Raw genomic sequence first — 144,179 nt, forward strand, 5'->3', positions numbered from 1 at the left:
ACTGGTGAGAGACAGACATCTAATATAACTTTACAATGACAGAGGGCTTGTGAGGTACACAGAATTGCGGTGCGTGTGTGTGTGTGTGTGTGTGTGTGTGTGTGTGTGTGTGTGTGTGTGTGTGTGTGTCCATGTGTATATCTGTGGCCAAAGGGGATCCCAGCAGGGGGGTCCTAGACTGTCAGTTTTGTTTAAGAGCACCCATAGTGCCTGACCCAAATCCGCCTATCTGCGCGTGTCTGTATGTGCATGTCTGTGTGTGTGTGTCAGTCAGACCCTTGCTAACAGCACACTTCACAACTAAAGATGACAGATGACATGTGACACATTTCCATCTAACGGTACGTGTGTGTACGTGCATGTGTGTGTGTGTGTGTGTGTGTGTGTATCCCTCTGCATGCCCTGGGTGCGTGTTTGCAAATGATCAAGCAGCTCGGTGATACTGACACTATAGTGTGTAAACAGAAGTGTCATAAAGGCTCAGAACAGGGTCCAGAGAGGCCTGACTGTGGAGTGGCTATCTGAATATACTTTAGTCCTCAAGTGTTGAACTCTGAAAGGCAGCAGAATTCAGTGGAGAGTGGAGTTTCAGTCAGGGGCCTGAAACAAGCCGGACAGCAGCAGGAGAGCACCAAGAGGGGCCATGATGCTTGTCTGATCTGCTTCAGGGCAAATCACACACACACACACACTCTCACTCACACACTCACACACACACACACACACACACACACACACACACACACACACACACACACACACACACACACACACACACACACACACACACACACACACTGCGCCTCCCTGTTCCATCCTGCTCCTCCCTCCTTCTCCCTGTGCTCCTCCCTGCTCCACCTGGGGCTGGCACGCAGCTCTTGATGCGTCTCTTTCATTCCTTCCATCTGCATTGTCTTCCATCTGAACGTCTGCGCGCGTGTGAGTGACAGGCCCCTCCCTACTGATGTGAGTGCGTGTCAGGGCCCCTCCCTACTGATGTGAGAGTGTGTCAGGGCCCCTCCCTACTGATGTGAGTGCGTGTCAGGGCCCCTCCCTACTGATGTGAGTGCGTGTCAGGGCCCCTCCCTACTGATGTGAGTGTGTCAGGGCCCCTCCCTACTGATGTGAGTGCGTGTCAGGGCCCCTCCCTACAGATGTGAGTGCGTGTCAGGGCCCCTCCCTACTGATGTGAGTATGTGTCAGGGCCCCTCCCTACTGATGTGAGTATGTGTCAGGGCCCCTCCCTAGGGCTGTCGCGGTGAAAGAATTTCCCCTGCGGTTATTTATGGTGGCTCAACACCGCGATATGCGGTATGACGCGATATGCGTCATTTGTCGTCTAAAATCTTAATTTTAGAGCTATATAATTGTTTTATTGTTTTTATTGTAAAGGGGTTCTTATTGTTTTTAAATTGCAAAGGAGACACAGTTTTAAGAGCAGTTAAATATGTGTTTATTGTCAAATAGAGAACACAGAAGTCAAATGAGATGCAGTAAGAACCCATGCTCTTTCGCTTTCTTAAAAGTGTAGGGTAAATATTTTAAACGAGATTTTAAACACAAAAAGAGAATTTAATAAATAAATCAATAAAACGAAATCTTTCCTTAACCAGAAGAATAACGTCTCAGCTTAAACCTGAGTTGTCACGTCCCTGTTGCGCGCTAAGAAAACCAACATATTCACCTTATGTGGTTTCAGTGAGGAGCGGAAAGGGCTAACAATATTCCCGGCAGTACTAAAAACTCGCTCTGATGGTGTGCTTGTTGCACAAATGCACATGTACTTGCGGGCAAGTTTGCAGAGCAGAGGAAATCTAGCCTCATTGACGCGCCACCAGGCGAGTGGATCTGCGTGGATTTGACTTGAACCCGAAATGCTCTCAAACCGGCGAAGTCACGTTTTGTTTTTTGACCAGAGCATCTGCCGTAGTTTCCATCTTTGAAAAAAGGAGACGGATTGTTGATCAGCCGCACCGGATGATAACAGGGGGTTGATGGGAAAATGACTTTAACTCTTGCACAGGCACTTTCCCCTCGCATGGGAAAAAAACACAAATATTGCGGTTGTTGCGGTTAATTCCCGTACGTTGCGATTTTCTCGTCAATAGCGCGGTATTGCTATACTGCGGTTATCGCGACAGCCCTACCCCTCCCTACTGATGTGAGTGCGTGTCAGGGCCCCTCCCTACTGATGTGAGTGCGTGTCAGGGCCCCTCCCTACTGATGTGAGTGCGTGTCAGGGCCCCTCCCTACTGATGTGAGTGCGTGTCAGGGCCCCTCCCTACTGATGTGAGAGTGTGTCAGGACCCCTCCCTACTGATGTGAGAGTGTGTCAGGACCCCTCCCTACTGATGTGAGAGTGTGTCAGGGCCCCTCCTTACTGATGTGAGAGTGTGTCAGGGCCCCTCCTTACTGATGTGAGTGTGTGTCAGGGCCCCTCCCTACTGATGTGAGTGCGTGTCAGGGCCCCTCCCTACTGATGTGATAGTGTGTCAGGGCCCCTCCCTACTGATGTGAGAGTGTGTCAGGGCCCCTCCCTACTGATGTGAGTATGTGTCAGGGCCCCTCCCTACTGATGTGAGTATGTGTCAGGGCCCCTCCCTACTGATGTGAGAGTGTCAGGGCCCCTCCCTACTGATGTGAGTGCGTGTCAGGGCCCCTCCCTACTGATGTGAGTGCGTGTCAGGGCCCCTCCCTACTGATGTGAGTGCGTGTCAGGGCCCCTCCCTACTGATGTGAGTGCGTGTCAGGACCCCTCCCTACTGATGTGAGAGTGTGTCAGGGCCCCTCCTTACTGATGTGAGAGTGTGTCAGGGCCCCTCCTTACTGATGTGAGTGTGTGTCAGGGCCCCTCCCTACTGATGTGAGAGTGTGTCAGGGCCCCTCCCTCCTGCTGCCACGGCCCTCATCAACAGCTCACTCCAATTCCAATAAAAGGCGTCATGTCAGAGACTGAAGCATGATGATTTTTCTTCCTAGTCCCCATTTTCCTCTCTCTCTCTCCCTCTCTTGCTCACACACACCATGATAAAACACACACACAGATACACAAATACACAACCAGACACTCATGTGATGACTGTGCTTCTGAGTGACACCTCATACCTCAGACCCCAAACCCCACAGCTACACCCCCCCCCCCATGACTCACCCATCCCTCCCCCCCTTCTCACTCTCTGGATAGACTTACTGAGAGAGAGAGAGGGAGAGGGAGAGAGAGGGAGGGAGCGAGAGAGACAGAGAGAGCGACAGAGAAAGTACAAAACAGAAAGTGTGTGTACAGGAAAGTGAATGAGCGAGTGTGTGTGCATGCGTGCGTGCGAATCACAGAGAGAAAGAGACAGAGAGAGGGAGAGAGAGTTATGTAGGGAGTGTGGATGTAGGACTCCAGTCTCGTCATTGATTAGAGGGAGCACTGTATCGATTAAATGACAGGGCAGATGAACAGGCCTCTCCACCTGAGAGGAGCTATCCTTAGAGTGTGTGTTTGTGTTGTTTGTGTGCATGTGTGTGTGTGTGTGTGTGTGTGTGTGTGTGTGTGTATGTGTGTGTGTGTGTGTGTGTGTGAGTGTGTGAGAGAGAGAGGAGAGAGAGAGAGAGAGAGAGAGAGTGTAAGAGACAGCCAGAAATGACAAACAATTCCATACATACAAATCCAACACCATTTCCCTACTCCATAAAGGTTAAGGAAGGATGTGTACACACACACACACACAACACACACACACACACTCTACTTATAATTATTTCCTTGTTTTGGGCTGGTCAGACACGGCCTTGCAGCAGCTGTCCAGTCGTCTTTAGGATGGTCCATTTTACTTCACTGTATGAGCTCCTGCATCTCAGGTGCCACCTCAATGATCTGGCACTGTTGCCATAGTAATGCTCCCATGGTCTTTCAGAGCAACTGGAAGAGCCAATCAGAATCACATACCATACACAAGGTAACAATGTAAGGCCTTCACATGCTAATGTCCACGCTAATGGCTTACAGAATGGGACATTCTATTGGTTCTGGTGCCATCTAGTGGCAAGAATTGCTAATAACACTCCATCACAGTCCATCACTGACGGTCAATCTTAATTCATTGCCCTCAAGAGACTAACGTGCAAAAAGCACACACACAGGTTTTAGTGATTCCTCTCCACAGAGATTCTGTGTAGTTGCGATGTTCTGCCCACTGATTTACAGAAGGCTGTTCTAAAGCAGTGACCTCTGTACCAGGCTACAACTGGACCACTTCTGTGTTTAAAGGACTCACTCTGCATTCAATGGAAAGAATGTCTTGCATATATCCAGAGGAAAAGTATCTCCTTAAAACATCGCCATAACTGAAGGGGCCATTTTCTACAGTGTGTGTGTGTGTGTGTGTGTGTGTGTGTGTGTGTGTGTGTGTGTGTGTGTGTGTGTGTGTTGTGGTGTGTGTACACGTGGACCACACCCCCTGCAGCCTGATGTGGTAAGACTGTGCCATGTTGCCACATCTGTAGACTGAATGACTCTGTAAGGACAGTTATTGGTCCACGTGTCACCATGGCAACCCACTGTGACATGCCTTCCAATGCCATGTCTAATCAGGTACTCTCTCTCTCTCGCTCTCTCTCTCTCCTCGATGAACAGAGCTGCTTTCTACACACCACATAACACGAGCAAAGACAACAGACACCACAGTCTGGCTACAAAGCATTTTCACTTAACAGTTAATAAAGGATGCTGACATTTCATAAACCATTTCTGTTTCCCCACCTTAAAAATGTGCTTCCTCACCAACACAAAGTGTGTGTGTGTGTGTGTGTGTGGTGGTGTGTGTGTGTGTGTGTGTGTGTGTGTTGTGTGTGTGTGTGTGTGTGTGTGTGTGTGTGTGCTGCTGCTGCTGCTGCTGGTGGTCACATCTCACCACTTCCACTCTATGGACACAAGATGGCAGAGCAACACAACTGATGTTTATGCTGCTGTGCTGAGGGAGTCAAATGGAGTCAAAGTTCAACGGTCCACTGCAAAGACTTCATATCAGAATGCTGCTTGTATCTTGCAGCCTGCAGTTACGTAACTCACAGCACACAGCAGTGTAGCGCTGATAAATGCACTGATAAACCTAACGGAGAAATAAACAGTCCCTAAACGGTAGGGCAGCATACAGCAGCCCGAGGTCATCACACCCTGCCCACGGCCTTCAGCACACGGCGTCAGTGTAAACCTGTGGGTCAGTGCACATCTCTTCTTCCAGAGACAGCAGATACTGACCTCAGACAGTGATTTTGGTGATGAATCACCCATCTTCACCCCATCACATGGAATGCCAGCCCTTCCAATCACCATGACGACCTAAACGCCACTTCATTAACTAATGGCGCACAAAATCAATTGCTCCTAACGAGAGAGAGGAGGGGAGGTCAGAGGAGGAGACAGGGGTGGAACTTTTACAGAACACGTCCAACCAACGACAAGCCCCAAGTGTATGACCCAAACCACACACCCACAGTCTGGCCAGGGGGCACTTAAATGTGTGTACAGATGTGTGTGTTGTGCACAAAGAAAGGAAGAATGACAATTGCTGCATGCACGGAGAGGCTCACAGTCCTGGGTGCGCGCGCACACACACACACACACACACACACACACAACACACACACACACTGTTATTATAATTCTAAAGATAAATCATGCTGCAGTGATTTACACAGTGCCCCCACATTTCCTTCCCACAGTGCAATGCGCTTCAAGTCTTTGGAGGAACTGCAAACCAATGGCCCTAACCATGACCTTTAACCCTCACCCTCTTAGACCCTTCAGACTTTGTTTAAAGGCTGCTTACTCTACACCACGTCTGTAAACCCCAACAAACCACTTCAGATTACAATTCACTAACCAGGCTCTCTCTCAAGCAGTTTGAACACACCCCACGGTCCACCACCCACACACAACTCCCAGGCCTGCACTCAGTGGGTGAGAGGTGGGGGGATGGAGGGATGGAGGGATGGAGGGATGGAGGGATGGCGCTGGTCTGCCTCTGTGGTGAACGATCTCCTCTCCACACCTCTCCTTCACCAGCAGAACCAAGTAACTGCTTCAGCGCTGTATAGGAGAGTAACTGGAGTATCAGGGGAGCGTAGCGAGTTTTCCTGTATCTACGGAGACGGGGGGGGGGGGGGCTGCCCACCACTTTACAGCATCACTACCTTAAACTGAGACACTCAGACACAGTGTTGGTTAAAGTCATTAAAGCCTCACTGTTAAAAGAATGGCACAGGCACAGTCCTGTATGTGTTGTAACATGACTTTTCCCCACTGTGTTCATTAACAACCAGGACTTGGCAGAACACACTGATGTTGGTGTGTGTAGAGGAAAGGTTAGATGTGGGGGTAGGATCGACTGACGCCCCCACTCTCTGTACCCCTCCTCCTGACCAAAAGCCCCGCCCTCCGTACACGCCCACCTCCTGATCTGGAGCTCCTCCCTCCTCCTGACCAAAAGCCCCGCCCTCTGTACACACCCACCTCCTGATCTAGAGCTCCACCCTCCAGACCTTCTACTACTTACTTCATGTCCTTCAAGAAGTGAGTTACTGTCAAGGACAAACCCAAACTGATCAGGGAGAGCAGTTGAGGGTATCAGAGAAAGAGAGGGAGGGAGGGAGGGAGGGAGGAGAGAGAAATCAATGTGGTCATGCAGTGCAATGAAAGACCATGTATTTGTACCAGAGCTGTGGCCAGGCAGACCCTTGCATGACTTCATGTGATAGTGTGTGCGGTGTGAGTCCATAGGCACTGTGCTGGTGCTCGTATCTGTAGTCATATAAGAGGCAGGTGGGGGCTCCTCTAAACCCTTATTCATGCCTGTACATGAGCACGCACACAGAGCTGACCCAATCAGAGGCACCGAGGGGAGTGGCCACAGAGGACACGCCCTCAACAGATGCTCCACACAGACGTTCTCCTCCCTCCCTCTCACCTTCTCCAGAGGTCAGAAGCTTGAGTCAAAAGTTAACGGCTGGTTTCACACTGTAGCTTTCACAAACAGATTAAACCTTGACTGCCTAAAAACAAAATCCCTTCCCAATCCTGCAAATGTGAGCAGATAATTTTACCTCTAAAACAGATAAATATTTGCAGTGATGAGCAGCTCAGATAGAACAGAGGAACACAGAGAGATAAGAAGGACCAGGCTGCTCTGGGGAAAGGGCTGGGATGCTCTGGGATAAACTGGGTTACAGGAGCAGTCTGACTGACCTGGATTAAGAAACAGTCTGTCTGACCTGGATTAGAAACAGTCTGTCTGACCTGGATTAAGAAACAGTCTGTCTGACCTGGATTAAGAAACAGTCTGTCTGATTTACTCAGACTGCTGTAAATACTACAGCTTGGCACTCGTCTGCACTCAGAGGTGGTGCAGGAAATATGTTCTTGGCTGGTCCCCAAAGTTACTCATTCAAAACAAATGCAGTACTTAAAAACCCCCCAAAAGAATAACAGAGTGAATGTCATCACCACCAAGACACCCCCACCCATCTACACCCCCACCCACCTACACCCAAGAGAACAGAGGCTGAAGACACTAATGTCCTGACAGCTGTTGGACACAAACATCTCCGGTGACATGCTGGGCCGGAGTATGTGGACAGATGAATAGGTTTACAGCCTGGGGGGGGGGGGGGGGGGGGGGGGGGGGGGTGTGAGACAGAGCCGCCGCTGACAGAACACCCACTCCATTCGGGATGACCTTTACCCCAGGAGAGAGCAGACCCAGTGCCCGTGTCTCCCAGGCTATAAAGAGCGTCTGAGTGCTCATGGGCGGAGGTGTGTCACGGCCTAAGGATCAGACAGGGATGTGCAGCTGTAGCCATGAACAGCATGATGATGAGGGGGAGGAGGAGGGGGAGGAGAGGGGTGTGTGTGTGGCTCTCCTCCGTCACCTGTGCTGGACGTAGTTGTGGGGCTATGTCAATGCCAAATATAAGCTACAGCTGCAGCTCAGACCTGAGCCAGCTATTTTTTGCCCCTTCTTACCCTAGAGTGTGCACTCATGAAAACATTACATGAGAATATTTTGTGCTAATCTTAACTGAGCAGGAAGTGATGTCATGCTGAACTCTAACGTCGCCTCTTGTTTTGCTGCCTCCCAATCCAACCAAAACCATCCACCATCTTTGCCGTGGAGGAGAAACAGATCTCTGTGGCTCGGCTGAGATGAGGACACAGATATTTACATCCCTGAACTTCAGCAGGCTCACTTACATGCAGCAAAAAACAGAAGAGAATTCTGTGTGTGTGTGTGTGTGTGTGTGTGTGTGTGTGTGTGTGTGGTGTGTGTGTGTGTGTGTGTGTGTGTGTGATGTACCCACTTGTGCTCATTTGCATTAAAGCTGCATGTCGAACTGAGAGAAACACATTAAACACATTTACTCATTAAACAAATAAACAAATAACCCCCAACAAGCCACACTGGCTCTTACATCATTTCAGACCTTCAGTGTGGAGAACGTCTCTTCTGACAGCTCTGACTGTGGCCTGAGAAGCAGAAGGGCTTCTCACAGTAAAGGACAAAACACAGCCTGACCAACACAGCCTGACCAACACAGCCTGACCAACACAGCCTGACCAACACAGCCTGACCAACACAGCCCTCAGGACAGCTGAGCAGCATCAGAACTGGCACTGCAGTAAAGCTGCAAAGGCCAGTGATATTACTACTGACATGGAAATAATTCAGCAAACTGGTTAGTTTTGTGTATCTCTTGAGTTGTAATATCTTCCTATGGCACAGACAGAGGGCGAGATGGAGCAGTACAGAGCAAAGCTCCTCTAAGAAAGACAACCAAAATAACCTTTCCTTTCATATTGTAGCATATTGATTTGCAAAATGCTAAGTCACAAAGTGAAAACTAGGGACTTGGTCACCTGCAAACTCCACACACACCATGTGGGATAACTACTTAACAATAAGAAAACAACAGTGCATAATAGAGCACACTGCTGAGATAGCATCCGGACTGCAGCGATTGGTTCACCTGGCCAGCCGGACCGGAATGCCTGCATACCACCACCACCCCCAGCAGGCACAGACACCACACACGTCAGCCTAGAGGGTAGACTAGAGGAGACGGAGCAGTTATGTAGAAATCAAGAGGGGGGTAGGAGATAAGGGAGAAAAGATGGAGAAGGAGAGAGATGAGGAGATGATAAAGTGGTGTGAGGAGAGGTGAGAGGGAGAGTGGGATGAGATGATAAAGGGGTGTGAGGAGAGAAGAGAGATAAAATAAGAGAGGGATGAGAGAGAGGGATGAGCAGATGAGGGGGAGGAGTGTGGGGTCTGTGGCTAGTCCTCAGAGGCATCTCTCACAGTTATGTAGGTGTGTGTGTGTGTGTGTGTGTGTGTGTGTGTGTGTGTGTGTGTGTGTTCAAGTCCTAGAAGACATGTTACCATAGCAGCCTGCAAATAAGAGCCTGCCACTCGCAAGATGAGAAGAAAGCTCTCAAAAATGCACCCCCCCACCCACCCACACACACACACACACCACACACACAACTGTGTCACCCTACACACCACTGAGAGTACATAGACACTGAAATTACATAGACCTCACATGCTGGTTATGAGCTAAGACATGATGCAAAGCAGCCTCTGTGACCTTTCCCCTTTGTGACCTTCCCCTCTGTAAAAAAAATAATAAAAAATGTGCCATATTTTGTCAATTGTGATTTTAACACCGCAATCGAAATTTATCCTCCGCTTTTAACCCATCTGTGCAGTTAGAGAACACACACACACACACACACACACTAGTGATTACTAGGGGGCTGTGGATCACACCGTGCCCAGAGCGGTGGGCAGCCCTAGCCCGGCGCCCGGGGAGCAGTTGGGGTTAGGTGCCTTGCTCAAGGGGACCTCAGTCATGGCCTTTGGTCTGGGAATCGAACCCATGACCCTCGGGTCACAAGACCAGTTCCCTACCACCAGGCCATGACTGCCCCCGATGACTGGTGACCCTCATGTGAGAGTATCTTCCATCATTACATACCAAAGACACACAAAAAGGGAAAACCAGTTGAAATCTGAAAGATTCTGTCCAATAGCAGGTGAGCAGTAGAGCAGGTGAGCAGACACGCCTGCTGTCCTCCCAGTGCGGCTAGAGCCTCGCGTTGGCAGTCACTCTCACTGGACGTGTGGATGCAGTATGGAGCGTACTTCCTCCTGGACGTGTGGATGCAGTATGGAGCGTAGTTCCTCCTGCACGTGTGGATGCAGTATGGAGCGTACTTCCTCCTGGACGTGTGGATGCAGTATGGAGCGTACTTCCTCCTGGACGTGTGGATGCAGTATGGAGCGTACTTCCTCCTGGACGTGTGGATGCAGTATTGGAGCGTACTTCCTCCTGGACGTGTGGATGCAGTATGGAGCGTACTTCCTCCTGCACGTGTGGATGCAGTATGGAGCGTAGTTTCCTCCTGCACGTGTGGATGCAGTATGGAGCGTACTTCCTTCCTGGACGTGTGGATGCAGTATGGAGCGTACTTCCTCCTGGACGTGTGGATGCAGTATGGAGCGTAGTTCCTCCTGCACGTGTGGATGCAGTATGGAGCGTACTTCCTCCTGGACGTGTGGATGCAGTATGGAGCGTAGTTCCTCCTGCACGTGTGGATGCAGTATGGAGCGTACTTCCTCCTGGACGTGTGGATGCAGTATGGAGCGTACTTCCTCCTGGACTTGTGGGATGCAGTATGGAGCGTACTTCCTCCTGCACGTGTGGATGCAGTATGGAGCGTAGTTCCTCCTGCACGTGTGGATGCAGTATGGAGCGTAGTTCCTCCTGGACGTGTGGATGCAGTATGGAGCGTAGTTCTTCCTGGACGTGTGGATGCAGTATGGAGCGTACTTCCTCCTGGACGTGTGGATGCAGTATGGAGCGTACTTCCTCCTGGACGTGTGGATGCAGTATGGAGCGTACTTCCTCCTGCACGTGTGGATGGCAGTATGGAGCGTAGTTCCTCCTGCACGTGTGGATGCAGTATGGAGCGTAGTTCCTCCTGCACGTGTGGATGCAGTATGGAGCGTACTTCCTCCTGGACGTGTGGATGCAGTATGGAGCGTACTTCCTCCTGGACGTGTGGATGCAGTATGGAGCGTACTTCCTCCTGGACGTGTGGATGCAGTATGGAGCGTACTTCCTCCTGGACGTGTGGATGCAGTATGGAGCGTAGTTCTTCCTGGACGTGTGGATGCAGCTATGGAGCGTACTTCCTCCTGGACGTGTGGATGCAGTATGGAGCGTACTTCCTCCTGCACGTGTGGATGCAGTATGGAGCGTACTTCCTCCTGGACGTGTGGATGCAGTATGGAGCGTAGTTCCTCCTGACGTGTGGATGCAGTATGGAGCGTACTTCCTCCTGGACGTGTGGATGCAGTATGGAGCGTACTTCCCTCCTGCACGTGTGGATGCAGTATGGAGCGTACTTCCTCCTGCATCGTGTGGATGCTGTATGGAGCGTAGTTCCTCCTGCACGTGTGGATGCCAGTATGGAGCGTAGTTCCTCCTGCACGGATCACACACACATCCACCCCGTCCTGCAACTCTCATGTGACATCCTGCGGTTTCACATTATCCCGCTTCTCCATTGTCAGGCTGATCAAGACTCTGCTGGAGCTCACCAGGGCCCAGCACTGCACACATCTAGCAGGACGTCTGCTTGGCACCCTACAGCCCTCAAATAGTTCAAATGCCCTAAACGTCAGCAGACTGCGCACTCTGGGCACTCTGGGCAGATTTCAGCTGGTTGGGGCAGGAAACCACACAAGTACAAACCACCAACTAGAAGAACCGAAGTTGCGCTAACCGATTAGGTCACTAACTCATTAGCACGCTAGCTCTGAGCAGGAACACAACAGGACCGGGCAGGATAATGAGCTTGTGGACTGAACACCAGAAACATTCATTATTCATATTAATGCGATGTGCACATTAATGCAGGTAGCAAACACACACACACACACACACACACACCACACACACACACACACACACACACACACACAGAGAGAGAGAGAGAGAGAGAGAGAGAGAGGAGAGAGAGGAGAAGAGAGAGTAGAGAGAGAGAGAGAGAGAGAGAGAGAGAGAGAGATGAGAGAGAGAGAGAGAACACAACAGAAAGAGGGAGGGATAAAGAGTGAGGGAGGGAAAGAGAGAGGGAAGGACTTACACACAAGGACAGAACAGTGGTTAACCACTTCGAGTGCTCTTAGGAGGACAAACATACTGGAAAAAGACTCAATGACAACAGAAAAGTTCACAACATTTCTACATGATGACATCATCTTGATGTTTTCCACTTAAGCCAGAAACACATGCTCAGTCAACACACTGAGAACACACATGCCCATGTTTAGGTGATGATGCTAGTTTGACTCACACACACACACACACACACACACACACACACACACCACACACACCACACACACACACACACACACACACACACGTGGACCTGGCCTACAACACAATAACCGGGAGAAAATGAGAAGAGGAAGTAATAGGATAAGCATCTCTGCATGAGCTACATCCTGGCCATTACTAACCCAGTCAAACTCTGCTGGAATATGGCCAGCTGCAACAAGCAAACCAACAATCAGGAGAGGGGAGGAGAGGGGAGGGGAGGAGAGGAGGAGGAGATGGGAGGAGAGGGGAGGAGAGGGGAGGAGAGGGGAGGGGAGGAGAGGGGAGGAGAGGGGAGGGGAGGGGGAGGGGAGGAGAGGGGAGGGGATGGGAGGAGAGGGGAGGAGAGGAGAGGAGAGGGGGAGGAGAGGGGAGGAGAGGGGAGGGGAGGGGATGGGAGGAGAGGGGAGGAGAGGGGAGGGGAGGAGAGGGGAGGAGAGGGGATGGGGAGGAGAGGGGAGGAGAGGGGAGGGGAGGAGAGGGGAGGGGATGGGAAGAGAGGGGAGGAGATGGGAGGAGAGGGGAGGAGAGGGGAGGAGAGGGGAGGAGAGGGGAGGGGATGGGAAGAGAGGGGAGGAGATGGGAGGAGAGGGGAGGAGAGGGGAGGAGAGGGGAGGACATGGGAAGAGAGGGGAGGAGATGGGAGGAGATGGGAAGAGAGGGGAGGAGATGGGAGGAGAGGGGAGGAGAGGGGAGGAGAGGGGAGGAGAGGAGAGGGTAGGGGAGGAGAGGGGAGGGAGGAGAGGGGAGGAGAGGAGAGGGTAGGGGAGGAGAGGGGAGGGCGAGGAGATGGAGAGAGGAGGGGTAGGGGAGGAGAGGGGAGGGGGAGGGAGAGCTACCACTCAGTGAAATTCCTGCAGCGTATGTAGAGGACACTACTGCACACAGGGAGTCCGTCCCAGGGAGAGCTCGGCGGCTGCATCGCCAGGACTCACACACACACACACCCACACACCACCACCCACCCCACACCCACACCCACCACCACTCACCCGGTCTTTGTCGTCTGCTACGTCACACAGCACGTCGTCCAGATCCAGGATGCCTCCATCACCGTGCTCCAGTCGGTGTGTACCTGTATCCAGTACCCTGGGTCCTGCACAGAGGTGGAGATAGAACACTTCACTGTGTGGACAAACCTTCTAACACATGCAGAATGGTGGTATGATAGTGGAGTGCAGTGTTTTCAGTCATGGAATGAATGAACATCTAGTTTTAGTGTGTGTATGTGCTTTGAGTGCAGTGCCCAGCTACCTGGAGCAGTGGGCCTCCGACTGATCACAGAGCAGTGGGCCTCCGACTGATCACAGAGCAGTGGGCTTCCGACTGATCACAGAGCAGTGGGCCTCCTACTGACCACAGAGCAGTGGGCCTCCTACTGACCACAGAGTAGTGGGCCTCCTACTGACCACAGAGCAGTGGGCCTCCTACTGACCACAGAGCAGTGGGCCTCCTACTGACCACAGAGCAGTGGGCCTCCTACTGATCACAGAGCAGTGGGCCTCCTACTGATCACAGAGCAGTGGGCCTCCTACTGATCACAGAGCAGTGGGCCTCCTACTGATCACAGATCAGTGGGCCTCCTACTGATCACAGAGCAGTGGGCCTCCTACTGATCACAGAGCAGTGGGCCTCCTACTGATCACAGAGCAGTGGGCCTCCTACTGATCACAGAGCAGTGGGGCTCCTACTGATCACAGAACAGTAGGCCTCCTACTGATCACAGGGGCTGCAGGCATAGCGAGTTCTCTTGCAGCCTGATCCTGGATGTTAGCAGCAGCAGGAGAGAATCCCTCGAGAGATCAGATGTCATGAGAACACTGAGCTGTGTCAGAGTGTGTGAGAAGAGTGTAGCGAACCATGTGCTCTGTGTACAAGAGGGTGACATGAATGAGATTCCTAACACACGCATGCATGTAGCCTGTCTGCCCTGCTGCATGAAATAAACAGAACTGCATTCCTAAGAACCCCATATAGTACACATATGGTACACACAGACACACAGCCACACACACACACACACACACACACACACACACACACACACACACACACACAGTGATCAGACACTCAGATGACGGCAGACACACGAACCTCCCTCAAAAAATGATAGGGGCCCGAGTGTCCTGGCTCCAAGACAGCTAGTCTAATCTGATAAGAACTGGAGGAATCCTGCACACACCACACACACACACACACACACACACACACACACACACACACACACACACACACACACACACACACACACACACACACACACAGCCATCATCCATCCTACCCTGGCACAGCCTTAGACACAGGAGAAGCAGAGGATGATGATGATGATGATGATGAAGGGCAGGATCTGGACTGAATGCTTGCAGCTCAGACCCTGTAGCCCTGCTGAGAGCTCCATCCTTTGTCTCACTCCCCATTCAAACTTCCAGCCCACTATATGGCTTTTTTTTTTCAGCAGACGCCCTTATCCAGAGCGACTTACATTTTTATCTCATTTTTATACAAGTGAGCAATTGAGGGTTAGGGCCTTGCTCAGGGGCACCTCAGTCATGGCCTCAGGTCTGGGAATCGAACCTGTGACCCTCCGGTCACAAGACCAGTTCCCTAACAGCCAGGCCATGACTGCCCATATCTATTATGAACACCGTCTGGCTCCAGGTTCACCTCCTGCTCTGTCGTCTTCAGGCTGAGTTTCAACACTGTTCTAAGGGCCCCCGATCCTCCTACCATCATTCTTAAGAACGTTGTCCTCAGACGAGTTCTCCTGCCATTTCAAACTCAGAGGTTTTTGCCTATGCAGCTATTCTGAAAGAACTTAACAGCTCTGGCAGCTCATGATAAATTGGCCAGCATACATTATTCCTTTCAGATCACAGTAACCAAACACAACCCCAAAAATGGGAAGAGGAAGACATCTTTTCTCTTAGAAGAGCAGTGTCAACGAGTTCATTCCAGTTTCCAGTGTATCTGGAAGACATTTTCTGGCCACAAAGCCACACTGAGAATCAGCGAATATGGAAACAAATTCAGCAACAGACCTCCATGCACCACTGACCATCTCCCTGGCCTAATAAAGCCAGTCTCCACTGACTCAGTGGCAGGAGCCCAGGGATTAAACATCAGAACACTTCACTTCAGGATTCACCAGCAGAAGTGCAATTGACATTAAAATGGAAACATTCCTGAACCATAATGTGGCAAAGGTGGGCACGTAGTTTAATTATTTATGAAGTATTAACATTTGTAGGAGGCAGCCCAAGAGCTCCCATGTGATGTGGGAACTGAGCTAACAGGACTAGTTTCAGCTGAGAGAGCAGAAAGAGAATTAGGGATATGCGAACTTGTCACAGGGGGGTAGAAGTGCACGAGGAGCAGGGCTCTTGCCTGCCCAACTACCCCTAAATAGAAACATTAATCCAGGGAAGTGGAGTTCAGTGAACTTGCACACCCTTTAGAAAGTTTGAGCACATTAGCTAGTTCCAACATCACACTGAATGGAATGTCCCAAAGACCATCCACTCATATAGCACAGCGATGGGAAACATAACACAGTCCAGCCGTGAAGTCTCAGAAGAACACAGACCACACGTCTCATCAAAATCCATTACTGACCCAAAGCCATTAATTACCAACAGTTGATCACAGGATGACAGCCAGAGAAGTTCACAGCACACAGAACTGTATAAAAAGGCATTGGTTTGGTTGGAGAAGTGGTTCTCTGCAAAGTGGTCTGTTCTGGACCTCGGTTCAGAGGAGAACAGTGCACCTGACTTCAGCAGCATCTTGTCCAGGTGCACAGGGTTCACCTGGACAGCACACCTGTCATCATGGCCATCGTTAATGACGGTGCAGAACTGAGCCTTGCACTACACCAATCAATGCCTTGAAGATGCACTGTGATTCTGCTGTGCAACATCCTGCTGTAAGCTGCATCTCACTGGCTCTTCAGGGACTAAAGCAGCACGGCAGCCCCTCCCCATCACACCTGCTGCTCCTCACAGCTGACTCCAGGGTTCACTGATGCTACGCAGGGTTCTGTTTCCTCCAAGCATGACGCTCTCCACACTTACCAAGACGTTCAATCTCGGCCTCACCTGATCACTGACCATCGATTCAGTGTTGCTGTGGGATGTGTAGGTAGGCTGTAGCAAACCCCAGATGGGTGGCAACAGTTCTGATGGCATTTCATTCTTTTTTGGGGGGCGGGGGGCATCTTCTGTGGCATCATCCTAAGAACTGGTCTCTGCAGGACACCCGCTCCAGTGAAGTAATGGTCAGAACTTTCAGTCATTTGTAAAACTAAAGAGTTTCCATCCCTTTTCCCGCCTCACAACCATGCCATCATCCTACTAAGTGTTGCTGTTAAGCATTGTGACTAAAGATGTGATGCATCAGGTTACAGCAGAGATCAAAGTGGTGCAGTAGGAGTGAACCTGAGGCGAAGAAAGCCCGAGCACAGCCTGAGTCTGGGGAAGACGTGAAGGCGGCTCGGCCAGACAGCACTGAGGCCAGTAAGGGGAACACAGTTACACCTGTGTCAGGTCTCCCCTACTGGGAGATGAACACATAAACCAGCGTACACGCACAGGAAAATGCTCACGACACACACACACTCGTGCAAACCCGCACATGGGCAATGTGAAACATCTCTCAAGGTTGGACATGACATCACCTTTAATGACTTCCTTTAGATACGATTAGTATCTTAAATCATCCTTTCATCACCCTTATCGTTACCGCACATCTCTCATCTGATCTGATAATCAGAGATGAAAGTGACTTTAGACAACACTGAAGAATGCAGGTCATCATCTAATCATCACTAATCACTAATCACCACACACATATTGAAATGGTGAAATGGTGCTTGCTGGTTCTGAAAAAGCTGTGCACATGACATTGTGGGCTCCACTGATTATTTCAACAAGTCAAAGTAATGTCAACGCCACAGCACAAAGAGAAAAGATGCTAGTGAGAGAGACGGCCGCTCTCCGAGCGCGAGAGAGAGACGCCCGCGAGCTCTGCGTACATCATACACTGCCGGCTAAGCTCTCAGCCACCCCACTATGTGCCACACATGCTAATTTGAGATCAAAGGTCTGAAAAAAGGTGTTGACGGACATGGTCTTCCGGTGGCACAGTGTTTATTAATGTCTGAGCGTGTGGTGGCACGCCCGACACAGTGCTGGGGGAAGAGCTGTCGCTGGCTTCCTCCGCCACGGCTCACAGGCGGACGCCGCCAGACGCACAGGAAGGGCACGGGGTCTGCGGAGTGTCACACCTGCTGTGTTCTGATCTGCAGAGAGTTGGGAGGGAGGGGGCCCACCGTCTCCCAGGGCAGCGCAGACATGCAGGGACTGGTCCTCAGACAGCTTTAAGTGTGAGATATCATCATTTCTTTGTGCACCATTTCAAACCGCCTCTTAGTTGACGAGGAGTGAAATTGCTCAGAACCAACGATGGAGGATTTGGCTCCGGAGACACAAAGATTCAGTTCACTGGTGTTTCACAAAAGTGCCGTGAGGTCACAGGTTCAGAACTAGCAGGGTGAACCGCACAAGGTGCAATACGCACTCTGTTCCCACTGCCCTCGGGACCTTAAATAACCCATCAGCCCAATCCATTCTGGATACCATCAAAAGCCTGATTTGATTTTCAATATTTTATAAGCAATGATTCTACAGAGATCTAATTATACCCTTGAAACGGGTGGTTTGGCTCAAAATATCATTTTTCTTTTTTCCCCATAAATGAAAGATTGCCAAGAAGCAAGTCCTTGTGTAAGAAAGAGATCAGTGCAGCAGAGATCCAAGAACACAAAACCTGTTTTCACTAAACACAACAACTTTAATCTGTCCATAACTGTGACGCTGGTGTTGCACTTGCTGTACTGTTACGCCACGTGTCACGCAGTTGTTCACACTGTCCTGGTCTCTTCATCCTGTTGTGGTTCCCTGAATACCACTTGAAATGCAAGTCATATGGAATCCACTGTTCCCCTTGGATCCTTGGTGTTCAGAGGTCTAATAGAATCCCGTGTTGAGTCTGAAATCCATTTATTAAATAAAACTTCATTGCCTTTTAATTAAAAAGAGAAAGGAGGTACAGCCAAAATTAAAGGAATTTGACAAGTTGAGTTCTCCATGTGTCTCAAGGTTTTGCAGTATGATCTAACTCTTACAACTACAGATCTGCTGAACTACTGAACTATTCCTTATTGAACAGATATCAGAAGCAGGGCATCTAGTGATTCATGAATGACTGTGTAGCCTCCCCACCTCTCAGACATCTCACTGAGTGAGACCAGTCCCAGTGAGGCCAGCTCCTGCCACTTATGGGTTTGAGAACTAGTCAATCACCTCATGAAGGTGTGCAGGTGTGTATCCATCCTCATCATCAGAATGAAGGATACATCTTGTGAAGAACTTTAGTTATGGAGCTGACTTCAAACAGTTTTAAAACAGTAAAACCTTCACTTTGCAGTCTGAGAGAAGATTTAATGGTTAACCAATTAACTGTTAACAAGTAAATGCCATCAGTGTGGCAAGACTTTAAACTAGCATCTCCCTTATACCTGTTCCCGTTACACACAGGGCTGCTGGCTTGCGAAGTCATTATGTATAATGTTCTCACCAAGCTGTTGCTTTATGATGTTATGTAGCGGCACAGACTTCATGTCTCTCTGTTAGATTAAAGTAAACTATTTTGTCCCCAACATACACTACTGTGCAGAAAGATGATGATGATGATGAAAAGATGAAACAATGCGTAACTGAGTGAGAGCTTGATTCATAGAGAACAATAATGAAGGCTCACTGAAATCTACACTCACTATTCTCACTCTCCCTGTTAACTCACTACCTCCTCGTCTAATTGTTGTGTAGGTTAATTACACTAGAATTCATGAATCCGATATGCTATGATCATCTGTGCAATGCTGAGAAGTGTGTGAGTGTGTCATTGTCCTGAGTGTTTTATGTTATTAACAAGTGTTAACAAGTGTTTTATGGATATTGTTCTGATATCATTTGTTACATAAAGTGACAAATGCAAGAAGTATTCTAATGAAAACAGAGCTCTCTCTTTGTACCAAGGTGCGCACACACACACACACACACACACACACACACACACACACACACACACACACCACACACCACACACACACACACACACACACACACACACACACACACACACACACACACACACACACACACACACACACACACACACACATACACACACAGTGTGGCTTATGTGGGAATTCTACCTCAGAAATCTGTAAAACATGGAAAACCACTGACCAATTAGGACATAAAAGAATATAAATTATAGTCAAGGTGAAACAACTGTGTGTGTGTTTCAATGGAATTCCATTTCTATTGCGGACTGTACAGATCCCAATTCAATTCTCGAGGGAATGATAAATTCCACAAGTCCAGCAAATGCAGCTTCCCAAAACCGTGACAAACCCATGGCCGACTGGGCCGAGCCTGGAGTGCGTCCTGGACACAGCATCTGCACTGGACACGCTGGAGCTGCCGTGTTTGTCCTGGAGAAGCACAGTTTGCATTATGCCCTGGAAAAGGAGCAGCAGACATATCTGCTTTCCTCTCTGTGGGTTAACCTTCAGAGAGACGCCACAGGCCCGGCCGCCTCTCTCCCACAGCTCTGCTGGAGTACGGAGAGCAGGAGGAGGAGATCCGGTCTGGGGGAGGCTCCAGGCAGCTGGGGGCCTCCCTGAATGGAGCAATCGTTCCAAAAAGTGTCTCGTGGTGCAGAAGTCAAGAGAGATATCCAGTCAGCACAAACTCCTCCCGTCCCAGTGGAGTCTTGAATTAAAAGCGCTGACATCATAACATGCACCAAAACGATGCTCATAAAAAAATAATAATATGTTTGTATGCATGCATGTACACTTTCTTACGTCACTTTCCTAGTAAGACCTATCCTGTCGGTACACCCTGAAGCAGCACAGGTGTCTCCTATAACTCATCCACTGCTACGCACCCTCTGTGTCAAGTGTCTTGAAGCTTTTCGTCTGCGCTCCGTTTCCGAGTCAATACCTCCGGGTGGTGGACCGCTCTCTAGGAGTTACCAGAGTGACACGCAGAAACCACAGTAACATCATCGCAGCCGATATGCTTGGCCCAGCTGAGCAAACACAATCATGACACGGATGACACTACCATGTCAGTGATGACACGGAGGTGAGAATAGTCCTTCATCCGTGAAACAGCCAACCAGGAAAGATCCCCTCTACTCTACAGCACAGGTGGAGACATACTTGGTGAACGGGGCACAGGTGGAGAGTAACACATACAGGATGGTGGTGTTTCATCCACTGCAGGCTACTGTCCCTATTTACATTGTCCATGCCCTGTGACACCACTTGTTATGATGGTGAAGCGGGAGATTTATCTGTGTCTTGTGTGCGTCCTTTACCCCACCTCTGGTGTGAGGAAAATGGATCATGTAACAGTCAAAATTCCATAATGATGACAAATTCAGTTGAAGTCAAACAATAATCAGTTAACCAAACAATGAACTTTCCCCATCGTTGCCATTTCATCATCAGATCACATTACACAGCCAGACTGCACGTGTCATCCTGCACACGATCCTTGACATCACACCCACCATCACAATAAGGGCGTGGCCACAACGCACCACTCCGCCCTGACAGCAACAGCACACCCATTCAGTCCAGAGGTGACAAACTGGAAACACGCGCACACGCACATGCGCACGCACCCGCACACACGCACACACGCACACTCACACTCACACTCACACACACACTCACACACACACACACACACACACACATTACAAAAGCAACACGTTGATCTAAACCACATTTAAATCAGTATATCCCATGGAGCCGTTGTGTAATAGGTTACATTTTGATATCCAGCGTTTGGTAAAACAGCGACGGCCCACATGGGGTGTCAGCTCTTTATTTCCGCACCCTGCCAACACGCAGCTCCTCCAGTCCACAGAAACGCCACATGTCTGCTCCCCCTTCACACCACACCACCCACACATGCAAACAAGATGCTAAGATAATTATGGAAGCACCAACTCATTTAATTCTCATGTCCCTTTGAATAAATCCAGTGTGGTGTGTAATTAAGACACTTAACATACTGCAAACAGTCTTAGTCTGTCTGTGGTGTGAAGACATGGCCGTCGTGTTGGGAATCGGCAGGAAAAAGATGAAAGAAAAAATGGGGGAGGGGCTTAATGGGCTTAATGCTTAACCACCGTGAAGGCATCTAGGAAAAGAGTGGCCTGCGCTGATAAAGGCCCCAAAGAACCATCCACAGTGGTCACTGCGCTGGACATGTTCCCGGACCAGATCTGACCGCTATGTGCGCTCAGCTTGTTTGGCTTACAAATGACGTCCGTGCGTGGCAAAATGCCTGTTGGTTTTGTAGCCCCCCCCCCCCCCCCCCCCCCCCATCAGCCCCCCGTGGAGAAAGACTCTCGGAGTGCCAGGTGAACTGGGAAGACTGGTAAAAGTGGTCAGTCCCCTGAGAACGCTTCTCTTTGACGACGGGCTCTCAACACACTGCACTGCAAAGCTCACCTTTAACCTATAGCATGACCATCACCTCTTTATCACTCAATATATACCTCAGGGCCAAACTGAAGAAAAACCAAAGCCACAAATACACACCCCACACAGCACACCCCGTACAGCACACCCCATACAGTGCTTTTGGGCACCGATTTGAAAAGTGAACAGCTCCAAACCACCTTTATAGTAGCACTTATGAGGAGTAGATTTGTATATTCAAAGTTATCCAAATCCATCTGGCCTCTCTTCACATAAACAGCATTTGATGTACACAACATAATTACAAACTCAGCAGCATGTTGTCCTGGGGTGAGAACAGATTACTACCGTAGCCATCGTCCAACGTTTCGTACAGAGCAAACCGCCTCAAGCCTCAGTTAGTCACAGCGCACACAAGGGCCCGAGTGGCTCTGAGCATGTCTGCCGTGGTCCGAGAGAGCGGCATGGGCGGGCAGAACCCTAGCGATCGCACGCGACAGCTCCCAGCCCAGTCCCCCGCCACAGTTGGTTCCGATTTCAGAAGTGCGAGTTACACTTGCCAGACAGCCAAGAGCCAAGGAAAACAGACCCTAGCACGGAGCCTTGAGGGACGTACACTCGATGAACAGAGACGGCACGCGCATATGGTGCTACGCAAGCAACATATGAGAATGAACAGTTCGGACTGAAAGGACAACACGGTTCAACTACACGCTCACCAGAACAAATCAGGGACTACGTTGTTGCGATCTGCACCATTAAAACCTGTTCAGGTCATTTCAAATGCTATTAATGTCCATTCAGGTCATTTATATGCTATTAACATCCATTTGGGTAGTTTTTGTGCTATTAACACCCGTTCAGGTTATTGCGGCATCCATAGAAAGAGCTTGGATTTCTGTTCAAACACTTGATGATTTTGTAATGTCCAGCTGATGTCACTCATAACTTCTGCTTGCTGACTTGAGATAATATGTACAGGTGGCTGGAGCAGAGCGTTTACTCACTGGACCAGTGCAGAAATGTCAATAAGATTCCAGTCAACCCACTCGCCATTTCAGACATTTGATAGGTGCCGTTGTCCAGAGCAGATTGCACAGTCATCGATGCGCATTTTCCCGTGGGATGAACTCACTGAGCTGGGTGATTCTACCGCGTTCGACCAGCTGACCTGCAAGAGCTCCACTCACATATTCAACATCCTAACTTAATGCTTCCTGTTGTTTAAACGTTCAGTATATAAAAAGCTTCACTGGCACAGACGCAGGTCTCGTCCAAACGAGTGCGGACAGTGCCACGGGTCCCCCGAGCAGGGGGAGGGTGTGTGATGGTGGTGGTGAGGGAACAGGGCGGGGCGCAGACAACCCGGCTCGCCGCTCCCACGGTAACTGCCCCAGTTTCCACCCCGCCCCGTCACGGCAGCGCGACACCGTGCTAGCGTTTCCCTCCGTCGACCAGCGGCAGGCAGAGGCCTCCTAAAACGATGCACGAGGAGGCGTTCTGCTCCTGCCAGTGGTATGCAGGACTAGGAGAGGGTCCCGCAGGTGCACGACACTGCCCTCGCACCAGCCATAGTGCTCAGAACACACAGGCTGCTCGCACAAGAGGTGCCGGGAGGAACGTGGCCTCTATAAACTCCACGCCTGGACACGTGTGAACACTTGCACGCACACGCACAGTAACTATACACAGACACATACTGACACAAAGGTGCCTACCAAACACAGAAGAAAGGGAGGTGCAGCACACGCAGGAGGTGCAGCACACGCAGGAGGTGCAGCACACGCAGGAGGTGCAGCACACGCAGGAGGTGCAGCACACGCAGGGTGAACCTCCTCCTGCTCCGCAGGGACTCACATGGGAGGGGAGACGACAGGGACACACGTAGTACCTGCAGTTTTACCACTTCACCAGTAAGATCAACACACGTCAATCAGCTATGTTTTCCATGTGATTTGTGTGTGGGCGCGCGCGCGTGTGTGTGTGTGTGTATATAAAAGAGGTGTGTGTCCACTATAACCGGCAGAATGAGCCACAGCAAACCTCTGTGTGAGGTTGAACTTGTTATTCCAGTGCTTAACTGAGTAGGAAGAAAAAGCCTATTGAAATTTAATTTCTAAAGTGACAAGGGCTTTTAGTATGTGTGTGTGCAGCGTGTCTGTGTGTGTGAACTCTGGAGCTGAACTGTATCTCTTTGCTTCAGGCCATAACAGTCCAAAAAATCTCAGTGTATTGTCTGCAGTTTGACTCATATGGGGTGTCTGACTAAAATTGACAAAGCCGATTGTGAAGTTGAATATAAGACAGGAAACTTGCACCGCCGTGGAAATGTGGACATTCAGATTTTTCCCCCCTTAAAGTGTGAAATGTGCAAGAAATTTAAATATCAGCAACATGTGGTTGACAATCGAAATGTAAAAATCAGACTGTTGTATTGGTTGGACGGGGTTTGTGAGTGTGTGTTCTCATGTGCAATAAAGTGTGTGTGCTCAGTGCTTGTGGGGGCTCAGTAATAAAACACCAATTGCCTCCACCGAGTCATCAAACAGCTTTTGCCTGTAGCGAGAGATCAGAGAACTAAACGCACAGCAAGTCTTCACCATGACTCAGCAAAGCTGGAGGTGAGGACGAGGCAGCAGCAGTGAGGGGAGCATTAAGACACTGAGCACCGAGTCCCCGGAGGACGCCACTGGGACGGAGCCCCTCAGAGAGGATTTATGGCTCCACAGACGGAGCTTGGCTAGGAAGTGAACCACCATCAACAGGAAAGGATCCGTTTCTGTCTTGAATTAGGTTTAAGCTGCATCTAAAAAAAAAAAACAAAAAAACTGCCCTGATCTCTCAAACACTGACAATACTCTGAGGTAATGAGTATATTGCTTATAAATCTGGACGGCTGCACAGTAGCCAGTGACTGCACAGTGTGGTCAAGATCAGCAGTAAATACAGAGGAGTCATGTCTGTGTTTCATCACTCCTGGGTAGGAAGTGGCTGGCGGAACGGAGCACCTCCGGCTACGGAGAAGGGCGTGTGGGTGGGGGGCCGTGTCTCTTAGAAACGCCACTGAGGCTGCCCTGCTCCTGGGGGGGCTGAGAGCAAACCCGCCTCACTTTAACCAAATGTGTGCTCCCATCACACCAAGGGTGGACCACAGGCCACGCCCACCTGCCACCGCCAGCTGCTCATCTCCATAAAGCACTAGGTAAACACCTCTACCCCCTTCTGTGCCCACACACACACACACACACACACACACACACGTCTGGGGGTGAACTCATCTGTCCGGACAGTGAAATGCAAAAGTAAGCAGCAGAGCAGTTTGGGTCGGCCTCAGCAGAACCATAACAGAAACGGCTTCAGAATTCAGCCTTCTTGGAATAAGAGTAAACCATTGTGAAGATCATTCACTCTGTTCTTGAGGTAATGCATCAGTTAACAGTGCTAGCCTATATCACTCAAGGTGAATTCAGAAGACCTCGGTGGCTTTGATCTACCTTGGACAACAGCTGTTCTACCCTACGCTAAATTAATGCAGACACATTATAATTAATGTAAAGAGCATGCAGACACTGCAGAAAAACCAGTAACAGAAAAACAAACAAACAAAAATCAGTTCAGTGTAATGTGATCAGTGCATGAGATTATCCCTCATCCATAAACGAAGCACAACTTGACTTGTGGTGTGCAGACTCCCTCGTGGTGTTGCTAGCACATGTCTAGGGTGTGTGGTGCTGCTGTGCTGACGGACACGTCTTGAAAAAGGGGACAGCCTTGGGCTCTCTTCGAAATAGTCTACTACATACTACTGGCGTACTGATCGAGCCCCAAATCAGTATGCCGTATGCAGTATGTGACTAAAATGAAAATTTCCAGTACGCGAAACATACCCGGATGACCTACTACTTCCGCAAAATATTCCAGTACGCGAACAGAGCTATCTTCGTGGTGTACTGCATCCCATCATGCAACGCTACGTTCACGTGACCCCATAGTGTGCTTTGCTTTTGTCGCATACTGGAAACTGTACTGCATACTACTACGAGGACCAGTATGCAGTATCCAGTATATACCGAGTCCAGTATGCAGTATCCAGTATGCTATTTCGAACAGAGTCTTGGACTACGGCCCGGCTGCCCTGCGCACGCACACACAGGCACACACAGGCACACACGGAAAGTCCTGAGGAGAGTGTGCATTCTGGCTCATCCATGCTTGTTCTGTCAGAGTTAAGATGACAAGAAGATCAAACAAACATGAATCAGCTGACGACACCATGTGGTCAAAGCTGTGGAGGGAACAGAACGCCCTGCCCACAACCCCCTCTCAACCCAACAGCACAGCAACGGAGGCACTGCACAGCTGCACAAAATCAAAAACAACACACACACACACAAACACACACACCCCACTGGCGGGGAGGGCCAGGCCCATAGACGCAGCAGTGCTCAGTTCCAGCTCTTCTCCCTCCAGCCAGGAGCTTCAGGGCCCTCGGTGGACCTGCAGCAACAGGCCACTGCTGTGGGAACCCCACTGGGCAGCAGGAGTCCTGTGCTCACTACAGAGAGGTCAGGGACTCTTGAGGGCGGCTAATTCTACTGAAGGCCACTCGAGTGGAAAATGGAAGACCTGGCGACGATTGCGGGGACCCATTCCTCGCGCTGCTCACTGTGGTATGGCGGTACATTGTTTTAATCCCTCCCCAAGTACGACTGCAGCCTGCCCTGGCAACACGGGTCACGGTGAGGTGATGCACAAGAAGCAAACGAAGCAGCACATCGAGAGGAGACTGGCGTGCGAAGCGGTGGGTAAACACTGATCCCAGATCAGATCTACGAGGCCTGGCGTAGGAGACCTAGCAGAAGAGCTCAGTTTCCTCTGCCAAGAACTCCGAAAAAGAAACGACAAATTGAAAGCAAAAGTGTTTAACAACTACTTGTCACAACACACATGCATACCACACATGCAAGCGTGGCCGCACGCACACCCCCCTGATAAACAGATCACGGTTTGGAGATGCACCAAACACAGTGGGGTTTAATGGCCAGAAACTGATCACTATGGTTCAAGTCTGACCAGAGGTTCCAGTATTGACTTTTCAGAGATCATCACTGGCCAGGCAGATCCACGTCGGGCACTGCTGGTGCTTCTGTAAGACGTTCTGGATAAGAGCATCTGCTTAGTGGCAAAAATGTAAAAGTAAAGTGTCAAATGTCCGCTGGGGAGTGCGACGTTACACCCCTCTCCATGGAGAATGGATAATGGGCACAGGAATGAAGTGCACCAGACGATATGTGCCGTAGCACGTTAAGGAATTCCAGAGAACTTCCCCAGGAACTCTCGGACTGAACCACTTCTACATCTTTATATGACGACATATTCAGCGGGTGACAGGTTGAACAGGAAAACAGCAAGATGGCTTTGAAATGTGCAGGGATTTCCCAGGAAACCGTGGCTGCCAAGGAGACCACACAAATGCTGCTGTTCACTTTCTTTATGTACTACAGAATAAATCCATTTCTAAGAGTGCTGCAAGCATTTTATTCAAACAAGCTCTCTTCGCCTTCTAGCTGTAAATGGCAATAGATACTCATAGGGGGAAAAAAGTCTTGGTAATTTGGTTTCTGTAATCAGCAACCAAATCTTTCAGCACAGTCCAGCTGCATTAACCGATGAGGACCTTCTATTTCAGGGCAGTTGTCCCAACCTACAAAATTAAAATCACACGCTGAAAATCATTCCCACTGACACGCTGATACAAACAGCCCCTGAAAGGCCATTCAGACTGAATCCCCCTGATGGCCCGGTCCTTTAGTGTGACAGCGGACATTAGTGTCATCGGGTGATAGATGAACCACCCCATCCATCAGTATGCAGGACCTCCAGAGAGAGAGAGAGAGAGAGAGAGAGAGAGAGAGAGAGAGAGAGAGAGAGAGAGAGAGAGAGAGGCCTGCAGATGGAGCATGAGTGAGGGGCATTATCACCATGGCTGCTTGCCCAGTCTGAGGATGGCAGTGCCCGCGCCCCACTGGGCCCCCACAGAGCTGGGCAGCTGAGGGGCACACTGCCAGGCTGCTGGAGAAGACACACGGAGACACTCGCCTCTCCACAAAGACAGCGCCGAGCCTGGCAAACACCCACACACACCCCTACACCAGCCTGGGTGGGCATGAGCTGCCCAGCTGCGTACAGCCTGCAGCAGCCACAGAGCAGTGTGTGTGTGTGTGTGTGTGTGTGTGTGTGTGTGTGTGTGTGTGTGTGTGTGTGTGTGTGTGTGTGTGTGTGTGTGTGTGTGTGTGTGTGTGTGTGAGAGAGAGTGTGTGTGAGTGTGTGTGTGTGTATGTGTGTGTGTGTGTGTATGTGTGTGTGTGTGTGTGTGTGTGTGTGTGTGAGTGTGTGTGTGTGTGTGTGTGTGTGTGTGTGTGTGTGTGTGTGTGTGTGAGTGTGTGTGTGTGGCGAGACTGACCTAGCAGGAGGACAAATCCCCTGCCAAGTGTCTTTTCTAGGTTTTAAGAAAGTAAATGAACTACATCAAAGTATACACAGACAGCCATGCAAACAAATTCAAGTGAAGCCCGTATTTTAAAAAATTGAATTGCTTTAAAAACATTTTCGCACGGTTGAGAAAAGGTCATATTCTCTTGGCATGTAATATGAAGCAACAGCAAACGCTACTCCATTTTGTAGCGAGTCATCAATCTGAATGAGCCGTGCATGAAGAAACAGGGCAGGAGTCACACCACCTCACAGCTGCAACAATTACACTCCATGACAGAAGTGTTGGAGTGGAGAGTTCAGTGCATTTCCCGTGTCAAAACATGCACGTGAAGCCGATATTCCACCGAGGGCCTTGAGGGGAAAACATTAGACGTAGTTACTTTAGAAACATGCAGCTTCCCTCCATAAACGACTACTCCAGCAAAAGGATGTGCTTAAGAACGCCTTTAACTGCCATGCACATAAAACTGCTAAGGAGAGGAATAAAAAAGCCAAAAGGTTTCAGTGCATGTTGCTAGAATACGTAAACCAATCCAAGACTGTCAGATGAGCGCTTGCTCCACAGAACGTGCTCTCTTCTGGAGAAGAGTCGTGCGGAGTTGGCAGTTCGAACTGAGGGTCATTTACTTCACTACTGAGTCGGAGTGCTCAACTGCATCAGGAACAAGACCTCAGAGCAATATGTGCTTTGTGTGTGCTTTATAGAGTCAGAGCTCCAGAGCAGAAGCTTCCTGATGAGACCTCTAGAACTGTAGTACTGGTAATGCATGGCGCGGCTGTGGCCTGCTGCTCCCAGCATGGAGACGGTTAGGCACTATAACCGTCTATGTGTACTTAATCTGTGTGCATTTAAATCATATATGCGTCACTCAGTGTCTTCAGTCATCACCAAGTAGTGACATGAGTGACAGCCCAGCTTTGGGCAGGGAAAAACCAGCTGGTGTGAACACGCAGTAACCTGATATCTCTGGCTGTGACATGGAGGGAGTAAGTGAGGGAGGGAGGGAGGGAGGGAGGGAGGGAGAGTGACAGCTTCAGAAGGGGAAGAACCAGTTCGTGGATGGCAGAAGGAACAGAGAGACAGAGTGAAGGACTGAATGACTGTGTGTGTGGTGTTTGTGTGAGAGAGAGAGTTTGAGTGTGTGTGTGTGTGTGTGTGTGTGTGTGTGTGTGTGCGCGCGCGCTTGGGTAAGGACCAAGAGTGAGTCTGTTTCTGTGTGGGCCAATAAAAGGAAGAGAAAGAGGCCATCTGTCTTTGTGTGTGTGTGTGTGTGTGTGTGTGTGTGTGTGTGTGTGTGTGTGTGTGTGCGCGCGCAAGAGAGAGAGAAGAGGAGAGACAGACAATATGTTATCACTTCAGTGATAGATACACATGGGAGTGCCAATGCAGCAGGTCTGGGCTTGTGCACACACACTGTAGCAACCATCAAATCTCTATCCCTGTTTCACTCTATGCATATGCGCGCACACACACACACACACACACACACACACACACACACACACACACACACACACACACAATTGTAGAGTACACTCAGAACCATGCATCTCCCAATAGTAAATTTCTTCAGATTGATGAAGTCTCTTATTTGTCTGTACATGAACTGGAGCAGCGCTCAGCTGTCGGGTAGAAAGGTTCGGTTGAGGAGTACACACCCCACACCCAGGCTCACACTGGGTCGGGCTGTCCTCCATCCCCAGAGAAACGCAGAGGAATAGCCCCTCATCAGCAATCAGCATCCTGCTTCTCAGGGAACTAATCCACAGGCTTCTTCCAGAGAGCACTCAATCAAGTCTGAGAGAGAGACAGCTTCATGTATTATGTAAGTACAGACTGGCCCACTTACAGGTCTCAGTAATTATCTGTGGACATCATTATCTGTGGGCATCATACATATATCATACTGACAGAGGTGCAGATCTTCATAGGAAACTGAGGATTTTTACACAATTAAACGGATCCACTGACAGAACATTTGCTCAAAAATGGCTCATATTTCCCTAGTTGAAGGACCAAAGTGAATGCTTGATTACTCATGACTGTGGTACATAAAATGTATTCCTGAAGGAGATCTCCTCACAGACATCTGAAGAGTTATATCCATCATGAGGGTTTCCAATCCAGGGTACATCAGTTACAACATCTTGACAAGTCCCATCAGGTTTCGAGCTAGTGAGTCTAACATCTAGGTCTTGATTTAAAAACCTGAAGATAGCAACATACCACAAATGCTTTAACGTTCTCTCTGACCAAGTGGCAGATGGAGACCACATGGTGTTCGTGCTTTGGTTCACGGTAAACCCTCAGCTCAGCTAAGGACGCAGACATTAACCACCCACATTAGTGGCAGACGTGCTGGGTCGAGCTCGTTCTTCTGTTAGATGGATGAACGCTTCAGTGGCGCTCGTCAGCTGTTCTGGTCCAACAGTGAGGAGAGATGAGAGAGGAGAAAGGAGGACCGAAGGGAAGAGCAGCACGCCGTGAGAAGCATCGGCTGGTCCAACACGTGGAACACACAGGCATGCAGCGCACGCAGACACTTCATGGGGTGAGACCTAGTCTAGCTGCACACAGGGAACGGCTCCGTTTCCACGAGCCCAGCTCATCTCCTCGGAGTCCACCCAGACTCCACGGCCACTGCCCCAGGACAAGCCCGGCCGTAATTAGTGCCCCTTCCTCCCCTCCAAATTCCCCCCATCCCCCCAGTAATCAGCATAATTAGATTCTTCCCCCAGGGAGTACAGGAGGAGAGGGAACAGCAGCTCAAGAAGCGTGACCATGTTGTTGTTTTTCCCGTTTGAAACACTTCTGAAGAAAAACGTACAGCTACCAGACCAGGAGAACAAGACCAGTGCTTGTTTCGGTAATTATTACAGCATTCATTTAACAGGACACACACACTGAACACATTCAATATCATGTTCTGTTAGCCAAACAGAAAATAATACAATATAATTTTGTTGGCCAAATACCATATGCCATTATGAAGATGTCCAACAGTAAATCCATATCTTCACCTTTGATGCAAATGGCATGAATATCATGTGCACCAAACAAATGTTATTTAACAGACAATTCATTGAGGGATCTAGCCACCTTCACCTGCTACATTTTAACCTCCATTCGTAGCATCACTGCAGCAGGAGATCAGACAGTGCTGCAAGCTTTGCATTGTCGAAAAAGAGACATCTCTGCAACAAGTATAACTATTATCAAGGTCAACATTTTCAAACAGTCATACCATCTTCAGATAACATAGAGGTATATGGTATTACCAGGTTGGGGGGAAAGTTAGCTAACGTTTACAGTCCACTTTCATTAACATCTGAAAGTTTCATTAACATGAAAATGAAAATGTTAATGAAAGGAAGTTGTCTGTAAATGCCAGTTAGCTAGTTAGCATTTACAGTATAGTTATTTTCATTAACATGACTTTCTTAAGCTCCAAAGCTAGCTAGCTCCAACGACTTCCCACAAGAAAAACAAAAAACATGCCAACTGGCTAAAATTAGTTCCACAAAACATGATACTCCCTACCACAAACTCCTCTAGTTTGACTGACACACAGCTCAGCAACAAGCACTTCCTGTGTGCTGTACCTACCCATTTTATAATAACATAACCATATTTAAATACCATGGTATGCAAAAAACATCATTCCGCCCAACCCTAACAATGATCTGATCTCAAGGATGAATGTGAAGGCAACTGGAGGGTTTGTACACGTCAAACTAACTCAAACTGTTAGGCTGCAGGCGAGTGGTGACCCTTACTAACAGGCTGCAGACGAGACATTCTTCACACATGAGCATTTAGTTTAAATCTAGCTAAGTCTGCTGATGACCAAGCAGGGAAAAACCATCAAGACTCTGGCCCTCCAGGATGAAGCCATCTTCTGTGTTTACGAACAGTCTACAACAGGCCATTACTTGACAACGCGTCCACGGAGTGATACAGAGAACGAGAATACCGTGCTATTATCACACATATCTGCAGGGTTAGAACACTTCTCAACCAGTCAGATTGTGAACTAACTGTTGTATAATTGGCGAATAATCATTTAGGGGAGGGACAACTGTGAATTTTGATTGGACATAAATTTAAGTAGATTTCTCGATGGGACCAATTAGGTTTACAAATTTATATGTAATTCATTGGCCCTTTGGCGAGCTACTCGGAAAGGGGTGGCGAGCTACTGGTAGCTCGCGAGCGACGTGTTGGAGACCCCTGGTCTACAACAATGATCAGCACCTTGGGCTGGGACCTACTTCAGAGCACCATGCACCCCTGTAACGTTTCTCTGGCCCTCTGCTCCTGGACAGCCCGCTCTTGGTCGTATCTATCAAGGATGAGACAGGCAACAGAGGTGCTGGCTGATCCGAGACCTGTTCACACACAGCAGGCTTTGACGTCACAGCCGCTGGAGGACGTCATGTTGGCCAGGCGCCTGCAGCGGATCCCGGTCTGCTCCTGAACCCTGAGCATCTCTCATCTCTTCATTAGCACGCACACTCCAAGCAGAGGCACCAGTTAATGAGAAGGGGGGGTTAACACTGAAGAATGAACAGCGCAGGGTGCCATGTGACTGCCAGAAACCGCAACGGCATGTACGCGAGTGTAAGTGGAGCAATGAGTACATGCTGCGTCATGGTAAAGTTCTCTCTCCTCGGTCACTATGAGGGAAACTTCAAGAGCCTTCAACAGAGGTCATGCACTCGCTGTAAAAACTGCTGTACCACACATATTTGGAAGAAGGTTCCTCATTAGCTAAATAACAGCAACGTAAAATTTTTGGCACAATAGGCAGAGTCTAACACAAAAAGTTTTTTTCTTTGACAAGTTAATAAAAACCAGACTCATGGAAAAATATCAGGGGAAAATAACACAAACAACTGAACGATTACCCATTATGAGTCAAATGTAGTGCGGGGTACGAGATGCCACTGTTCAGTACACACTTCTCTGAGCTCCATCCTCGTAGGCCTCCCGTCCTCCGCGGTCTGGAGCTCGTGGGGATTCAGCTATCATAATGCAGTCAGAAGCACTGCAAGACTAGCAGCACTGCACTCTGTACCACAAACACTACGAATCTCAAGATTTGCTCAACTTACAATGCCATGCTTAAATTCTCACGGAAGACAAACCTCAAGACTATTCTCAGTCCTGGTGGGACGATCTTCCACTACTCGCTCGAGGTCTTCAATCATAGACTGAAGACTCACCTGTTTGTTGAGTACTGACCATTAACACCACATATAGCACCTATTCTTGTACTTTCCATTGTATGTTTATTTATTTCTGTTTATTTGCACTTCTAGGAATTGGTTTTTCATTCCTGTTGGTAAAGTTTGAGTCTGTGTTACTGGGTACTGGCATTGCCAGTATTCTGGTTCAAGGGTATCTTAAATTCTGACCCATCTATGGTACTAACTAGGCACTTGTTGTCGCTCTGGATAAGATCGTCTGCTAAATGACCAAAAGTGTAAAAATGTAAATGTTCACTAACCCACAGCCTACTGAACCCAGTGAATAGCCCAATATGTTAGTTATAGCTGCTCTGATAAATAAATTCAAGCTGTAAAAACCCACAGATGGCAGCGTGTTTATGTAGCGGCGTGCTAATGGAAGAGACAGGCTGGGCATCACGGACGGGAATGACCTGCATGACGCTGATTTATAACCACGTGGAAAATTGAGAAGACATTGCTCCGGTCGTCCTCTCAGTCCGCTGAGGCCAGTGTAGAGACGCCGCGAACACAGGGAGTCAAAGACCAGTGTGCAGACAAGTAGTGGATTTGATGGAGGGAAGTAGAAAATCCCAGGACATTCAGCGACCCCCAACACACACGCGCGCGCGTGCACACACACACGGATTCAGCACGAATTCAGCTTGATTCCTTAATCAAACACTCAAAGTTAGCACAGTTATCAGACAACTCACAACAAGGTCGCAATGACTTAAAACTGTGTCTGATGTTCATACAAACGGCAGACAGCATTGTTGCATAAAGCTTGTCTCGACAAGACTAAGATAACAGAAACAGAACATAAAGTGGTATTTATATTTTGTGCTGTTTCCTAGAAACAGTGGCAATACTGGCAAAGGGATTATGCTGTCAGAGTTATAATCATAAACAGTTAGACACTCATTTTCCTATTCCACACACCGCCCCTGAGCTCCTGTAAACTCTGAATTTAGCAGGTAGTGTTTGGATTTCCCAGGGTCTAGTAGCAGGATGTCTGACCTGTATCCACAGCAGCATAAATTCCATGCATGTCATTGACCAGAATACAAGTTCAGTTAGTCATCTGCTGAACTGTACACAAGGCCAGTAATGTGCCACACACACACACCCACCCACACACACTGAAATTGCCGCTTATCTGTAACTGTTAGTTGTACTTCAGCTTTCTGATGGTGATGGAGACACTCGTGTGAACTGTGTGCGAACTGTAGTCTAAGCTGCTTTAAACAGCGAATGTCTATAAATATCTCACTACGCATGAACATAGCATTTGCCTCAAGTCTCTTTTTATGTTATACCAGAATTGCACTGTGCCGTTTTGTGAATGCACCCTGGAAAACCACATGGGTTTGGTTATGTTGACGGGACAGAGTGCAGGACGGGCTGTGCATGGACCTGCTCGTCTCACGTGGGGACGGGACTAAAGTCAGAAGCAGTGACCAAGTCTCAATATGCTCACTTGAATCCTTTTCCTTTTCTCCAGTGGTTGAATGAGCCGTGAACGCTGGTGTTTTCATGGTGCACACATCCTTACTCCCTCGCTTTCTCTCTCCCCCTCTGATGTCTGTCTTTTGCATTATTTATCATCTTTCCATACATAACCATCATGCACAACTTCCTGAGCAAATGCCTCTTACAATAGGTTGATTGGTTGGGACACATCAGGTGACACACACTGACAACGCAAGCCAAACTTCACCGAGCTAAAAGCACACAAGTGTTGCATCACAGTCTCGAATTTCAGAATCATCTGTGATCATGCTCTACGTGTAATTTATGGAGCTAATCTCCATGTACTCTGATAACATCTAAATAAATTATGGTGACATTTTTAGTGGGGTATTAATTGATATGGTGTTATGCAAGTGTACACTGCAAAAATTAAACACTAGTAAAACAAAAGCAGATATGTAAAGAAACAGAAAATGAAGTAGGTGGCATATTTCATATATAAACTATATGTACCAAAAAAACATTGATACAAAAATACATGTACAAAACTACATTCTACGTCAAGTGACATAGAAAAACAAAGATTATTGGTTATATATATATATATATATATATATATAAATAGGTGACTCAGTGATCCAAGACTCCAGTAATCCTTCTGTATGTTGTCAAATACATGACCTTTCACCCAAGAAAGCGATTCCTGAAGGAAGTGTTTAAGATACTGTAAACAGCACTTCACTCAAGAGTGACGCCTTGGTTTTGTGCTGCTGTACCACAAGGTAAAGCTGTTGACAATGCCGAGCGTAATCACGCCCACAAGGGCTGGTCTGACATGCTGCAACAGTGCAAAGCGAATACTTCAGTTCTGCTCCAACACGTCCATGTCATCGTGAGAGGTGAGAAACTGGCAGCCATGTTGGCTTGGGGCGGAGTTCAGGCTTCAGAAAGGCAGTGCTCGACACCAGAAGCATGGTGATCATTCACAACATGGGATGGGAGATCGAGTCTGGATCCATTACTGAAAACGGAAGTCCTCGCAATCCTCTCGTCGTTCTTTGCCCTGCAAGGTTATCCTCTGCTGTGGATAACGAAATGGCTGCCACTTCAGAAATGTTTGGATCATCTGCAAAGCACGAAGCCTTGAACAGACCACAAAACCCATCTTCACAGAATAACCACATTTCTTTCCATATTTGGGACAAATGTTTATAGTCTGATCTGCTCATTTGGCTGCAGAAAGAGCTATACTAACATTTCTAACAGCAGTGAATGCAGACGCAGCACTTTTGAAAGGACCCTTCCTTCTGCGTGCCCAGAGCTTGCTGTCTGATCGGTCTTCAGGGCTGAAATTCCAGATTTAGCACTGAGGGCTTGCATTGTGCCAGAGCAGAAGAGGCCAGGTTCCATGACTGCTCGATCAACAGCCTCTAGCAACACCGGAATGTGTATGTTCAAGAAGCAGCAAATCAGGCGTTCAAGTTAAGGCACGTACCTACGTATGGAGCCATGGAGAAGCTGTCCAAATCCACCCGTGCTCATGTGAGGCCCACTCCCTGTGTAACTGACTCAGTGCACTGGATAAACATGGCAAGGCTGTTCTAACAGATCACAGACACTTTATTCAGGCTTTAAAAGCCAAGCTTGACAGCCCAGGAGAGGTCTGCCTTCTGATTAAAAGTGCTCTTGTTTAGAGATCCAGGGATTAATGCTCTCCATACACCCTTGACAGTGGCCATGACATTTTTCGGTCTAGTCAATACCATACTTTACTACAGGGCAAAGTAGTTCCGCCCAGGTGTTGGTCCTGAGCACAGTTGTTTATATGCTATATGGGCCATGTTGTTCTGTCCCATCTGTTTACCTCTGTGCTATATGTCATATCTTGGCTCCAGTTAGACTATTTACAGTTGTGATCAAATTTATTCAACCCCCAATGCTGCGAAGGGTTTTATGGAATTCAGTGCACATTTGTAATTGTGTTCATAATGAAATCTTACAAGGACTTGTTAAAGAACTAAATGCAACTAAGATAGCATCAATTTTTTTTGTCATAAAGTATTAAATGGCCTTTTTGTGATTTCTTCATTGACACAATTATTCAACCCCTTTACGACTACCACTCCTAAGAACAGAGGTTCATTCCAGTGTTTTCCATCAGGTATTGAAAACATCTGTGGATGTCAACGAGCAGCAATCAAGCATGATAAGCACCAATTAGGCAGATTTAAAAGGACTGTGATACTCAGCTCCTTCTAGACATCTACTGGTGTGTTTCCAAGCATGGTGAAGGCAAGAGAATGGTCCCAGAAGACAAGAGAAGAGGTTATTGCTCTTCACAAGAATGGCAATGGATATAAAAAGATTGCGAAGTTGTTAAATATTCCAAGAGACACTATCGGAAGTATCATTCGCAAGTTCAAGTTAAAGGGCACAGTGGAAACGTTACCTGGTCGTGGCAGAAAGAAGATCCTGACCGCGACTGCTGTGCGCTACCTGAAGCGTAATGTGGAGAAAAATCCCCGCGTGACTGCTAAGGAACTGAAAAAAGACCTGTCAGATGTGGGCACTGAAGTTTCAGCTCAGACAATAAGGCGCGCACTGCATAACGAAGACCTCCATGCCAGAACGCCCAGACGCACCCCCTTGCTGACTCCAAAGAACAAGAAAAGTCGACTGCAGTATGCCAAAAGTCATGTGGACAAGCCACAAAGGTTTTGGAACAGTGTACTGTGGTCAGATGAAACTAAATTAGAACTGTTTGGGACAATGGACCAGCGCTATGTTTGGAGAAGGAAGAACCAGGCTTATGAACAAAAGAACACCTTGCCTACTGTGAAGCATGGCGGGGGGTCAATTATGCTTTGGGGCTGTTTTGCTTCTAATGGTACAGGAAAGCTTCAACGTGTGCAGGGTACCATGAATTCCCTTCAGTACCAGGAGATCTTGGAGGAAAATGTGATGGAGTCAGTCACAAACCTGCGGCTTGGGAGACGTTGGACCTTCCAACAGGACAATGATCCGAAGCACACATCCAAGTCCACTAGAGCATGGTTGAACATGAAAGGCTGGAACATTCTAGAGTGGCCATCGCAATCACCAGACTTAAATCCAATTGAGAACCTCTGGTGGGACCTAAAGAAGGCAGTTGCAGTGCGCAAGCCTAAGAATGTGACTGAACTGGAGGCTTTTGCCCATGAAGAATGGGCTAAGATACCCATAGGTCGCTGCAAGACACTTGTGTCAAGCTATGCTTCACGCTTGAAAGCTGTCATAACTGGAAAAGGATGTTGTACTAAGTACTAAAAAATAATGTCACTAGGGGGTTGAATAAAACTGATAATGATGTGAGCACAGTAAAGACATTTGTGGTTATTCCATCATAAATATTATGTTATGTTTGTCTAATTTATAAGTGCCTCTTTGATATAATTGTAAATAAGATGACTGAAATGATCAAAATCAATGTCAAACTGGCCAAAACACTTTATTTCAGTGGGGGTTGAATAAATTTGATCACAACTGTACATACCAGAGAGTAAGAGTTTCGTTTAAAGAATACTACTCTCTCTCACACACACACACACACACACACACACACACACACACACAGAATCTGTTTATGAGTCACCAGGTAACAGAGCATACGTGGGTGAACAGCAAAAGGAAGGAGGGTCGAAACTTACACATACTTGAGAGAAACTCAAACTAGAGAAACTAAACCTCCACAGGCTCTAGAGAATTTAAACCTCCACATGCTCTAGAGAATTTAAACCTCCACAGGCTCTAGAGAATATAAACCTCCACAGGCTCTAGAGAATATAAACCTCCACAGGCTCTAGAGAATTTAAACCTCCACATGCTCTAGAGAATATAAACCTCCACAGGCTCTGGAGAATTTAAACCTCCACAGGCTCTAGAGAATTTAAACCTCCACATGCTCTAGAGCAGTGGTTCTCAAACTGTGGTACGCGTACCACTGGTGGTACGCAAAGCACCCCGCGGTGGTACGCCAGATGAACTCGGAAAATAAAAGATGCTTTGAGGTTTTTTTTTTTTTTTACACAACACATTTTTTTTATTAAAACAGAATTATGACATGTCCTGAAATTCAGAAACTAAAAGGGATTACTCGTATTATGTGCGGAGAAAATGTCGCTAAACAGTTCGACCTGGTGCATCTTTCAAACGACACGGTCACTCGCAGAATTGATGAAATGGTGGACAACGTCAGACAAACATTGACCGAGAGAATTAAAATGAGTAAATGCTTCTCACTGCAGTTAGATGAATCCCTAGATGTCGCAGATTTAGACAACTTGCTCGTTTACGTGCGATATGCGTATGAGGGCATGTCGCACGAAGAATTTTTGTGCTGTACCAACCACTACCAACACGAACTACAGGAGAACTACATTATAACATATGTGTGTAATGAGCAGGGTTGCCAAATGCGTGAGACACACGCATTTGACCGTCTTCACACGCCACACATCCGATTTCTCACGTCGACAAAAAAAAATCTAGTTTATTTACCTCTGATCCACATCTATGATTCAATGAGTTACTAGTTCGCTCTGGCGCCAACCATCGTGATATAGCCTAATACTTAATTCGTGTCTATTTTACATCCTCCCGGTAACAATTTACATTCGCCCCCCCGCCAACAACTTAAACTTGCCAAACAGCTTTTTCTTTTTTTTTTTGGGGGGGGGGGGGGGGGGGGGGGGGGGGGGTAGTAGGTGGTACGTGGAGGTTTTTCGTTTGACAGTTGGTGGTACTTTGTCTAAAAAGTTTGAGAACCACTGCTCTAGAGAATATAAACCTCCACAGGCTCTAGAGAATATAAACCTCCACAGGCTCTAGAGAATATAAACCTCCACAGGCTCTAGAGAATATAAACCTCCACAGGCTCTGGAGAATTTAAACCTCCACAGGCTCTGGAGAATTTAAACCTCCACAGGCTCTAGAGAATCTAAACCTCCACAGGCTCTAGAGAATCTAAACCTCCACAGGCTCTAGAGAATATAAACCTCCACAGGCTCTAGAGAATCTAAACCTCCACAGGCTCTAGAGAATCTAAACCTCCACAGGCTCTAGAGAATCTAAACCTCCACAGGCTCTAGAGAATCTAAACCTCCACAGGCTCTGGAGAATCTAAACCTCCACAGGCTCTAGAGAATCTAAACCTCCACAGGCTCTGGAGAATCTAAACCTCCACAGGCTCTGGAGAATCTAAACCTCCACAGGCTCTGGAGAATCTAAACCTCCACAGGCTCTAGAGAATCTAAACCTCCACAGGCTCTGGAGAATCTAAACCTCCACAGGCTCTGGAGAATCTAAACCTCCACAGGCTCTAGAGAATCTAAACCTCCACAGGCTCTAGAGAATCTAAACCTCCACAGGCTCTAGAGAATTTAAACCCACACAGGTCATACAGAAAATAAAATTGACATGGTGTAGAAAGCATAAACCTGAAGAGAATCTTAACTTGGACTCTAGAGAGGTCAACTCACATGGGCTCTAGAGAATTTAAAATGGTTTGTCTGGAGCTATTGCAAAGGTTACACAGGCTCAAGAAGAGCCATTCTATAGAGAAGCTGTTTATTCATCTAACCCAATCTCTTGGGTTTTTTATATCCATTATTTACATGTCCACACTTCCTTTGTTTATGGAAACCATGAGGGTAGAGAGAGATGAAAAGTTAGCGAAAAAGAAACAAAACCACTCCACTACTTCACCTCTTAAACATTCAAATGTGGAGTTGCCTATGGCAACCACATTGGGGTGCACCTGGAAACCATGGATGTCAAAAAAACCCGACATTTCATGGCCAAATAACATGAACTACATCAAAGGGTTATATTCTATGTTGCTCAGGGTAATGTACTGACCCTAGCTAACCCCACACATGTAACACACCAGTGTCTCTTTTACTCTGGAGAATGTCCACTTTCAAGTTATGGTGTCTCATGCTTCCGCAACTAAAGATCCACTATTCTGTCAGAGCTTCTGATTTTTTTGCAAGTAATAATTACCCAATGTATCTGTTGTGGACTACAGAATGGAAACATACCCCCAAAATGGAGCCTAGTTTGGGAACTATCCTCCAGCAATGTCTGGGGTTTGGGTGTAACCTGAAATGGCTACATCTCTTAGGGAATCCATTTAGAGTTTCCACTGAAAGACTAGCCATCTGTCACTCTAATCCAAGGCCACAAGGCAGTGCCATTCATTAACATGTGTGTGTGTTTTAGAAAAAAAAAATCACACAGTGTGCACACACACACACACACACACACACACCAGATCTAGGAAGCTTCAAAAGAAAACTGTTTTTTTTTTTTTTTTTTTTTTTTTTAGACAACAGTTAGCCAGTCAGAGAAGGAGACCATTACTCCAGTCAGATGACTCAGTCTATATTTCACAGGGCTGTGTTTTTCTTGAATGAACCTTTCTGAGTAACATTTATTTATTGGCAGGAACCTTTGTTCAGAAATACAATGGGCAATTATAAGAAAGAGGACCGCATGCCAATGAGCAGGTAATCTATCAAAAACATCAGCACATTTCCCAGACCATGTGGCTCCAGAGGCCTGACTGAAGTGTGACTCACCAGATTACACACAACTGTAGCCTGTTCAAAAACATATAGCACACACTCCCACCAACACACGCTCCCACACACCCCTACAGACCCATATTTACGCACACAAAGTTTAGGGCAAGGATTTTATAGTCTCAGTGACACAATAAGGGGAATCACTACTGTCATCCAAAGGAATGCATAGGCATAGCATTGGAAAAAGTAAATCGGTACCACACAGTGCCAACAGAACTGCCTCTGCTCCCCAGTAAGACCATAGCACAGAAGGGTCGGAGCAGATTATCTCGCAGGGTTTGGGTAAACAGGAGTGTCTGGTGATGGTATGTTCTCACTGTCCTCAGGACTGGGACAGCAGGGGCTGCTACACCCCTCCTAAATATCTAACTTACAACCAAAAAATCTAAATGTTTATATGCAAGTGTGTGATGCAACAACATTATGCAATGCTATAACTCAATTACTATGGCCAAGCTGCTACAGTAATGCTCATGTAACTCTTGACTAAATAAACGGTGTGCTGGCACTCACTACAGCTTTCTAGGTGACCTAAATTCTCTCAGCTTTTACATAAATGTCATGTTAGCTAGTGAGCTAGCACAGACTAAAGACTTACATTTCCCCCCATCTAGGCTGCATTAATGTTCTGGGTCTTACAAAAGTATCAATCCCCTTAAAAGTCATCAGAGTGATATATTAAGACACGTATTACATATTAAACTTCTGTGGCATTTTATTAAAAAATACATTTATCGTAAGTGATATTCACTTTATGTATGAAAAGCCCCTCTTTTGTCAAAGTGAACTCAAATGAAAGATATATTACCATAAACTGGCTTATAATTGGTTTCTACTATGAATCATACATGGGTGGTATCAAGGTATTACGGAATACCGGAGCATGTAGAAATCCCAAAGATATGATTTTCAAAACCGTCAAAAATACCAAGGCTCCTCTTATTAAACTGACATGGTGATGCAGTAATATTGATGGGGGAAAGTACATAAAAATGAAATGTGTATTACAACAGCGAACTTGGTCGACCAAAAATGTTTTGGAGATAGAAAAGAAATAGAGTGGCATTTGGTGACCTCTCACACTTAAAACTAATCTTTAGGCTGTTGTAATTTTCACCTATGTTATGTGTTTACATTCATGCGACTATTAGTAAAGTGATTAATTACGCTTGGACTGATTACAATGTGTCCCCTGTAACAACGAGGAAGTGGATTGGTGGTGATAAAGTTTGAAGGTCGTCTCCGCACTTCCATACTGCTGACCTGTGCTTTCTCTGACAATAGGTCTATAGGTAACTAACTGCATCATCATAACTTCTGGTGCTATTTCTTGACTATTGGCAATGTTGGATTTAGTCGAATTTAACTTATCTTGTGGTTACCAAGCAAATAAAAAGCCTAGAAATGTGCAAAAGAAAAACAAATTTATATTTTCAGGCATTTTTCCAGAAAGCAAAGGATAAGCAGTGAAGCAGTAGTGTTGTGTCTACTAAGGTTTAACACTAGCATTGTATCCATGGTGCTCCCACAGTGTAGGAATATATTATTGAGCTTTACGCCTGTTCTATCTATGCTACTAAATGAGGGTGTCTGCTTTGTGGACGTTTACTGCACTTTTCTCTGGACCATACTTAATGTAAATTAGCTAGTACGTGATAACATAGTAGACTGTAGCCTGTTGTTTAGCCAGTTGTTGTTTTCAGGTCTGTTGGCTGGTCTTTGAAATGCATGAGATGGGGTAGAGTTTTGTGGTGGTGGTGGTGGTGGTGGTGTGTTAGTAATGTGCAAAAAAAAAAAAAAAAACCTGATTCAAATTCTCTTTCCTGCTTGCTCACTTGCTCGTTGAGTTGTCGCATGTGCTTGCCTTGGAATCTACATACTAAACGATCTTGTGTGCACACTGAAATGAATTCCTCCCAACCCAAGTGTCTGCCAGGGCAAGGTGTACGATCGGTGATAAAGTATTCAATCAGCAGCAGCTCTGCTTTGACCTGTTCCCTCACAATTACCATGGATCGCTTTTTCACATATACCATATTAAATGGCGGGAAGAAAAACACCTGAAAGAGATGACCCAAGCTTATTTAAATCATTAATGTTCAACATTAATGTTCATTAATGTTTAGCTTTTCTGATTAAAAATACACCTTACTTCATGTACCATCAAGGAAAGCTGTGAAAATGAAGACCAAAGAGTTCAGAAGAGAAGTTGTAGATGTGACCAGGATAGGAAAAATCTACAAAATCATGTCCATGTTTGACACCTGCAAGCAATGGTGGATCTGTTGTGAGGAAACAAGGTGCATCTTGCCACACTGGCACTGCCTAGACAAGGCTGTCCATCAAAACTCTGAAACATCTGAAAACATCTAGGCAAAGTTGTGAAGGAATCCAGAGAGAGGCCAATACTGAAGAAGCTACAGAGTTCAGTGGCTAAATGAATATTACACATGGATATTACAAACTCTTCATACAATTGACCTGCATGTGAGGATGGCTAGAAACAAACCAGTAAAACACATCAAAACACATGCAGTTTTCCAGAAATGCATCTATGTGAGTTTGTTAAAATCTTAAGAGGTTTAGTGGTCACATTAAACACAAATGGAGGTTTTAACCATAATTCAAAACTTAAGTGTCAACACGGCCCCTTCATCAACAAACGGCCAAACAGTGAAGTAAGGGACTATCAGGATGGTGCTATGGGAATGTTTGTCCTTTATAAACATTTGAGCCTTCATAAAACACATTTAGGATGATTTTCTAATCATCTCAGACAGTTTTTATGTCATGACCAGCAATTTGAAGATTTTTTTGTTTTGTTCTCAACAAATCATTATCACTAATCAAATTATAATTGGATAAATATATACACTAATTCATTAAACATATATTCAGTTGTAGTTATATTAATTCTAATTCAGTTTTTTTATTTTTAAAGGGATATTACATGGCATATCATTCATTGGGAAGCCAGCTTTGTTGGTGGGCTGAGGACATGTTCCCCTGGGAGCATAAATCAATGGCAACTTCCCCTTAACAAACTAACCCTTGGGCAAATGATGGCGACATGCAATACCACACCCTGAACACGACAATGATACAGAAATAAAAGAAAAATGATCATTGAGGGTCTGAGTCTACAGGGGTGTCTGAAACCTGGATCTGCACCTGCTGTTCTTCCATGGACTGGACCACAGTGAGGAACAGAGCTCTGATCTTCAGATGTAGCTTTGTTCTTGACCAACCTTATGAAGCTATTTGGTAGCTTTGTTTTGTCTGGTTTCACACAGTCACTAGCTATCTTATGACTTACATTTGAATTATTTAATCATGCAAAGGTAATTAAAACAACCAGATGCTTCAGAGCCCACAAAAGGCTTAATGAAGTCATTACGAGGGACATTTGTGCCTGTATGCGAGGTGCGTGCATACAATATATGCAATGTAGAACTGAATGGAGTTCAGTAGGAGTGAGGGGGCAGCTCTATTTTAATTTATTGAAAAAAAAATTTATTTGAGCAGTTGACATGCCTACACATTGCCTTTCAGCAAGACCATGATCCCAAAACAAAGCAAAAACTACATAGGAGTGATAACAGCAAAAACATGAATGTCCCTCAGAGGCCACATTAAAGGCTAAATCTGACTGTAACTGAGAATCTTGAGGTGTGGTCTCTAAGCATCATTCCACACACCTGAACAACCTGAAGTCAACGTGATGGGAGTTACAGGAACAAAATCAATCACAAAGTGTACGTACAGCTGATGGACACTTATCCCATCAGAGTTAAAGCTCAAAACATTATACAAAGTACCAATCCAATGGCATTGAATATTTATGCAATTTTTCAGAATATATTTAGGAGCATATTGGTTGGTAATATAAATACAGGCTAGAATAATCTGTGTTGCATGTAATCCGCACTAATCTAATGACTTTTGTCATTAGTGTTGAATGCTTTTGCAAGGTATGAATGAATGAATGAATGAATGAATGAATGTTCAACTTATATAGCGCCTTTCTATATACCCAAGGTCGCTTTACAATTTTAACACAGGTACAACCAATCACACACCGGTGAGAAGCGGAAGCCAATTGCGCACAGCGTACTCTCTACCAGGATCCACAACCCCCTGGGGGACTGAATGGGGTGCAGGAAGGGGAGAGAGGACAGACTCTAGTGACAGAGCCCCATCCACCACTGGGCATACAAGCACACACACTCAGACAACTGCTTTTTATTGGACATGAAGGGACAAAGACACACACTCGGGGAGAATTTGTCGGGGAATCAGGGACTTCCAATTTACCTAATCTCCATGTCTTTGGACTGTGGTAGGAAACCCCGGAGGAAACACACGCAGACACGGGGAGAACATGGAAACTCCACTCTGATAGAGACTTGAACCCAAGACCCCAGTGCTGAGAGGCAAACGTGCAAACTGCCTGGTGGTGGTAGTGGTAGTGTCTTTAGCAGATTTTAAGATAATCATTTGCACTCAAAAACCCAAATGCAAGAAACAGCTTACCACAATTTGTTTAATTTGCAGTTAGAGAAGACCAAAATAATTAACATATTTTATTATCTGCAGCGCCCACTGAAGTGCCCCCCCCCCCCCCCTGTCAAACGGTGGTCTACTCTCACTTCCCCCACACACTATGACATAGAGTGCCTGTAGCAGTAGTGAGCCAGGTAGTGAGGTGTCTTAAGTGCCTTTAGTAAGTTCCCAAAGTCTGAACTACGCTAACCACAGGAATGTTAGCAACATATGTGGCACACTCCTAGACATTTGTTTTGCCATAGTCAGTGTCATTAAAATCAGTCTCGGCTCAGGACTCACAGGCCTTCAGACGGTCCACATCTCTGTTATACCCCAGCTCCCAGTACACCTGTGTTTATTGTTCTTGGTTCAGATGTGCTAGAAGTTGCAATAAAGCAAAAATGTGGGCTGTCTGGTGAATTCTTAGGACAGGTTGAAGAAAAACTGATTGAACTGGCAGGAAACGTGCTTGTTGCAGTGCTCCTTGCTCTGGCGCACTACCCAGACACCTTTAACATGCTCAACGTCCTCTGTGCCTCAGCAGAACTCCCCGAATCCTGAGGTCAAAGGCCACATGCTACCAGAGTGAGAGCATGTGTGATTGGCAGACGCCGTTGGGGCCGTGAGAGGATGAGAAGAACGGCTACACCCGCCAGAGCAGATCGATGATGTCACGACGCGCAATAGCTGCGAGAGGGCCAAAGGGCCACGCTAGCACACGCGGCCTGGACCAAGTTATGAGCATCTACTGAGTACAAAAGTGATGACGAAGATACTTGAACAGTGGGAGGTTCAGCAGGCCAGACCAGTGAAAGAGGCCCCGAGGCCTCACACAGAGGAAGCTACGATAGGGTCCATGACCCAGGGGAAGTCACAGGTCAAGGGGGTGGGAGGTCAGCTGAATTTCATAGCTTTGGGCCCATTGAATCAAGTTTCTTAATGTTTGTGAGGTTCACGATCAGGATGCATTGTGGGATGTGGCATGTTAAAGCCTCAGTTAAGATCTGCTAATATGGCAGCATAGCCAGCATTAACATTCACACACATAGGAACATGACAACTGCTGTAACTTAGTTTGGCTTGATCCTGTCTACAGGAGCAAAATATATCTGTACTTGTTTAATGTTTTTTTTTTTTTTAGTAAAGCATGGCCCTTGCTGTTCACACACACCAGAGAACACTAGGACCCAGAGCAGTGGGCAGTCCTGGTACCAGCACCCGGGGAGCAGTTGGGTGCCTTGCTCAACAGCACTTCATAAACCTGTGGCTAAAGACGGCAAGAGAGTGGACAGTTAGTTCAGTCTGCCGACTGACCCTGTAACCTATATTGTACTGGAGATGTAGAATTCTGGCCATCTGATCTGCCTCCAGGACTATGACTTCATTAAAGACTATATTCCAAATCCACCATTCAGTGTTAGCATGCCTGTGTTTGCTTTAATAATGTACATATAACATTTGTTGTATGTGGCATTGCATATCTTCTTCCTGTTTCATACGCGTTGTCACCACTCCTTCCACGAGTCTGTCTGATCTACTCCTTCTCACTCAGAATGCCTCAAATGCTTGAAGACGGTCTGTTATGTTAACAAAGATTATAATAGGGGAATCACAAACATGCCGGTGTCTATGCAAGGATGTGTAAACCTGCTCCAATTAGTTGTACGATGACATCTCATCAAATTCAAAATCAGTGGCAACTGAATACACATACGTGGAAGATGACAAACAGGAACCCAGGGCAGAAGGTCATTACAACGATTTTTAAAGGCAGTTTCTCTTAAGGTGGAGATAGAGAGCTTCACAGTGACTGCCTGGGCTACTGTCATGATTCTGCTCATCACCTTTATCTCATCACAGGCCACCAAAGGTCAGGAAGGTCATAGCAGTAAAAAAATAAAAAAAATAAAAAAATAAAAAGAGTTCAAACCTCCCCACCAGTGTTCATAGTGAAGAGTTCAAACGTCCCCACCAGTGTTCATAGTGAAGAGTTCAAACGTCCCCACCAGTGTTCATAGTGAAGAGTTCAAACGTCCCCACCAGTGTTCATAGTGAAGAGTTCAAACGTCCCCACCAGTGTTCATAGTGAAGAGTTCAAACATCCCCACCAGTGTTCATAGTGAAGAGTTCAAACATCCCCACCAGTGTTCATAGTGAAGAGTTCAAACCTCCCCACCAGTGTTCATAGTGAAGAGTTCAAACCTCCCCACCAGTGTTCATAGTGAAGAGTTCAAACCTCCCCACCAGTGTTCATAGTGAAGAGTTCAAACATCCCCACCAGTATTGTGGTCCTTTATAGACCTGCAGGGTTCATTCAGCGCCCTGTCCGCCGAGTCAGGAGCTGTAGGAGCAACATGGTTTCCATGGTTCCCCTGGACCAGCTCTGTGTTCACTAACAGAGAATACAGCATTAAGCATGTTCCCATTTAAATCCCTTTGATGCTTCTTTATTTAAATCTGCATTGTTGATCGGCTACTTTAGATGGGTCTTTCCTAAAAGCCCTGCTTCAGCATATATTCCCTGAGGCTTTGAGTGTGCAGGCTGCCTGGGTGTGAGAGTGTGTGGAGATCTCCACAGGGAAACCCTACACTGGGCCAATCAATCGCCCAGCCGCCACCGTTCTGCTGAGCCAGACGTCCAGAGTGTGCCTGGCACACGACCCTGTGTGTGCGTGTGTGTGTGTGTGTGTGTGTGCGCGCACGCGCATGTTGAGACCGTGTACAGAGTTCAAGTGTCCCGACTGTGTAAAGAGTCCCTGCACGGAGATCAAGACCAGCGGAAGGACACGAGTGTGTGAGTAAGTGAGGCTTTTGTTTGGGAGGCGTACTGAGATATGAGGTCCTTCCAAGGTGACATGGCTCCAGTTTCATTCTTCAGCCTAAGAGGATTTGCGGCCTTGAGCCGCGGCGGTCGTTTTAATGCTAAACTGTCAGTGCACAAAGCGGAGTTGTTCCAAATCTCACTGCGCCGTTTAGGACTGGAAAAACTAACACAAGGGGAACAGGTTAGACTTCCACAGCAAACTCACCCTCCCACTGGATAATATGAAGGTGGAACGTGAAACACAGGATGAGATCTGCACCACTCCACGCTCAGCCATGTTTGCAGGATTTTCAGCTTTTTCAGCTTTTCATTTCTGCCACAGAAGCTTATGCAGAGTTTCCAGACGTTTAGACAGAAACGCAGGGAGCCTCTGAATGACTGTCTGTACCTAGGTAAAAGTGTTTTGTAAAAATGTTTATATGTAAGACAATGCCAGCACCAAAGGATTTGAACGTGCTGAGAAGCACATGGGTATGACATACTGATAGCTGAGAGCCTGAGAGGTTAGAGCTACAGGTTGGAAATAGGATGCATAGCTATAGCCATACTTGCAGCTTTTACACAACAGAGAAAATCAGGTGCAAAATGAAGGGCATATTTGCCCTTCAGCTGGAGAAAATAAGAATTCTAAATATTTTGAATCAAGAGTCAAATTGTTTGACCCTGTAATAGAGCCTTTTTTAACAGGGCTTTGGGGGGGAGGGGGCTCAATTAAAAGCTACAGAGCACCCCTCAAAAATGTAATGTAATTTGTGCCAAACAGGCTTCAAGCCAAAGTCAAGTTTATGTGATGATTTTGAGTTCTGAACCGTGTGAATAGTCGTATACTCTTGGACAGTGTTCCCCATTATGGCTGTTGAAATAGCCCTGCCTGCCTGAACATCGCTCACTAAGATCAACATTACATATCGCAAAGGTCCGTCAACGAATTCCTCTGTTGGTCATTATTTACTGCAGGACACGGAGTATTCATCAGTTCAACAATTTTACTTTTAGTCTTGTAAGACCTCCTTGGCAAAGAAAACTAAAGACCTGATGTGGAACCCTTGAATGTTGATTGCTTGCTTTACCCATGAGCCGAGTAGTGAAATCCTAGACTACAGTACTGTGTTTTTTGACTACACGGAGACTTCCACACATGGACGACAGTAATCATATCGTGCCCAGTGTGCAGACCGACCCAATATAACGCAGACTGGTGCGGTGTGTAGAGTCTACGGGCGCCTCGCCTCACAGCGTCCGTCTGGGCTGCCACGTTCAAACACTGCCAAGTTTTCAGCCTCCGACGAAGTTTACCTCCGTCAGGGCAAAACGTACCCGACCCGTTTCTTCACATTAAAAACAGAACGCCGTCGCGCACCGACGTGTCGGAACCAATGTCACGTTTCGACAACAGCCCAAAAAAACCCATATTATTTAACTCTGAGGTGCGCTGTGAAGTTCGGCTTCCCCGACGCGGGCTGCAGAAATAAAAGGACGCTCGCGCGCCGCGCTCGAGACAATGTAACGACGCGGCCGACGAACAAAGCGGCTCTCGCCACCGAAACCAACGACGGCACCGAAAAAGTCGGTGTGCTCGGTGCTCTCGCCCCTTAACTTAATAACGGGAACCGTTCCTCTCCTTCCCTCTCTCCCCCGTTCTTCTCCCACAAAAGCGCCATGTTGTCGGACGCCAACGCCGTTTTCCCCAGCTTCAAACAAGAAGCGCGGCGAGCTCCACTCACCTTAGCGATGGCTTTTTTATATCGCATTGCGGCTTGTTGGATTAGATTGTGGACTTTTATATTCCCGTCGCCACACGGAACCACCACCCGGGTCCTCCCGAAACACACAGTCACTTTCATATCGGTCCAGGATTCCCAGCGAGTCCAAGGAAAGCCCCGTGTTACTTTATAGACGGCTCTCTGCTCTCAGAACTCTTTCCCCATGAATACATTATATCCAAAAAGACCGCGGTCTGTAGTACATCCTCATAATTCATCCACGGCCACGGTTTGAGGTATAGACCACCTGTTGTACTAGACCTCCTGCTCGGGCCGATGGGCCGGGCTTGCACCTCCACACTCAGGCCGCTCCAGGTCTTGAGTCATCGGTACTTTTCCCTCCTCTCCACGACACGCCAGCAAACTTTCTCTCCACTAGCGCACAAGGAGTCATGAAGTGGGAATACGTTTGGAAACTGCATGTTTTGTAACGCTCCGGCTTTTAAGAAGTGTATAAATATACACTGTGTTTTGGAATTCCCATCGAGATTTTGTAGAATGTAAGCCTGAGATTACAACGTGAGAAACAATGTATTTCCCTGTGCCTGTAATACATAAGTAAACATTTCGGGGGGTTTTAGTGAGAGTGAGTGGTGAAAGGGGGGTGAGTGTGTGAAACACAGTGTGTGGGAGTTGTTACAGGGGTGATGACTGGGATGATGACCTGTCTGCTCTTATCTGATGGGTGAGGCACTTACAGATTACTGAATTGACACTTTGAATCAGTCAAAATGTGACCTGTCACCACTTATGGCTTATTTCTCCAGCCAAATTTTTATTGTAAGAATGTAGTAAAAAAAAAAGCCAGCATCAGATCTGTGATAAGCTGAGCAGCCTTTTGTCAGAAGTATAATGCTGTTATAAATGTTAGAAACCTGTTGGAAAGCTGCAGCACTTCAATATCAAATATATGTTCAGAATATAAAAAATGTGCCACAAAAAATAGCTTTGCCTGCATTTGTAAGGTCTATGTTTTCTGACCTTCACATATGCTATTTAGCCAATAGACTTGCACTGGACAATCACATAATGTGCTGTTGACCTTAGAATAGAAGAAAGGACAGTACCCAACTATTATGGTTAGTATTTTGTGGTTATGTATTTTGTATATTTGTTTTACTAATTCTTTGCTAACAAAGTGTATCTATACATTTTCTTTGAGATGTCCCAAGTGTCCCAATAATTATTCTATTACTCTTTTAAACATTAAAAAACTACTCTATTTTGCCCCCTTCTGGTAAAATGACGCATTTTTACACTACTGGTAAAATTATAGGCCATTATGTCCAGATTTTAAATAACTGTTTTCAGGTCGACATCATTGAAACCGCAACGCCTAATCACTTAATATGATGACATAATGCATCAGTGTGCGTAAAACAGGTTTTGCAAATGATGCACAGAAGAGATCATCAGAAATCCTCATATGGATCCTATTTAGAGGACAGTAGATGACCTATGGTGCAGGGCCTGGGCTTCAAGTGTGACTTCCTGTGGCTTTTTCCTTCCTATACATCCATAACCATCTATACACCTACTGCTCCAACAGTACAGCATCAATATGAATATTCCCTCAAAACTATTTGCTTTAAAACATCTACACAGAGGGCTTTGAGTTTGTATTATTATTATTATTATTATTTATTTGACAAGCAGCAGAATCATGTTTGTCACCTCATATGTTTTTTGTTTGTTTGTTTTTACATGTTGAAAGTAAATACAATTATCAGTATAACAGTTTTATTACAATATTCTTTTTTTTTCCTTACTTTGATACATTAAAAAAAAAGAAAAAAAAAAAAACACCACAACTGCAAACGTGAGAAAAGAAAGTGTGAAAGGTTGTTCATGGTTGTTTCTCACACACTGGGTTTGTTTTGTTTGTTTTTTAAAACTCTGACATCGCAGCACATCCAGTCGCTCTCTTGGTTACGATTATACTGTCTAAAAATGTATTATCTCGCACTTAAATAGCTATAGGCATTTTTCTTTTTTTATTTATTTTTTCTTCCATTGACGCACTGGGCGTGGCACTGGTGATGTTGTAAACAGCATAAAATCAGAAAAGGGGGGAGGGGGCAGAGGGAGGTGGGGGTGTTGATGGCTGCCTGGTTGCTTTGAGGACTCCCCCCCCCGCCCCAACCCCACTCCAGAGATGGAGGCACAGTCCTGCTTCATCCCACAGGGAGAGAGCCGGAGCCATAGCCAGGAAATTAAAGACATGGTTTGTGGGGTATTTTCTGTCCCGCTTAATGAAGTTTCCTTTACGCGACGTAGCTGTACTCGTCTGCAGACGTCTGGCTGCGCTCGATGTACTGCTTGTCGATAAGCACCTCGATGCACTTCTTGATCATACTGATACTGGGGCTGAACCGGGCTTTGGACTGGTTGATCACCTTGGAGAAAAAGACACTCGTTAGCTTCAGTCACATGGGCCAATATAACAATGTAACACGAGCTTCCAGAGACCTCTTTACTTAGGGACCATATGAAGGCATTGCCTCCGTTATCACTACCTACAGAACCGCTGCTAAAACATCAGGCTTTCTGTACTTAACCAGACAGTTCAAACATCTAAACGGTGATGGAATGGACCAGTGCTCTGTCTAGGGCTGGATGCTACATGCTGCGATGTTAGCAGGCCTGAAGTACGGCCAGTTTGTTGGTGAACTGCTCTGCAGTCAGTAGTTTGCTGGTACAGATAGGGGACGGAGGGCGAGGAAGACAAGGCTCTGTGCTGCACGCAGACCTCTGGGGAAGAAGCCCAGGCCGCCCTAATGTATGACAGGAATGTGGAGCGGGTGGAAATCCACTAAATCAATCCTCTGTGAGGGGTGGAGGGAGGGGGTGGTGGAGGGGGCCTGTGTTCAGACACATGGTGATAATATCTGCAGAAGCAACACGCCTGAGCAACTGCGCGTTAGCAAAAGTAGATAGGTGAGTGTTGTGCACGAAGCCTCACTGCACGTGTGTGTGTGTGCGCGCCTTCTGCTGTGTATGTTGGGAAAGACACGCATGGTCCCCAGGCAAATGGTTACACTGATCATTCACCAGGTCTCGCACGCCAGCCCTGTCAGAGCAGTCATATCTCACGCTGCAGGAATTCAGCTTCACATATACACATAGGACGCCCAGGGCCAAAGGCTCTGCATGCTGTGTATATTATTATAATCCCACATATCAAAGGACATTTCAGATGTTTCTGGCATGTGTGAAAATTAAGGGATGCCATTAATTGCGATGTTGGCTACATATAAAGATTTTGATATTTTGAAAATATATTTAAAAATATTTAAAAGTATTACCAGTATATAGGGTTGCAGAGGTAACCGGTTTCACGGTATACCACGGTATTAAAATGCACGGTTATCATACCGTGTGCGTTTGCTTATTACCGGTAAAAAGCAAGCCAGCGGAGAAACTGACCCGCGCATGCGCAACTGCGCTCCGGTTCAGCTACTCAGCACAGCGGTGAGAATTTCAGAAAGTGTATCAGACCTAACAAATTTTTTAACAAAAAAAAGCTAAACTAATGTCAGCGGCGAAAATGACGTAATCGCGGTGGCTCCGCCCGTGCGCGAGGGTCTCGCGCGCTGACGATTAGCGAGGTCGTGCACCTCTCGAATTTTGTAACTTTGCGCGCGCTGCGCCTCAGCGCAATGAACAAAGTCATATTTGCAGGGTTCACACACCTTTATAAGGTGGAATTAAAGCACTTGTACGTCATTTTAAAGGTCCGTTTCAATATTTCCCAGCACCTTAAACTTAATAAAGTTAAATATTTATACATATACTCGAAATAATTCGCTTTTTCATCACATTATTTAATGGTTGTTTATTTTCAAAACGCCCAATCTTAACGTCTTCACGTTCTCTCATGTTTCGTCCTGGAATTACAAGAGGCTCGTATTTGTTAACGTAATACAAAAGAACTGTGCGGAGTCGCGCGCTACGGTCACTAGTGAAAAGAATAAACCTAGCTTTTTATGGTCCTTGCTTTCACTGGATGTGAAAGACGCCATTAATTTACATGCGTTCATTTTCAAATTCTAACGTGCCTGTTTTTCATATGTTAAAACCAGACTCGGTGTGAAAGCCTTAAAATAGAAATCTCTATTGTGAGGGTCATGTCAGAAATAAATCCTCTCTTTCTGCAGTATCTGGTTATATTCTAACTTGGCAGTGCAACGGACGTTTACAACAGTTGTTGATCAGACACTGACCCAGGCTGAGTTTATCAAATATTAAATAATTTAAACTTAAATAATTGTACTGAAATCCATGATTTAGGTTTCTCTAATTTTGCAGTATTTATATAAACATGTTTACAGCTTTTTTTTTTAAAGGAGACATTTTGTATACAATAGTTGCAGGTTTCTACAATAAATAGTACAAACTAACTGTGATACCATGATAACCGTGATACCGCGGTATTTTCTGAGACGGTTATCATACCATGAAAATCTCATACCGTTGCAACCCTACCAGTATATGAGGTTAGGCTGTGTGTGTGTGTGTGTGTGAGTGAGTGAGTGAGTAAAAGAGGGGAAGAGAAGCACACACACACTCAATAAACACAGAGAGGGTGTGAGAGTGTAAGAGAATGTGGCTGAAAGTGGGACTCACTTCCTGTATGAGGGCATTGTGTCTCAGAACCTTCCTGGCTTTCATGATTCTCACTATAGCAGCCTGTAAATACATTTTTCTGTCTTCATCCACTGCACTCCTCGTCTGTTCCATCTCCTAACACACACACACACACACACACACACACACACACACACACACACACACACTCACAGTCATAAAGCAACCCTAACATGACAACACTGTGTGTATATATTGGGTATATCTGTCAGTTGTCAATGTACCTGTGGTGTGTCCCTCTGCATTGAAGTAGTGATTTTAAACTTGGTTCTTTTACTAGTGAAACTCATATTTAATGAGAAAGTGGATTCAGTCTCAATTTCTTCCTGGATATAAAGGAGAAGAAAAGTCATATTCACAAACCTATTTCAATATATCAATTCGCAATTCAAAATATCTCCATTACCATCCTCATAAAATGCCCATTCTTAGTGAGGAACCCGTACTTATAAACAAGCATTAAAATAAGACCATGATCACGGAGTCCCCCTTTGCTTTCCTTCCACGACACAGACAGTTTCACCAAAGGTGTGCGACCACATTCAAGTGCCAGCGGAGCCTGGAGAAGTGTTCCTGCACTCCCACCTTCTGCGAGTCGTGATTGATCATCTTGACATCCAGCAGGGACTTGATGGTCTTCTGGAGCTCCTTCTCGTTCATCTGTGTGCCATCCTGCAGCTCTCTGTAGCTCACAGTTTCACTGTTGTTGAAGATCAGCAGTACCGCCATCTGGTAGGTGGTGACCATAGCCACGTAGGGCTTGGACAGGTAGTTCATCTTCACCTCACCTGAGAGAGAGAGAAGGTAATATAAGAATAAGTGAAATGGCCTTTGGAAGAGACCTGGATGCCAGGGGCGGTTATTCTCCCTCCAAGAAACACTCAAAAGAGATGGCGTTGTTCTGAGTGACGCCATCAATTTATTCCGAATTTTCTCCCACATCCCAGTTACATGTGCTAAGAAGAAGTCGACAATAAAAGTTCCTGAGAAATGTTTAAAAGGCCTACTCTCAAACACCTCAGATGACTATTCACACTCATTCAACAAACAAAACCATGTAATGTTTAAATATGATGCCCTCGAATGGTTGTGTGTGTGTGTGTGTGTGTGTGTGTGTGTGTATGGTCCGCCTGTTGTACCAGTGTATTACTGAATGCTTCTGACCACAGTTCTATGGGGTAATTACACTTTGTCTGCAGGATAGATCACTGTAATCTTGTGGATCACAGTCATTTGTCCCATTTCCAGACATTACACCACTATGCAAGTCTGTTAATAAACTTCACAGCCCACCCAGAACACACAGATGTTTCATGAAACTTGTGTAGGGGACACAGGGTTCACTAAAGGAAGCTGAGACCGGGTTGAAGCTCATATGTAATAAATAAATAAATAAATTAGTATGGACCATAAAAACTTGATGCACTCTAAATCAGTATTAATGTGCGTTTGACACTATACACACTGTACCTGTGCAGAGATAGTGTAGCCAGGTCAGTTTCCTTCCACTGAAATGCTGGTTATAAAACAACTCAAACTGAGGGAAAAAAGACAATCAGCATTAGAACAAATGTCCTCTGTAAACAGTGGCAGGTTTGAACTGCATGATGTGTTATACTTTTTTATACAGACTTTGACTGTTCAGTGTAGACACACAGATGTTGCAGTCTAATCACAATGGCAGGACTGTAGTAGTACTGCAGGCCTACTGAGAGCCCACCTACCATCTGTACACTCTTCTCTAGCTCCTGAGGGATGGCAAATGTAGAAGATGGGACTTGTGTGAGAGGCCATGCCCCTGCCTGGAACGAACGAACGAACGAACACACACACACACACACACACACACACAGACACACACACACACAGACACACACAGACACACACAGACACACACAGACACACACACACACACACACACACACACACACACACACACACACACACACACACACACACACACACACACACAGTCTTCTGAAAATCCCTTCATATCCCTTAAAACCAAAAGACTTCACGGTTAACTTGTCTGAATTTGTCTACAATTGGAAAAGCTATGTCTGGGATACTGCATGCCACATAGCCTGTACTTAACGCATTATGAACCAATATAAAACAATCATCTAAAGCCCAGTACATAATACTCTCTAGCACTGCACGTTTGTCTGTGTCTCCCCACCACCCACAACCCTCCACAGACAATCACTTACCTGTAAGACATAGATCTGAAAACTGATGCCCAGGTCCACCACTGTCTCCTGGGTTTTGATGAAGTTATTGAACTTGTTGTTAAGGTCGGCACTCACACTCATGTCTGTATACATTCTGTGCAGTTTGCTTGTGAACTCATACCCACAAGCTTGCTGCAAAGCAAAGAACAGAGAGGAAATAAACAGAGAGAGGACAAAGAAATAGAAGGAGAGAAAGAAACAAAGAGCGGATGACCAGTGATTAGTTCTGCCGAGTCACATCTGTGAAATTTGACAGTGTAAAATTAGCAGCCACCTCTAAAGAGTAAAGAGGCTGACGACAGCCGTGCTCATTTTACCTTTAGTTTGTTGATCATGGCTTCTTCCGAGTCCATGGATAAGGAAAGCCCATGTATTAACCTCTTGGCAAGCATTCTTGCATAAAACTGAGAGAAGCAAGACCAAGAGCCCATTTTTATCTGGCAAATCCGCAAGGATATTCAGAAACACTTGCAGTTGAGTTCTCTATTGAGTATGACAAGCAGGTCATTATTAGAGATGATCCATGCATCATAACTGGGTTGATATCATCCAAAAATTCAGCTAACTTCAGCTTGCTCTATCCACAGATAAACCCTCTAATAACCATTATGAGATTACATTTCTATTGATTTTAAATGGATGTCAAGTGAAGAGATACTCCAACTACAGCTGAAACAAGCAGATGACGACCAATACAACGAATATCATTTCACTAAGAGAGACACTATATCACAATGAAAGAAAACCATTATATGCTATAGTACCAAGTTTTATTGTTTTTTCTTACTTTATTTGTATTTACACATGCATTATGTGTCTAAAACATAGTATATGTCAGGGGTACTCAAATAGAAATGATGACGGGCCACATTTTATTTTTTCAATCACTGAAGGGGCGGTTACGGGGGCCCCTCAAAATAAGAACGGATAGCGCGATTGAAAAAAAAGATTCATTAAAAAAAAAAAAAAAAAACACTTTTCAAAACAGCTCGCGGGCCCGAAATAGATAGCCCGCGGGCCGCATGTGGCCCGCGGGCCGCTATTTGAGTATGGGGGGTATACATAATACATCCTACACAAAATACCCCCTGCCCCTTTAATGGAAAAAAAAGAGATCAGCATCAGCCAATCTATCAAATCAATACAGAAAAACTGGTGCCATCTCCCTAATTACCCAAAAAGCACCACGAGACAGACATGGCTGATGCGGGGCGGAGGTTTCCTGCCCAGCTCACCTTCTGAAACACGTCTTTGTCATCAATGTACTTGAAGACGGTGATGAAACTACTCAGCTTGTCCTCCACCTCATTCTCCGTCATCCCTTTTGCAGATTTCTTCAGCAGATTGTCACAGTACTTGGCGAGCTGTCATGAAGAAAAATGCACACGTACGGACACACACACACACACACACACACTAATTAATGTTGCACAGTAAAGAAAACAAAAACACCTGTCTCAGCATATCATCTGATACTGCCATATTGTGAAACAAAAGGTTGATGAACACTACATGCACTACAATACCATTACAATAAGGTTCATGAACACTACAGTACCAGTTCAGGCGCTTTGCAAATGGATTTGGGTTCTCTGTAGTTTACTACCGAAGTCAAAGCCTGTAACAGAAACACGATAAAATTCAAAACCTGAAACATAAATATGCAATAAAAATGCCACTGTTAAGTACAATTACTATGCTTCTGCAGAGTTCCATAAAACCATACTGACATCATCATCAGGTGAAGTAATGCCACCTACTGGACTAAAAGCATAATTACAGTTCAAACTATAAAGAAACAAACCATAGCATTGGGCAGTTGTAGCACCCGCTCATTTTTGCGTTCTTTTGCTCATTTGTGCGTTTCGAGAGGTATACACAAATATAACTGAAGTAACTGCACATGTATGCTACACACAAATACTGTAGTTATAGTTGTGTTTTACTTGTGTCTTAGACGGGACTAACTCCACGAGCTCTTGGATTAAACAAGCCTGCGCACGCTGGGAGGACAAGCCCGTACAGATCTGACAGGCTCGCATGCTAGCAGGGCTGACGTCTCTGCAGGAGACGCGTTTCCCTACAACGCTGGCCTCTTTTCGCCCTTTTCCAACACGATTAATGTGCTTACCTTGTCAAGCGCGCTCATGAAATGCTGGTCTCCATTCAAGACTGTGTTAATCAGCTGTACAAATTTACTATGGACCTCCAACACGGACTCCACGAACTGGGTTGGCATCTGCACAAGAGGAGGAGATATGAGCCGCTGAAGAATACGGCCCTCGAAGACCCAGCAGAGCCGATAAGCCCTTCTTTACACAACAGAGCTCAGATTATCTCGAGTAATATCGTATCGTCTCGTCCATTATCAGATTAGTGGAAGTCTGCTCACTGTAACAATAGACTGTGTGATCGTTCACACAGCATGAATAGCAGGACAAGTGAGAACACTGCAAAGGTGTCGGTCATCATACACAGGGACGGGGAGCACGCTGCAGACATGTCAATCATGCTCCCATAGCAAATCAAATAACTACAAAGACATGACTACAAAGTACTCCATGTAGCCAACACAATTACACGGGTGACAGTGCCTTTATGAATATGCATTAAGGAATGATATGAAATCTCACGCCTCCCTCCCAACGTGCACGTCCGGACTCACGTTTTCCTGAGAGAGGTTACTCGTGGCCCGGAGCCCCTCGTCGTGAATGTGCACCTGCAGCTCCTGGATCATGTGAGGTAAGCCGCTGGAGACAGCTCGCAGCAGGGTGTACATGTTCGCCATGTCTGAAACCCAGCCAGAACCAACACAGATAAATCCCCTCCTTCAGCCGGTGGGTGGGCGAGGGAGGTGTGCTGCTTCACGACCGCCATCACCACAGCAAACACCACAGCCCCCCGTGCCCCCGCCACAAACGTTCACACATGGATTTTACACACGACAGCACGGCGCAGCAACCACAGAATGCCTTCATGCACAACCCAATACAAAGCCCAACAAGCCAGCAAGGCCAAGGACCATTCTCCTGGCTTGACAAAGTGCACTTTGATTGGAACACTCCTAATTCAGGCCCAGAGCTGTGACCTACACGCTCACCACACAGCACTTACAGCAACTAAAAGTTAGTGCTGCACAGAATAAACATGAAATCCAGGTGTGTACAGGTAGCCTGCAATAGAAGTGTAATCTTGTACTAATAAGGGAAGTGTTCAGTTGAAGATCACTGCTATGATAATAACTAAGTGCCACCGCACATTAGGAACATAGTAGCCATTAAGTGAATTAAATCGCTGGTGAGTCTACAATATGCAGGTCTACGCAGGTCTAGCACTCTTTACAAATGTGCTACTACACACTCTAACATGCTACTACACACACACACACACACTCCAATGCGCCATTACACACTCCAATGCGCTATTATACACTCCAATATGCTATTACACCCATGTGTGGCCTGTACAGTCAGACCTCTACCCTCTACCTCACTGGTGAAGGTCTGACTACAGGTCCATCACTGGGCTCCCCGACTACTCCGAGTTCTGGATCACTGCCAACACAGCAGTGGAACTGAGATGGTAATGACATGGAAGTGGGAGGTCTGCAGGTAAGAGAGTGTCAGGAGAGACTTGTGGGAGGTTTTAACATGCATCAGAGTGGTCTGTCCACTGAACACATCCAGCAAACATTCGTTCTGTGATCAGCAACTGGTTAACAGTAGCACACACACGCACATACAAGCACACAATCATAATCACCATTGCATTCATCGTATTTTCACAGCCAAGCTAGAGTCTTAAAAGGTTTCACTACTAGGACCACCATATCCAATGGAAAGAGGGTAAGAATAACATTAAAGAATTCTTAAAATCCCCTCAAACAATTACAACAGTACCCAGATTGTTTCCAGTGACACAGGAAGTAAACTGAACAAATGTTCCCCACAGCACTTGTTATGCGCAATGTGAAACTGACAACTTAAAAATAGTGCAATATTAAAAGCAGGTGTGCCCACGTCCAAACGAGGAGGAGATCTTGGTTCCAACCCTGATGTAACCAGTCTGTCCCCAAGTGCTACAGGAGACCTGGAATGATTCAGTAATTACTGAATAATTTACAGTAATTCCTGATTAATTACAGCTCAATAAAACCACATGTTTCAACCATATGTTAAACCATATGGTTCAGAATGGGTGAATCTTTAAAACGTAATGAAGAAAGCCCTTGGTGAGGTGTTACAGGGAGTACAGCTTTAACCACATCATTCTATCCCCTTAAAAGCATTTGGCCCTAGCACGTTCAGACACTAGAGGCTAAATACCCGCAGTGGAGTGAGGAGAGGGGGCGTGGCCAGCACCATACCCAAAGTAGAGTGAGGAGAGGGGGCGTGGCCAGCACCATACACACCGTCTCTCTTCTCTTGTCTGACGATGCTCTGGCACTCGCTGTGCAGGAACTGCAGGTGGTCAGCCACCATCCTCTGCTGGCATTCGTGGATGACTTTGGCGTAGGAGCTCGGGTGCAAGTACTTCCGACATCGTACCTCTTCGTCTTTCAAACGCCCTAAAACCTTTGGACGGGAGGCCACAGGCAGGAACCATGAGTAACAAACACGCTGGTTCATCAGAGGAAATGCTGACTGCAGCAAGAGATACATTAACGTAGAATTGTCTCCTGCTGTAATTGTAAGACAAATACATAAATCGTGCTCTTATCGAAAATACTAGCCAACTACTCTTATTATAACTGATCAACGTTTCCAGGAAGAGTAACAAAAAAGTTGAGAAAAAGAAGCCCAACACAATGGAGATTATTAACAATGCCTCCAGTATGCTGATCAGAGTCCCACCAGTATAATAAATGTGATCAGACCTTTCATGTAACCTTCAATAATCTAAAATTTGGAAATACACCACCCCTACTATACCAGAAGAAGGATATACATACATACATACAACATTTCTTAAATGTCTACCTAAGAATACTAAAGCCCAATGAACACAAACAAGAAAAACACTGTCTAACATTACTCACCAAAATAAACAACAGTATGATTAAAATAGTCACCTTCTAAAACAACAAGCAGTATTCTAACACAGGTTGACAGACAGAACATTATTTTACCTACACTAAACTAACATCTTCAGAGCTACACAAGGTAAGAAAAGCAATGCAGAAATACAGAAATGTTGCTCAAAATGATAGTGGCTGGCTGCCTTAGGATTTCATATGTGGACATACTATTCAGCACAATCCACAGCTGCATCCTGAGATGACAGAAGTCAACTTAACAGTAACTGTATTTAGCAAGAACAGAATGAACCACTAGAATGCAAACAAACAAACACATTTCAGCGACAAGAGAGAAGACAACAAAGCAAACCTATACAGGGGTTAGGGATATGAATAAACACATTATTAATAATTATGGACAATTAAACACGTTATTGTGACATGCTTAAAGCCTGGACCATGCCCAAAATGACATAAGTGTCTAAGATAAAGGGAGTTAAACATAAAAAGGCTCATGAAGAACTCTGGTATAAATTTGCATAGTGCCAAGCTCTGCAATGTCAGTACTGGACAGACCAATCCTGCAAAATGTCTTGAAAGGGGCCACCATCATCTTACCTTCTCCATATACTGAGAACAGTTGGACTCTTGCAGTAGGTTGGAGGCTTCCTGCTTGTAATACTCGCCTGTTTTTGTCAGAAAAGGCCCTTCAAAAATCTCCTGATAAAACTAGAAGGCAGCAACAAAGAGTGTAGTCCCCATGTGAGTTTAATGCTCGTAAAGACTCACAGAGCAAGTCTTCAGTCTTCGCCCTTCTAAAATACTATACAGTACAAGTTACTTGTGTTTGATTTTATTAAACATTCTATTTATAGATTTAAGAATAAGCATCACGAATGTGTAATTACAAACATGTAGATATGAAACTCAAAACAAAGATTTTTCATTGCTATTTCACTGGCACCCACCTTTAGAGGAAACTTTTTCTTGTACTGTTCAACATGAACAAAGGAGTTGATAACCCCATGGATTACTTTCTGATTCGGGTTCTCTCCACACCGGTCACTATGGACATCACAAAGTTTTATATCAAACAGTTTTCAGGAGCATCAAACTACACTGAAATTCTTAGATGCGATGGAGCCCTGTTGCCCAAAAGAGGAAACGTTTGTCAAGATGACATCACTCAAGTGCCCAGCACCTCAATACAGCGGATAAGAATCCCTGCTCAAAAGGGCAAGTTTGTTTATAAACACAGACCGATGTGACATCATAAACGCAGCACTGTGTATGAGGGTCAGACGGTTTGACCTACTTTTTTATTTCTTTCAGAAGCATTCGGATCAGCATAGCTTGAAGTGGCTCGATCATCAGCTTTCTCCACATATCAAGTGCAAGCTGGAGGTGTAATAAACACCATTATCTGAAATGCATTCTGTTTAAGATGACTCAGGTCTCAAGCCCTTGAGACTATGTGATCTTCAGTCAGATATCCTCTAGTACCAAATAGTTTGACTGTGGCTCCAACACAATGAGCTTTCGTTCAACTCCATAACACACTCTTCTAAACTACTAGAGAAGAATAAGATTGAACTATGCTTTAAACGAGACCGGAATGGCTTTGGCTACATATCCAAGGGCCTACCTCTCCAATCTCCATTAGTGGTTCGTTCATATCAACCCCTCCATAGCCATACTGCAGGTCTGCTTCTGTCAGCTTGTTTTTCTTTATAAACTGTGTGTTGAGGTACCTAAAGAAGAACCATTGGAAAACAAACTGAGAAACAAACTCTGTGTCAAGGGCTCCCTCACTGACAAACGTGGGACACAGCATTCTAACATCTCATATGGGCCAATGCATGAAATGGTTAAGATAAAAGAGCAGTAGAAAAAATACCAAAGCTACAATGAGTCACTGTTGGGTTTTTTTCAGCAGTTGTTTATTTCTACAGCTGCCCAACCTCAGCAGGACAGTGACACTGCCAGGACTCAGACCAGCACTGTGAACTCTATCTTACTGGACTGTATGTACACTTTGACTGGCTTATGGGAAACAGAAATCATAGACATATTCTAAGAGTCATTGGACATGATACCTGACATACAGTGTGTAATCAAAACTCAATTATGATTTACGGACAAAAAAAAAAAATGAATGCAGATAATGCAAGAGTCAACATTTTTTAAGTCTCATCTTCAAAGGTTTTAATCATTTACAGTGGATGCGATATAATACTCAACCGATCAATCCATATATCAATAAAACAGATTTACCATGAACTTAAAAAAATAAAAGGTAAAAAGAAATGCCTCTCTACTACTGAGCAGAAGCTACTGTTTCACTGGCACGTCTCACTGGCGCTACGATGACATCTGTGAATCATGAACTGATAAGCAATATCATGATCAGCCAAAAGACGGGAAATGAAAAACTTCCACTGAAACCAGGCAAACAACAAAAACCACTAAGAATCAAGGCACATGTAAACAAAATAAGTCATTCGCAAAGGATGTTTACATTAAATCATATACTCTATATAGATTTAATCTCACGTTGCTTTCTTATGGGATAAATACAATAAAAGTAAAGGAAAACTTTACTAAAGTAAAAAATAAAAATAAAAATCTAAAAAAGAAATCTCAACCCACCTGTATAAGCTATCCATGTAGTCAGCACCTTTACTGTACTCCTCCCAGTATCTATGGTACATCAGGAGGACTTTCTCCTCAGACTCCAGCACTTTCTGCAGAGACAGCTCAGCTCAGCACGATATTCGTGTGCGTACAGCAGGGAAAGATGTGCTCCTGATAAATATTCAAGTGCATATCTGCAGCGAGAAACCTCATCAGGGCCTCAACTCACCTTATACAGCTGACGGACATGATTCTCCAGAAATACTTTTGTTTCTGTGTATAGCCGTTCACCCAAAGGTTCTGGGTATGCGACACACAAGGCGTAAATATCACTGATGGCCAGGTTAAAGGAACTACCTTTAGTAGTGCAGGTGCAGAGGAATGCCCACTACATCACCAGTACTGCGTACATCTCTCATACAATACTGACTAAGTCTGCTTTGCACAAAACCCTAAATAAAAGGACAAAGCACCTTCATTACTCCTTCACACCGAGCTCGCCCTGTCTCTCACGGACGTTGAGGTAGGATACGAGAAGCGGTCGTTCCAGGTCGCTCTCTCCACGTAGTCCAGCATCACCACCGCCTTGATCGTGGTGAGTAGCTTGTTCCACGTCTCGTCAAAGTCCACCACCCGCGGTTTTAAGGACATGGTGGAGCTTCTGCTGCGGGCTGCTGATGGAGGGAGAGAGGGCGATGTCATCCAGTCATCACGCCTGGTTACTCATATATTCACGGTTACAATGGGAGACCGAGGCTGAGCGAGTTAACACGCTTCATGAACGACGCCCATGAAAAGTAGACAGACAGACAGGTAGTAACCGCAACTATTACTCCGGCCCATTTCAAACACTATACAGATGTACGGCGGGTCTGTGTGGTCCGAGCGGCGGTACCGTCCGGAGGCCTAGAGCAGCAGTAGGCTGGCCCTCCACAGTGGGCTTAGGTGTTCCTAAAGAACCAGGCGGGACGGGTTGGACGTGTTCCCCGGTACACCGAGCGGTGCTGCCCCCGTTTACTCGGGTTTAGTCACCCGGCGGGCCGGCCCACCAAACGCCGCGGCGCCAGCAGGAATCCTGTCAGGCTCTCTCTTCACCCCGACAACAACAGCTAACTGCTAACCTGGCCGGCTAACTAGCTTAGCCGCGAGCTTTCTTTAGCCGACGCGCGTTTGTAATGTAAAAACGTTGAACGCCGCGTTGAGCCGTGTGCGTGTGCCGCTAAAGAGGGGTGTGCGGTGCGTGGACGTGGTTACCTCGGGACACTGTCACTGTGCTCAATACAACTTTGAGTTCCCCCGCTGTCAAAAAGCTTAATAGCTTTCACTTATAGCTCGTCCATAGTCGGACTTGAAGGAACGCGACACTGCTTTAGCTTGAGGGGTTTCATAAAGAACTTAATTAACGTGTCTGAGTAACGCCTTAACAGTAAAGAAAGATAATTATTTGTACGAGACTATACAGTTTATGAACAATAATAGAAACGTATAAAATACGCCGGTTGTATCGGAAAATAATTTAGAGTTAAACACATTCGTTTAAATCTTTTTAAACACCCCTATTTGGACATGGTGTCGTCGAACTACGGTAACCGGCTCAGGACAAAAAACCTGAGTGCAGGTCGCGGTCGTCGACGACGTCGTACTCTATGATATCACCCTTTCCCAAAACGTCACAGGGGAACTTAGACTGTAAACGCTTTCATTCTGTGTAGCAGTCTAGGGTGATTGTTCATAAAGGAAGAGGTATGTTTAAAATGTGTATGGCAGCATGGAAGCTGATAATGTTTGTTTGTTTGTTTGTTTGTTTGTTCGTTTGTTTGTAGGCATACATTTTTGATATTATGTTTGTTTGTTTGTTTGTTTGTTTGTTTGTTTGTTTGTTTGTAGGCATACATTTTTGATATTATGCATGAACTCTCACAGCAATTTCAATTCTTTGATGAAAAGCCTAATGTTTAGTAGAGATAATACTGGCTTTGTGTAAATAAACTTTATTATCAATGAAGGACCTTGTATTGACCAGAAGAAATAGCACTAAAATTAAACAAAAATATCCACAGTGCACCCTCGTTCCAAATGCTGAAAATAAGCGCACAACCGTGCAAGGTGATGTTATTCTGAAATTTTTGACGCTATGCATTTCATGGGTAAAGCTATGAAGTATATTGAGATGGGTTTCTTTCACCATGTTGTACACTAATTATCTGTTAACAAATCACTATATTGTATCCACTGTTAACCAAGGAAGACACCTTTCCATTTAAGAATTGTGGTACATTGAGCAGATGCCCCTGACAAATCATTGTTTTAATCTTTAACCTTCCACATCTTCAAGCTCTTCTCTCAGCTCTTGGTATTTCTTTACATCTATCACTACAATCCTCTTCTACTGTTTATCTATCACTACTGTGTCCAGTTGGTTATCCATTACTGTTTTGTCGGACTGTATCTTTAAGGATATGAGATCTTAGCTTGGTCACTCACCACCACTTTTGGGGGGGGGGGGGGGGGGGGGGGGGTCCAACTTTGACCTTGGAACTTACAGTCCCTACTGGCACAAATGTTTCTGTAAACTACTATGCCAGCCACTTGATTATGATGTTCCATACATACATATCCAGATACATACATACATATATACACGGTGCTGCTTGAAAGTTTGTGAACCATCTAACCATCTGTGAACCGTTTGCTGCATTGTTTAAAAAAATATATTATAATCTTGTGAAATTTTTAAAGTAGACCTTCCAAATAATGTACATAGAGAAAAGAGATATACATTTTCATTATTTATTTTAAAAAAGTAATTTCTCTCACTAAAAAGTGACTCTTCCTTGCAGAACTCCACTTGTTGGAAGAGGTTGGAGGGACATCTGTCATCTTCAGATCTAACCTAACCCTAACCACAGGTCTGAGAATTGATGGTTCCCTGGATAATATGGAGTTGTGCAGGTTCGGAGGCAGAAAAGCAGGCCCAGACCTTCACATTTCCACCATCATGCTTCACTATTGGACAGAGATTCTCCCCTTTATATGTGTTTTGACTTTTCTCCAAACATGGCGCCTGTGAATGTGGCTTAATAATATAAATTTTGGCCTCATCTTCCAGAAAGCCTCTGGTTTGTCCAAGTGCTGGCAAAGTTTAAATGGGCAACTTTATTCTTTCTTGAGAGCAGAGTCTTCGTTCTAGCAACTCTCACATGAATGCCATGTCTACTGATGTTTTGCTTGATTGTAGATGTATGTACATTTATCCCAGATGCTGCCAGAGGTCTGCAACTCTGTAGGGGTGATGTGACTTTTTCAGAATTATCATCACACCTTGGCACAGCAATGGTTTGGTTGGTTTCCTCTCCCTTTTAATCAGTGTGACTCAAATCTTTTCCCAAGGATGTCTCATTTGATTGGTCAGCTTAACTGATTTCTTGAGTACTCGCAAGTATTTTACTTGACTCTTTAATCTAATTGACTTTACCAGTTTGTATTGTTATGTCTAGAGTTTGTATTTTACTGAAAACAAAGTATTTGTGCAGTCATAGAAGTAGAAAATAGGGACCCAACAAAGATGTGCATCTGCGAATGGTGTTTCAGAGTAGCAAAGTAAGAACATGTGTTAGATCAAAAGGGGGGTGGGGGTGTGACTCTTGGTGGCTGTGATTCAGACGGACAACCTGGAGTCACAACGATCTCCTGTAGTTCATAAAACAGATGAGAACTGGAGCAGTGAGATGACTTTCATCTCACCTCAGCGTTTGTTTGCTTTGTTAACATGCAGCGACGATGAATCTTGTGGTGAGGGCTCAGTGTGTAAAGAACGAGGAGACGAGAACGTAGAGCAGGCACAATCAGCCATCACCTGCTCAGAAAAGTGCTCCATGCAGACAGGAACCTAAGCACATCCAAGCACTTGTGTGTGTCCCTTGTTCAAAAAATAGACTAAAATTTGAACCAGACAAAAACTGGCAGTAGCTTTGGTGAAAACATTTGCCAAACTCCAATCCCTAATGTACAAGGTGGCTCCAATTTTAGTAACACCCCATTTTGTTAAAATGAAACTATCGTGTTGTGATTTTGTCTTTCTATCAGAAACTGAAGTGAAGGAAGCAGATACTAAACATATAATTAATGCTAATCTATTACAAAATTTACATTTTCTTTGTTTTATCCCAGTAGGACACTGGATACAAATCTTATAAAATCAGACTCTATATAAAACATTGGAAAAGCTCAAACTGTTGAAAAATATTATGAAATCAAACACTATAAGAGACACCAGATAGCTCACATGGGAAAACCTTATCAAGGAGTTTTACTCATGCTGACCATTTTAAGCACAACCTAATAACTAATTCTGGACACAATCAGGTAGGATTTCATTTGAAAGTTACAAATTCTTAATAAAATATGAATTGCAAATGAAATAGCTTTGACTGAAAAAAACAGTGACACCAAACATATTAGAGTTTATGTTAATTTATGAAAATCTTTTACCTTGATTGTTTTGTTCTAATTCATGGAATACAGAGAAGACTCCTGTGGAGCACAGTAAGAGGAAGAGTGAGGAGCAGTGGTCGTGCCTCTGGAGCTTCTTGTGAAGATGGAGAGAAACCTTATCACTGCTCTTAATGTGGGGAGAATTGTAGTCAAGCTACACATTTTAGCATTCAAAAAAGGATTCACAGTGGAGGAAAAACCTAATCACTGCTCTCAATGTGGGAAGAGCTTAAGTTAAGCTGCATACTTAAAATTCACTAGAGGATTCACAGTGGAGAAAAACCTTATTCCTGCTCTCAATGTGTCAAAAGTTTTTCACAGAGTAATGCATTCAAAATGCACCAGCTGATGCTAATTCCTAAGGGTGCTAGTTCCTAGTTGTGTTCATTAAACAAAACACTTAATACTGGCAAAGTGCTTATATAGAAGATTGCAGGCAGTGAATAAAAAGAATACATATATACATGTACATACATGCACAATATCCACAATGTCAGATATGTCAGAAGCCAGAAACAAGGGGGGAGGGGGGAGGGCCACTAACTGAACTTATTTGTCCGGGCTGGCTCCAGGGCGGGTCCTTCTGTCGCCACCAGGAGGAGCCCACGAGCCAGACCTCAGGCCAATCAGCGGTGACGGCCTGCACCTGTTGTCCTGGGTTTATTAGGAAGACAGATGCAGTGTCTCACTGCTGAGTTGTCTGCAGTCTTTGTTGCCAACCTCCAGCCCCTTCTCTCTCTCAGTTGCTTTGCCACCCTGTCTCAGTCTTGGTTGAGTTTTTGTTCTTCTGTTCTACTGTCTTCTCGAGTACTTACCTCCTGCGCCGCTCCCTGGCCTCTCTTAAGTTTTCCTCCCGCTGTTATTCTTCCTGTCCGTTTGGTTTTTGGGGAAGGGAGTTTTGTTCTTCGCGGCGTTTGCCTGCCAGTTACATTTGTGCAACGTTGCTCTTTGGTTTGGTTTTTCTGCTTTTCGCGTTGATCTCATTCCGCGAGTATTTCTGTTCTTCCGTGTTATCTGCGTTGAATATTTCCGCGGTTACTCAGTTCTCCATTATCCGCGCTGAATATTCTCTGAGTATTTTAGTTTTCTCACGCTTGTTGTGTTATTACATGGACAAGCACTTGGGTCCACTACCATAAAAACTCCGCGGGGGATTTCGCCTCCTATATCCCCCGCTCTGACATTATTTCAATGAAGTTTCTGAATGTGTCCGTCATCAACAAGAACACATGCTAATGTGTTGATGAACCAATGCAAACAAAATATTCTCTTAACTAAAGTAAGTGTTTGCATACATGTCCCTCACAGCTCTACCATCCGGTCTACAGTTAAAATATCTTCCTGTTCCAACTGCACTCTTGGCATTTCTTCTTTCTGCAGTATTGCCACATTGTGCAAAACTGCACAGGCTGATACAATGTCAGTTTTCAGGGGTGACTGAGATGGCGCAAACAGTTAAATCTGCTCTTTAACTGTCCAAATGCCATCTCAATACATGCCCTTGTCTTGGAATGTGCACGATTGAACCTTCTCTCTGCATCTGTTGTAGGGTCGGCATATGCAGAGGTGGTCTTTGCATAGAGGCATTCCTAGGCAACTGCCTTGGGCCCCTCCCACTGCAGCCCACTGTATGGGTCCCCTGACTAGCTAACTTATTTCTCGCATATTAATGTTGATGGGCCCCCTAGCTAAATTCACCTTGAGCCCCCAAATTGCTAAGTCCGCCACTGTGCCACTGTAGGGGTAACCCCTATCCCCAAGCAGTAAGCCAGGAAAAGCACCTATGATTATAAGGAGTAGAGTTAAACACTGAGGCCATTTTGTGTGGTTGGAGTATTCTTACCTTGGGCAAACATCTGTGCCAGTGAGGAGGCATGAAATATTCTTGAATCGTGCACCGAGCCGGGCCATTTTGTCTCAATGTTGGAAAATAGATATTCACCGGTGCAAACCATCTAGAACGATGGCAAAAGTGACAAAGGGTGAAAGTTGTTCAAACCCATGGAGTGACATGCTTTAACATTTCTGTTGGGTAGGCAAAACTTGCATGTACCTGTACATGGATGCTGTGAAATGATTTTCAATTCACATAGTCTGCCTCCATGGGTCCAGATGGAGCCTTTATCCGGATGTGAGTGCAGTCTATAGCACCAATGACATTTGGAAATCCTGGAGAATTGAATGCATTTTGAATTAAATTAATTTTAGCATTAAATAGTTGATCAAGATAAATACAAAGCAGTTCAGTAAGTGCTGATAAGAGTCTGTTAAATTATATACATTTAACTCCATGTTACTGATCAAACCAACACTACTTCTCATGAATACATACCAGCTGTTCTGAAAAAGGCTTATTTAGGGGAAGGATGCCTCTGACCAGGGAATTTGATGAATACATTAAGGAAGCGCTCAAGCGCAAGACAAACCTTTCGAATTTCGCAGCAGACCGTTGCCTTACTAAGATGTTCTGCATCCCCAACGCTGTACAGAAATGCGCCACTGGCAAAGAAGCGCAAAGCGATACAGCCCGTTTGGGGTTTGGTAAGAGCTTTACTATGTCTAGTGGTCTTAATATATGGCTCCAATAATTTACAGAGATATATAATACTGTGTCTTCTGAACCTGTAGTGCTCAAATAAGTAGTCATCCGGAAAGCCCAGTGGATCTGTTCTGTCCTGGAATGACCTTGGAGCTGGTAGCATGAATGCTCTGCGCACTACACGCGCTCCCTCATCTACTGGATTCTCTACAAATGGGCATGTCATGGTCAATCAGCCTTCACTGTTAGCTGCTCTTTTTATAGCCTACCTTTTGGATTATTTGTATCACCTGTATGCAAATCTTGATAAGGTAGTTGTCTGTATCCATTCCCTTTTCGCACCATTAAGTTAACCACAAATTTACATTATTTATACTGAACATATGTGAATTGCTGAGTGATATGATTTGCTTGTAATTTGAGCACAAAAGAGGAAGTAAAGTATCTTCACCTAAATTACTCAGTTATTATTAATACTCGGGTACAAAGAATTGTATTTTTTGTGATTGAGTTTATGCTAATGTATGTTTGTGGACCATAACTGCAATTAGACACTGTATTCCATTTTACACTGACCTAAATTTGATAAGATTAAACCAATACATTGAAATCTACAAAAACCTCACTGATTAACGATGAATATGTACTCTGAAGATCGAAATATAAATTGCATTTCAAAATATAATTATAATTTTAATAATAACCTGCAATCATTCCAAACTAATAATTACAGTACTCAATTAAATGTATAAAGATATGATATGCTACATCCACAGCAATTTAATGGATAGAACTGCAGTGGAACCTTGTTCCTCGATTTTGTTTCCCAGATGGCGAGACTATGACATAAGCTAAGCCTAAACTCTAGCCTGGTACAGAGCAGGTTTGTACAAACATATATGTTGCTGTAGTAACTGAACGAGGCTTAAGTCTAGCCTCTTTCGTGGAACCACTTTCACGAACGCTTCGTGAAATAGCCCCCTGGAGTGTTTGTATTTGTTTACCAAGCTTGTCAAACTCAGACTGACATGGTAAGAATTAAACACAGTTACTCAAGCTTGGATTAGAGCATTTGGAGTAGAACTAAAAAATTATATGGAAATAAACTAAGGTATTAAAATAATGATAACTAAGAATAAGAGAAAGTAATACAATATTAGACTTCTTAGAAAATACAAAATAAGCAAATAAGAATTTTTGCACAATGTACTGCAGAAGCAGTGATTCAGATTCAGACAACCTTATTTATCCTCAAAGGGCAATTCAGTTTTGGCAATCTACCTGAACAAGAAAACAAACCACACATGAAGAAATAATTGCAACATTTGAAATATACTCCATAAAGTGCAGTTAAGCACAGAATAGTGCAAATTCATTCATAGGAAAACAACCATTATGATATTTCATATTTCAATGGCCTGAGTCCATTAAGGTAAATTTGGAGGACAAAATGTGGTCCTTTATTATTTTCCTGGCTTTTGAACCACCTGTCTCTCCCATAAAATACACACGCCCCTTTGATGGACATCAATTATTTTGGAACTTTATTATTTTGGAAACACGAGAATTCAGTTATGGCGAACTGATACAATATCCACCCTTGGCTTGAATATAAAATAATAATAATAATACGACTGCGTATTGCAGCATGCAGACACTTCAGTCCTCCCCAAAAAGGAGTATTTGACTCAGCAGCTGTGTTCCACCATTTATTAGGAGGTGACTTACAAATAGGGAGATTTACAATTCATGCACGGTCTGAGCGGCATAAACAAGCAAGAAGACAGTTTGATAAATCATTCATTATTATAATTGGCTAATATTGTAAAGCAAATAACACAAAAGTTAAAGCATTGAATGGTGATCACTTATTTATTTTTTTATAACAGAAAACTGTATAAAATGTTGATTAATATTGAATGTTTACTTTTCCTTCTTAAATGCCGGCACCATAAGGTAAGTAAAGTAATTGACCCCTAACAGACCTACTGGTCCCAGTCTGCCCTAACCCCCCAGATCAGACAGTCTAGAACACGCATGTCAAATGGCCCGCAAGCTGGAACCGGGCCGCCAGGGAGTTTAGTCCAGCCCGTAGAATAAACCTGCATTATTAAAGAAGAATAAACTCCATTTTATTTAAAATCTGCAGTTCCTATATTGTCAGTGTTTTAGTCAGTTCTATCGCTTTACACACGTTTTCTGTTGACTATAGCACCCTCTTTTGTCAAAAAATAAAAAAGTGGACATAGTGTCAGATTAAAAAAAAAAAAAAGGAAAGTTCATGTATTCAGAATTGCTTCCCAGATGTGGAAAATGTCACTGTGATCAGTTTGTATGCATAATGCACTTAAATAAATGTTGACCTGAGTAAAAGTGTTGTTGAAATTGCACATACTTTTCTTAAAAAGTAAAAGTAGAAAGTTGTTCATAATATATTTAGTAAAAGGACAATTCATTTCATATAAAGCTTTTTATTATAATTTACTTCTTTGCACTAATATAAAGAAAAAAAGTGGACTTCTTGTTAGTTCCATGTAATTTTGTAATGAGTTTACTGGTTTGCCCCCCTTGAGATCCGATTAAGTTGTATGCGGCCACCAAAATGAGTTTGACAGCCCTGGTGTAGAACCTCCACTGTTCCTTTGAGAAGGGTAATGCTGCAGGCCGGAGCCCCGGTGGGCGTGGGTAAAGGGCGGAGCATGTGTCAATCATTTTCGACTGCAGCCAATCAGATACTACACTTTTGTTGTCAATCAATTTTTATTAAGCCAATTATCAGCCAGAGTTAGCTGTCAATCATTTTTTACTGCAGCCAATCTTAACAGATCTGCCAAATGAAGGCGGAAACTGCACGGAGAAGCTCTTTAAACAGAAGTATATGCCGCTCTTACACAAAAGTAGCTGAATAAAAACATTAGAAGAGCCATGACTTTAGACATTTTTAAATAAAAGTTTAAAATACTTCTTACTTATTTTTCTGGAACGGCACTTTAATGTTTTTTTTCCTTTATTGCACGTATTGCATCATTTACATCATATATATATATGTGGCGAGTGTAAATTGTTAGCTGAGGGAAGGTGTAAATGGACACAAATTAAGTATTATATCGCGATCGATCGCCAAGTATAAGCGCCTCCGCCGAGCAGAGCGTTGAGGAGCGATTTCGATTGGAGGATCGTGCTCTATTTTGTATTATTAATTTTTTGCTGATGCTGGTCCAGCGTGTCGCGTGCCACTGATTATGCCTCGGCGTGCCAACGGTGGCCCGCGTGCCATAGGTTGCCGACCCCTGCTGTAGAGCCTTTGAATATTAAAATCATTGTAGAAATTAAGTTCAGATGTGACCAGCAATGGAGCGCAAGTAAAAGAAGGACGCGATCACACAGTCTCATTGAATATGTAGGAGTTAATGAATAAAGTGCACCAACGCAAAACCCGTGACATAATCCAAATCCAAAGTTTGAAGACCAGTATTTTTTTATATAATCAGGCATTGCTTTTAATCGTCATAATTATGGAGAGCTAGCTAGATATCGTATGCTCACCGTGTATCTTTCGCCAAGAGAAATTCGTGGGCAGAGTTTAATTACATCTTTGCGGGAGTCATTGAGTTGGATTAACTCTGATTTGATCAACTCTGTCCGATAACTCCAACACTCCATCGTCATTTGATTATATCAAAACAATACTAGTCTTCAAACCTTATTTGGATTATGTCACAGGTTTTGCGTTGGTGCACTTTATTCATTAACTCCTACATTTTCAATGAGACTGTGTGATCGCGTCCTTCTTTTACTTTACTTGCTGAGCTTAATTTCTACAATGGTTTTAATATTCAAAGGCTCTACAGCAGGGGTAGGCAACCTATGGCACGCGGGCCACCGTTGGCACGCCGAGGCATAATCAGTGGCACGCGACACGCTGGACCAGCATCAGCAAAAAATTAATAATAAAAAATAGAGCACGATCCTCCAATCGAAATCGCTCCTCAACGCGCTGCTCGGCGGAGGCGTTTATACTTGGCGATCGATCGCGATATAATACTTAATTTGTGTCCATTTACACCTTCCCTCAGCTAACAATTTACACTCGCCACATATATATATGATGTAAATGATGCAATACGTGCAATAAAGGAAAAAAAAAACAATAAAGTGCCGTTCCAGAATAACAAGTGAGAAGTATTTTAAACTTTTATTTAAAAATGTCTAAAGTCATGGCTCTTCTAATGTTTTTATTCAGCTACTTTTGTGCAAGAATGGCATATACTTCTGTTTAAAGAGCTTCTCCGTGCAGTTTCCGCCTTCTTTTGGCAAATCTGTTAAGATTGGCTGCAGTAAAAAATGATTGACAGCTAACTCTGGCTGATAATTGGCTTAATAAAAATTGATTGACAACGAAAGTGTAGTATCTGATTGGCTGCATTCGAAAATGATTGACACATGCTCCGCCCTTTACCCACGCCCACCGGGGCTCCGGGCTGCAGCATTACATATATGGTTCCTTTTACTGTACGATGTCTCTCAATTGAAATGAAATCGGTTTCTTCCCTGAGAGCAAAGCAACCTCTCCACAATCACCCACATGGGCTATAAACGAAGCTTCAAGTAGCGAGCCTGTTTTTAATAGATCAAAAAGCCTTGTTTCGTATTTCGAACTGTTCACATATAATGATATAAAACATTCCCCACTTTATAAACGGCATTTTAGAAGCGCAGAATAACTCCGGATATTACGTAAAGGAGGACCATAACAAATTCAAAGCACTACGTCGTGTTGCCATATCTAAGAAAACCACCCACGATTGCGAGTCGGTCCTTGGACAAACATGCTGTGTTGTGTGTTTCTTTTTTAGGCGTCAAAGAAATGTCTTGCGTATTGGAAGTTTGAAAAAAATGCAAGCATTTAGATATCTATGGTTCATCCAAGGACATCGTTAATACATTTTTGTTGATAGCAGGGGCGATTTTAGGATCTGGTCTTTAGGGGTGCCCAGCCCCCAGTGCTCACAGAGGCACAATACCAAAGTATTGCGCAGGTGCAGAGCAAGGTTTTTGCATAATATAATATTTAAAAAATGTGTTGAGCCAGGGGGTGCTGAGCAACTTCACGGTGGTGCTCTAGCACCACTAAAAATACCCTAGCCTCGCCCCTGGTTGATAGCAAGTCCAGGTAAAAATGCATGAATATGTAACCCTACAACATGTACATTAATAAAACAAACTTGGTCTTTTGCAACTGCTGCTTGGTACAGTTGATAGTGTTATTGACGGACATTGCCAGGAAAATAGTCAGCACTGTCAGAGGTGTATATTGGGGCACAGGAAGTGTTTGTCAAAATGATGATAATAAAAATGTCTCTAGCACTTGGCCCTCGGACTTTTGTGATAATCTAGTAAGTAGAGGGCGGGTGCTTTGCTGCCATATAACAACAGAGCATTGACGCCGGTCCTGCAGATGGTCACCTTGGTTTGTAGTGTCATCCTGCTGTTTTTGCACACTCTCTTTGTCTATCTGACAAGTGTAGAGATCTTCTAGTTCTCCTGTTAGGAGTGTTGGTGGTGGTCGTTATCTGTGAGAGGAGCCCAGGAAGGTGAAGTCAAGCATCACCTCTACGTCACTCTTGCTGACTGATGGAGCAGAGTTGATCAGTACTGCTCATTACGGTTGTTTTCCTTCACACTGATGCTCAGACTGCACTCTTTAAATGCTGGAGACGTTGTCCATAAGGTTCTCCATCATCTACAAGCAGAATATTCCTGATAAACACATCAAGCATGTTTGTCCTTATAGTCTCATGTGAGACAGGTTGAACCAACTGTCCACCTGGTCTGGGATGGAGGCCTGCTCCACTGGCAGGAGAGCCAAAGAGCATGTTTCAAGGAGATTCCACACAGTCAAGATAAAGGGCCTAAAAATTATTATTTTGAAAAATTATTTTGTCAACTACGGATTATTCTCTGAGCCTTGCTTTTCTGAATGTGACTCGGTCGGACAGCTTATGTAGATGTGGCTAATTTCTCATAGTGCTATAAGTTTACATTTTCATAGATTAAACTCGACTTGTATGAATTGTTGCACCAAATGAACGTTCATGGTCGGATATGATAACAATAGCTTATTTTCACATTTATATGTCAAAATGTATTGTTTGTATATGTATCGTCGCATTGTTAAACTTGGGTTCTTCAAATCAGCGGGGGGGGGGGGGGGGGGGGGGGGGTTAAGTGGAGTATGTGGCAACCCAGCTTTGGAGCGGTCTATAGACTCTCCGGTTTGACGGCGGTTTATCGATAGCGAACTACCTTTATATTTCAGGTTCGGCATCAGTCGTGTTCTAGATACCAGTGACCAGAACCGGAGAAGCATGTCGGTGATCGCTCCTTTTCGGTTATTTGCACGGGGGACGAATAGACACCTGAAGAACAGAATAAGAATTAGTAACCAGCAGTATGGCACTTTTCGGAGGACCATAACAGCAGTAAGATTTTCAGAGTCGATCGACCGTTTTATGGCTCTTCTTATCTAATTAGAGATCGATAGGTGTAACGTTATACTGTGTTTTACGCATTTCAAACGAGAGGCTACAGATGTTTCCAGACCGGTCTGTTGTAAAACCTGCAATACACAGTCTCCTGTCATCGTGTTTCAGTTTTGCTCACTGTGGCTACCAATCTTACTTTGAACTCTGACCTAGTTAGTAATTTTGTCATTTAATATAGGAAGCAATACAATGTTGACACTGACACCTATAATCTGGCAATCAAAATGTGGTTGGATGTTTGGGAATAGTTCAAAAAATTCTATAGGTACTATAGATTTGGTTGTAAATAGATGTGTATAAATATGTTTCCAAATCAACATTGGGAGTCCAGGAATTATTGGTGAATATTCTTTCCCTTGTTTGGTACCCCCCCCCCCCCATCTGCAGGCTAAAAAGACTACATTCCTGATTACTTTACCTCCACTAACGTACCTGGGATATGAAGCATACAGGAGGATGCCCTGTGTGGCAGCAGTGTTCGCACTTGACAGAGGTATTACTTTAAATCACATCTATTTTTTTACACGTTGAAGGTACGTATAGCTAAATGTAATGTTTTCTCCTGGTTTGTCAGATTAAATTCATATATGTCAACTCCACTCTCTTCCCCACTAGCCGAAGAAGTTCTAGAAAAGGCTGATTACTTATACAGCTGTGGAGAGACAGAGAAACTTCACCAGCTCCTGCTTCAGTATAAGGACAGGTAAATACTTGTCTTTTCTTCCCCACCATTGCCCCACAGTCATAACTAAAGGTCAGTGACCGACACTGAGGGGAGCCCCGGTGTTATTTGCGGACAGCGTCCCACAGTGCCCTAAGAGGTGGCCCTGATTGGTTGTGAGAGATGAAAAGCTGAGACAAAGTCTCTTTTCAGGGCCCGCTAAAACTGGCCAAGACCTGACATTACTCAACAAATATTCACATCCCTGGAGAATTTTCAAGACTTTAGATCACCATTTGTTTTTCATATTCATATAGCTTTATCATAATTAGAAACATCTAGGTTGCATTAACACTGGCCTGTTCTAATGTTTAAGCTTTTATTGTGAGAATCTCTAGACACAAAGTGAACTAAAATAATGAATAGTTGTCACTTTATTTCCAACACCAGGGCCACTTAACTCTTCTAGCCAGACTTCAGCAACCATGTTCTTTCTGTTAGCTACCACACTAGCAAATACTGATAATTCTGTGCCTGGTGTCATCAAAAACAGTAAACTCAAACTGAGGTGTGGAAGTGGTTTTATGGTTGGGCAATCGCACAGTTACCCCCACGAACACTGAGACTTTGAAACTGAGATTTCTTCCACCTGGAGATACTCCAGTGGCAGCCTGCTGATTTGGCCTTATTGCTGAAGCAGGTTTCACAGAGCTCTCTCTGAATGGTGAAAAGCTTGAGGCGTATCCCCCTTGTGCATTCACACAGCTCCTTGGTTCAAGGATAATAGCGTGATATCTGTCACCCAACTGTGGTTTAACTTAATGACTTATTTGGCATAATGATTGAATAATGCATTACAATGATAAAACACCTTCTGCATTCGCTGTTGCGACATCTCTTCTGCGTGTTTACCACCGTCACTGAAGACCCACTGTCCCATTCATCTGATTGGTTGCTTCTGGTTTTTTTTTTTTTTTTTTTGGAGGTGGTGGGAATTACCTGGAATGCTGACATGTGCCCTTGATGCTTAAAAGTGCACGCTGCACAAACAAATGACTGGAAATACTTGGAAAAGTCAGAAAACCCAGATAAACTCAAATTTAATCGTTTTTAGCATTAGTGTAAATAAGGCTGCACATGTTTATTTTAAATGGTACTAAATGACCACCAAAGTTTGCATGAGGTTTACCTTCAATCTCCTTTCAGGTTACAGTTTTGGGTCACTGAGACCCAATTTCTTTTGTCACAACTTAATACACAACAGCCAAAGCCACACACACACAAAACATCTCACACTTTTGGAAAAAACAAACGCTTCATCAAAAACTCTTTCAACTTTTGCCAAAATCAGATTTTTGCTTTCAAACTATACACACAAATATTAGATGAACAGCCTTTATTATATGACAGCTACACACTGATGGGGCAAATGGAAAACACTACTACCATGTTTTGAGTGTCCAGTGTGTAGTCTGCTGTAACGATACATCATAGTATTCATGAAAATCACAAATGTAGTTTTTTATGCATATTCAGTACATTTACATCGTAAAGTGAAACACAATTACTAGGGGAAGGTTTATTTTGTTTTTCCATGAACAGTACAGCAACACATTCTGTATATACTGTAAAACACAAAAAAAAAGAGAAAAAAAACAATAGGCTTGTAACTCCAACATACAAAATTACAGTGCATCTCATCTCACATTTGGGTCTGGCCACAAGATCTCACAGCAGGGGCAGTACCTTGTTGAGTGACGTACCCCTGGCATGCTCCTTCATCAGTGTCACCACAAGCTTTCTCCATTGGCTGCGGAATGGATGTCGAACGTAAATTCGCGAACATAAATTTGAACGTAAATTAGTTTGACAAGCACCAGAACCCGGTCCGGTGGATATTTACAGCAGTTTATCAAATATTTATTATTATTATTTATGGGGAGATGGGCCATGGCCCGGTACAAATTCATTAAGGGGCCGGTTCTGGCCCGTGGGCCGCCAGTTGAATAGCCCTTGTATAGAGGATAGATCTACTTATCTAGTCTCATTTCAAAATGCCTGGATGAAGCTACAGTGTAGCAGCGCAGATTAGGCTGGACCCTTTACCTCTAGAAAATGCAACGCATGGTTAACCACATGGTCACCCAGAGCGGCTCTGATCTCATCTGCTATGGTCACTCGTCCTCTTCCTCGTTCCCATGCTCTTCATCGTCATCTCTATGTAATACTGGAATCCATTGTTGTGCAAACCAAGATAAGAAACTTGTTGCCTCTTTGATAGGGATCAGGCTTCAATTTCTAAAGATTTGTATAAATTCCTAGTGTATTTAAGTTAGTGTTTTTTCCTGTGAGGACTGGGTTTGTATAATTGGTATGTGGGTGTGGCAGTGTTTTCCAAAGAAAACACATGGATTTAAATTTTGAATATTGTGTCAAATGTAGGGAACTGTGTGTAATGTTTTGCAAAAAGTGTGTTTTAGAATTGCTAAATGAGTGTAAGGCAGAGAACGTGCTTAAGGTTTATTGCACCAGGTCAATAGATAGGCTACATGAGTTAGTGGTTTCTAAAATTGTGCTAAAACAATTTTTTGGGTCTTAGCGATTCACAAGCCTCGTTATGTTCATCTTTATTATATACATTGTTTCTCCTATTGATGGCAGGGAAGTAAGTAAAATATGCATCTTGCCCTTTTCATGGTGCCAATTCTCTCTAGTGATGATGCAGAGTTCCTGTGGAGGCTGGCTCGGGCGTTACGGGATCTCTCCTTACTGCCCAGCGTTCCATCAGAGCAGAAGAAAAAGCTGACCTACGAGGCTTTTGAATACTCCAAGAAGGCCCTGGAGAAAAATGAATCCTGCTTCGCTGCACACAAAGTAATAAGTGAGCTGCAGTGAAAACTTGTTTTTCCTTACATTACTGTGTCTCATAACTTATTTTCTTTGTATGTTTTTTCTAAGTGGTATGCTGTATGCCTAAGTGATGTAGGAGATTATGAAGGGATCAAGGTAAAAATCGGAAATTCCTTCATCATTAAGGACCATTTGGAGGTAAGCAATAGGAATATGTGGAATATTAATCTTTTCCATATTGAAGTAGAAGGACAATGCCGTCAGAAGGCCGTGTTGTAACAGCAGGGTGTTTTCACAGAGGGCTGTTGAGCTAAATCCAAAAGATGCAACATCTATCCATATCTTGGGTTACTGGTAGGTATGGTATGCCTTACCAGTAAATGTTTAAGTATTTAAAATGTAAATGTTGAACCAGGGTGTATTTATGTTTGTTTGCCTTTCTCAGGTGCTTTGCTTTTGCGGAGTTGCCATGGTATCAGCGCAAAGTAGCAGAGGTCATCTTTGCATCCCCACCAACAGCTACTTATGAACAGGTAAAATGCAAAGAATGATTTATAATAGCTACTATTCCTATTAGCCATGACTGAGGTGCCCTTGAGCAAGGCATTTAACCCCAACTGCTCCCCGGGCGCCGGGCTAGGGCTACCCACCGCTCTGGGCATGTGTGCACCACAGCCCCCTAGTAATCACTAGTGTGTGTTTGTGTGTGTGTTCTAATTGTACGGATGGGTAAATGCGGAGGACAAATTTCGATTGGGGTGTAAATTCCCAATTGACAAATATGGCACATTTCATTTTTTTCATTATCACAGAAAGTGCCACTACATGTTGCTGCTGTTTTACATATATACATGTATGATCAAACAAAATCTGAATCTGGTGAGGATTCTCATTAGAGTTTGACATTTTAAATGTGTCCATAATCATTTATATATTGTCGTAACAATTTCATTTCATTTTTAGGCTCTAGGATTTTTCCTGAAAGCTGAGGAAGGTACAGTATAAAAACATTTGCTCAAAATTCAGCACATTTATCTCGAGGCCTGTTTTTAGAGGTCAATGGAGGGCTGAAAACACCATTATTCTCCGTCTGTTCAGTTGACCCAAATTTCTACAGCAAAAATCTGCTGATGCTTGGGAAGACGTACATGATGCTTAAGGAACAGGACAAAGCTGCCGCCTGGCTCCACAAAGCACGAGACTATCCCGCCATCACAGAAGAAGACAAACAGGTTCATAAAGAAGCACTTGATCTGCTTAAGAAGCTCAATGGCTAATTAAGAGATTCATAAACAGGATCCAGTCATTATAGAAATGTGAATGTAATACCTTGCATCTAATTTAGTTTATTTTTAAATGTATAAATCAGTAATTTTAAGCCAAATGTAAATGCTCTAGCACCTTTAAACACTTATTTTTCAGCATTCAGGGTAATCTAAATGGCTTAAGTGTTGCTTTATAAAATTCTTGGTTTGACTTACAGATGTTTCCACAATTCTCCAATACTTCCACAGGACAGACTTTTTGATTCAAGATGTCCTCAGGCTATTTTGTGAATTATATATATTTTAATGTACTTGCCAAATAAAGATCTATAAGTCATGCTGTACAGCTAGCTCGACAGGACGTAGCCTGGTTTTAGTTAACCATCCAGTTACTAAGTGTAATGGAATTGTTTAATGCCTAATTTTGACTTTTAATTATATATTTATATTTGAAAGTGGAATGTGAAAGCGCATTACACATTCCCAAGTGGAATGTGAAAGCGCATTACATATGTTGGAGATGGCAAAATTAAATTCATTTCCATTAGTATTGATTATTCACACAATACATGAATGAAAGTCAAATTCAATATAAAGATGGTCATATACATTTATTAAATATGGTTCTCTCCACAGGCAAGATCCAACCAATAACCCCCCTCTCCTCCCACAAAAGAAAATAAAAACAGAAAAGGTGGTGGGGGGGGGGCTGGATCTTAAAATAAGAACAGCCAAAATGCCCCACCCTCCCTCCTCACTTTCTGCTGCACAAAAATAGAGGGCATGTTTCCATTTGCCATAAATCAATATATTAAAATGGGAAAAGTGGAATAAAAATGAGTATTCTATATGGTCTCCAGCTGTGAGCGCTCTGTACAGTGTAGGTGTTTACAGTGTCTATCTACACATGATATGTTACAGTTCATCTGACGTGAACAAGGCGTCACAGAGCCCGTTGTTGACGCTGCTCAAAACAACCAATTAAGTACTTTACTATAATAAGGATCTTTTTCATACAATTTTTTCCCTTTAGTTCAGATGGAAGCACAGTACCACGGTGACGAGGTTTACTTAGAAATTGCTGCTGTTTTAAGCTAATAGTCACAGATAAAAAGCAATTGAGTTGGATCTTAAACAGCATCTTTCTTTAGTCAGGAGTAGCACACGTTCTTTATATACAAATCTAATGAACGAACTGAACTTAAGCAACAGCAATGAAATTTTACCGTAATGATTTAACCCAACAGCAGCAGCTGGCCGGCAGACTCCTTTGTTTAAATGGCCTGTCCTTGCTCTGGTCATCAGACACAAAGCACCAGAGACAGATTTTGGTAGATTCACATAAAAAAAGCAAAACAAAACTTAATAAATACAAGAGAGACACAACCCATCTTAAACAGCACATGGAATTCTAGTCTCTGAAGCAGAGACCTTGGACTGTCTTAGGGAACTAATTTTAAATAGCTACAAGTATTATTTCATAGTATTCCATTGTAATATATTTGAGATTTGGGGTGAAGTAATACATGAACATTAAAATTATTTCAACCAATAACTGCCTATAAACCTTAACTAAAAGTGGCAATGTCTCTTGCCACCCAAGTAATGATGAGGTAACTTGATTTGGAAATGGCATTTTGCTTAAACACCTAAATAATATATGCACTTAAAAAAATGTGAGAGGTCATAATGCACAAGTAAATTGCACTATGGCATTTAAGGACAAGTTGTTTTAAATTGAGGATGCTATAATATTTTTTAAACTACAATATGTCCTCAAAACCATATGTTTAAAAAGGTGTGAATATGAATTGTTGGGTATTCACTACTGTTTCTGCAGTCCAAACTGCCCGTTTACCTCTTATCAATTGTAACAAAAACAAAACCTAACTGACAATTATATAAACTAACTAAATGATAAAGGTGGGGAACACTGTGGACAACAAATTCAAAAGGACCAGAGATGCAGACGTCACCAGAAAGACGGCTACTACCTACTCGCTCGCTCAGACTGGAGGGCAGGCTCACTCACTCAGACCTGAGGGGGAGTCCACAGGCCCCCCACCTGCCAAGCCCCATTCATAGCCCAGACTCGTGTGGCCTGCAAGTTCAATGGGGCAATGGGAGATGCAGGAACTGATTTTTTAATTATGATACTTCAATTTGATAGTAGTAATGCATAAAATGACATGGTTCCATTGTATACTCTCTACACAACGACAGGCACTCCACCAGCCAACACAACACTGCTTGTTGAGGGGAGAAGGCCAACTGCTTAGCTATGGTCAAACTGGGTGATGTTCCTTATGATTGTTCCTGCTATGAGTGAGTCCATCTGAAGATGTTCTACAGCTTTCCAGCTGTTACAAGCAGCCAGCTACTGTAGAACAGTGATTTCTTGTTGCTTTATTCTGACCTCTATGACAAGCAATCTGGCCCAACAGACCATGTCTAAACATGCTACCATTGTTTATGTTTCCCCCACAGTAGCCCGTGATCGATTAAAGGGGTCTTATTTAATCCTCAACATAATTCAAGGTCTAGGACATGCAGAGACGGTGAAAGAGGGGACAAAAAAAGCAATCCATCTTTTCCTTGGGGATTTGTTCTCTTAACTAGGCAACTGCATTCATATGAAATCTAATGTGAGCAGCAGACTGGAGGAAAAATACTTTTAATCTAAAGTGACAACAGCAATACTGTACGCAGGCCTTCAGGGTGGATGTGGTGTGTGGTGCATGGTGTGCTGGGATAGAGGATGGCTGGATGTGTGGTGTGCTGAGGTGGAGGATGGGTGGACGTGGTGTGCTGGGGTGGAGGATGGGTGGATGTGGTGTGCTGGGGTGGAGGATGGGTGCATGTGGTGCGTGGTGTGCTGGGATGGAGGGTGGGTGGTTTGATCTGTTCTGGAGACAGCCATGCAAGCGCAGCACAATCACAACTAAACATCCCAAAACAGAAGAGAGAAACCCAGGCACCAGACTGAACACTACAATCACTCTTTAAGAGCTCTATAAAACTAGAGCTGTACGTATGGTTTAATTATAAAATCCTCTCTGATTTTTTTTTGTCAATCCCCTTTTAAAAAACAGCCAAAAGGAAAAGACTATTATTGTATTTAGATTTCCGCTTTTAAGAGATAAGAAAAAAGCTGAAATGCTTGCATAATCATGGGGAATAATGTTATTGAGATTGCTAAATGAGGTTTTGGATTAAGATTTGGTTTAAAATGACAAAATAGCTTATGTACATTGGTAGTTATCTGTGCAATTTTCCTTTTTTTGTGTTTTTTTATTCCTGACTTGACTGGGTGAACAGCCTTAGCAAAGCTCCACTCTCTACTCTTGGCCAAATCCTTCCGTCTCCTCGATTGCAAAAAGCAGCTTCTCTTTGAGCTGTTCAAAGCTTTTGTACGGTGGCAAGTCTAGCCGGTTAAAGCTGAAAAAGAAATTACACAAATAAAGAAATACAAAATTAGAAATGATTGTCTTAAATATTGAATATTAAATGTATCCACAGTTCTGAGTTGCATTCAAACATGCAAGGTAATGCCTTTATTCAATAAAATGAAGCATTCACCATGTATGACTCCGGGGAAGCCAAGTGTCTTTGCCAACTTTCTCAATACAGAACTTCTGAGGTCCGTTACTCCCTAACAAATGGAAGAGAATGTGAAATATGTTGTAGAAAGCAGACACATCCACCTCAAATAATGAACGTAACCACCTGAACCTGAGAATATCGGTGGTTGTTACTGGTTTCTTCTGTTGTGTGACTTGCTGACATCACCAGGTAGCTTGTGCAGGTTATGTGTGGCTGTGTGTGTGTGTGTGTGCGTGCCTCACCCATGAGCTCAGCGAAGCCCCCCAAGGGCAGCCTACAGGTGCCTGTGACGAACTGCAGCAATCGCAAACGGACCTCGTTGTCCACCTCCTTCACAAACTGCACACACAGCAAAGAGGACATAAGGACTTTCCACATACCAACAAGGGAAGGCAGTAAGGCACAGTACAATACAGAAAACACCAAAACAAAAACAGGATTTAAATGAATAGAAGTAATACAGAATTCAGTGAATAATTAATATTAAAGCAAAGATTGAATGTAATATGAAATAAGAAAGAAAGAAAAACAAAAAAAAACCCCAAAGATAAAAGAACAAATGGGCTTCTCTAAATATTGTTGGGACACCAGACCCTTAATTGCAGCTATATTATTGAGGTGCTTTGGTGATGGGTTTGATATGGATAGAGATCAGAGTCCATCAGAATGTTAAAATTTCAGACTTTTTTTGTGCCTGAAAAATTTGGTGTTCACTAATGGAATTTCTTTTCTCCTTAATGCCAAACAATCTCCATTTTGTCCTTATTTAAACGTAGAAATTATTGTGTGACCCAATTATCTATATCATCTTTACATTAAATTCAATGCTAGCATCAATTGCTAACGTCAAAGAATTTAACACTAGCTGCAGAGCTAGCTGCCTTAGCAAGCTGAGAAGAACTTGACCAAAACACTGCTTAAAATGTAAAATCATTTAACACAGCAAACAGTGAAAAAACTATGTAAAGCAAAGCCTAATATTGTATAGCTGACGTGGAGTCATCAGCCTGCACATTTGTGTTTGACAATCAGTTTTAGCCATCAATCAACATACGATACGTGTTGCAATGATGTGATTGAGTATCACCATGACGTTGCCCCAGTAAAATTCAAGAAAACTGAGTAAACATCATCCATGCCAGTTGAAATTTTCAGGTTAAATTCATCCAGGAGTCCATGAACGGACACTGATTTTAGGTCTATAGCCTTGAGTATGCATTGGCTTTTACATGTTGCCAGAGACCAACATAGTTAAATAATGCTAAAAGGTTCTTTAGTGCTGTTATCCATCTGTGTGGTGGATGTTAAAATCCCAGATACAATTAAAAAAGTATTCAGTGGAAATAACGCAAAGTAGTTTAGCAAATGCATCAATAAAATTTGTTGAGTATCTTAAGCCTGTAAAGTGTTAATACCAGCATTTATGGTTGTGCCTTTTGAAATGAAACAGGCATTCAGAAGAATGAAGATTGCCAGAGATGCAATCAGAAGAATGAAGGTTCAGTCTCCCCTCAGACTATGCACTGGAATGCATGTTTAAATAAGAACTTGCTACTCCTCCTTTCTTAGTTCACCACATGTTCATAAAACTGCAGTGTACTGGTACTGTCTTTCCAAGATCAGTAGCACTGCTGCCTTCTGCTAACCATGTCTCAGTAACAAACAGAAAGCCTGAATTGTAGGATGATGTCATTAACGTAAAATTATTTACTGGCTAGGGATCTAATATTAAAGCAGAGCTAGCTTTATGAAGATCACAGAAGCTCCTGATGCAGCCTGGGGTCATCACCACACACCAGATTAGACTGGTTTACCTCACATGCTGGATGGATTTGGTTCTTTCTACTTATAATCAACAATAGAGAACAGTACAGGAATACTGGAACCCAGATTACTTTCAGCAAAGTTTTCAGTACCAGGGAGCCTGAACACATCACAAAGTACCATCATGTGATTGCACCCTGCAGCTGCTATCAGCAACCTTCATGGAGCATACCGTTCTCCTTTCTGTAAACACCAAAAAATCTCACTGCGATCTATTTAATGAGATAAAGCAGGTAGGTTTACATTTGTGAGCAGAGTGGACTTTTGAGGACAGACAGTACATAACAGGAAAGGTTTGCTGTACCTGCCAGAACCACACAATCTGCTTGCTGTTCCTTGTATAGTGGCGATACACAGTGTTCCTCTGCCAGTCCTGCAGATCCACCTCCTGCATTCCACAAAGCATTACCTAACACACACACACACACACACACACACACACACACACACACACACACTTTTAAACCACATTAAACCCAAACACAGTCTTTAAACTCAAAAAGGTGAAACCAAGTCTCACCTCCAGCTCCTTTTCATCAAAATACTGCAACCACTGCAAAGGAACCACCTCATTGAAGCCATCTAGAAATGCTTTGGTCTGCCCTTCAACTCCTCGTGAGAACCGCCATTCTGCCATCAGCCTGCAGAGGGCAGACCACACAGTCAATACATACGGAAGTCTCATCACGTTCCCTCTCCTGGTGGGAAGGGAAATCCCTTACCCAATATACTCCTCTTTGTTCTCCTCGGTCACAAGAATGTTAGCACCATCTGGTTTTAGGTCGTGTGAGGTGATTTTGCCCAGGATCTCCATGTCAACAGAGAAATACATTTCCAAGCTGCACTCTTCAATGTTGTTGTCCCTGCAAAACACAGGCAGCTTCAGTAATGAGGACCTCCCACTGTCCAGCACAAGAGTAAGGGGTCGTTGAAGCAATCAAACCCTATCAAAATTAGCACTCTGAAAGAGAAAAAATATATACTTTCATGTAACAGAAACTTGCTTGTAATTCTATGATTTTTTTTATTTTATATGAGCACTAAACAATTTGGGTTCAGCATGTGTTCTGATCCATCTCCATCAAATAACCTGGATTTAACAATTTTATTCAGCTAAACTCTCCAAAAATATATTTTTTTATTGGCAGTGATCCATCCTTGAATCTAACTTTAATCTTCACATAGGCGATGTTTAGATTTCACACATGAATGTTTATTCTGCAACTTCAGCCATTCGTGGTTTAGCGCCAGTTTACCTCAGTCACTTGAAGTTTTGTACCGTCCATCATACAACAATTTTGCTAATCTAGCGCAAACTTGTATCCTTGTATTTTTATATATTTTTTACAGCACCTTGACCATGGAATGCTCTAGAAGAGCCCATGAAAACACTTCAACTTTGTAATGTTTCAAGTTACTTCAAACTCTTTAAATCTTTTTAGTATGGCCTTCGTGCATCTTTGGTACTTTTGTTGTGTAAAGTTTCCACTGTTGGGTTTGTTGCTCGTTGGGTTTAAGAAGAGCACATTATAAATGTAATCAATTATGACCATCATTATTATGCCAAGAGCTCATACTCCGAGGACGAACACAGAGCAGAGTGTGCCTACCGGATCCAGATCAGAGAGTTGTAGAACTCCGGATCGATAGACTCCAAGTCTTTCAGGATGAGCTTCTTATTCAGCATGCGTTTATAGAAGGGCAAGGAGAAACCAGTGTCGATGAACTTGCCATGGAAGAGTGCCTATGGACACAGAGCACAGGAGGGTCATGGCTCCACCCACCACCATCACCACCACCACGTTTAGGGCACGCCCCTTTCTGAACTAGTCACACCAACACTAATGAGGCAAGCACTGAACAAGCCAGTCTGTTGCCGTTGACAATGTGTCTAATAAGGCTTGTAATCGTGAATGTTCAAAGCATCACGTATAAGGGGTATGAACATATTTAATCTTGGGAGAATGACCAAATCCTCAGTGACAATCAAAATTGACTGCCCAGTATATCCAAGAGCCAAGATTTGGTGTTGAGGGGAAAAAAAAGTTCACGATGACTATGACGAAAAACAAAGATGTGACTAGGTTAGTAACATTAATATGAATTTATAAATTTTTATTTAAAATATGTGCACTGCAAACAGGGTGCAGATCTACTTAAGCACTTTTCAAGAGTTCAGTAATTTTGTGAATCATTTAATTATTATTAAATTGCTGCATCTTATCAAATGCCCCCCACCTAAACAAAAACAAAACCATACCACAACCACATAAGTATTCTGACCTGCTCCCCAAACAGTCATCAGCCAATGAAAAGCCTACATCGGTTGACCATTAGTAAGAACCACAGTTTATGGCAAATATGCAGCAGACCATCACTGGCATGTCTGGTTTTGCTCTGTTTGTTAGAATAATTTTTTACTTTTCTGGACTCTCCCTTCCGTGTCCATACAGGAATTTAACAGGACTGGTGAGGGAGTCTACTCCTTCAGCTGGGTCCGACAGCTGGTTTGTTATTTTGCTTTCAGTTGACTGGTAGGCGGACAGCTTAATTTGACTCGGACTTCATGGGTGTTGATGTATTCTGGAAACCTTCTGGCATGCCATTAGGATACTGTGCCCAACACTACTTCGTGAATGGACATGCACTTTGTGCGATTTAAACCTCTAGTCCAAAACATCTGTTAATCTCCTCTGTGGAGAATGGCTAGCATTAGAATCCGCTCAAAAATGCCAATCATGCAAAATGCATCTGACACAGACTCTGATGGTGCTTTAACGTGTGCTGTACACACGTCAAGTAGTCCAACAGGTCAAACATTTGCAGTCTCCTCAGATTCACACTGTGGAATAAACCCAGGCTCCTTCATATATTTAACAAACACTACAACCAGCATAAGCACACAAACCACTCCAAGACTTTACATCTTGATTTTGTGCTGTTAAATTGCTACTCTGTAATCCGCCACATTGTTCCGAACTTACATTGTTCTTTCTGCTTACAGAACCTTGAAATCAAAGCCCACCCCTCAAACTACAGGCTGGCTTTTATGTCAGAAAATGAGTTATTTAGTCTCTGCCATGATGCTCTTGCTTGGAGACAGGTTTGCCTAAACTCTACGCTCTTTCTAATCTTTTAGATCAGAGGACCGTAAACCAAAATCTGGTCCTGATTTTATAATCAGTTGAAGAATCAAACTGTAGCTCTTGAGGTCTAGTTAATGCAGATTTATAACCTTCCCTCTCTACAGGAGCCAGGCATGATACAGAGGCCTAGCAGAAACATTACTTAAGGTAGTAAATTACCTAAGATTGAATAAAGAGGCAAACTCTGCCTTTTTATGCTAGATCTAATCACCGCATTTGACACTGTTGATCATGAAATCCTTCTTGATTGACTCCAGAACTGGGTAGGCCTTAGTGGCTTAGTCTAACGGGTTAGTCTAATTGGGTGCAATTATGTTGCATTAGGTACTTCTTCCTCCACACACACACACAAAAAAAAAATAAATAAATAAAAATAAAAAAACTTGTGGGGTCCCCCAATGATCAATTCTTGGGTCTTTACTGTTCAACCTATATACGCTTCCGTTACCCCATATAATTAACAAACATGTTAGTTATCATTAAAATGCAGATGACTTAACTTTACATTTCTTTAGAACCTAAAGCCCCAAAATTATTTAGCTCACTGTTTGAGTGCAGAGGTAATATACAGACATGGATGTCTAACAATTTTTTGCAGTTAAATAAAGAAGACGGAGGATCTTGTATTTGGTAGTGATTCATGAAGGAATAATGTTCAGACTAATTAAAATCAAATTAATCTGAAGGTCAAACAATGTGTTAAGAACTTGGGTATCACTTTTCAAAATGAGCTCAGCTTTAAATCACAGGACAGCATATTTTCACCTTCGAAATATCACTAAGGTCCAAGATATGCTCTCCCCTGCTGACAGTGACAAACTTGTCAATGCATTTATCACATCCAGGATTGTAACGCCATTTTATCTGCTCTCTCAAGATAATGTCACACCTACAGCGAGTTCAGAATGCTGCCACAAGGCTCCTAACCCGTAGGAGAAAGGTATCATATTACACCTGCACTCCACTGTCAGTTTTAGAATAGATTTAATGGTTCTGGTGATGGTTTTTCAATGTCTTCATGGCCTTGCTCTACTAAGTGATCTTAGTGAAATGATTGTTAGATACGTTCCAGTCAAGTCTTTCAGGTCTTCAAACAGCAATCTACTGGTGATTCTTAAAACTCTGTTAAAGAACGGAGAGGGTGCTTTTAGCCACTATGGCCCAAAGCTCTGGAACACTCTTCCTGAGGAGCTCAGAGACATTTTATCCCTGTACAGTTAGAAAGTGTTAGGAGTCGCTGCCTCCAAATTACAGTCCCGTCTGGCTTCCAGTAATCTTTTCCAAGAACTTCCAATCTGATTTTGGTACCTTTCCTCTGCACTCTGGCATCTCTTCTGGGCCATTAAAATGGCTGCACCATAACGACTATTTTATGGTTAAATTGCTACATATTTTGATTGTAATATATGGCCAGTAACATCAAACACCTTCAAACATCAAATAGCCCTCCATGACCTCGTCATAAAACATTCGCTCACCCACCCAAATTATGGAAATCAGGTGTTCTAATCACTTCCATGGACACAGGTGTATAAAATTAAGCAGCTACGCATGTTTTTTACAAACATTTGAGAAAGAATGGGTCACTCTCAGGAGCTCAGTGAATTCCAGCATGAAACTGTGATAGGACGCCACCTGTGCAACAAATCCATTCGAAAAATCCCCATAAACACATTCCTAAACCTTGTGCACAGCCTTCCCAGAAGCTGTTATAGCTGCAAAGGGTGGACCAACGTCATATTGAACCCTATGGATTAGGAATGGGATGTCACTTAAGCTCATATGTGAGTCAAGGAAGGTGAGCGAATACTTTTGGCAATATAGTGCACTTCACTATAAATTGTGAAGTACACTGTACTTCGTCTGTAGCTACTGCATTTTTGGCTCTGATTTATCTCACCTGCAGATAATAGTTCATCTGCAGCCAAATACCACAACCTCCACTTACTCCAGTTACTTGTGAAGACCCTCAAAGATCCATTCTCAGCTCTCTCCATCTTAATCAACATGCTTTCCTTTCACTTAAATCATGCAACATTAAAGCCTCGGTCTTCATGTATCAGAGTCAACTCCATTAACACTCCTCAGAAATAATCTATGTCTCTGACATGAAGCACTGGATGAACTCCAGTTTAATCTGCACCACGTCTGATAAACCTAAAGTCCTGACAATTGACCCAAATCACCACTTGTCAATAGTTATTTGGATCAAAGTCCTGATACTCAAAGAGGTATCGTCAGTCCCTCCATTAGTAACCCTTTCATCTGCGGAGTTGCATCACCTTTTAACCCTAATTGCTAAGCTACATCAAGTCCAGCCCTCGTACCCTACTAAACATTAAATACAAACAAACCCAAACCCCTACTACCTGCATCCAACCAAATAAATGACATTAAAATTCACTGACCATTCTGCTCTATAATTTTGGAAGCCCACCTGAACTCGCATACATAAACATGTCTACCATCAGAAATAAAAAATTAGAAACTCAAATATGGTCATGGACTGCTTCTCATCATGACGTGGCATCTTTAATTTTGCCCTTTACTGAGTCCTATCATTAGAACCTGAAGGAGTGAAGAGTGTGGGTGAAAGCACTTGCCATGGCGATGAAGCGGCCAATGAAGCAGAAGTAGGATAGGTGGTCTGGGTTGATGGTGGAGGCGGGGTTTATTTGCAGACAGTAGTTGCTCTTGCCAGCATACTCAAACAGACAGTACATGGGGTTCAAGACCTCATGAGAGAGGAGGAAAAACCATTCCCTGGTAAACACAAACATGACATTCATCAGAGAATGAACCTTGAATGAAAAACTCATCATAATTATTAACAATTCGTGCTGCGATAAATTTGGTTTGTATTTTATCTTATCATGGTAAAATGAGCAACTCTGAAGACAATACTGGTGTGGTAGAGCCATGGCTCTTAATGCACACAGCACTACACAAACCTGGCAAGGCCTCCATAGTCCAGTCCTTCCTCTCCCCGAAAGATGACATAAAGCCTTCTCCTAAGGTCATATGGCTTCAGAGCCATTATCTAGAGTTGAAAAAAAGATCCAAAAAAGCATACGCGCGTACACACACGTGAATGGACGCACATGCGCGCACACACAAAAATAAACAATTTCTAGACATTGGGAAAAAGTTTTACTTATACAATGACACTTTAGCTGAATAAATGTAACAATCAGATATGGACTTTCAGGCTAAAAGGCTAGTGATATGTAACATTCTCTTACTTGCTGGAAAGAGTCTTCGAACAACGTCTGCCTAGACACGGTGATCTTAACATGGCTGGGTAGTGCATTGGACTATCAGAGGGGAAAAGGACAGAAAAGTGAGATGCTTAAAAGAAAGGGAAACAGAACTGTGCTCAATACTGTAGCTAACTACAGGAGGCAGGGAGATCAGTGATCAGGGTTCTTGCAGGTTTCAGTGAGTTAAATTTAAGACTTTTTAAAGACCTTTTAAGACCATTCTCAGTGAAATTTAAGACCAACACAACATATTACCACAACAATCCAATGATCCCAGAAACTCTTAAAACATTTTATTTTGATTAATTTAGTTACAGGATTACATTAATTCAATATTAAAACAGATAATCAAAATAGTAACATTCTCAACCCAAGCAACCTTACCAACACAACACTAACATATCTACATACAACCTCACCCTACATATCTCTGAGTTCTTCCTTTTCAGTACCAATCTCAGCATTTGACTTGGAAAGGAGCTGAGCCATCTTGGATCCAGTCTTGCCCTCAGCTTCTTCTGCAAGAGAATTTGCCACTCTAGCAAGACAAGTGGATACGTCTTCCAAGCTTTTCTTCCTTTTCTTAAGGTCCTCTAAAGACTGCTCAGTCAGCTTTCTTTTCTGGCTCTGGGATTCCTTTTCTTTCCTGATTCATTCCTGATCCAGAAAGAGTCAGTATTTTGACCGTGCTGCACCCACAGATGCTAAGAGTTCCTTGGTGAGGGGAACCTGTGACACCTCCATGCATTGTGACAGTCACATATGAGTCTGTGTGTGCCAGTTGTGTCCTCTTGCATGTTTTCTGCCTCCACCTCCTTGATGGAAAATAAGAAATAAAAAGATAGACGTACACCATCAAATTAAATAATCATACACACATTATACATTTAACAACATGTAGACTCAGCCTATCTTCAAGTATGTCTAAGGCATGGTTTGACCAAAATCCTCACAACCTGCAGCTGATAAAATTTATTAAATGTTACATTTTGGTTAAATTACTGAAATAAATGAAATTATAAAATTAACTAATTAAATAAAGGCTCAGAATTTTCGTTCCCCAGGCCATCCGTATCTTAAAACACACAAAACTTTTTTAACCCCCTACCTTCTTTTCTATTTATTATCCCGATGAAACCAACTTACTTTGTCTAGCCATGCTGAATATGAATTTGAATGTTAACATTGAAAACGTTGGGACACACTACCTGTTTTTACCCTATGTATATATGCCCACTAAAAGGCAATACATCAGTACAATGTAAATAAAACCATGTGCAATCCATGAAACAGAGCATGGGACAGTGGAACATGTTTCAAAACATGACATAACCCATCTACAGGGCATAGTTTTTTTTTTTTTACATTTTACATGATTTAACACAGTAAATATATTTTTATTTCCTCTAGCTGGGATTTAGCATGCATTGAAACATTTCTCTAAGTCAATGCCATGGACAGTACATGGTTCTGAGATGTTTTTGTATTGTAGCCTAATTGTATAAAATGGTTAACACATTGAAAAGAAGACTGTGGAGCATAAGTAAGGATCACTTACTTTGATAAGTTTTGGTAGATCCTGCGCTGTTTCATGGCCCATGAAATGAGAGCCCATGTACCTCGATTGCACATATCCATTGCTCAAGAACCGAACATGAAGATCCAGCTGTTTGGATTTTGTGGTTGAATTAAAGCTTTCATCGAACATTAACACATACGGCCCGGTAAGAGCGTATCAACTCTCTCTTGATGAAGTCTGCCAAGCCAAATCTAGCTATATATGCGATTTGTTTAGTCCACACGAAAACTTTTTCGCGATATTCGAACCAGGGAACATTGCCGTCACTCTATCCTAATGTAGCCCGAATATCATTAGCCGAAGCACTAGTGATACCTCGGTGGAGTCCGGCGGGACCCGGCACTGACGATAGCGAAGACGGCGGGGATGAGGCACAAAATTGCGTGAAGGCTTTTCGTGACAAGGGCCGTTTCCTGCCTGCGGTTATTATGGGTTTTGTAGTTTAATTAATTAACACGTACCAACACCTGTAGCCCCGCACAAACACAGACAACACAGAACTGACTTCCGGACGTTTCGATTAAACTACACTTTTCTAAAATTAACTAAGGTAAAATTTTAAGACCTGACTAAATTAAATTTAAGACCTTGGATGAAAATCTGGCTGTTTTTAAGTCTTTTAAGGCCTTAAATTTAAAGTTTTTAATTTCAGACATTTTAAGACTTTTTAAGACCCCGCGGGAACCCTGGTGATGCTTACCTGGCACAGGTAGCGAAAGTGAGCTAGTTTCCACCTGAAGCTGCGTTCATAGGCTATCTGGGGCCCTTTGGTGCTGCAGGGTCGATCACAAAGGCAAGGAGAGAGAGAGACCACTCATCAAAGCAAGATCTTAAATCAGACCAACAGACCAAACCGGGTCACGCAGTGAGAGGAAGTGGGCTGGTGGAGAGGGGACATGCACAGGGGGCTGGACGGACACTCACACAGAGGACTTGCCAGTCCTTGGATCACTGAATGTGGTGGTGCGGGTGTTGTGATCCACAAAGTAGCGCACGCCCTCTCGCGTGTAACGGATCTCCCAGCCTTCTGGCAGAGGGTCCTCATTCTGCAGCCTAGAGAACAGGGCAGAAAATCAGACACGAGACAGACACACACTGTTCAAGCAAGTATGAAGCATGAATGAACCTTGAACTGCCCAAGTATTAAGACCTCATTGAAGCATTCCGGCGTGTCTGCAGTGAAGTGTTTAGAGTAACTTTTTTGTTGTTGTTTAAGCTGAAGTCTTACCCTTGTGTGCGGGGGTCTTCCCATTGGGTGGTCTTAGTATTGTGATTGACAAAGTAAACCCGATCATTCGAATCCACTCGCCGCTCTGGGACAAAAAAAAATGAAAAGAAAAAAAAAAAAATGTAAAAGACACGCCCAATTATTACTCCACAAATGTACCAGCTATCCAAGTTTGCAGGGTCCAAGATGCAGCACAGTACATTCCCAGGACTTACCCCAACCAGGAGGTAGTGGCCCCAGAGGGTCGTTTTCTGCCGACATCATCGAAGCCTGCGATCGGGACAGGAATGAGAACATTTTAAAAAGGAGAGTGATGGATAGAGAGAGAAAAGGTGCAAGTGTGTTGCTCAAAGATTTACAAATGTAATGCAGGAGTCCTGACGTCACGCCTGCGGTCCTCTGCATGTTCACATCATTAGCTAGCCAACCTCCACACACAGACTTATCACCAGATACTCAGGGGTGCTTAAGCTAATCATGGTGATCAAACTATAGTGAGATTAAAGAGCATCTCTACGACCCAGGGAATCACTCAAAACAAACAAAAACCAAAACAAACCAGAGGCTGTGACTATTGAGGAAACAGCCCTAATTCACTCATGTGGTCTGAATGGACATCAGAACCCCTGCTGAGGTGACTATGGGTTTTGTTTTGTGTGCCCCCCCCTCCTTTATGTTCCCTCTCACTCTGAGAGCAAACTCTGAGTGATTACATTACATGTTCTTCTGATCTTGGTAACTTCTTGTGTACTCTGAAGTTAAGACTTGATAAAAGATCAGACTTTGTTTTAGTCTCAGCTGTTCTGGTATTTTCAAGTGAAACATTACATAAACACATTTAACATGTACTGCCTACACTTATTGATCGGTGAAAACCAGGTTACTCATTAAAGAAACAATTAAAGTTTGAAACAGCACACAGGCTACATGACGCACATTAACAAACACACTTATGAATACCATAGGGATGCCTGCTGTGACAGCTGATTGAAACTTATATTTAACTAAAAAAACATATGGTCCATTTGGAAATTATAGAGCAGGCATTCTTAAACTAATCACCCAGTCCAAATAAAAAAAATAGAACACCATTTAAATCTCTCTGGGGAGATTTTAAATGTTGAAGGACACAGGGCTGCTGTGTGTGTGTTGGGAGGCCACTGGTCAGTACGAGTGTGGTCACTGTACCGAGTAGAGGTATCTCTGGTTGAACTGATGCATAGCTCCCTGAAGCTGGCTGCGCTGGGACTGCCACTGCTCAAAGTTGCGTACTGACTCCATGGTAGGCCGCTGCCACGTGGTGGTCCGCGTGTTGTGGTCCACATAGTAGATCCGGCCACGGTCATCGACCCGCCTCTCCCAGCTACGTAACACACACACACACACTTATAAAACATGCCACATATCTAACTTTTGCTCCTGCTAGGACCCGTTGATGTAGGGGACACACCCTGGGGGGAGAGGCTGTGGTCTTTCCCATGTGGTTGTTCTGGTGTTGTGATCGACGTAGTAGGTCCTGCCATGAGGATCCTTTCTCTGCTCCCACCTATGGAAGAGAATAGACTAATTAAAGCATTAAATCAGCAGCTAAAATCAGCCCTTGCTTTAATCAATCATTCCCTTGCAGGAGAAAGCACAGCGACGCGGTCTTACCCAGGAGGCAGAGGGTCTGACGCACTCGCGTTGGGGGTTTGCTGGCGGGGTTTGCCTCCGTCGGTGGTGCTGTTGCCCCCGGCAACCTCTGCTGCAGGGCTGGCGGAAACGGCCGCCGGCGGTTGGCTGGGAGCAGGCGAGGAGGAGGAGCTAGCAGTAGGTGTGGCACTGGTAGCCTGGGAGTTGGGGGCAGGCTGGCGTGGAGACGAGGAGGAGACCGGAGCGGAGCTGCTGATAGATGCAGCCTCGCTTCCCTCCTCACTTCCACCAGCAGGGGGCAGCAAATCCTCCCCTGAGGAGACAGCAGCAGTGGAACTCTCTCCATTAACTGAGAGAGGGAGGGAGAGAGAGCGAGAGAGAGGGGGAGAGAGGGGGAGAGAGAGGGGGAGAGAGAGGGGGAGAGAGAGGGAGAGAGGGGGAGGGAGATACACGATTCAGTAAGATTCTCAATATCACCCTGCAGAAGACTATATGCAAATGGAATGTTCAATGAGACGTGTCCCCGTCCTTCAGAGAGTCTTTAGCGTAGCCGGTCCTTCAGAGAGTCTTTAGCGTAGCCGGTCCTTCAGAGAGTCTTTAGCGTAGCCGGTCCTTCAGAGAGTCTTTAGCGTAGCCGGTCCTTCAGAGAGTGTTTTTAGTAAAGCCAGTCCTTAAGTGGGAGTTGTTAGTGTATCCAGTCCTCAAGAGAGTGTATTTAGCATAGCCAATGCTTAACAGAGTGTCTATAGTGTGACTTGTTCTGGCTGCAGGTTCTCACAGCTCTGCAGAGCAGAGGACATGCTGACAGCAGCATGGATCAGACAGCAGCATGGATCAGACAGCAGCATGGATCAGACAGCAGCATGGATCAGACAGCACTTTAATGAAAATAAGCTCCGGAGGGACCGACCCTAATAGCATACAGCAAATCCTCTACTCTGCTTAGTCCATCACCCGCCCACCAAAAAGGAGTGAAACAGCATCAGGTCAATATGTTTACAAATTCTGTGTAAAGACCCAGAAAAGTTTGGGCACACACTGTGCCTGAAGAGAAATCCGGAGTAGACGCCACACAGCAGCTGTAAACGGTTGTATACATTGTATTTCCACATTTATGATTGGTGGAGCCCGTGGACTTCCTCCTGAGCCAGTGTCTGGTATGCAGCGTGACTCACCAGTCGAATCGGCTCCGTCCCTGTCAGTGCACTTTGGGGTGGGAGTGGCCTTTGGGCTGGCTGTCTGCCGCGTAGGTGTGGACTCTCCGTTACCGTTGACGACAGGGGCGGTGTTGCCATCACTGTTGCCAGAAGAAGTGGATGGAGCCTCACTGTCCACTCCATTCATGCCTTCGTTCACCGAGCTGTGGGGCATAACACACACTTCCTTTTAGCACGAACACAGTTTATGAGTTCAGCATACCATTTAGTTATGAAGCATCTGAATAGCATTCAATAAATAATAATAATTTTAAAAATCAGTTTTCCAAAAATTGACAATTTGTGATTTTACACACAGATTTTAATCCATTTTGGAGTGAGACAGTTGGGGTTAAGTGCTTTGCTCAGCAGCATTTCAGTAATGGCCTAGCTGGGAATTGAACCCACAACCCTCTGATCATAAGACTGGCTCCCTAACCCACTAGATCATTGAACATTGTAAAGCATTTAAACAGCTAGCTAAAAAACTCAAACCTTTTTGTTTCTTCTTCATCTAACCAGATTCATGGGACATGATTAAGCAAAATGTCCACTCTCCTGTAATACATGAACAGGATGCGATGAGAACTACACACTCTAGGTGAAATGAGACCGCTTGCTTTGTCTGTCCAGTGTGAGCAGACCACACTGGGCAGAGGCAGCTCCTCAGAGAGGGCAGTCTTCATCCTGTGGACAGCCCCAGAGGAAGAGGTGTCACACAGGACGTTTGCGTATGAGAGAGGACGAGAGAGGGAACTCGTGACGCACTCCCCGACACTGAGCCCATTGTTGTGCAGGACACAGAAAGAAGAGGGCAGGCATGGGGTTGAATTGGAATGGTGTGTGTGTGTGTTCTTCATAGCTGTTGATCTCAACAATCCCACACTTTATACCAGTGACAAGCATGCCTAAATCATTTACAGAGAGCCAGGGCTTCTGCAATTGACTATTCTTTTACATTAATGTTTGTAAGCATTACAAGGGGGGGTTCCAGTTTAAGTAGAGATGCTTCAGCAGTTTGCTGGTGAGCATCTGGTTGTGAGCCTTCATCAGGAAATGCCAACGTGCCTGCGGAGGACAGGAAGCTCTGACTGCACAGGGCAGGAAGTTCTGACTGCTAAGTCAACATAAACTCAACCGTTTCTCATCTCAACCACAGCATAAAAAAGACTTTCAAACAAGCCTCAGAGAGACCTGTGAGGTCAGCTACTACCAGACCTGTCAGGAAAAAAACCCACCACACCACAATCCTGGGAATAGCAAATATGGAGGGCCATGTCATGCAGAAAAAAAGAAACAGCAAAACCAGTGACAGAACCATGATTAATAAGTATATTTAATATTTAAGTGTGTGTAGAAAAGTCTCATGACTCATCAGCTGTTGTCATTAAATTAGCCTATGACAGCTGGACGCATGAGACACTGCAGAACTAAAAAGGAAACCTGATAATCACTCAGTCTCATACATGATGGTTTCAAAGGCGACTTTTGAAGTTTGGACAGAACACAACTAAAAGCCGAAAGCCCAATGTGTGCTCTCCACCTCCATCACAGAACGTCTGCATGCACTGTAACAATGTTAACCACCACCGATGAGCGTTTCCAGTCCAAGCACACAGCCCAGAACAATGTTATAAGCAGAACACTCCTTCCATGTGTTATTATTATAATTTTTTTTTACATGTGCAACATGCCCATTCACTTAAACAATGCTGATGAAGACGGAGCCTTTTTTTTTGGTTCCTTTGCTGACTAAAATGTACCTAGCGTGGAGAACCAGACAGCCAATTATCTCTCCCTTAAAATGGTGCGTTTCAAAGCTCGACTTTTGAACGGCAGCGTTTCTATTGAAGCAATACGTCAGCCAGAGCAGGAGGACGTTTTTAAGACCTTAGGTGGTGAATGTGCAAGTCTCCAAACGAGAACTGGCATCTGCGAGCCCGCAAGCGTCCGCGTGGGCGTAGAGGAAATGACAATCTTTTGGCACAGGGGCAAAAACAGGAGCACTGCAGCAGCTGCCACAGCTGAGCTGCAGGAGGGGAAATTCTGCAGTGCAACTCCTCCCCTGGCACGGTTTTACACACGCCGCATCACCGTAATGGAGGAGAGTGCATTAACCATCCATCCACCAGCCAAATTGGGGGGAGGGGGGGTTGTAATGTCTCACTTTCTTAATTAGAAACCACACCAAGCCAGGAATGCCTCCTGTGTGTCAGGCTAGCACTCCTACAGAGGGCGGCCTCACCTGCACTGGACACGCGCCGTGCTTTCCTCCTCGATCTCATGAACCGCGTCTCCGTTATGCTGCGCTTCTGTCAGAAAAGAGCATACAAAGATCTATCAAACAATTCCAAAATGAATTCTACTGAATTCGCTATAATAACCTAGATATAAGTGGAGTGGGCGAGAATGGGAATATGGGAAATGAGAGAGGCGGGGCAGAAGAGGAGCGAGGCGGGGCAGAAGAGGAGAGGAGTACTCACTGGTCGTAGTGGTGGTGTTGCCATTACGCAGGGGCTCCTGGTCGACAGTCAGGCCATCTAGAATGACCGTGAGCTCTCCAGTGGCCACTACGCCATTCTTATTTTCCACATTCAGCTTCAGCACCTCCTTCACATTCTCAACTACACACACAACCAGTGTGCAGGTTATTGATCGCCCCTTATTGATATTATTTCTTACATTCTGAAGACAAAACTCAATTCTCACAAAACTTTTACTTAGCAAATGAAGTCACGCACCACATGGTTACATGAGTCACAATTAATGGGTATTACAAAATCCCAGCTGTTGCTACATCGCAGCAGTCAGTCTACACTTGGCCAAAGCTGCGAGGAGGTGCGGGGGGGGCTCTCTGCAGTCTTCTCCAAGGTGATAGAGCTCTGCCCCGCAGGAGAAAGTCTGTGTGTGTGTGTGCGGGGGGGTGCGGAGCGGGCACGTGAAAGTGCAGCTCTCGTACGTTTCCTGTCGTGCTGGTCGAGGGCTTGTCTCAGGTCTAGTGTGGCTTTCCCCAGCAGAGCGTCTGCCTTCAGAGTGTGATGACTCCATACTTTAAACTCCAGCTGTGTGCGTGGTGTCACATTCCTGTGAACGCACAAACACGCCCACGCACAAACAGGAACACATGCACAAATGCACACACACACGCGCACAAAAAAAACATATGGCCATAAGAACAGATATAAAATAAGAATGCAGTAGATACAGAGATGCATAATCATACGGCTAACGGCACAACGATATCCAGTGAAGAGCAGAAAGAAGAGCAGACAAATGTTCAGTACTGCCTGGGGCAGGTAAATCCAGGATGTGAACACAGATAAGGCGAGAGCAGAGCTAACATGCTGGGGCAGGATGGAGATTCAAGGTAGCTGCTCCCACATCAGTCAGATACCTGACCAGGCTCTGACCCCTGCAAAAGTATCCCCTCATAACCATTGCACCATCTGTTCCCTACGGTGGCCCACAAGGTCACACAAAAGCAATTTTACAGCAAAGATGAAATCACTTCAGAAAGGGACATCAACACTAGAACTGCACTGTTGAACTGATGAAGTAGAACACATGCTTTTTGTTCATCTCATTACCAATTTGTCCAGCAGAACCAGATAAGGAAGATTTGCTTCGTAGAAAGACTCATCCTTAAGGTTATACGTGGTAATATTATCCGTTCCTGGCAAGCTAACGACTATAAAACCACTCAACTTGAAATATTCCATTAATCTTGCATTAGCTCACTGCCATTAGCCACTATTAGGGCCACTTTAAGAATAATTTTGGTTCAGCTACTATGTAGTGGCTTGACCTTTAATAATAGTGCTGCTGTTCACATATAGTGTTGGCCCATCACGTAGCGCATTCATCTTCCGTTCACTATCGTGTGGTGTCTCCGTGGGATCCCCGATCCATCAGAGGGACGCAGCAGCTATCGGGCCTCATCAAATTTCCCCAGACCTGCCCGCAGAGATCCCCCCCGCCCCGTGATGTGTTTACGACACCCCTCTTCTCTCCACAACGGGGGGCGTCTCCTTTCAAATGGCGGACTCTCTTACAGCCGCCTGGAGCCCCCGGCCTCCTCCAAACAGACGAGCGTGTAGAAACATCGGCTCACGCCACACGGCGTGCTGAGCACCGCTGTCTCACTAAACACCTCTAAAATCGGTGCAAAGGACAATCTCCTTCCTTCTCACCCCACATCTCCTTCCTTCTCACCCCACATCTCCTTCCTTCTCACCCCACATCTCCTTCCTTCTCACCCCACATCTCCTTCCTTCTCACCCCACATCTCCTTCCTTCTCACCCTCCCTCCCGGTTTGCTGCAGATGAGCGTGGCAGTTAGTATTCAGCACACAGGGGCTCGGCCCCACCAGCCACACGCTCACCAGTCCCCGCCGTCATCTCCCTCTCATCTCCCCTATTAGCTCAATCAGTGCGCACGGAGACTGGAGATGCGCTCACAGCCAGCTGCTGCCCTTAGCCCACCACAGGCATGTGCATACAGCCTATTACACACCCTTAAAGCAGAAACCATACAGAAAAACACATGAAGGAGCAGATCAAGGAAAAAAACTAAACCAGTCATTGCTATGCTGTCTTGCACTGCGGTGCAGTGATGTTCAGAGTTAAGAGGCAGTGATGCGTTGAGAATGCTCCACTAAACCACTGCGGTGACCACCACTACAGCACTGCAGCGGTGCCTTTAATCACACACACATTCAGAGCCTCAGAGCAAAGCAGTCACAGAACACAGCCTGAAAACGGCGTGAGGAGCTACAGGAAAATCCACTCTGGACTACAACACTGACGTGTGCCCCAGGACACCTCAGAAACGTACCGCTTTGTTCAACGTTGGCAAACCAGAACTTTTCGGTCCTTGAGCCAACAAAATGTATTGTGACATGTCCCTCTCCCTCCCTTCTGAGAAACCAACCGACTCCCAAGATGTTAACACACATCACTCTCTAGCTGGGCATGCCTGTGGGATGCCTTCCCTCTTTAGATTTCACAGAAGCATCACCTCAGAGGGAAAAAATTCACAAAAACAACCAATACCAAGAAACACAAGGACAAGCCACACCTCAACACAACACAAGAATCAGCAGTGTGTGTGTGTATGTAATCTGCTACTAAAAACACACGCAGTAGAACAGGGAGGGGCCACAGCAGGACGCTGCTTCACTCGTACCAGCCCACTGGGTGTTTGGATTTACAATCACTCAGCGTGCGTGCACACACACTATGTAGTAGTGTAAACGGTAGAAAAACTTGAGCTCATCAAAACTGTACTGAAGTGCCCAAGGTTCCATACGCTCACACTGGCAGAATATTAACTCTGCGTGCTGGAAAACAGAAGTGATGGGTGGAGATATTGAGGTTCCCTCTGCACCTCTAAGGCAACAAACCTTAAGGACTCGAGTCACATTTTTATGGTTCGAGTTCCTTTTTATTTTATAGTTCAAATCAAACACGAGATGCCAAAAAACGCCCAGAGGACTCTCCACTGGACTTGCTATTTTTTGATGGAAACATCGGTGAGACGGACAGAACCTCGCGAGCACCCAGCTGCTCAGAAGAGTCCAGCAGGTGGGCAGTGTTTGGGGGTGGGGACACCACACACACACACACACACACACACACACACACACACACACACACGCGCGCTCTCTTACAGAGTGAGGCGCTCCTCCCACTTGGGGCTGGAGGAACTGTGGGACTTGGCGGTGCGTCTGCTCTCGCCCTCCGCCGTCACCTCCACATAAATGGCCGTCCCGAACCAGTTCTTCTTCCGCTTGAGCTTGGCACATGAAACTGAAGCAGAACAACAATGGCTTTAACCCAGCTGAGACCTCACGCTGGCAGCAAACCCACCCCATACATAGAAGTGCATAGTTAGCCTGTGGTAAATATACTGCTAGTCGATAAGGGCTACTCTGATAAGCAGTGCGTAGATTTGCAGTTGGGGTTGTTTTTTAATGCTGCTTTGCCAGCTACAGGCTTTTGTTATAGATGCACCAGCTCATGGCCAAAACAATGAAACTCAACATTTGAGAAAGATTAGAAATTACAATGGAATTTTGCTTCCCTTTATGTTAACAATGTTAATGTAATGACATGCATAAGCAAAATTAATCACCCAGTTTTAGTTTCATACTTTACACCAGCTACACTATCAAAATAATAAAAACACATTTATAATCAGTGATTATTAATAATCAACAGTTAATTATCGGTTATCGTATCACCCCAAGGAATTCAATATTGGTGCGTCCCTACTGAGAACACTCCAGGACAGCCCAACACTTTCAGTTTCCCAGTGTGGTGATTACTCATTCCAGAATGTTCTGTTCAAGGCCAACACTAAATCTGGTGCGGGGTGGTAGTCCTCTGTCTGCTGCTCAGTTCACATACAAATCCTCCATTCTTACCGATGGCATGTAGCTGTGACGTCCTCGCGTGGTTATTGCTACAGTCAGTTCTGGACGAGGACGTGGCCATGTCACACGCAGAGATGGAAGCCTGAGACACACAAACTGAACTTGAAGAACAGAAAAGGAAGAGCAGGGAAGAGAGGAAGAGGCAGAAATCCTCAACAAAACTGAACCACAAAGTGGATCAGAGGAAATGGCTGCAATTAAAGAGGCTTCACCGTGTCCCTCAGGGGAGAGTTGGGATAAGGACTGGGTCAGGGCGCTACTGTGGCAGAAGAGTGGACACACACACGTGGACACACACACACACACACACACACACACACTTACCCTGAACTGGGGAGTTCTCAGAGCAAGCTGACTACAGCAAACTGTTTCAGGAGTGCAAGGTGCACTTCCTTACAAATCATTATCTTAAGTGGAGTCTAGCAATATAAGGGAATGAACTACAAAGAGAACTCATTGTGTTCCGCTATCTTGAGATTATTAATGTCACCAACATCCAGATTTGCAGGTTAATGTAAAGCTCGGGCTAAATATAACATTCAGTACAGAGCTGGGGATTCATAGTCACCTGCATGCTACACATCATAAACTTCTTTGAGATTTCAGTCCCTCCTTAGCCATCTCCACCTAAGCAATGGCGTTTCTGGCAGGACGCTGTGAACATACAATTACTTCACCTAGCAGGCAGTCTGAGGCTGATTTACTCACAGTAGGTATGTGTGAAGCCCTCCAGATCCTTAGCCGACACTGTGTCCCATGGTTACCACTAGAGAGGAAAACAGGAAGTAGTTAGCAACGAAGGCAAAGGCAGACTGATGATACGCTGCAGGTGCGTGACACAGACACGTGAGAACACGCACAGGCGCATGCAGCTTCATTTACAGAGCGTGTGATGAAGACTGGCCACACAGAAGCAGGACCCGGGTGGCCAAGCTGGCCTTGAGCAGTTTAAAGGGAAGGTGGTTGGAGCGTAGAGCACTTCACACTGTAGCAGACGACAAACGGGAGGTGGAGCTGCATCTGCACCACCACACTGTCACTACACAGGAAGAAGACGCATACACTCCATCTCTCACACACACACACACACACACGGTAGAACTGGCACTGGGACACACAAACACTAACGCACACACACATACACACAGCTCCTCAACATTATTAGAACACTATGTAAAGACTACAGAATGCAGGCACACTGCCTGGTATTACTAGGACACCATGTAAATCAGAAGACTGCACACACCCATGGCCCAATATTACTAGGACACCTTGTAGAGACTGAAGAACACAAATGAGAGCAGAGAATTGCATGTAGACATCACGAATAAGTGATGCAATAGGACTCGCCTTCACTTTTAACAACCACGTGAATTTAGCCTATTCTTTTTGTCATGTAAATAAGAATGAAAAGTTGGTCCACCTGTGTATGTGCAGGACACACAAACTGCGTGTGGTGCCAGATGCAGATGGCCTGATAACCACCAACACCAGCACTCTAAGACGGTTATACGCTCAAGCTCAATCATGTCATCATTATTTCATTTCATTCTCATCTTCCTCAGCAGAAGCTTTAGATAGCCTAGATGAATGGCTTGTATATTATGTTTCGCAAACCAGTTGGTTCTGCAAACAGACTGATTAGGCTGATATGATCAGATTTCACATAATTTAGCCCTAAACAAAACACACGTCAATGCTAAGCCATCTTAGTTTTGGCCTTTGCAAAGACCACAATGCATTCTTCTTTGTAAGCAGACACCAAAATAACGCATTTTGTGACAAGCATCAACCAGCTAATGCTCTCTAGCAAATTGGGGCTGACCATGTGGGCTGACCATGCTTTTGACTATTCTAACGCCTGAACACAATTCATTCAGCATGACAAACACTTACACAGTAATAACATGATAAAAAAAAAACTCACATTAGTTTGGATACATATATAGCACATTTTACATTAGTATTACAATATTGTGGATGTGATTTGTACACATCTCCACAGTCATAACTGGCACTTTTAAGCAAAGCCCCAGAATTCTCCTCTTCTGTAAAACACCATGTAAAGATGCTCTTTGCTGCTGCACATCTAATGCAAGGCCTCTCTAATGCTCTCCACTTTTTCCACTTCAACACCAATCGGACTTTTCTTGTTGGACCATGATCATAGCTTACTGAATGCCCACAAGATTACATTAAAACAACAAACAAACAAATAATTAATAGATGATAAAGGTTCCACTGCCTACTTGCTCCAGTGTGCCAGACTGAAAGAGAGATAACCTCAGATAACCCAGGTAACAGCAGGGGGAAGAGCCTTTTCTTATAAGGCCCCCCAGCTTTGGAATAATCTTCCTAAATGTGTCCGGGACTCTGACACAGTCACAATCTTTAAATCTAGGTTGAAAACCCACTTATTTAGTCTAGCGTTTGATAATTAATATCCCCCTTAGATAAAGGTACAGATCCAGGGGTTCATAGACGAAGGGTTTTATGGTAGACTGGGGTACTGGTGCTGTCATCCTGTCACTGCTCGTGGTCACTCAAGTTTGTTGACAGTGCAGTGGACGGATGCCATTGTCTCAGAATGCCCCCAAGCCTATGTTACCTTCTGGTTCTGCCTTTTTTTAGCTAGGCTGTAATAATTTAACTTAGTGCCGGAGTTGCTGCCACACTCCAGAAATGTTTATAATTTTACCTGTCCTGTATATGTCCTCATACAGAGCTAATTTTCCCTGTTTCATTTCTCCACATGGCTGCCCGCCTGCTTGAGGAATAATGAGATGAGGAGAGACAAGCGATCCATCCTGGCCGGCCACCTCCTGCCTAACCGGATGCCTACACCATGATGGACATTATTACATATTTTTCGGTCTAAATTGACATTATTGCATCTTTTACATTCTGTCTACATTCTGTCTATATTGTTGTTGTTGTCATGGTGACCGGTGTCGGCCAGAGGAGGATGGGTTCCCCCCCTGAGTCTTGGTTCCTCTCAAGGTTTCTTCCTCATGCAAAAAACTAGGGAGTTTTTCCTTGCCACTGTCGCCTTTGGCTTGCTCACTGGGGGCTAGGACTCGGCACTTGTAAAGCTGCTTTGTGACAACAACTGTTGTAAAAAGCGCTATATAAATAAAATTTGATTGATTGATTGATTGAGGTACTTTACACAGGAGTCACACTGGGCACTTTGACATCACCACTACTGCAAACAGACAAAGGCCCGGTTCAGTGGAGCAGGCTATGGACTTGGCTATGGAGACAGAGCACTGAGGATGCAGAGTGCATTACTGGAAGTGTGCTGGGGCCCAGACAAGAGAAATCTAGCCAAACCCCACTGAACATTCAATAAGGTCTTAAGGCTTTGACCTTTAACTATTACTGCGGAGTCACGCGGCGGCAACTAATGGTGTTGAGACTGTAGGAATGCAAATAGTACATGGTACTCCAAATTAATAAAACAGACCCAGTATCTACAGTGTGTGTGTGTGTGTGTGTGTGTGTAACCAATGAGCATGAACTCTACATTCACCATTAATCAAATGGATAGAACTGACAATTCAGTCTCAGCTGATCCTATTCAGTCAAGCGACAGCCTCTCTGCCTTAATCTGGATGCTTGGTGCAGTTTGTATGGAGCCTCATAATGCTTTTGGAAAAACAAGAACAGCGTGAAACACCAAAACGTTAGAACGCCTTCACAGGGTCAAGGTCAGTTTCACTCTTACCCATCCAAGATTAGGGCTGGGTTACAGCACCTAATTAACAGGTTTCATAAAATTTCACCACATGTGACTACGTAAATATAATTCTGAATTTTGACTTAAGGGTTATAGACTTTGTCATTTTACAGTTACAGTAATGCTGAGACATTTTGAAGACAAATAAAAACACCAGTAGTATAGGGAGAAATTCATGCTGAATTGAAATTCAATCATGACAGTGGAAAGCCATGAAATGCAATACGCATGGCATGACCTCTCTATAGCAGCATGCAGAAATAAGTGTCAGAATGAAAAGATAATTCTGCTATACTGTTTTCACATCATGTGATCTCTTTACTGAGAAACAATGTGAGCCACTGGATCTCTCTGAAGCCACCATAATGACAAAGCCTGAAGTACACTACAAATTACTACATTTACACTATATGGACACAAGTATTGGGACAAACCTCAGTCATTCTGTCTCATTGCCATAGGTGTATAAAATCAAGTCCCCAGCCATGCAGCCTGCCTTTACAAACAACTGGCAACATGTCGGTGGTATTAACCAAAAGTGGAACCACAACATCTCAGCCACAAAGTGGCAGACCATGTAAATTTATACACCAGGGTCATTGAGTGAGAAGGTGCATAATGTATACATCACCGATGCTCTGCTAATCAGATGTCAGCACCAAAACTGCACCGGGAGCATCATGGGTTTCTGTGGCTGAGAAGCTGCAATCAAACCTTACATCACCGCGCACAATGCCAAACGTTGGATGGCGTGGTGTGAAGCACTCCCGTCACTGGACTCTGGAAACAGATAACTAATCACGTTTCACTATTTGGCAGTCTGACGGATGATCCTACATTTGGAAAATACCAGGAGAACATGACCTGCCTAACTGCACAACTGTAAAGCTTGGTGAATGAGGGATAATGCTGCGGTGTTGTTTTTCAAGGCTTGGTCTATGCCCTTTACCTGTGAAGGGAAATCTTAATGCTTCAGTATACAAAGATATCTTGGACAAATGTATGTTGTTTGGGGAAGACCTTTTTCTGTTCTAGCATGTTTGGTGTGGAAGAACTTGACTGGCCCACACGGTGTCCTGACTCCATCAACACCTTTGGGATGAACTAGAACAGAGATTATGAGCCAGGCCCTCTCACCACACCACTCAGTAACGATCTAATGGATTATTGGGCAAAAATTCCCCACAGACAAAGTTTATTGTAGTAAAAAAACCAGTAGAACCTGTTATAGCTGCAAAGGAGAGACCAACTCCATATTAATGCCTAATGGATTTAGAAAGGAATGCATTAAAAGCTCCTGTAGGTGTCCCAATACATTTGTCCATAAAGCACATCTCAAATCAATTCACATGGGTAACAGGGGAACTCCAGCTGACTTCGAACAACTTAAAAAGGATAACTCAAGCAGACAGGATGCACATAAACACAACGGGGAGTATGAGCAAAGGGCCTGAACACTTATTCATCTTTGAATGTTTTCACTTCATTGTGGTCTTTTTTTTTTTACCCATTCTTCACAATAATATTTAATTTCTGAATTCATTGTGTTCACATACTACAAGCTCAATGATTATGGTTATAGTATTAAAACACCCATCTACGATTAGGGTAAAATGAATGTGTTATAATACATTTCAAAGAAGGCAAGAGTTTGAATGAGGGCCTGATACGCTGCAGGTTAAAAGGCATTCATCAATTAGGCTATTTCTAATATCTTCATGCAAACTTTGTTATTGATTTTGACTATTTAAAAGTTATATTTTTTGTTGACAGCTATTAATATGCTAGCTGTTTTGAGAAATTTCAAATCAACCTTCAGGGTTTTTTACCTCCTGACAAACAGGCTTTTAAACACAAGTGTCAGTCATGTGGACTGAGCCTAGTTTCCTCAATTAGACATGGCCATAGCCAAATGCCATAGTCATCTCACACCTGTGATTTGAACACGCTGAAGCTTTAGAAGTGCCCCCCACCAGCAGGATACGCTCTAAGCCCAACCAACACACCAAGCACAGAGGAAGATCCAACAGTGACAGGCAGACGGACGAGCATGACGCAGCATTATTAAGTGGATCACAGAAGATCATTAATAAGCCTTGCTTGTCCTACTGCGCTCTCCGTGAGGTACTTTGGACAGCCGATTCATCAGCATGCCAAAAACAAAGCTTGGGGTGGACCACATGCAAAAACCCTCATTACCTCTGACATGCATTCACAAGCACCCTGTATATGACTAAAGGCAAACCATAAGTGTTTGATGCAGCCCTTCTGCCTGTGACCCCCCACCTCCCAAACACCCCACCATCTGCACTGTCCTCATACCATAATGCTCTGCAATTACAAACTGCAGGGTAGCTAATTAACAAGCAAATAAATCATTACCATCAAGAGGAACAAACGACATGTTTGGGTCCGGGCGACTCTTGAGGAGTTCAAGTGCTTTAAACTGAAGCAGCACCTTCAGCTAAAAAAAAAAAAAAGGCTTGTGCCACTACACACAGACGCTACGCAACACCACAGTCAGTTAATATCTGCCACAGCCATCAGTGAAAACTGAGAACCCTGGGCAGAGGTGGTAGCCCTGAGAACATGGGGCACTCACCACAGAAAACACCCAACACAACAGGGCAGAGAAGGTGGCCAAGGCACCTTATCAGGTGGATCAAAAGGAGTGAATCAGAGTGCAGAATACAGAGATATGTTTGTGCTAGTTTCGCTTTGTAGCTTGCCCTCATTAGACTGCTTCTGAAGTGTGCTTGGGTCATACACCTTGCCTGTTTAACAATAGACTACACATGTACTGCTACCATATAACAAAGATGTACAAAATCACAGATAGAAGAAACATCGTTTTTTGCCAGTTCAAATTTACACCATATTAAGTCAGAAGAAATAAAACAGTAACTTGATGCGTCAGATGTCAGAGAAGCGATAATTTGGAATCTAATATATGCATCCAATCAATGAGTCATTAAACCACTAATTGAATGTGCCCAGAGAATATCCATTTGAAACCTTGAGTCAGAGCTCTTTATGGTCTAACTGCACCCCATTAGGAGAGGGTTGTATGATTCAGATCCTGAAGTTTCACAGGCCAGCAGCGATTAGCTAAAACTCCAGCTACTCTACTACCCCCCCCCCCCCCATTTAACATGAACTTGAAAATGATCAGATATGCATAAAATATGCTCTTTGGGGCTAAAGTTCTGCACCGGTGGGTTAAAGCCATGGCCCATTTCACAACCAAAAGACATCACAACAGAGAAGTGAACTGAAACGGTGTCCATTTCAATGTGCCCTTAAAAGATAATTAAAACTAAGTAGATGTACCACATGCACTGAACCAGAGAATACACCACGCACTGCTTCAGCCAATAGCTTGCTTCCTGCTGTATGACTGTGCTTCTTTCTCCATTCTGGGGACGTGGGACAACATTTCAAATACACCAGTTATTGGTTTCTGAATCAAATAACTATGGAGTGTACAGGATCCATTACAGTCAGACCATCTCCTGCTGGTCATGTTGAATGCCACCAGCAGATTCACTCCCCCCAATCCCCCAGTAAAATGACACCAGCCTGAAGCGTTCTTGCGAAACCCCAGTCTGCTGGGCTCGGAGACTAGGGGAAGACCCTTGGTGTATGGATTTCATACTGATCAGCACAGCTGCATGTGTTCTATAGAGGACAATAGAGAGCTTCACAGTGCATTAATACAGTGCTTAGGTAAGCAGGGGACCCTGGGAAGTCCAAACACAGTACCAAGTGTAATTCTGTGATTTTAAAGTCCAAAAAGGTGCCATCCACATTTCCAAAATCTTGGAGTTTTGGTGTCAACACCAGGGATCATATGGTTAATCAAACAGACACCCAGTTTGACACACACATAAAAACCTATGTAGAATTTGAGTACTCCTTTACAGAGAGACATCTCCATTAAGAGTTTTGGCTCTTCAGCTAAAACTAAAGAAAATCAATTAAGTCTGTAGAGAATGCCATTATAAAGATTTGATACTAGCGCACCTTATTATTTTACTTATTTAACCATTTATTTATTGATTTACTTGTCATGCAAGTTTCAAGCCTTTGTTGTTGATTAAAGTGCCAAGTGAGAACAAGTAAACATGTATTTCATATGGAGTGAATGTCAAAGTCCAGTGAGAAAGTTATACCTGCAATGAGTAACTGTTGCAGGCAAATAAATTATTGACATGTTTGAATAACTAGAACTACAAAATTGAAAAGAAAAAAAAAAAAACCACAAACAAAAAAATTCCCTACCCCTAACTAAGACAAGCTCATCTGATGTTTATACTGTGACTGATTTTGCAGATGTGCAATATCTACTTTTCAAGCTAATCTTAGAGATGAAAATTTCACGTTCTCCTAATGTTTTGAAACTTCTCAAAACACTTTAATGATGGTCAGTAATAAAGAGGAGCTTTGAGATGCTTATGGCTGATCTGAAAGACTGACGATACCACCTGACTCTACCAAAGGGTCTCTTCCATGTGTGACGCATTAAAAACATTTGATTTGAATGATGAAAGTGCCGGCTAAAGATACCTTATTAATCCCGAGGGAAATTGAGGCAATGCAGTCAGACATTTCTATGTTTATTGCCAACTGATTAAAGCTTTAGTTAATACTTCAAATAAAGCTGTATTTAGGTTTATCAGTCTGTAATGAAGTATCGCATTTAAATGGTGCAAACATAAGTTCACTTTGAATCTGACTTATGAAGACTTTGAATCTGGATATTCTTGAAAATACTGCACAAAAGTAAGAATAAAGATAACAAATTGTGACTGGTTTTTCCAAAAGATTATGATGTTTCCAAACACTACAAATTACGTGATATTCTATTTTAAGAATACCAGGAGAGACCCCAATGCATAACCGAAGTGAACAACCAGCAGTCAGGTCTGCTTTTCTTTATTTTGGCACCAGCACATACCACAAGGCTACAAACATACATCAACATTTTCACCAGCTGCTTCATCTATAAAGAAACTAAACAACACAGTGAAAAACAAAGAAGGAAAAACACGTATGAGACCCAAAGTCGCTACTCAAATAACATCTCTGACACCAGTTTTCCTCACAGCGTGGAGGTCACAGCCGTGTGGAGACCACCACACCACCAACACTACTGAGACTGCAACACAGTCATCCATGAGGACAAACCTGGTCCCTCACACACAAACTACACTTACAGTTCACGACCAGGCCAGTGGTTGTAGGTTAATGCTGTTTTCGGTCATTCAGCATTCAGACAATTAGCAAGGTAGTTAGCCAACTTACATCTCACAAACGGATATCATTTAGGCATACTGAACCAAACGAATGTTACTATAAAATACTTCAGGCTCATTTTCGCGACATTTAACCAGACCTTAATTAGTCAATTAAACCTGATCCAGTTAGCCAGCTAAGTCCAAGTCTAACTGGCACGTAGCTATCGAGCTATGCTATGAAGGTTAGCTTTAATTACATTAAACAATAACCGTGTCTGGTATTGTGTGTTTTAAGTTGATGCACGTCGACAAAAAAGTCTTAATGGATTAATTTGTTGAACGTCGTATGTTATCCTGAAGTTAGCGGAACAACATTACCTATTTATTAGCCGGCTAGGCTAACCCCCCCGGTTACTGCATGTAGCTTAGCTAGGCTAGGCTAGCTACGTTAGCGGGCAGCGGTCCGTATCCTAGCGACCGTGCTAACGAAGTAGGACATGCAGCTACTGGGACAGAACAGGGACATAGTGGGACCTACGGCAGGGGACATAGTGGGACATACGGCGGGGGACGCGTCCACTTAGCCAGACAGCCATGTAAGTCAGGGTTGAACTAACGTACATGTCCCATCTGCGGTGGGACAGCGCGGTGTGGAGACGGTCAACTAACCCGCTGGTCAACCCGCCGGGGCTGGAATGAGAGGTCGGCGACAACCCGCAACCGGTAAAGGGCTAAACGAGCAGTCGGTCGTGGGTGTTCACCTCCTCACTGGCGTTCACCGTGGGTTTAGCCAGCTAGCCCAGACAAACGAGCACATCCGCGGTGTTGTGTTCCCCCTCTTCCCCTTGTTCTTGTACTGGACTCACACAGCTGGCTGGCTAGGCTAGGCTAAGCTAAGCTAAGAGTGCAGTAGCGACATTAGCGAGGCCTACGGTACGCACCGCCATTTCCCCATTTAAACAGCGAGTGAGTGTGGCATTGTAGCTGCCTCCACCAGAACGGACCCAAACCGAGCCGCCCCGGCGGTGCGGCTAACCCGTCTGGAGCCGCGGGGTGTCCGCTAAGCTAGCGTGAGCAGCGATGACTCTCCAAACCCGCCCAGGCCAGTCGCTCCCTCCGGGCTGTGGTGGCCGGACACCAAATGACAAGCACGTCTGCACACGTATCAAGACGTTACAATCGCAGCCTCGCACCACTTACGGAGCCGGGTGCCCCTCGCCGGAGTTCGCGGTGTTCTCCCCGATGCGCTGCTGCTCTGCTCGCCTAGGCGGGGTGGACGGGCACGACTGCCATTTCTCGGTCCACTGACAGCCTCGCGCCGCAGCAGAGTCACGCGCGTCACGCGTGACGCAGTAACGCATCTGACGTCAGCGGCGTGACGCGGTAACGCGTCTCACGCGTCTTGTTTAAAAACGTTCACCTAAAACTCGTTAATCCAAAACGTTTGATGTTTATACTTACTAAGCTGCCAGTTGATGTCAACGAACGCGCTAATAAACGCGCTGTCCTGGTTGTTTATTTTTTATTCTTTTCTAACGAGCCTGTTGTATTTCATTGATTTCAACTGTCTAATATTTTCTAGTAGGATAACCTGACGCGGCTCTTTCGCCAGAGTCCCAGAAAAAACGAACGTTCGTTTAACGAACCAACATTTTTTTATACGCGCGTGTGTGACGTCATCAGAGTCAGACTTCAAAATGAAGAAGATAACGGTGCGCGTGCGTAGTATTGTTCGGATGAGCCGTAGATAAACATCTCTAACTTATAATGGTAATAGTCTACATTGCGTTGATGGGTGGCACATGGTATGGAAATGCCGTTTATAATCAGAAAACCTGTCTTGTTAATGTTTACTTTTGCAATTTCTTTCTATTTTTAATTCATATGGGCGATTAATCCAAGGAAGAGAGTTTTGATTAAATGGATTTAATCAAATTAATTATTTAATAATTTGATTGAATGGATCAAAATCCATTAAAATGTTACAAAAAACAAATCAAAACAAACAAGCAAACAATAACAAAAAAACGTATATGCATAGAGTTAACTAAACAATGTGAAAATATGACACTGTTGAATTCAAATGATGACATGCAGTCAATATGACTTTATTAGAGCCCCCAAAATTACAGGCCTAAACCAATATTTATGATAAACCATCAGGCTGGTATTTATTTTTGATTTCACTGCAATCATCATTGGATAATGCTGTGCTATATGTCATACATACAACTCCTTTAAATGTTTGTATTGTGACAGATCTGGCTAGATGGATGAATTAATTAAACTAACTAGACAAATCAAACCAATCTACATGACTATAACTAGTCTTACTTTAGTTCTAAACACATTTGAAATACTGAAGAGATCAAGGTTAAGAAAGGACACATATGCAGTGATGTAGCTAACAAAGTATCAAGTCTTTCAGGGGCTGGCTTTCTGGCCATTGCTTAGGTTGCAGTGCCAATGGTGAATCGTCGTGAATTCTATGGTCTTTGCCTTAGGCATTCTCTGGGAGACAGGTGAGACAGGTGGCCTTGATGACGACTTTGCCCACTCTGGGCATCCTCTCACACAGATTCATGTAGTAGTTAGCTGAAAGCTTTCCTAAGCTTTCCTTAAACCTTTTGATATGCTGAGCACTTGAATAACTTTCTAAATAATAATAAAAAACACTTAGGCTACAGCTAGAGGTATCTTACGAATATTTTTCCCATTTAAATCTTTTTATTTTGTGCATAAAATCATGTAGAGGCTTGAACCTGACCTGTCCTGATCACTGCAGTTATATAACTTTGTTGAACTTTCCGCTCGTAAAACAATGTGCATTAATATGCAGTTGGAAGAAGACTTAAGCATTCTTCTCTTGGCATCTGGCAAATCCAGATTTGTTCATCAGCCTGCTGAATTGTCAAGCATGTGTTGTCACTCCAGATAACATTTCCCCACTGCCCTAACATCCCATAGCAGCAAGCTTCACACCAGCATCGTGCAGAGTGGAGGCTGGGGTGGAGAAGATCAGTTATGGAAACATATTTCACTGCAGTGTTGCAGAGACGTTTGGATCTCTGTAATGAGGGAAGCAAGAGAGGGTTTCTGATTTTTACCTGTTACATGTGACAACAATAGCATCTCCAGTTGACCATGGCAAATGTAGCAGAGCAAAAATCCAGTAACACTCAATATGAGTGTCACATTCTTTAGTATGCCGCACCAATGCTTGTCTATTGAGATTGCATCACTATGTGTTTGATTTTGTACATTTGTTACAATGGGTGTGGATGAAACACAAATACATAAAGCCAGTTATAATATTATGACCAGCAGAGGGCAGAGTATCACTACACTTCACTCGGTCACAAAAGTTTTCAACTTGTTCCTTCTTGAAACAACCCACACGAACAACATATGGGACATGTTTGTATTAAAATGATCCGTGTTCTTTGCAGGGGTTATGTGTTCTCTTCAAGAACATGTAGTTATATATTCCATTTCATTTAAGAAAAGCAGTAACTCGGGCAATTGTTTTCCGAAAGGTCTGCAGAAGGGTGTTTCTGACTCATTTCAGATTACATCCTACGTGGCTTGCTTATACAAAGTTGTAAAAAACATCCAGTGAGCAAGAGTAATTTTATACTCATTAATAACTCATTAACTCATTAATGGCCTATTCAATTTAACTTCATTGCCATGTTCTTGGCACAACTGGGCTCCAGTATGTTTTATTTTAAATACTGCATTAGAAGAAATCAGGAGGAACCACAAAGAAAACACTGGTTTCTTTCTCTCTTTCTCTCTCTCTTTCTCTCTCTCTCTCTCTCTCTCTCATAGCATATGGAAACAGTCTGTCTTCCTTTCACTCAAATGTTCAAGGAATAATAAATTGGGCTACTGTAGGCTATTGTTACTATCACTACTGTTACCACTGGACAATCTGGACACAATCATATATTCTGTATACAACTCTATCCCTAACCCTAACCCATGTAGAGTTCGATTCTGTTCCATGTATAATTAGAAGAAATTATAACTTTTTTGGCCTAGCATAGTGTGTCATAGTTTTCACTATTGTGATATAATCTATTTTTGTGTTCTATCCTTATTGTAATATACACACAATTATCTCTTTAGACAAATGTTTATAGGATTTTAATACATTGTCATTAACATTGTTTTACCACTCCTGTTTTACCAAAATTCTACATCTTGGACCAATAAAGTTTTGACATAATGCTTTGGTTTCTTGAGAGTGCCACTGACCACATGTAAACCTTCAGTCTCAGTCTACTGTTCAGCCTTGTACAAAGCTGGCTGTCAGTAATGTGCAGGCAGAGGATACATCCACGTCTTCACTGCTGAGGTTGCCCACACAGCAAGAATCGGTTATTTAACATCCACAATTCTTAAGCAGTCTGTCAAATTATGTCCTGCATGTAACCCACAACCACAGCAAAACTATATATATATATATATATATATATCTTAAAATTAACAAGACCCAAGTGAGGATGAACACACGCACACCCAAAAGAAGTACATATACGGACATAACCAGACATGGACCAACAGGTGAGGATGTGGAAGACATTTCATGTTTCATGTCACAGATCATACACCATGGAAAGACCAATTCCAATGATCAATGATAATAATTTCCCCAATTCTTCAAACTGTGAATTTGTAGTTCCACAAAAAATCTCTACTGTGACAATCACAAACACTAATCAGTGTTCCTTGAAATGCTCAATCCTTGAGATCATTTAGATAAAATCAGAAACGAGAGTAGAGGCACATATTCTCTGTGGAGAAGGAGGTTGGAGGCCAAGAATGACATTTACATTTTGAGCATTTAGCAGATGCTCTAATCCAGAGTGACTTACAAAGTGCTTTGCCATCTGCTCACAGAATGCATCCTAGGTAGTACCGTAAATAGGTCAGAATTCAAGATACCCTTGAACTAGACTATTATTATACTACAGGAATCAATTCAATGACATAGTATTGCAAATTAACATAGGATCAAGCCTAAACAACAGGAATATCGTTTCTATCAATCTGGTGTCTATTGATCAATCTGATATAATACTTTTTCATTGCAAATGCAACATTGAGACAAACTCATTTTGGATTATAACTCAAAAAAGTACAATGCATAATGTGCATTAGTTCTCTGCCTCTCTTGTTTTGTTAATAGTTCCTTATTAGCCTGTATATACTGTATATATATATATATATACTTCACTTCACTATATATATATAGTAGGCATAGGCATATATAATATAGGCATACATAATATAATAAACATAATATAATATAAACACAGTTTTTGTTTGGTTGTTTTTAAATGTTTTTATTTGTTGGTGTCACGGTACAGCTCCCGACCCCACCCCTCTGGGCGTGTATTCATGTCGTCTGCGTCTAGTCGTCTGCGTCTGTGTATCTTCGTGGTTGTGGTTGTGTCCGTGGGTTAATCAGTTTCACCTGTGGCTCGTCTCGTCATCACGTGGGGATTATGTGGTCTGTCTATTTAGTGTGCGTTCGCGCAGTGTCCCGTGCTCAGATGTTACATCAGAAAGCTAACTCTTGGACAATGAGAAAGCAGGAATCATTGGTCATACCAGTAGAATAACGTAGACAAGATCTGAAAATAATCAGAGAAAAGAAAACATACTCCCCTGCTGTCCTTTAAGAGTAAAAAAAACAGTTCTGAATAAAATTAACATGTACTTTCTATGACAAAGTTTAAGGGTTTATAATTTTATTAAAAAATAAGATAAACTGAATGTAGAAAGTAAAGTGTAAGATGTTATGCCAGCAAACTCCACAGGTCACTAGAAAGAACAATACCAGCTCAAAACTTTATTCAACCAATGTGTTTCAGCACAGACCTTCATCAATAGAACTCAGCTGCAGTGGTCAGATCAAAACATACAAATGCTGAGGCTGCTTTGGAAACATTGGAATGGCGTCTTACATGGCATTAGTACTCAACTAAAAACATACTTCTGTACCAAAGTTTAATAATGATAATAATTGTAACGGGGTGACAGAAGCAGACAATGAGGATGGTGCTGTGTTTTTTTTCAAGTCCATATCCATGCTAAAAAGCGCACAGCACACACTCACATATTAAAGAAAAGTGAAGAGCACAGAGTGCTGAGCTCTACATCAGAAGCAAGAGTCACTGAAAACTTGGGCGTGAAGCGGCGGTTGACGTCACGCAGGTTCACTCTGACAAGCACAACCAATGCACAGCACCGACATGCAGGACCTGTGGGCGTATAAGGAGTTTTGTTGTAATTAGGGACAGGTGCGTGTGATAATTAGTGAGAGAGTGAACTGGAGGTGGAGTGTTGTGAAGTGGGTGGCTCTCTTGTGGAGCTGGCCCGGCCTACCATGACAATAATAATAATACATTTACGATATTATAATATCAGTATCTTAGAATACTTATTTGATTAAACATATATCAATTTAGTTAATTCATTTTTATTTCATTTTCATTTTTATTTCATTCATTTTATTTCTTCAGTTTTGTAAAACGTATTTTAATTAATGAAAGTGGATTATATAAATAATGTTATATGTTAAATACACACAGCCTCAATACGGTCTCTCTACTATAGTAAAAAGTATAGTAATAAGTCTGTCAATAACTTCTCTGATACTGAAAACTACTTCACATGAGGCATGAGAGAATTGATAAAAGACTGTCGTATGAAAATGGCCTACCATCGCTGGGCATTTCTGACTCTACACAACTCCCCTTCTAGCAAACAAGGTCTGTGATTTGCCCTGATTCCAGAGATCTGTGTAAAAGATGGTGGCTACACTAAACTCTATTCATGTGTCTGAGGGGAACACGTGAACAGTGTAGGAACTTACAGTGAGGAGAACAAGTATTTGATACGCTGCCGATTTTGCTGGTTTTCACACTTGCAATGCATGTAGAAATCTGTCATTTTTATCATAGGTGCTCTTCAAGTGTGAGTGATGGAATCTAAAAACAAAATCCAGAAAATCATACTGAATGACTTTTAAATATACAAATACAAATAAATATACAAATACTTTGTAAATATTGCAGAAAATAAGTATTTGATACATCAGAAAAATGAAACTTAATACTTGGTAGAGAAACCTTTGTTTGTGATTACAGAAGTAAGACGTTTCCTGTAGTTCTTTACAAGGTTTGCACACACTACAGCAGGGATTTTGGCCCACTCCTCCATACAGATCTTCTCCAGATCCTTGAGGTTTCTAGGCTGTCGCTGGGCAACACAGAGTTTCAAGTGTCACCAGAGATTTTCGATCGGGTTCAGATCTGGAGACTGGCTAGGCCACTCCAGGACCTGGAGATGCTTATTATGTAGCCACTCCTTAGTTGCCCGAGCGGTGTGCTTCGGGTCATTGTCATTTTGATAGACCCAATCGCGACCCATCTTCAGTGCTCTTACTGAGGGAAGAAAGTTGTTGGCCAATATCTCGCAATACATGGCTCCATCCATCCTCCCCTCAATGCAGTGCAGTCGCCCTGCCCCCTTTGCAGAAAGGCATCCCCAAACCATGATGCTTCCACCTCCGTGTTTCACTGTAGGGATGGTGTTCTTGCGTTTGTACTCTTCCTTCATTTTCCTCCAAACACGGTGAGTGGAGTTTAGACCATAAAGCTCATAAAGCTATTTTCTCATCTGACCACATTACTATCTCCCACACCTCATCTGGATCTTCTATATGGTCATAGGCAAACTTCAGACGGGCCTGGACATGTGCTGGCTTAAGCAGGGGGACCTTGCGTGCACTGCAGGATTTTAAGCCATGATGGCGCAATGCATTACTAATAGTTTTTTTGGAAACAGTGGTTCCAGCTTGCTGCAGGTCATTGACCAGGTCCTGCCGAGTAGTTTTGGGCTCTTTCCTTACCTTCCTCACCAGGGCTTAATTTGAGCCGGATCCTGCTGGAACAGGATCCGGGAACTCTTTCATTTTGAAGGGTGCGTTCCGGGATCCGGTAACTTTCAAGCCTACTAATTATAAGTTATGAAGAAATCTGTCTGCGTTGAACCAATTAATTGAACAAATAATTCTATAAAAGACATTTTTTAAACACAAGATCCACATTCAGGCTTCCTAAATCACATAAGAGCTCTCCTTTTTAGCGATGCCTTTAGGCGTCTCCCCTATAAAGCTAGTTATACTTTCGCGAGTGACCGCGACTCCGCCCACCTCGCGCGAACCTCCGGAGGAGGAGGCGTTTATACTTGCCGCGTCACATTCTATGCAGTGCTCTCCGAAATGATATGTGGTAGTATAAAGAAACACCTCTCAAAAACAGGGGAAGGAACATTTACCTGACAAATTTTAATGTTGCTTTGTGTTTCAGATTTGTAAATTGCTGGAATTTAGGCTAAAGTACTTGAAAATGCACTTAAAATGCACTTCTGCACTTGAAACACTTATAAAACACACACATAAATCATTTAAAAGTAATTTATATATACGAATTGGCTTGTTATTTTGACATTTGTGTGCCTAAGCGTTGTGTTTTGTGTCCGATCTGGTGACATTGTTGGCCTCAGTGACCCCATGTCTCATGCCGCTGTTTGCGTTTCGGCATCGTTTGATTTACAAATTAAGCACTGGTGACACTGGTGCATGCATTAGTGGAAATAGGCCTCGTGTTAGTGTAAGTAAAACACAGGTGTGGGTTGCAAGAGCCCATGGCCATACGAGGGAGCTTGTCAGAGTGACTCCCTCAGCTTATCATCTTAGACGAGGAAGATCACACTAAACCTAATGAGAAACCGTAACTCTAATTCTAAGTTAGAATAATTCTCTTTCCAACAGATCCCTCACCAGCAGGTGATGGTGTGGAAACTGCAGTCGTGGAGCCTGATGGAGAGTATGCAGAGACACCTGACGAAGACGAGGATGATGACGGCAGTGCAGGGGTGGAAAGTAACTAATTACATTTACTCACATTACTGTAATTGAGTACTTTTTATGAGTAATTTGTAATTTTCTGAGTAGTTTTTGAAATATGTAATTTTTACTTTTACTTGAGTACATTTTGACCCAAGTAGTTTTACTTCACTACGTTTGAACGCCCTCACATTACTGAGTAAAAAAATATTGATGGTGAAAAATTAAATGCGGGCAGAAATGTAAACTTCTGAGTCCCAGAACTGAAGGCCAATTGCATGGCCTTGCCTTGCGCGTGCCCTTTCCATTGTCTCATAATCAGGTCTTAATCTGGTGCACTTTTTTTTCCAAAAGGATGAGATTGGTCTATCTTTAAATCTTCTATCTATCAGGTTCTGTGGGATCCTGTGGACATTTTATTGTGAAAAGTGGGATCCGGTGGGCACTGTATTTTGAATAGTTGGATCCTGTGAGCACTTACTTTTAAATTGTGGGATCCTATGAGCATTTTTTAATTTTTGATGTGGGATCTTGTGGGCATTTTATTGTGAGTAGTGGAATCCTTTGCATTTTAGTTTGATTTGTGGCATCTTGTGGGCACTTAATTTTGTGTGCATTTTGTTTTTTGAATAATTTGTAATTAAAATTTCTTTATTCTTATCATAGTGTTGTCCGTTGGACAATAGGACTGAAAATTGTTTGCACTTTATGGTACAGGTTGTGACTGTCCTTGTGCTGTGAGGAAGTATGTTCCTGAGCCCAGCTGATCTTTTTGCAAGTGTGGATGTGCACTTAAATACACTTTGAAATCCATTAAAACAACTTGTGCTGAATTTGGTTCATGATTCATCCATGCATTAAATAACTGAAAGTAACCAAGTAACTTTTACTCAAATTACATTTAAATTGAAGTAATTTTGTACTTTTACTCGAGTAAATTTTGAGATGGGTAATTTTACTTTTACTCTGAGTAGATTTTAGGCAAAGTAATGATACTTTTACTCAATTACAATTTTTCAGTACTCTTTCCACCTCTGCAGCAGTGGTGAGGGAGAGATGCCTGTGAGCGGAGTGCTGGGGGTGGAGACGGAGGAGACCCTAGCGGGAGGCAGGGGGGGAGAGAGGGATGAGGGTGGTGCAGAAGAGACAGAACACACATCTGGGGCCCCAGCAGCCATGTGGATACAAGCCGTCCCGCCTTCCATGGTTGTTTGGTGCTGTGCTGTGAGCTACAACATGTCAGGGCTGACCAATTTGAAGAAAGAGCTGTGCAAACTTTTCACTAATGCATAAAACCAGTTTATGGGTGGCAAGCTTTGTTTTGAGTTTTGCCAAACTGGCTTGTGGATACAAATAACCAATGAGATCTCTAGTCAAACTGTGTATCTACTGAAGTGGTTCAGGACTCAGGAACAAGTCTGGAACACTACAGCTACCGCATGATTAAAAAAAGCAGAACAAAGGGATTTCTGCCACTTTGGTGGTTCGGGTTTGAATTATTCATGAAATTTGTTCAATATTAAAACAGTACATTTTGTTCTTAATTATCTTGATCAAGGAGAACATTGACATTGGCAGCTGCTGGAATCCATTTAAAAATGTGTTTAAAAGCATCGTTGAGTTGAGTTGCTATTGTCTTGTGACCTGTGCTGGTCCATAAAGACATGTACTTTTGAACTGTAAAGAAGATGATATTAGCGCTGTGCTTTTGTTGTTTTTTTTCAAGCAACGAATGGTCTGGTTCCCTTGCTGTGATACACACACACACACTTACACATAAGCATAAAAAATGGCAGCCTTCATGCAAGCAGTAGACACTGCACTCTTGTGATAAATAAAACATAGAACAAAAAAAAATGCATTTTAGATTCTTAGATGCCTTTTTTAAATGTATTTAATTATTTTCCAGTGTTAAAATTCAAATTTGCATTTAAAAAGCAATGATTCAAATTCACCTAGAACTGCAACTGTTGCAAAGCACCGAACTTCACATCATAGATATACATGTATATATGGTGAAGTTCCATACTTTTCCTGTTGCCGGCCAGTAGATGGTGATATTTGCTAATGAGTTATGGCAAACCTGTTATATTAGACCTTTAGTTAGGTGAGCCAGTTAGCCAATGCCAGTTTTTTCTGGATATATATTTGGTATAATTGGATAATCATACATCTGACTATAATCCTACAAACTCCCTGATTTTTTTGCAAGTGAATCTTGAAGAACTGATTCTGTTCTGAAGGCCAAGCATCATCAAGCTTATTGATCATCACCACGGTCAACTGTTGCTTGTTTGGTTTTTAAGCAAAACATTTGGCCTTTTATTTATACTTATATAGAAATAAGTTAAACTTGACAAAACTAGATATCTGAATTTTATGATTCATGTCATGATGATTGATGTAATGTTTAGTACAATGGTATTGCATGTGAGAAAAAAGTTCTGTACCAATCTATGGTTCTGTCTCACTGTAAATGTGTAATTTTGAAGGCGTGATATAAATTAACTCATTGCAGATTGATGATTGATTGCTTTTGGGACATTGAGGACGCTCCTCAACCTTTTAGCTGAAGCGTTCCTGACGTTCTTGTTATGTTACTGCTGGGATGCATACGTGTTCTGTTTCAGGAATGAAGTGGATCCAGGTTCCAGACCGGGATTTGTGCAAACCTCTCTCCTAATTGGGATGCTGCTCCGCCCTAGGAGGACGGCCAACAGGAGATAAGGACAGCAGACAGGAGGGAAGGCAGCTACTACAGGCCAGCAGCTGTAGTGGCAGCTTGGGGGCACGTTTGATACATTGTGCAGACTTTTGTGTTGCATTGGCCTGACTTGTTGGCGTGGCTGTTTTAGTAAGGTTGTATTCATATGTGATCCTACCTGTTATGTGGTGTTCTGTGTTGTCCTTCCTTTTCCTCCCTCCCCTCTGGTTAGTAGGAAGTGACTGCCATGTTGTTTTGGGTTGGTTTTGTCTTTGTTTGTTGGTAGGGAGATTGATTTGTGTGTTTTCTGTTTGGGATTAGATGGAGATGTATTTCCTTTCTAGTGTGGGGTTTGTTTATTATGTTGGCATGTCACTTCTGAAATAATACCAGAGTTGTTTGGTGTATGTATAAGTATTTATTTTTTATATGATTATAAATATATTGACTTAAAGCCTATTAATATATATAATGTATCTAATACAATCATGCTAAAAGTAGAACCCGTGTGTGCTGTCTTTATTCAGAAATAGTTATTTCTGTCACCTTGGACGCTGTTGTGGCCTATAGCCTAGAATGGGTCGTAACATTCTAAAGAGCACCGAAGATGTAGACACCCCCATTTGAACAGAATCCTGGTGTCATGCAGACCTACACACCCACTGGCACTCAGGCTGCTATGAGATTACTGCCCCCTTACTCAAATAAAGAGCTGTCCACCATGGTTGAGACTTGGGAGGAATTTTGATGTGGTAAAGAGGAAGTTTGCCAACCACATACATCTCAGTGCAGTCACTGACATGGACGGTCAATGCATCAGTGTAGGGTGAAAAAAAACAAGGGTTAAACAAACTAGGGTTCAGTGAAATCCATTATCAGACCATGGCCAAATTAATGAATATCTCAAACACTCCAATCTACCCAAAGACACTCCACATGGAGCCAGTAAGTTCAGTATCGTCCACAGCATGTACAGAAGGTTTTCACATAGCTCTGAAAAATTCAGTAATGCTCTAAACTCAGCTGATCTTACTATTAAAATCACCAACTTTTTTTAACACCAATTTAAAACATGACAAAACCTTAAAAGTTAAAACCTTGCTATCGACAAAAAGCATATGCCACCAAACAGCTAATTTATCTGATATTTAAAAACATTAAAATGAAAAATGGTTTGAGATCAACTGTAAACCAGCATGAAAATAATTCAGTTTTTAATAGTTTTTTTTAAAAGATGATAAAACCTCTGATAAATACTGATGAAATTCAAACATTGGGAAACATTGAATAATTATCTCTTAAAACAAACTTCATATGATTTTACCATGAAAGTGTTAACAGACCGTTCTGCTTGGTGTAAACTGTGTTGTGTGCTAGTTATGCGTCTACAGAGCTAAATAACTACATTCCACCTTGCAGAGACTAAGAGGAGATTAAAGCCAATGAAAGAAAAAACAACAAACGCAACACGTTATTTTATCCTTTTCTGACAACATAGACGACATTCCTGTTTAAGCGTGTAGTGTATAAAAGCTCCATTTTACATTTGCTCTACTGCAAGGTTTTTCAAACTCTGGGTCGCGACCCTTGGATGGGTCATGAGCCAAAAAAAATGGGTCGCTCAAAAATAAATGTTAATATATTTAATAAATTATTATATTAATGGATTATACTTTTATACTGGTATGATGGGAGACCACCTGGGAATACCAGGTGCTGTAAGCTTTTTCTCTTCTTAGCAATATGTTCTGCATTATTTTAAGCTAAAGTTCATTATGCAAAAAAACAAAGAAAGTTTTGCCCATTAACACACAAAGAGAAAGAAAAGAAATGAAAATTTATTTGTCAGGATAGTTTTACTGGTTGTTGTCCTAGTTTGTTTTCTGATTTGTCTGGATAATGTATGCACTAACTCACTAATGTCTGTCATGCCTCAAGCTATTGAACCCCTTTCAGTGTTCAAGCACCTGGCCACGCAGCTGAAGTAGCAAGACGTATTCAAGTAAAGTAGATATATAGGAAACTTTAGCCGGTGCTTTTTTCTATGAGAAATGAGATGAGAAAATAATGAGAAATAGAACTGTTTGGAAGAACTTGTTTAATTTATTCAAGAAGTAGCTTATTGCTGTAAATCCTGAAGCTGATCTTATGATGGTGGTCATGTCAATTGACCAGTAGGATGTGGTGGTGTTTTTCTTTATAGCTGATTGTGTGACGGGCAGGGTGAGCGAAACAAAAAGGAAGCGATCATGCCAAGTCTCAGATAAAAAGTATGGTTTAATAGACAAAGTGCGCAAACCAAAACTCATGACTTAATCCAAATGAAGGATATAATAACCAGCGGTCAACTGGTACAAAGACAAGACATATATAGACAAACAAACGACCCTCAGGTGAGACGGATCGCGGGCTCCGCCCACCTGAGGGACGAACACAACACAACAACGACAACTGCCGCTGTACCCGTGACTTGATCCAAATGAAGGATATAGTAACCAGCAGTCAACAGGTACAAAGACAAGACATATATAGACAAACAAACGACCCTCAGGTGAGACGGATCGTGGGCTCCGCCCACCTGAGGAACGAACACAACACAACAACGACAACTGCCGCTGTAGATGGAGGCGACCGGTAGGGGACTTTCTTTTGTCTCAAACGGCGTCCATTTTTATCTATACATTTCAAAGAGAAGACAACAGATGTTATAAGTACTATTATTTTCTGTATATGAAAATGATAAGACTTAGACTCTGTACAGTTGCTGATTATCTTGTTCTTTACCTGCCCTTCATGATGATATCTTTAACAGGCGATCGATCTTTTGGGGACACAAATTTGTCCACCATCTTGCCAAAGTCCTTATTGGTGGCCAAAAACTTTATGCAATTACAGGCATGGAACCTGAGGAGACATGTTTTTAAATTACTCTCATGGCTGATTGATCAATTCTACGTGTTGATGGACACAGTGCTGACTCCGGGGCCATAGAGAGCAATGGAGCTGTCTACCTCACTTCCTGTGCAGCGTCCAGAGCCAATTGGCTGATGGCGGACAGGAAGCGCTCCGTGAGGTCCTTGCCCGTGAGCAGTTTAGAAGCCCCCAGCAGCTGAGCGAGGCTTTCCATATGAAACGCTGTAGTCTTCCTCACAGTGGCGTTTCTGTGGCTGGAGGATTAAAGAGAAACACATAGTGAGAAATACATCTGGAGTTTGCAAGCACATGAACTCTGCTTCATTCTTACAAGAAAGACTAATGAATGTTTTGTCCTGTAAATAAATTGTTACTGCAAATCACTCCAGACTTCCCACAAAACTGTCCCATCATTCGAAATTGACTATTCCACAGGTCAGAACATCCAAATACATAAAATGGAGCATGTCCAGTTGGGGTAGCAAATGGTGAAGCTCATTCTCAAGCGCCTTGGCTTTGATTACAGAATATTTAGTTCATAATCAGGTTCCTCACCTCCTTGAGCACAGCTAGGCACACGTTGTGGAGATTGACCAGAAGGATATTGGCATGGTGTTGCACCAGCGAACGCACCAGTTTGAGGCCATTGATCTTCTTCTCCCTGTTCCAAAACACAGTGTTAGAACACGGTATACATATCTGTTGTTATCACATCAGTAATGCTAAACAAGTTTCATCAATAAAAATCAACACGTAAGCTATAGGCTATGTATTCCATGTTAGAGTGCCCATTACTAATTATTTATGTTTATATTGCCAAAGCATGATATTTCCGTATTCTCAGGCATTATAGCTCTGTTCTGGCTAGGATAGCTTAGTGTAAACTTTGTTTGCTCGGTGTAAGGCAGACTATCGTCTGGAGCTTGGTAAAAGCCTACCAGTCCTCATTCTCCAGCAGCTGAAATGCCTGGCTGAGGCCCAGCTCAGGTCTGGCCAGAGGCTGCTCCCTAACCAGGCCCAGAGTCTCTGCCACAGCATCCTTGTTCTGAGCAGGCTTGTAGGATGTCGCCAACCCCTGGCTGAACCGAGCCGCCTTCAGGCCGGCCTTGCCGCTGGCCGGTTTGCTAGGGGGTTCTGGCTGCTGCTCCTGACCGGATCCTGCTGCATTTGGAGCGGAGCGGTTACCTATAGCCTCACAACACGCCACTGTTATTTAACTTTCATTAACTTTCTGTTTCTGAAGCTCTACTTGCAGGTTTCTTGTAAATATACAGTATTATAATTCATTACAGAAAACATCTATATTTGAGATACATAAGTAGCTGAGCATGGCCCCCGTGTTGAGTTTTGCTACTTCAGCTGATGATTTCCAGGAAGAGAACTCACCTGGCACTTCACAGGCCTTCTCCACAGGCTTGGCCCGCTTGTACAGAGTCAGCAGTCTGGGGAGCCTGCTGGGTTTGGCTACTGCTGGTGGGGGCACGGGTGTCCGAATAGCGGGCATGAGCTCAACGGGCATGCATGGGTCCACCGGCCTGAAGGGAGACAGCTCCTCTCCGACAGCAGCCTGTGAGCCATGGATTCTGCGCACTCTCTGCGGCTTGTGCAGCGGTGCACAGTGGCTCACTGAGGATACAGCAGAGTGGAAAGAGCCACTCTGACCGTTCCTCATGGGCTCCAGTCGGATGTTGTGGTTGATCCTGGTGGACTGGTGGAATGACTTGACACATACTCGTTTTAGAATTGCCTCCTGTCTTTCTTCTTGACATAAACATATTTCCATCACCTTCTGAACACGGCCCGCCTGCAACTGCCGCTGCTCTCGCTCAATCATCTCCAGCTGCTTGGAAGATGAGATTATGGAGTTTTGCAATGGGCTGTCCTGCACACTCTATAAATTGTTATATGATTTCCTATCACATATTTCACACCTGGATTAATTACACCTACATTATATATAGAAATTCATTTATTCACAATCTTTTTTTTTAAACATGGAAGATTTTAGATACAAATGTGTAGATCCAAAGACCAATACATTAGGCTACATAAATAATACAACATCCAAACACTCAAATTAGTGTTCTCATTTAACGTATCCATTCAGACTACATCGACACGCAAAACAGTAATCACACTGAGGTATGACACAATGTTGAATAACCAAATAATTTTCATCATGGAAGCAGAGTTATAAATAACAAAGTTATTTGAAGTAGGGTACCTGTGTGGATGCGCCGCTGTTGCTGCTACAATCCGACTGTGAAAACTTGTAATGCTGCTCAATCAAATCACGAAAATCCATTTTGCACCGTAAGATGATCTTTAATTCCTGTCGTTGTCCAACAAATTATTGTTTCTGGCTGTTGGAACGTCTCTTTAGATATGAATCCATGTGACGTCACAGTCTCAATTACCTTGTCGACGTAGTTGCGTTTGTCCGCAAGAATCTATAATAAAGTAGGTGGACGCTGACTAGCGGTCACTCAGAGGATGTCTACTAAAATGTCTACTTGAAGTGCACCAATGTCTCATTCTCCCTTCTTAAATGGCTTGAAAAACAAAGTGGCAAGCATTTTTACAAATATGCAAGGACCTGGATGTGTGTGTTTTTTTTTTAACTAAAATAGCATTCAGGAAGTTGTGTCCACTTAACAAAATGTCAACAAGCTAGCTTGATATTCTGAAGCTACGCTTGTAGGCAGTTTGAGAAGTAGGCTATTTATTCAGTCAACATGTGGATGGATTGCTAGGTTAGCTAGTTCACGTTATGCAGTTGAACATCGGTATAACTGTAAACAGGGCTTAATTTGAGCCGGATCCTGCCGGAACAGGATCCGGGAACTCTTTCATTTTGAAGGGTGCGTTCCGGGAACTGTCTGCCTCGATCCGGTAACTTTCAAGCTTACCAATTATAAGTTATGAAGAAATTGCTGGAATTTAGGCTAAAGTACTTGAAAATGCACCTAAAATGCACGTCTGCACTTAAAACACTTATAAAACACACGTAAATCTTTTTAAAGTAATTTATATATACAAATTGGCTTGTTATTTTTGACATTTGTGCGCCTAAGCGTTGTGTTTTGTGTGCGATCTGGTGACATTGTAGGCCTGAGTGACCCCTTGTCTCATGCCGCTGTTTGCGTTCCGGCATAGTTTGATTTACAAATTAAGCACTGTTCCTCACTATCAGTGCAGCCCCACGAGGTGAGATCTTGCAGGGAGCTCCAGACCGAGGGCGGTTGACTGTTATCTTTGTCTTCTTCCATTTTCTAATTATTGTGCCTAGAGTTGTTGTCTTCTCATTAACCTGTTTGCCTATCTTCCTGTAGCCCATTGCGGCCTTGTGCAGGGCTACAATTTTGTCCCTGATTTCCTTGCACAGCTCTCTGGTCTTGGCCATTGTGGTGAGGTTGGAGTTTGTTTGTGTGTGAGTGTGGACAGGTGTCTTTTTATTCTATTTAGTTCAAACAGGTGCAGGTAATACAGGTAAAGAGTGGAGAACAGGAGGGCCTCTTAAAGAGCAACTAACAGGTCTGTGAGAGCCAGAATTCGTACTGTTTGGTACGGTATCAAATACTTATTTCCTGCAATAAAATGCAAATTAATAATTTAAAAGTCATTCAGTATGATTTTCTGGATTTTGTTTTTAGATTCCATCACTCACACTTGAAAAGCACCTATGATAAAAATGACAGATTTCTACATGCATTGCAAGTGTGAAAACCAGCAAAATCGGCAGCGTATCAAATACTTGTTCTCCTCACTGTACAACGGGAGTCTACTGAACATTCTGTAGTGAAAAAGATCATTTATCATTGACCTGGGCAGGAAGTAGTATGACGGGACAAATCAAGGTTTCAACACTGAGGACATGCGATTTCCAATTAGAATGTCATTATGTCAAAAAGAAGAAGAAATTTCGAAGGCAAACAAAATAGTATAAAGGCGATTAAGGTTATGTAATTTTAAGTGCAGTGCGCTTTTCTCTCTCTCCCCACAACGTATTAAACTTGACCCTTTGAATCTTTGCGGTGGTCTTCGTTTATCGAGGACGTAGCGGCCACCAGAACCACTGGCTGGAGAAGACAAAACCGCAGTACAGAGAGGTTCTGCCTCACAGCTTTACAAGTTCTGGTCAAATAACAGGCGAAAGTGAAACGTTACTCAGGAAATCATTTAAAGAGTGACGGACAAATATGATGATTGTTGCGTCAGCAGGATCATGTCTAGTAGCGTAGGCCTACATCATTTCTATAGCCCATTTGATTATTTATGTCGGCTTTTAAAAAAGAGAAAGAAAGAAAGAACAAAATAAATTTGTACCATATCCTGCGATTACTGTATTGCTGGTCTATATCAGATATATTATTCATGTTAGAATGAATAATCCCTATGGACAGAATATTACAGAAGATATCGCAATAAAAGGGTACTGTCATTAAATTTAGACTTATTTACCTCAAAAAGAAAAAATCCATGAGCTGTGAAAAAATCTAGCAATGCCGAAAACATAAAGATGCATCTTTTTAGGTAAAGCACACAGAACTAGAATTTCAGTGCTGGGCACAAAAGCTTAGAAGATTTCTTTAGCCTTTTCGTCCCTTCTTTATTCACACTATTCATTTTGGTGTTAAAAGGTGTTTTGTGAGCTGGCCTCATGCTCGACTAAATGTTCTGGCATGTCCTGCTTCAAATCTTTTTCACTGTGCCATCCTTTAACAATATCAGTTTTTGCAGTTCAGCCACTTGTCATGGTCATGTTTTGCACTCTGAAAATCTCTGAAAGACAAGCACAGCTTGTGTTAAATCGATTGAAACATTTTATGTATTTATTTTTTCAATGCTGTTTGATTTTGGATATGGTTTTAGGGGGATATTTTTTATGTGACATGTTCTTTCGTAGTTCATCTTGTGTTTTGTTCTTCGTGTTTTCAATAATTCACATGTAGGCTAAATCATGTCAGCTTTTTAAAGAATAATTATGACATTTAGATAGAGGAATCCCAGCCACAAGAATGTTCTTGTGACATAGTTGGAGAGAATATATGAATCGTGAGATCCACAAACTGCTTGACATTTCTGTTTTCCAAGTCACAGGCGTGTTGGTCATTCCTTCCCAGATCATTCTGGTCGTTAGAGTTGGGTTTTCTCCAACGAGTCAGTCAGCTACAGGTGTGTGTGGTAAGTGTCCGCAAAGGCCTATTTTACATGGTTCTTCTGCTTTTCCAATACAGCGTCTAAAAGAAAATTCTCCTAAGAATTCTAAAAAATCTAACCCTCTGAATATTGATTGACTCCGTTGAACACTGGAGGATAATCTGGGCAGTTTTAGGAGTTCATACATGTGCAGAAAGTTGGTTTTGAAACTGCAGTTTGTTGGAGACCACTGCTTAATCGTTTATTACACAGAGCTTGAAAAAGAACCGTAGATTACCTAAAGAATATATCTGAAAAAATAACTGAAAGCAACTGAAATGACAATCTCGAAGAGTTTTACATTTACTAAATTATTGTGAGTTAAGATGAGGCATGACTATTTTAATACTTTACTATGCTGTTGAGACTAACCACTTTAGTTTACAGTACTGCTTAGGAATGATGTACATGTAGCAGTGTTTTTGGTGTCGTTTCACTATGATTGATGAAGTATTTACAGCAAGGTGTTTTCAGAGTAAGCTTTACATCTGGTTGAGTGACCCAGAGGAGCGTTAAAGATCCCTGGTGGACCTGTAGCACACAACTTTAAACAACAGCCCACGTCTGCCTTGGCAAGCAGCCCGATGTCCCTTCCCTCTCGCCAACAGCTTGCAGGCTTATTACAGCTTAATTTTGACATGCCTTCCAGCACAGCCAGCAGTGAAGTCACCTGCTTTTGGGAAAGTGCTCATGGGAATCAAAAACCCCAGTGAAACCCACAGCGCTGGCACTTTGTGCCCCTACTGCCATTGGAAAGTACAAGATGATGTGAGAATGAACATGGACATAGGAAGGCCACTCCTCACCCAACTGCACAGAGACGGAAAAACTTAAACGCATAGTTGTAATTTTATAGACAAGAGTTCTGGGTTGTGGATAATTGATCTTATTGAAAATTGGGCTCCAACATGTTTTGTCCTACTCCCTCAGTATTAAGTACATTATAAGTAACACTGCAAGTACATACCAAAATAACAAGCAGACATTCTATTAGCGTCAACAAGCCTGTTGGTGTTATGACGAATGTAATTTCTGCCATCTAGTGGAGGAAAATATTTCTGCAAGGCAAGAAAGCGATAAAAGCCGTAAGCTTCATTGATTCAAATAAACCCACTCCACCTCATGATAATTAAGTGAAAAATTATTCCACTGAAAACATTTATTATCTCTTATAAGATAATACAACTCATTATAATGTGAATATAAATGTATTTGCATATTTCTGGTGATCTGAAAAATATGTAAATTGAAAACCTCATACCCAATCCTAGTGTTAGATTTCCATGATAGCCATTGTTGAGAAACAACGGAGGAAAAAAAAACCCCACAGGTCTATGGCTATGTGACAAGACACAAAAGAAAAACAATTGACACCTTTCAAAAGCATCTTCTACACAGTTGCTTAAGATTAATCATGAGACTTTAAAGTAAACAATCAAACCAAAGGCAGGATTTCCTCTTTGCTTGGCTTAGTCATCTGCAAATATTACAGACATGTCAAATGTTAACTGTGCAGTTCAAACTTAAATATCAAACAAGTAAAATTCTGGATGAATCACTTGCTAGTTCACAAATGAACTGGCAAGATGTCCTGTTTGTCAGCAGCTAGCTGCGTTCATACTTTCAGCACAGATGAAGATCATCTCACGGTCAGCCACTGGCTTATTTCATATAAAGCAACCTGCAGTCATCTAAGCAGCCATTTTGTAAGGTGAATTCAACCCTTACTAATGATGAAGGAAAAAACCCCCAACAAAACAAAACCAGCAACTTCATTAAGTGGCCATATGTGGAAAAGATGCAAGGCACTACATTAGCGGGGATGCTGAGGTTGTTTGGGGAAGGAGCCACACGCAGACAGAGGGTGAAGATACATGTACGACTTGCAAGGAAAAGGCACTGTGCTTCACATGAAGCTAAAGTAGTGTCCAAACATAAAGCTCAGCCTGCTAGCCTAGAAGCATCACAAACCCATAATCCCTCGGGACATTAAAGTGCAACATGATCTACTGTGGTGACTTATGAACAGTGACTCAGCCATTTCCTTGGCTACGCCTTTTGACAGGTGCATACATCACTTCTCCCAAATATAGCTTTGATATTCTAAAATGTTAGTGATATTCTAAATGTGACAGTGCCACTACAGGAAGAGCTAGCGTTCATTACACATGTAAACTAATATTGTTGTCTTTATAATCACAGCTTGTCTATTTTGTAGTTTTCGTCATTACTGAGCTCAAATTTAGCTGTTTTTTTCAAATCCCCAAGCACACTAGTCATCCTATTGCTGTTGGCTACACCTACCTACCCGTACTGGTTCATAGAATGACACTGGTGGTCATGGTACAACATCACAGGGTTCGTGGTTGGCTCAAGTTCAACTTCAAATTCTACTGCAGCTTTTGTCATTTTACATTTGCTTCTCCAACATGCGTCTACCATGTCAGTGCTGGAAACTGATCACCTTGGCTACGAACAGCACGTTTGTTAAAACCACGCCCCTTCTTTGACGTCCATTTGTGAGTTACGCATTGGGAGTAGATCGCCCCCAAAAGCCACAAAGATCACCATATTTGAGTGAGGATCACTCTGATCTCTCTCTCTACAACAGATCTCAGAATTGCACTATATACTTGGATAACTAGGACTTAAACTGCTAAAAAGTTTAAGCACTTGACCAAATACATAAGAACCATATGAAATATGCAAGAAGACCCCTATGAAATGAATGCTGTGAATATAGGACAAAATGTAAGGAGGATGTGATTAGCACAGATGTCCGATCCTGCAGATTGCTCCTTGAGTCAGAGGTCCGATGTTCTGCATGCTAACATCATGTTCAAACCGATTCTACTCCACAGGTATGATTAAGTTCAAGTCTGCTTAGTGTGTGAACCATCAGAATGGCTCCAGTGCAAGAAGTGTGTGTGGCACCAAAATAACTGTGATAACAGAAACAGACGTGTGAGATTCAGGAGTGAAAAGGGTAAAGCCCAGAGTGCACAGTCCAGACTCATCCAGGGTCATTAAAAGCATCACTCGTGTTCCAGTTGGACATTAAACCGTGGCGGTGCAACATGACTACACTAAAAGCACAACTTAGAGATAGAAGCCTTGTACCAGAGATTCACCTGTTGGCAATGCATCTCCCAGTGGAGTTTTACACCTCAGTTGGTAAGATCACAGCCCTGATAACATGACAGCAGCACTGGGAGAACAGTCTTTGTCCTCATGCTGGCCTTCCTGAGTTGGTGACTGCAGTAGCTGGATTAGCCACAAGGGGGCACTGCTCTGCTGCAGATTTTTTTTCGACTCGTAGGACCTCCAATGGAAGTGGAGCAAAACTCTCTTTCTCTGGATTGTCAGACAGTTGAAATTACATGATCAGGTGATTCTGGTTTATAAAGAATAAATAAAGTTTAGCTCTTTATTATTTTTTTGCTGAAGACCCCTCTTTGGCCGGATGTCCATCGCAGGCGTTTCTGAGTCAATGCAGGTTTGAAATGTCATCCGCCTGACCCTTCCAGTCAGTCCCGGAACAGGCAGCGCAGTGACCGTCTCAGTGAGCAAAAGGCCACAGCGGCCAGATCATCCACAGCATGCTGAGATGTTCCAGCCCCTCAGCACAGTTTCCCTCCACAAGCCTTATGGCTGAGATTACCTCCATCTCTCTCCATCACATGCTCTCTGAGGCTGGCCCTGGACAGGCACACTAGCTTCTCACGCACAGGTCATCAGACGAATGTGGGAGAGGCAGGCATCTGACTGCAGCAGGGCGGAGAGTGCAAAGATGGGAGAGACAGGGAGGAGAGAGAGAGAGAGAGAGAGAGAGAGAGGACAGATAGTGTGTGTGAGAGAGACAGGGAGGACAGATAGTGAGAGACAGAGTGAGAGCAAGACAGGGAGGACAGATAGAGTGAGAGAGACAGGGAGGGAGGAGACCACTCAGGGCTGTTCACTGTTCCAGTTGAGTGACCTGGATGACGGGCGGGGAGCTGCTAATATTCGGTCCACACCAGCACACAGAGGAGCCCCTGGAAGCCTGCTGCTCATAGCTGCTGAGAGAGAGAGAGAAAGAGAGAAAAACACATGATCTCACGCATACAGACAACACCGGGTCCTGCTAAGTCTGCAGTGCCTTCTGCAGGACACAACACAGTCTGGAAATGGCATACACCTTGTGTTAGGAGAGCCTCTGAATAGTTGATTAGATAGATACATTAGAAGCAAAGCATGAAGACTAGATCAAAATGACACACTGAAAGCAACCTTACAGACATTAAAGGAGGCAGACAGGGCAGGAGAGAGATGGAGAGAGCACTAGACAAGCTGGCCCACAGCTACCGTCTTCAAAACGGGCTAATGCAACACTGAAAGATCTCCGGGAATGTATCGCTGGGAGCATTTCAGACACCAGACACCACATTGCTGGATAGGACAGGACAGTAGACAGATCTGTACTGGAGCGGGAAGGACACGAGGGGAACACAACACGGCAGTACCTTGCACTACTGGCTTACGAGTCAGACCGGCTCTGCGCTGCTGAAGGAAGGCAAACACAGAAGGGTTGGACAGATCACAGGCAGCATTAGCCTAACAGGCAGTTGAAATAAGGACTGGCACAATCACAGCATCCACAAAAAAAAACAAGTCTGAGTGTTATAAAGTCCGTCCAGCCGGGGACGACATGCCTCTAAACAAAAAGGTCTTATTCTGCCTCAGTGGGGATTACATTTACTAAAAGAAAAGGAACATCGTCTTCTGAGTGGTCAGGTTCTGTGGGAAAACGTAGACCCCACTCCCAAAAAAAGAGCACGGAGGACTAAATGGAGCCCAACTCAATATAACCCACCCACTTCCCATGCTAGCCGCAAAAATGCTTTCACATGGAGTCAGGTTCAGAACGGGAGACCAATCAGTCAAGATATAGAGTTCCATAAAATGGAGACAAGCCAAAGCAAACGATTCCAGATCAATAAAGCCCATGTATTAGGATGACGAGTCAGTCCTGTCTCAAAGACCACAGTTTTTGGTCTGTTTATAGTAACCTGCCTTTTAGATTCAAAGATGACAGATGGACAATGAATGAGTTTAACATCATGCTGAGATTTTGTCATTGCAGCACATAACATGTCTAACATATTACCATTGGTTCAATAATACTCTAAAGACATAAACCCACAAGCATTAGCTAAATTGAATTAGACCAGCAAGAGTGTGTGTGTGCTTCAATAAAGCTTTTAACCTAATGTGTGTTGATGCGGGGGAGTGTAGTTGGGCAGAGGTTGTGAGGGCACTGTGTAAATCCCAGTATGTGGCCACGGTGAACAGAGGCAGCCTGGAAACAGACAGATGTTCTCCACCAGGTCTACTAGACCAACAGTGTGCAGGTATTAGCACTGGGGAAATTAACGTGTGAATAATTATGGCTCTAGGTGCGGTGTAAATGTGTGTGTGTGTGATACCTGCTCTCCTCTGGCATCTCCTGGTCTGCCTCTGCAGTGGAGGACTCCACATCTACGTCCACGCTGCTCTCACTGCCCTGAGCCGACAGTCTGCACGGGCTCTCCGGAGTCAGAGCCTCACCACTGAAACCACACACACACACACACACACACACACACACACACACACACACACTAAAAGGTTAAGCTCTGTTCAGAAGGGTCAACAGCGTGTATTGCGGTGGGAGCAGACTCCCTCAGGTCCTACAGTAGAAGTGTGGTGAGGGGAACACACACCTGAGTCTCTTCTCCAGCAGGTGAATGTAGAGCTCCTTCTCCTCCAGGCTCTTCTTCAGGGAACTGAGCTCTCTTTGCTTCTCCAAGAGCTCCTTCTGGAGACGGTAGTTCCCCTCCTCCAGGGTCTCACAGAACGCCTAGTACAGTCCAGCGGTGAGACAGAGACAGTGAGAGAGAGAAAAATGGACAAAATACAGAGTACACAAAGACAGGGAGAGGCACACGCAAAGAGAGACAGAGAAAGGGACAATTGAACAAAAAAGACAGAGAAAAGTAGACAGAGAGTGAGGAGTTGCGTTTCCACATTTGCTGGGTCTGTCAGCAGTGCAGCTGTGGAGATGTGCAGGCCAGAGGGCATACTGCTGACGGCTCGCTCCACCACCGACACCAGTCGAGCTAATAGGCTCTGCCTCACGCGCCGTTTGGGTGGGCGCTCAGAGAGGCTCAGCTCACTGGGTGCTTTCTTACCCGACTTTCCTCAAGACTGTCAAAAGGTCCTGGTGGATCGTCCAGACAAAGGAACTCTCGCACTGCAACACTGCACACACATATACAGCATAAGATATCACGACGGCTTTTATCACAGGTCTCCATAATTTAGTGAAGTCTGCCCACCGATCACCCCAAGACAACGAGCCCTATTAGTTCTACGGAGCTTCCAGTGTGTGTGTGTGTGTGTGTGTGTGTGTATGCACACCCTGGGCATCTGGTGCCTGATAAACATCCCTTATGCTGTAGTCCTGCTGAGATACTGAATGCCACATGTGATAAATGCATCTAATAAACGCACGTTATAAATGCATCCAATAAATGCACGTGATAAACGCACGTGATAAACGCAGCCATTAAGCCAAAAGTGCTTTTTTCTGTCTGGCAGGATGAAGATGTTTGAGTGGGTCGTCTGGGTGGCTCGGGGTCAAGGTCGTTCTCCCAGAGCCAGGCACATGCTCTCACCAGTTGGCAATGTCTTTATGGGCCACCAGGTTCTGTAGAAAGGCCTGCAGACCGAGTTGTCGGTCCTCCAGGAAGTCTGTGTTGTAGTTATCCTTGAACCAGCGCTTGGGTGGAAGAGAGAGCCGGAACCCTGGAAACATCTCCTTCAACTAGAGAAACAAACAAACAAACATGTCCACATTCAGTACTTAACAGTACTGTTAAGTAAACATTAAATCACAATATATTCTGGGAACTTTACAATAACTGTTGTTCACGACATCACAGTGGCCAGCCTATCATTTGGCTAAGCATTTCCCTTTACTCTGGGCAAAAAAGGCTTGCACATAACTAACCTTTATGGGCAACTAAAATGATACATGGTACAATGCAGTTTGGTATTAACGAGAATGTTGGAAAACAAAACGTCTTGACTGCACGAATATTAAAATCTTGTGACAATATATGCAGCCCCACCCGGGTGTGGATACTGTAACATTAGCAGGATGTAAAACCAGCTGAGCCGGCTGTGGCGCGAGTGAGTGAGTGTAATCAGAGCAGCACTGGCCCTGCAGACACGCCGCTCACGTGGGCTCACTGCGGGCTCACGTGGGCTCCTCTCAGGGAGCAGGACATGCTTTCGCCCTCGGGCACTGATCATCCCTCCCTCTCCTCCATGCCATGTGGAGAAAGACAGCAGGGCTCCTCCAGCCGTGTGTGAGTGTGTGAGAAGGGCTAGAGTCCAGCAGCGTCCTTCATTCTGTTCAGAGAGCAGGTTAAGTCCTGGGTCTGGAGCAGGAACGCACTAACGTTTGGTCGTCTTGACGGAGGTCTGCTCGGTCTGCTCCAGTGGTGCACGCATCACACGCACTTCCTTATACTCTGTTTCAGAAATGCACTTCTGAATGTGGACTATTCTGCAGTTCAGTAATAATAGAGTTTAATCCTCACTTCTACAGAGTTATTACAGCCGAGCGTGGTAATAAGCACCGTGACAACGCGCCAGTTTGCAAGAGGCGACATTTACCTTCCCGCTTCACTAAGCATAAGAAGAAA

General features: G+C 43.9%; 4 protein-coding genes and 1 long non-coding RNA gene across 18 annotated transcripts in view; 1 reads left to right on the plus strand and 4 right to left on the minus strand.

The window, feature by feature from the left end:
• Positions 1–52,607: 52,607 nt before the first annotated feature.
• Positions 52,608–66,892, minus strand: cul2 (cullin 2). 3 transcript variants are annotated; one of them, XM_076971102.1, is made up of 21 exons: positions 66,733–66,842; positions 66,011–66,149; positions 65,708–65,810; positions 65,494–65,588; positions 64,490–64,595; positions 64,160–64,242; positions 63,813–63,909; positions 63,463–63,573; positions 62,239–62,401; positions 60,493–60,617; positions 59,959–60,066; positions 59,386–59,445; positions 59,063–59,191; positions 58,145–58,231; positions 57,807–57,959; positions 57,321–57,398; positions 57,067–57,133; positions 56,182–56,384; positions 55,821–55,922; positions 55,576–55,692; positions 52,608–53,345 (listed from the first exon to the last, which is right to left on the minus strand). In XM_076971102.1, exons 2-21 carry the CDS (start codon positions 66,127–66,129, stop codon positions 53,214–53,216), a joined length of 2,238 nt encoding a protein of 745 aa, XP_076827217.1. In that variant the 5' UTR covers positions 66,130–66,149; positions 66,733–66,842; the 3' UTR covers positions 52,608–53,213. The 3 variants fall into 3 exon arrangements, with proteins under 3 accessions (XP_076827217.1, XP_076827218.1, XP_076827216.1); XM_076971103.1 differs by lacking the exon at positions 66,733–66,842 and adding an exon at positions 66,374–66,588 and having other exon boundaries at positions 66,011–66,152; XM_076971101.1 differs by having other exon boundaries at positions 52,609–53,345; positions 66,011–66,152; positions 66,733–66,892.
• An 11,863-nt stretch (positions 66,893–78,755) lies between these two features.
• Positions 78,756–87,194, plus strand: rmdn1 (regulator of microtubule dynamics 1). 2 transcript variants are annotated; one of them, XM_076971110.1, is made up of 10 exons: positions 78,756–78,993; positions 79,444–79,549; positions 79,672–79,759; positions 82,432–82,591; positions 82,676–82,765; positions 82,866–82,921; positions 83,013–83,100; positions 83,531–83,561; positions 83,666–83,799; positions 84,469–87,194. In XM_076971110.1, exons 1-10 carry the CDS (start codon positions 78,880–78,882, stop codon positions 84,484–84,486), a joined length of 885 nt encoding a protein of 294 aa, XP_076827225.1. In that variant the 5' UTR covers positions 78,756–78,879; the 3' UTR covers positions 84,487–87,194. The 2 variants fall into 2 exon arrangements, with proteins under 2 accessions (XP_076827225.1, XP_076827224.1); XM_076971109.1 differs by lacking the exon at positions 84,469–87,194 and having other exon boundaries at positions 83,666–84,182.
• Positions 84,429–118,307, minus strand: wwp1 (WW domain containing E3 ubiquitin protein ligase 1). Of its 5 annotated transcripts, none has more exons than XM_076971107.1 (25): positions 118,172–118,307; positions 108,443–108,500; positions 107,726–107,816; positions 106,970–107,108; positions 104,260–104,384; positions 103,784–103,924; positions 103,546–103,612; positions 101,280–101,464; positions 100,126–100,453; positions 99,923–100,018; positions 99,661–99,835; positions 98,688–98,742; positions 98,473–98,557; positions 98,169–98,297; positions 97,945–98,017; positions 95,648–95,719; positions 95,357–95,445; positions 95,009–95,168; positions 90,870–91,003; positions 89,982–90,122; positions 89,780–89,900; positions 89,564–89,668; positions 87,678–87,774; positions 87,412–87,484; positions 84,429–87,270 (listed from the first exon to the last, which is right to left on the minus strand). In XM_076971107.1, the coding sequence occupies exons 3-25, from the start codon at positions 107,793–107,795 to the stop codon at positions 87,171–87,173; spliced, it is 2,760 nt and encodes a 919-aa protein (XP_076827222.1). In that variant the 5' UTR covers positions 107,796–107,816; positions 108,443–108,500; positions 118,172–118,307; the 3' UTR covers positions 84,429–87,170. The 5 variants fall into 5 exon arrangements, with proteins under 5 accessions (XP_076827222.1, XP_076827219.1, XP_076827221.1 ...); XM_076971104.1 differs by lacking the exon at positions 118,172–118,307 and adding an exon at positions 117,911–118,066; XM_076971106.1 differs by lacking the exon at positions 118,172–118,307 and adding an exon at positions 117,904–118,031.
• Positions 118,308–130,900: 12,593 nt separating this feature from the next.
• LOC143474426 (uncharacterized) lies at positions 130,901–131,903 on the minus strand. The gene is made up of 4 exons (XR_013120764.1): positions 131,806–131,903; positions 131,349–131,504; positions 131,122–131,241; positions 130,901–131,012 (listed from the first exon to the last, which is right to left on the minus strand). It is a non-coding gene; the product is annotated as an uncharacterized LOC143474426 (long non-coding RNA).
• A 5,675-nt stretch (positions 131,904–137,578) lies between these two features.
• The window catches only part of snx16 (sorting nexin 16), an 11,045-nt gene continuing 4,444 nt past the window's right edge, over positions 137,579–144,179 (minus strand). For 2 of the 7 annotated variants that reach the window (XM_076971111.1, XM_076971112.1), the window contains exons 4-8: positions 143,145–143,293; positions 142,659–142,728; positions 142,191–142,327; positions 141,915–142,037; positions 137,579–140,507 (exon numbers count right to left, since the gene is read on the minus strand). In XM_076971111.1, coding sequence (XP_076827226.1) covers positions 140,405–140,507; positions 141,915–142,037; positions 142,191–142,327; positions 142,659–142,728; positions 143,145–143,293 — 582 coding nt within the window. In that variant the 3' untranslated portion in view covers positions 137,579–140,404. Of the gene's footprint in view, positions 140,508–140,951; positions 140,992–141,914; positions 142,038–142,190; positions 142,328–142,658; positions 142,729–143,144; positions 143,294–144,179 lie in introns of all 7 variants that reach the window. The other 5 variants (XM_076971117.1, XM_076971116.1, XM_076971115.1 and 2 more) reach the window with 5 other exon arrangements.

This window comes from Brachyhypopomus gauderio, chromosome 13 (genome assembly GCF_052324685.1).
Source record: "Brachyhypopomus gauderio isolate BG-103 chromosome 13, BGAUD_0.2, whole genome shotgun sequence".
NCBI classification, from domain to species: Eukaryota; Metazoa; Chordata; class Actinopteri; order Gymnotiformes; family Hypopomidae; genus Brachyhypopomus; species Brachyhypopomus gauderio.

Bases quoted from the DNA above. Each gene is read 5' to 3' on its own strand.
- rmdn1 (XM_076971109.1), top strand. From the start codon at position 78,880: ATGTCGGTGATCGCTCCTTTTCGGTTATTTGCACGGGGGACGAATAGA. The intron at 78,994-79,443 runs GTAAGATTTTCA...CCCCATCTGCAG, and splicing joins TTCGGAGGACCATAACAGCA to GCTAAAAAGACTACATTCCT. The intron at 82,922-83,012 runs GTAGGTATGGTA...TGCCTTTCTCAG, and splicing joins ATCCATATCTTGGGTTACTG to GTGCTTTGCTTTTGCGGAGT.
- wwp1 (XM_076971105.1), bottom strand. The intron at 100,454-101,279 runs GTGAGTCACGCT...TCCCTCTCTCAG, and splicing joins GGACGGAGCCGATTCGACTG to TTAATGGAGAGAGTTCCACT. The intron at 87,271-87,411 runs GTGAATGCTTCA...TTTCTTTTTCAG, and splicing joins CTTCCCCGGAGTCATACATG to CTTTAACCGGCTAGACTTGC.
- cul2 (XM_076971102.1), bottom strand. From the start codon at position 66,129: ATGTCCTTAAAACCGCGGGTGGTGGACTTTGACGAGACGTGGAACAAG. The intron at 65,589-65,707 runs GTGAGTTGAGGC...CTGTCTCTGCAG, and splicing joins ATGTCCGTCAGCTGTATAAG to AAAGTGCTGGAGTCTGAGGA. The intron at 59,446-59,958 runs GTAAGCACATTA...TTTCTGTTACAG, and splicing joins TCATGAGCGCGCTTGACAAG to GCTTTGACTTCGGTAGTAAA.